We start from the raw sequence: 129,957 nt of genomic DNA, 5'->3' as shown, positions 1-129,957 counted from the left end.
ATCTTCTATCAAGTGCTTCTTTTGCAAGAAGAATGGACATTTAAAGACAGACTACATGAGGTACAAGAACTGACTGACAAATAAAGATAATTTGTCATTCGTTTCTCATGAATGTAATTTGATCAACATTCCAACTAATAACTGATGGATTGATTCGAGTGCCACTGTTCGTATTGTCAACACCTTGCAGGTCTTTCTGAATAAAAGGGATTTAACAGATCATGAAAGGAGCATCTTCTCAAGAAACAAGATTGGCTCAAATGTTAATGTCATTGAAACCTGCAAAGTAATTTTGGGAAATTGTTTTATTTTGGACTTACTTGATACATTTTATGTACCAACATACAATAAAAACCTCATTTCTGTATCAAAACTAGATTTCATTGGATATTGTTTTAAATTTAAAAATTCAAAAATAACTATCTATAAGAATTCAATTTTTATTGGTTTCGTGAATGTATGTGATGGATTGTATCATCTAGAAACTAATATCCAAATTTATGAAATCCTTTCCTCAGAAAATGTGTTGATTGACAATAAATGTGACTTATTAGATGCACAATCCTATATGCTCTGACATTATCGTCTGGGTCATATCTTTAAAGATAGGATTCAACGACTTGTGAAAGAAGAGATTCTTAAATTCAATAATTTCACAGTTAAGGAACCGTGTTTGGATTGCATAAATGCCAAGCAAACCAACACATATAAGAAAGGTGCCAAAAAGAGCAACCATAGGTTAAAAATTGTTCATACGGATGTATGTAGACCCTTCTCTCCTTGCCATACAAAAGAAAGGTACTTCACCACATTTATTGATGATTACTTCTGGTACATGTATCTCTACTTGTTATTTGAAAAATCTGAAGTCTATAATATTTTCAAAGACTTCAAGAAAGAAGTAGAGAAATAAACAGAAGATGTAATAAAAATAGTAAGATCAGAACGAGGTGGCGAGTACTATGGGTGTTTCACTGAGATGAGACAACGAGAAGGACCATCAACATAATTTTTTAGGAAAGAAGAAATAGTCCCTCAGTACACCATGATGGAAAGTGCATACCAGAATGGTGTAGCTGAAAGAAGAAATCGTATGCTTAAAGAAATTATATGTGCAATCTTAAACTACTCAACCCTTCCCATCACCCTGTGGGGTGAAGTTCTACGAACAACTGTATATGTCTTAAAAAAGGTTCCTACTAAGGCTGTCTCAACAACACCTTATGAGTTGTGGACATGTAAAAAACTATGTCTAACTTGCATGCACATATGGGACTGTCCTACATAAGCAAAATTATATAATCTCCACATTGAGGCTTTTGACCCCAAAACAATCAGTGGTTTCTTCATTGGTTATCTAGAAAGGTCAAAAGGTTTCAAGTTTTATTGTCCATCTCATGCACCATAAAAAGTAGAAACAGATTAAACTAGATTTTTAGAAGATGGTTCAGTTGGTATAAATACATTGCAAAATCTTTCTTTTAAGGAAATTCAGGATAAAGTTACTCCACCTAAAAATTTAAAACTTCCTTTCATTATTCATTCGAATGATGAAATAAAAGTTGATCCAGTTAGTGATGCACCAACTCAGGAAGAACCATTTGTGCATCATGCTGAAGAGTATCCACGGATTGATCAAGTTAGTTCACCTGTCAGGAGATCTACAAGAATTAAAAGATCAACTATCCATCCAGATTATGTGGTGTATCTACAAGAGCCCAATGATTTTATAGATATTGAGGATCCATCTTCTTTTAAGGAAGTTGTTGAGTGTGCAAAATCATCATCTTGGATAGAGGTCATGAAAGAAGTGCTAGACTCTATAGCAAAAAACCAAGTATGGAACCTCATCAAATTGCCTAGAAAAGTCAAGCCTGTAGGGTGTAAGTGGGTCTTCAAGACAAAAAAAAAATCTAAAGGCAATATCGAAAAGTATAAGGCAAGGCTGGTTGCCAAATGTTTCACTTAAATGGAGGGCATTAACTACAATGAGATATTTTCTCCTCTATTGACTAAGGAGTCAATTTGAATTATTTTTGCCCTAATAACTTATTTTGATCTAGAGCTACACCAAATAGATATAAAAATAACTTTTCAAAATGGTGAATTAAGTGAAGATGTATACATGGAACAACCTCTAAGTTTCTATAAAGGTAAGTCAGACTGTTTGGTTTGTAAGTTAAAAAAGTCAATATATGGACTTAAACAGGTCTCTCATCAATGATATACGAAGTTTACCAAAGTAATTTTGACTTTTGGATTCACAGAGAACATCATTGATCAATGTGTATACCTCAAGACAAGTGAGAGTAAGTTCATAATTCTGGTACTTTATGTGGATGACATCTTACTTGCAACCAACAATAGGGATATGCTGACAAAAACCAAGCAATTTTTATCCTTCTATTTTGAAATGAAAGACCTGGGAGAGGCTGCCTATGTTCTCGGCATTAAGATCCATCAAGACAAGTCTAAAGGAATACTAGGTCTCTCTCATAAAGCTTATATTAATAAAGTTCTTAAGAGATATGAGATGGAGCATTGTGCTCCTACTACGACACCCATATTAAAAGGGGATAAATTGAGCCTTAAAGACTGCCCACAGACTAAAGAAGAAAAAGGACAGATGACCATGATACCATATGCATAAGTGGTCGGTAACTTGCAGTATGCTCAGATATGCACTCACCCTGACATATCATTTACAGTCGGGGTTCTTGATAGATTTCAGTTGAATCCTGGTCTAGATCACTGGAAGGCTGCTAAGAAAGTCATGCGCTATCTGCAAGGGCCAAATGACTATATGTTAACATACAAAAAGGTGCACCACCTTGAGGTTATCGGTTATTAAGATGCAGATCTAGGAGGTTGTCCTGACAGTAGAAAGTCTACCACATGATACATATTTCTGCTAAACGGTGGTGTGATTTCTTGGAGGAGTGAGAAGCAGTGCACTACTGCTGCCCACACCATAGTGGCTGAGTTCATAGCTCTATTCGAGACAACTTCGCATGTCATTTGGTTGCAGAACTTTATCTCAAGACTTCAGGTGGTAGAATCCATTGGGAGACTACTAAAAGTATTTTGTGATAATGAAGCTATCATATCCTTCTCCAATAACAACAAAAGTACTACATCTTGTAAGCATATGGAGTTGAAGTATTTTGTTGTAAAGGAGAGGACAAAGAATCTTTTGATGTATATTGATAACATAGAGACTAAACAAATGATAGCTGATTCTCTTACTATAGGTTTGGCCTCAAGATTATATGCCGAACATGTTAAGAAGATGAGTTTGTTTGAAACCCTGTAATCATGTACACTGACTTTTATGTGATCACATTTTGGTAATAAAGATATGATTCTCTTTTTCTTTCTTTTGTTGGTTATTCATCAAGTTTGCTCATAAAGTTTAAGAGTTTAACATAACAACAAATTCAGACTGATAAAGTAGACTTATGACCTATCCACATGAACTTTTACATACTCGGGTTAAGTGGGAGAATGTTGAGAAATGAAGTATCTCTTTGTATGTGTCTCTTCCCATGCATCATACCTTTTGGTATGATGCATGGTGACCTTTCAGAGATATCCCTTGGATACCTATATATACCATATGATGGGCACTGGTGTAAGTGTGAAATCTGAGGGCCTATAAAGATCGATTCCTGCTCACTCACTGCTTAAAGGACTGTACTCATCAACAGGAGCAGTTCGACTGTGGAGATCATTCATTTCTCACATCAGCGCAATGGCAAGGATATGTACGTAGCCCTATCCCTTTATATATGTGATCCACAAAGTGTATGCTTCCTAGATACTCCACAAGATCTTCTAATCACATTATACAAGTAGATATTTTTAAGGGTTTCAAATTTCAATGGTCCACAATATGTGTAAACTTTATGACTGACAAAATCACGTGTTCGCATCAAACCACAAGCTCCAAAGTGCATTTCCACTAAATGAACCATGTTGACTTCATATATAAGGTCAAATTGATCAGAAAAAGCTTATACCTACGAGTATCAACTTAAAAAGTATGGTACTTTAGAGTGTAGCCCACGCACATACACACACACAAACACATATATATATATACACACACACACACACACACATAAATCTGTGTTAAATATTACATGGTGTTAAATGAAACATTTTATTGGATTTCTAATATTTTTTTAAAATTCAATGGCATGTAATTTTCATAATTTTTTGAGGATCCAGATATCAATTTTCCATTCAAAATGCAAGATTTCTAATAAATCAATCATGTTGAATCTGTATGGTCAGAATTTTGAAAAATCATCTATAATCTAATAAACTGTTTCATTTAGAATACAGTTAGATAAAAGAGAAAAGAACAAAAAATCCATGAAAATTGTGATTCACTCATTAGTTCTCATATTCTAGTGAATATATATATATATATATATATATATATATATATATATATATATATATATATAGAGAGAGAGAGAGAGAGAGAGAGAGAGAGAGAGAGACTAGAATATATTAATTGAAACTAGGTGAACTAGAGTTTGAACTGGGCATTTTCAACACATTTTTTGCAAAACCCTATAGATTTGCTCGGCATGGTCCATTTGTTAGGAATTAACTATTGGATCATATTCTTTTGATAAAAAAATTTGATTTTTGGATGCTTGAACATTTACAAAAATTCTGAGTTGTTGATTTTTAAGTCTTATAAACTCTTGCTTATGAATCATAATTGGACGATCCAATAGCACGTTCTCATAAAATGAAGAATGTAGATCATCACATCTGTACGGTAAAAAACCATAAAAATCTATGTTCTCACTCTAGTTCACAAAATACCCCGAAGTCATCCTTTTATTGTCTGTTTTTGTTCATCTGATTTCGTTTATGCACATTATATTTAGCAAAAAAAAATAATAAAATAATGAAATGACCTTTGCTAAATCGTTTGTGAATATATATATATATATAGTACTGCTCCGGTGCTCAGGGAGCACCTATTAGAAATTATAGTTGTAAGTTGGATCTTCTCAATCAGACTTTATATAGATATACTTAACATAGTTTATTTGATAGGTTTTGGATTATGTTTTTTGGACATAAAAATAAGATTTTTTAAGTCATGAAATTTTGGTACAGTGTTAGCCGTTGATTTTTTAAGATCGTAAAAACCTGCGTGTGTATCATAATCACATGACCCAAAACTTGTTTTCTACTAAGTAATGATTGTAGATCATATCTGTAAGGTCTGATCAACAAAAAAACTGTAACTTTTGAAATTTTGAAGCTTTTATTAGGTGGGAGTAAGTACTCTGGAGCACCCTATCATTACTTTATATATATATATATATATATATATATATATATATATATATATATATATATATATATATATATATATATATATATATATATATATATATATATATAGTAGAGTGTAGGTGCTTGTGATATGTATTTGATGAGTTTGTCAAGTTTTTTTTTTGTTTTTTTAAATTTTGACGATACAGATGTGATCCATGTACTTGATTTTATAAGGATTGGCTCTTCATATTTGTGGGATTTTATAAGGTTAGAAAAATGAACGGTCCAAAATCTTCATAAATTTTCAAGGTTTCAAATATCACTTTTTATCAAAAATACATGATCCAGGTATGGATTCCGACCATGCTATATGGTTGAAAGTGCTATAAAAACACCTGAAGAGTAAAAAAAATCCATCAAGCACCTACATTGTGGGTGAATAAAAGAGAGAGAGAGATGTGAATTTAATAAGGCAATCCTGTAAAGTCATGAGGACTTGCGTGTGGGTCTGTGGGGGCAAATACAAACCCTTGGGCAATCCATGCGGGGTCTACTCTCATCCTGTTGGTCCTTAGGATTGGATCCGAGTCCGACTAAACATCGCCCCAGGTCCTATTAAAGGTTAATTGATTATGGCATTCGCAACAACACGGAGGCTTGCGTGGGACGGACTGGGTTGCTTCCCTTTATGCGTTTGGAGGTTGGTAATGATTAGGTCCATTCTTAGGTTACGAAACTTGAGCGTTTTTTTTTTTTGAAAGCCCAAGCTGGGCTTAGGCAGACCTACTAGTTTTATACAACAAATCCATTGGGATTTGAACGTCCCAACACAAAGTGACGTGCACTAGCTGCTCCTACCACACAAGGGCAGCCCCCTTTGGTGCCTGAAGAAAAGATGACACAAAACCTTTTGTCTTTTGCATGAAGTGGCTGCTCTCAAAGTAAACTGATCCACCAAGTACTAGCGTAGACATAGTTTAGTGATTAGTACAAATGGTTTATGTTTGGACATTAAGGGACTAAAATTATGTGTGACCTGACCTGAACTTTGCAACCTCAAGCCTCCAATATGGCATTCAAAGCTTTCGGACACCTGAGATAAAATTAGGAAAGTAAATTGGTAGCATTTGGACTACCGGATCTAGCATTATCAGATACAAATAAGGACTAGAGGTTGTTACAAGGTCCAGTTGTCTTATTCAACCTAGAGCCAGAGGCATCAGGAGCTTACTGTGTCCGATTAAACAGATCCAGATGGTAAGAGGTCCAACTCAAAGCCTTGCTGTTGACATCCTTCCCCCTACGACGGGGCCCAGGGATAATAAACCCTGCGCATTTGCAAACTGGGCCCTTCCCCAACGTGAGAGAGAGAGATGACGACGCACTGACCACGGCAGCTTGTTTATTGTACATGACTAATTGCAAGATTGGTAGGGCTTTGGAGCGATGACTCGGTCTTTTGGTTGTGGCATTTCGTCGAACAGTTGGCAATGGGCCTCTCAACGGGAAACCTCCCACCGCCATCACCACCGTCTCTCTGTCTCTGGAGCCCCTGGTATCTCTTTGGACTCTTAGTTTGCCTCTTCTAATCGTTCACTCTAACGCCTGGAGCCTCTCTCTCTCTCTCTCTCTCTCTCTCTGATCATTATTTTCGGGGATCGTCGTCACTGCCGGCAAGCGGATTTGGACGCGCTTCAGGTAAGAAGAAACTCCCAGCCGTCTTCCAATAGAAAAGGCCCTAATTTTAGCCGAGGTGTGTGTCATGAACGGTTTTCGCCGGGTTCCTCTTGTTGGGCAAAACCCCTCATGGCGGCAGAACGATGGGAACTCGAGGGCCTACCCTCGTTCCTTTTCATTTCCCCCCTCTTTTTCCCGATTTGGGTGAAACCGAAAACATTTCTTTCTTGGTCAATTCGGCGTAAAAAACAAACCTTAGAGTGACAATGGATTTGATCGCATGGGAAATTTACGAACATGTGAATATCAAAGGGTGGGAATTTTGGTCTGTGTGTTGCTTTCTTGGTATTTCCGAGTCGTCAAATTCTGTACAGATTGATGGGTTTTATTTTTTTTTTCTATCGGAGTTTGAGAATATTCATTCCTGGAATCGGAATTTGATCAGAGACTGGCCTTCCTTTCCTGGGTTTTGGAATCCTAGTGGCTGAAAGGATCAGTGGGGAGTCGATCAGTTTCTGGAATTCGTTGGAACTTGACTTTTCATTCTGGGTTGTAGAACCCTAATGACCGAGAGGATCGGTAACTTCTTTTTAATGAGAATATGGAAAAGGAACAATTGGTTCCTTTTTCTGGTTTTCTGGAACTCTCGATGTGGAAAACTGTGGTACCTATATTGTGATTTGTCGTTCGTCAAACCCCTTGTGGACTCTATGGATAATTCAGATTCCCCAATTTCGCTTTTTCTGCTGAAACTGAAGGCTCAGAATTGAATGTAGTTCTTGTTTGAAACAATTCAGCAATTGAATATTTTGAAACATCAGACCATGATTTTCAGGACGAATTTTGGTTGTTATGAACATCTAACAGGAGAAAAGATCTCACCTTCTCATTTTTCTTTCTGTGAGTTATGTTCATCAGGTTTAGAATCTGGAAAATTTGTGTGGTGCTTACATTTCTCTTTGGTGTACTCAGATGGGTTCCGTCCCAAACACCGTCTATTATTGCTCTGTTTCTAAAGGAACAAAAGTACTTACTGCATATAGCCGCGGAGATCCAGAGATAGAGAAGTGGGCTGCGTTATGCTTAGAGAAAACACCTCCATTTCATGCTTGCTATTTCCAGACGGTCCGGAACCGTATCTTCGCGTTTCTAATGGAAGACGGGCATGTTTATTTCGCGATTGCTGATGAAGGCCTGGGAAGGTCTGGTGTCTTGGAATTCCTTGGGCACGTCAGGGATCATTTCAAGAAAGTATTGAAGAATGATGCGGTGGGTAGTTTGGGCTTGACATCTTTCCGTCTCCATGAAGAATTGGTTCCTGTTCTTCGCCGGCTTATTTTGTCTCTCGAGAACGTTCCTAGAATGGACAGAGATCGTGCCAACCATTGCACTCCTCCTGCAGATCCTGAGGTTCTGGTTTTGCATAACCAGACGAACAGTTTGGATGGCAAGGCCAGTTCAAAGTCATCGACAAAGGAACCATTCCTAGGAAAGCCCAATAAGTATGAAAAGATCTCGAGGGAGCTAGCAGAAGTTCGGGAAGACATAGCAGAGGACCGAGGGAATGCTGCGGATAAAGGGCATAGGATAGATGTGGTGGTTGATTCCAATCAAAATGGAGATGGTTTATCTGCATTTCCTTTGCAGAAGAGCGCGAGCGCCAGGGTCAGAGCGCAGCAGCTCGCTCGTAGGATGTGGTGGCGCCATGTTTGGATGGCTCTCATTGTTGATGTGGTGTTGTGTTTGATTCTGTTTGGAATTTGGCTTGGCATATGCAAGAATTTTAAATGTCGCTCTTAGTTGATGATCAAAGAGAAAAAACTGTTTAAGACGGTTCAGGTGATCTGCTTATATTTTCATTGAAGGATGCCTAGGCGTTCATTCTTTTACCTCGAGGCTTGGTGTAAATATTGTCTTGGGAGGATCTACTTATGGAGATCTTAGCCCACCCATCGTATTGAGCTCAGAAAGTCATGAATCTCCATCTTCCTAGGCACTGTGTGTACCATTAGTTTCAATTGGAGTTGCTTGTTGCGGACTCTTCGAGAAGGTTTGATTCATAGCCACTGAAGCTTTACAAGACGCTGAATGCAAACACAATCACTCAGGCTGGTTACCTGAAGCAAAGTCAATGTGCCATAACTTTTGAGAGCCTGGTACCTCTTTGATCTCGTCTCGGCCTCTTGGTAAGTTATTTTCAGGAACTGCTTCTGTATGTTCTTACTTCAGTGTCGCGATTGGTTGTCGGTCTTCTTATTCTTCTTCTTCTTCACCACCAGCACCAACCACTGCATCTGTGGCTTATATCTACTCACAAAGCGATGAAACATCTCTGTTTATTTGTTTCCTTCTTTCTTCAACTAGACATGTTGTCTGTAGTTTTGGCTTAGGTGGTGTAATATATCGCTTGCAGAATTCTGTATAAATATGAGGTGCAATGCTGGTAACGAGTTTGGTGATGTACCTGGTTCCGAAAGAATCGCACCTCAATGAGTAAAGACAGAACTCATTGAGTGGTTTTACAATCAGTGATCAAACTAGTCCGAATTTCAGCCTTTCGGGGGTGTGTGGATGCAGGAAATCCAGTGGAATTGGAATCCTGTTCCACTAAATTTTTCTGTGTCCCAAGAATAGCCAAATGATTTCAATGGAATTGGAATCAAATTGCACGAAATCTCCTCAACCCAAGCACACCTTTATGATGTGCTTCGGTCCAGACAATTCAGTGGAGATGGTATACAAATTCACTTTCTCTGAATCCCAACAAAACTCTACTATACAAACACTAGACAGCAGTAGTATCTGCCAATGACAATAGCTTGTTTACGGTGGCATGGCCAATTGAAAAATTGTCACGGTGTGTCATCTCAAACCAACCATTTTGTCCCCTTTTGAATCCGTGAACCTGTATGATTTGCTGCCCACCTTGACCACGAGTTCATATTGAAATTTGATGATTCTACTGGATAATTTATAGATTGTTGCCTCAATAGACACTTTAACCTAGTGTTTGACTTGTTCAAGTCTTTTGAGTCTAGGGCTACGGTGGCTGTCAATCGGCCGGGTTTGCTTAAACCCTCCCAAAAAACAATTGGTTATGTTGGATCGTGAAAATGAATCCCAAACCCTACCCGTATAATTTAAAGGGTGTTTAAAATATATATTTATACTAAAAAATACCTATAAAATAGTCGGTTCAGCAGGGTCAGGTTGGATATCCAAGTGAAATTAGATCCCAAACCTGACTCACATGTTGCTCGGGTCAAGAAGTTTTCATCCCCTATTCAATTCGGGTCTGATCGGGCATCCAAAGCAAACCTGACCTGTTGACAGCCGCAGATGCTGCTCATGTAGGAGAGATTGGCAATGCTATGGTCTCTGTTGCCAGGGTACAGCTGAAAGTGTATAGAGTACAGTTGATTTTCATGGTTCATCTGTTAACTGTCACATGCAGACATGGTCATGACAAAGAAGTATTGATCCTTGTCCCAGGTTCGACTCGCACCGGGTGTGCAGATGCCTTTCATTGGTGGGCTTAGTAAGGGCTTGGGCGTCGATGACCCCACCTGGAGATTACCTGCTTTGGCAGGGAACTTTGTCATAAAAGAAAAAAAAAAGACAGAAATATCTATCCTCAAATAGTAGCTCAAGTCCTAAGGGTCTGTTTTGAAAGTGGAATTTGAGAGGAATTGACCAAAATGACATGGAGGGGGAATCTAGGAGAAACCTTGTTTCTCTTCATACCTTTACAATTTCACCAATTCCTTTATCCCAAACAAGGTGAAGGTGATTGTAAGAATGAGAAACCTTGATTCCTCACGACCGTACTACGATTTTCTCTGGTTCTTCCCCGATTCCTACTTTCCAAACAGGCTCCAAATGTATGGTAAATAAAGTTATTGATAGTATCACAAAGGATTTAATGTCATATGCCACCAGCACTGCAAACAGATTTGTTACGGGGCCAGATCCTGCGTAATCGAAATCCGTATTTTGTGCACTTGATCTGAATCCAAGTCCGAATCTGAAAAAGATTCAAATATCTAAAAGGTCGAATTCAGACCCCAACTATATGTGCAATCATGGATTCGGTAAAAACATACTCGTTACATGTAAAAGACATAATCGGATCAAATTTTGATCTGACTTAAAGTACTGATCTGAATCTGAACATGATCTGATTAAGCAAATCCTAGTTCAATTTGAATGCCAATTCGGATCTTGCTTGAAGGATCTGAATATGGAATAATATACTGGATTCAGATGAGATATCTGATTGTATCTGATCTGTTTGAACCCCTATATTCCACAATCCTCTCCTGGAGGAGCATGTATGCTTGTATAGGCTATTTCCTGCTAAGTAGCTCTATACGTATGATATGAATCTGTGTTCGCCTACTATGGAAAGAGAATGCAATTGCTAAATAGTAAATATCTATACATCCAAAGACCAGTAGTTTTTTTAGTAAAAAGAAAAAGAAAACAATATTAAAAGATAAATTATTCGTAGGCCCAGTAAATGAGCCAAACTAGCCGAGCTTGAATGTTCAGGCTGGACCCAATCTTGTAGCAAGCTGAGCCAAGTTTGAGCTCATAATGAGTCCGAGTTAGATGACTCAAGCTCCAGCTGGTTTGTCATAAAGAAAATTCACATCGTCTCAAAGCTGAACGTAAGGGGATAAAAATGTATGCCTTGCTTTTTGGGACTTTTTTTTTTTTTTTGTTGAAAGGCAAGCTGGTTGGGGTTAGGCAGACCCCACAGGAAACTTGATTTGATTGGTTCTCAGGCTTGGAAGAAGTGGTCTTCCTTGTATCAAATGAGAAACCTCAACGTTGTTTTTATTATAAATCTTGCTCTTTTAAGATCAAGAAACCATATTATGAGATATATTTCATTTTTACCTTAAAAATGGCATCTTAACCATAAAGGCAAACATTGACCAACATACTGAAGCTATTTTCATCTCGCCCACTGTATCTCATAGGATGTGATGGAACCTTCTTTTTTGGAATTATGACTCAAAAACCGCACTCGGCATGAAGACCTGGTTGCACTAGCTCAGCCTGCCATACCTACAGTTGTCGTACCGGTTGCGTAAAACTCCGAGGCTAGGACCCTGTCCCAAAACTTATGCTGGGTGTCTGATTGTGAAGAGAGGAGACACCCATGAGAATGGACAAACCGTCTAGTGGCCAAGGCCCCCACCTCAGTGTGCCAATCCCCATTGGGGCTATGTGATGGAACCGTATGGAGCAAACGTTTAGAAGATTTGGAAGAGGTTGATGACAAATCTGTACTTAGACATATAGAAAATCTTTGCAAAATAGCAAAAAAAAAAAAGAAAGACTTTTCTCATTTCTTTGAAAAAAAAATCTTAAATCATGGTGGGGGGGGCACGTACTTAAGCATTTGAAAGAAAGAAAGAAAGTTGAGTTTTTGTCATCCATTGGTCAGTGCCAGTTTGCCAAAATCACGAGCGAAGCACATTTGTGGCAGCACATTATTGACACGTTTGGTCCAAAACATTTGAAAATTTATGATATATCCAACATGGACAAAGTTGTAATTCCTATTTGAATAATTCAATCCAAAGCGGGGCTTGACCTAGTGGGATTGGGGCCTAGGCCGTTAGACAGGCGGTCTAGGTTCAAATCTCATGGGCATCATCCTTTGCGCAAGCTGAAGCGTGGTGAGTCCTTGGGGGCAAGGGTAAGCCCATGAAGTTTTGTGCTGTTAGGACACTGATCGTAAGTATGGCAGGCAGAATCAGTGCGGCTGGGTCTTTGATCATTTGGGAGGTTTCTCGGTGTAAATATATAAAAAAAACGAGTAGGTTGCATTAACAAGGGTTTTAAGATCATTCTCAACTGGGGCTCTGCTTGTCTGGAGGAATAGTCAGTGTTCGTTACCATGTGTTGGGACATTGCAAGTTCAAACCCCGGTTGACTGGGGTCTGCCTAACCCCAACTTTCTCGGTCAAGAAAAAGGGTTTTTAAATCATTTTTTATTATAGTCATCATCATCATCATCATCATCATCATCATCATCAAGCTTTATATAATTTACCAACCCAAGCCACCCAATAAAGAACTTTTTTTTTTAACAGCAAGCGGACCCCTACCCTTTATACAATAATACCATTGGGATTGAAACTTGCAACGTTCCAACACAAGGTGATGTACACTAGCTGCTCCTACCAGACAAGCTGAGCCCCGGTTGGTACCAATAAAGACCATTTATATTGAGAAATCTTTGTCATTTCAACTATAAGCAATCTTTTGTCTCCACGTAGGGGCCGGGCATATTAAGTGACCCGATTCTTGAAGAGGATCCGCATCATAGAAAAAACTCTAAGCATTTTTTTCTCTTTTTTCTTTTCTTTCTTTTGAACAATCAGAGCTGGGCGAAGAGAGGACTGCGGACTGAGTATGAATCAAACCCAATATATAAAACTACCCTGATGATTTTGTCAAGTGAAAAAAAAAACACAAAAAGGAAGATAAGAGAAGACAGTTCCCCATTTGCGAAACCACCTTCCTTGTAACCGCTGGGGGATGAGGATAAATCTCACCTTCCACGATCGATGGGTGGGGGTGAGGTTTATCTTCACCCATGGTGAGGGCTATAAAAATCCCTCACGGTGCGTCTCCTCCACCCATCTATCAAGCAAGAGAGCGATAGAGGGATTGAGGTGTGAAGAAAAAAAATATAAAACTAGAAAGTGCAATGAGGAGAGAGGCTTACTGAAACCTCTATTGGCAGTACCAGGTAAGGCACTTCCATTCTTTTTTCTTCTTTTTCTGGGTGATCAGAGGGCCGGTAGACATGTATGTCGGCAAGTTGCAGGTGAAGAAAAAAGGGAAAACCCCTGACATGGTTGCCGAGAGAGAGAGAGAGAGAGAGAGAGAGAGAGAGAGAGAGAGAGACGGTCGGCCGACACCGACGGCTGGCCCCTTTGCAACAGAGAGAAAGAAAGAGAGGGCCAACCCCTTTGCATCTGAAGAAAAAAAAAGACAGAAGGGGGCTATGCCCCTTCTGTACTTCCTTTTATATAGGACGACCATACCTGGTCGGTTTGGGTTGCACCCAGACCGAACCAGGTAAGTAAAAAAAATGTGGGTACTGGATTGAACCGGTTCAAACTGAACCACCCGGACCAAACCAGTCTGATCCGAATCAAACCAAACTAGTTCAGACCGACTCAGTCAGATCGAACCAGTTTGGGTCTGAATCAAACCGAGTCGGGTTTGACTGTATTTCGGTTCTCAGTTTGGATCCAGTTTGATTTGGATCATAATGAATTTGGGTCCAGTTCGTTTCAGTTAGTTTGGATCGATCAAAATAGAACTAGATCGAGATAAATTTGGGTCTGGATCTTGTCAGACAAATCTGGATCTAGAACAAAATTGGATTTAGTTTGGATTAGTGCCAAATCCAGATAAAAACTAAATCTGGATCCAACTGAATTGATTAATTCTAGATCCAGATAAAAAATGAATCTAGATCCAGATTATGATTAATCATGAATTTTGAGAATCCAATTGAGTTTTTGATCCATACCCAGATGGGTTGAGACTATGTTAAGTAAACCTATTGCTCTAAGAACAGACTAAACCTTTTTTGACCTGGGATGAGTCATGTCAAATTATACAAGTCAAAATAACCAAATTACCCTTATGTGTACCTATGATTCTATTAAGTAAAATGGATATAACTTTGCACTCCAACTCAGAATTGTATGAGGTTTGGTGCATTAGACTCATATCGTAGAGGAGAATCTCCTTATTCTCTAGTTTTGGTTAAATCAGGGGCATAAAAATTAAGGTATGCCGAGCCAACTCAAGAGGTATATTTTGGTAATTTTGTTAAAATATAAGAAGTTATGTGTATTAATAAAAATGTGCTTGTGTGATGATCAGATCCTACTATTAGAGCTTCTTGAGACTCGATTGTGACTAGAGCATATCTTTCGTATCCGAAGTAAGAGATATTACAAGTAATTTTAGTTGTGAATAAATATTTTTGCATTGCATGTTATTGTTAATGTCATGTATTAGGATGATTTGAAAGATAACTCTTGAGTATGAGCATGATATGCATAAAATGACGATCCGTTGCAATTAGATGTTATACGCACATATTAATCGTGATATGACATGCATATTAGAAAAAAATTATTTTGTGATAACATATTTATGTTATAATTTGCAAGTAAAATGCATTATGATGAGATTGTGGTTAAACTTGAGTCTTTTTATTCTATTTATGTCATGCGGATTTTTATATTGAGAATAACATGCATAATTCCTTAAATTATATAAGTGACGACCTGTGAAAAAGACTACCTACTTCACGACAAGAGTGCAATCACCATGGAGAGTGAGTCACCAATAATTTAACGATATAGCGACTCTACATCGTTGCATGCTTAGTATGATACAAGTGTGAATTCTAATGTTATTCTAAGATTGAGAGTGAGATCTGTCGTGATAATTTTACGATATCACTCGCGAGAGAATGAGTGAAACACATGATTGAAAATAAGGTTTAATATAATAAACTTAAAATGTGACTTAGAGTTATACACATAGTATTTGAGGCTCTAGATGACTATGGATGGTTGAAATTCATCATGATTAAGATGTAGCATGAACCATATCGAGATTGAGTTTGAGCTCGACCTTCCGACTAGTTACCAGTGATGTCCTCTTTTTGTTTCACTGCAGTACTTGGTGATCCAAGAATCACTGGTTCATAGTCTAACAAACATTATAGAATTGGGTGTTCTACGCAGGTTGCTACGCCCATAGACAGCTATGACTGATATAGTCAACCTAGTATTTTAGTTTGGTGTGAGTGAGTGTTTGAGAGAATTAAAGAGGGAAAATTAAAGGCACACTAGTGAAGGCAGGATGCGATCGACTATTTTAGCACAGTACTTCATAGTTTTTATTTTTTTGTCATTGAACATGCATGTATTTGTTATTTTTTTATTATGAATGATGAACTTTGTGAAATAGCCTTGTTTTCTCTATGTGAATTATGTATGCTTTTCTTCTGTAAAGTAATATCAACTGGACTTGGACTCTCGATGTCCCAGATCGAGGTGTTACACAAGACCCCTTGGTTATTAAAATGGAAACTCAACCGTCCAGTTTTTTGATACCAATGGTTATTAAGAATAAAAACTATCGTTCAAATGCAGCAGATTCTTTGTTGGGTTCTCTACACCTTGACCCTGCATATGAGTTCATCAGTATGAAAACATGAAAAAAAAACAAACAAACTTGATGGTTTTAAGAGTTCTGAATTTCTAGAGGCTTTTATTTCTGGTGATTTGACATAGAAAATGATCAAACTCAAGGTCTTGTGAATGTGGTGACCAAATCATGTTTTTCAGTCCAAAAGGAAAAAAAAGAAAAAAAATGCAGTTGAAAAAAGTTGAAAATAAACAAACTGTTCTTCGACAAGGCATGCTTCCCTAATACCCATTTCATTAAAAAAAAGATGGAAGCCACACTGATTTATCTATTTGAGGAAGAACTAGTCTGATTTAGACCGATTCATTAGACTCAAGAAATAATTGGTCAATTTTTAAGATACTCCACTTTGGTCCCCTAATGAGTGTTTTATTGCGCAGTTCAGCTAAATGGTTCAGATTTGGGTTAGATGTGGCCAACACCAGATTCAGAATCAAATAGTGAAAAGCTCATACCAAGTATGCTTTTTTACATGTAATCTGGTTCAGGTATCAAATCTAGATATCTGTCAGATATGGTAGCAAAAAATCAAAACTATATCTTCATCCAGTTATAATTGGATATGGGTTTAGCTTACCAAATCTGAGTATACCAAGTCAGATTCGGTCAATTTTTGGGTAAAATAGCATCCCTTAACATCCCTAAGTTTAGAGGGCACACATTGATTTTAATTATTAGCATTGGTTTGGCTATGGGATAATCACCTAGACTCATTTAACTATAATTGCTACGAACCTTAGCTAGTGCCGATTATGGCCATCCTATTGGATCTATATCCCCCACTTATAAGGTCACATATAGTCTTAACCTACAAAAATGTACTCTATGATCGCACCAGAAAGTGCACCCCTCTTTCCTTTATAGGACCCTCTTAATTTGTTTTCCCTTTGCAAGATTCGAACTGCATGAGGGCCAATGGAATTCAAACCTGCCTCGGATATGACTGCAACCATAGAATACAGTGATCACATTTAATCCTATTTTGGTTTCTTAAATCACTGACTAAATATAGTATTTTCCAAGAAGGGATCTAAGGATGTTCGATTCAGTGTTTTGCCCAATTGGATGATTTTGATTCCGATAAAAAAAACTCACATCTAAATTTGATCCAATTAGCTTAAAGAACTAATTCGACTTATAACCAGATTTGGACATCCATCATGTTCGATTTATGTTTAGATTCAGACATGGATTCAGGCATAAAACTTTACAAAAAGACCAATTCAGTTTATTATGTGTTACATACTCTACTGGGCCAGACTGAATGGATTTGGATTTGATTAGATATCTGATCTAGGTTGAAGCATTGAATTCATGAATCAAAAGAGCATGAATATAAATGCCTCGTAAAAATAGTTGCAATTTTGCAGCCATAATAATCATGATAAAATGCAGAGAGAGCGCCGAAAGATATTCAACATTACCACTCATGAAGATCAACAAAATGTTGAACCCATGAACTAAACAAGCACGAAAACAAAAATAGGAAATAGGAAATCTGAAGTAAATAACTATAGACAGATTGAAACAGACATCATATCCAAGCTCAACCAGGATCCGCTGGACAAGAAGGCACAATAGATGGGTGAACGTCTATCGGTGGGAAGGGGAGATCTCTAAGATGTATACGCAGAATCGCATATACATCAACCAAGATTTTATGCACTAGTTTATTAAGGACAACCAGAATTTGGCGGAAAATTGCATCATTGCGCGCCATTTATACAAACCACCATATTGTAAGCAACCACGTACTCTAAATCATCCTCCACCTTTTGCTTTGTCTAATACATACTGGGCCTAGGGTCAGATCTAGATCAAAAGACTCTTCCTTAACAATCATTTTCGAATGTCTCCACGTCTTATTAAAAAGTTCTATAAAGATTGAGCATAACCAGAATAAATGAAACGTTGTTTCTTCAACAGCTTGACAAAGCACACACACCAACTTGGAAACTGAAAACCCAACTTCTTTAAATTATTGTGGGTATGAACCCTAACTTGCAAAATTAACCATGCCAAGACCCGAGATCAGAGGGAAGGGCCCTTAGCCCATAACACACTCTTTGGGATCCAATCAACCCTGGGGGAGCAACGATCTATACACTTTGTAGGTGGAACACACCACTTGGCGTAATCACCCATTACAACCACTGACCATTGTTTCCTGTATCCCCAATTTGATATTTGAAGAACGATAAATCCCTCAACCACATGCTTCGCAAATGCGAGATCACCAACCTCTGTGTTCCTTGTCGAACTAGTAATAAATCGGGAGCCCCGTATTTAGCATGAAGCAAACAAGCACATGGATTACTCAGTTGATGAGCTAGCCAACATTGCTTGGCAACAAGTGCAATGCTCTTCTGTTTGGGCACAAAAACTCCTAAGCCAGCTATACGGCTACGTAACACCATTGTTCGCCAACCAACCAAATGATTCTTACCTTGGAGATAACACCCATACCAAAAGAAATCCGTCAGTAGACATGTAATCTGCTTGTCCACTCCTACAAGCATCACAAACATAGACATGCAAATTTTTGAAATAGTCGAAAGAACATGTCTTATTAGAGTCAGTCGGCCAACAATGGAGAGATAAGATGCTTGCCACGAAAATAATTTGTTTTTCACTTGTAATGACAAGCTCAAATACGTCATCGACAACTCAGAAATCATTCAATTAAAAATCCTTTTCCCTGCTGCAATCATAGTAGGCTCAACATTGAACATAGTAAGTGAAAATTTATTTTCATTTAGTGCAAGTCCAGATAGAGAGAGAAAGAATTGAAGGATTAGTTTGAATCTAAGCATCGGTTGTACATTTGCTCGACCAAAAATAATCATATCATCAACATAAATAAGAACATGTTCTCGGAATTTTGGAACATCTAAAGGATCTATTAATTGCTTTGCCGTTGCCCGCTTAAGCAACACCACTAGTCCTTTTGCAACTCCATTGAACACCAATGGCAAGAGTGGGCAACCTTACTGTAATCCACGCTCCAACTTGATCTGGTCTCCTCTTACACCATTAATATTTATCATGGCTTGAGCATTTGAAACCAATTCCCTCACCCACATAGAAAAATGATGACCAATACCAAAATTTGACAATATTTGAAATAAGAAGGACCAAAGCACATAATCATAGGCTTTATGAAAATCTAATTTTAGAACAAAATATGCCTGACCGCTGACTTCTGATGCCATAATGAAAGATTGTTGAACCCTCTTATTGTGGATAAATGTAAACTAAGAGTTTGAAAAAATCTGGTGTGCCACTATTTTCATTAGCCAAAACTTTGGCAATCATACGATAGACAACACTCATAACAAAAATCGGGTGAAACCTTGAGATATCTATAGCTACATCATCTTTCAGAATTAACAATATAATAGCCAAGTGAGTTTGTTTAGGTAGTCTGAAGTTACGATAAAACTCATCATACATGTTAACCACATCAGTCTTGACACAGTCCCAAAATATTCTAAAAAAATCCATATGAAGCCCATCTGCTCCTGGTGCTTTCCACTCTGACAAATCTTTGATGGCCCTATAAATTTCTTCTTCAGAGAACTTCCTTTGCATAATTCTGGCTTGCTCTTGTTGAATTGTCCCAACAAAAGCTTGATCAATGATGCCCTTCGCTGTTAACAAAATAGAATATAAATCCTTAAAATATTGAGTGACTGTTGAATTAACGTGTTGATTAAAATATTGAACTCTCCCAATGGTGATTGAAGAAACAACTTTCCTCCTATGACGATGAGAAGCATATAAATTTAAAATTTTAGTATTTCTATCTCCTGTCGCAAGCCATTTCACCCTAGCCCTCTGTTTTCATTGAATTTCCTTGTTGACTTTCTAGTTTTTCAATAGCATTGATAACTCAATGGATCTGGCCTGCAAACTCTGAAGTTGCAAATCAAAGAGAAATTCACGGGAAGACATTGTCTGATACAACACCAAAATCTGTTGCTCCCATGCAGCCATTTTCTGAAATTTAACCATATTTTGACTATGAAGCCAAGCCTTGATATCCTTAGCTAAACAAGACAACTTCTTGTGACACCGGATAGCCGCCCAATGCTCATTAGAAGGCTTGTCCCATGATTCAGTAATAACCGTGTGAAAATCTAACTCCTGGAGCCATCATTCTTCAAACACAAAACTTCTGATTGATTTAAAACTATCCCCTCAAAGAGTGATGACCTGACCATGATCCGAGATAGATGGAGCTAGCAAAACACACCTAACATCGAGAATGAAATCCATCAAATTTGGAGTGACAAAGACCCTGTCTAATACCCTGCAACACGGGTGTATTTGCCTATTCGACCATGAGAAATGCTCCACGATGAAAAGATAAGGATAAAGGTGATGCCTGAACAAAATCTTGGAAACCTTGCATAGATGGATTAGAAAGATCGAGGTTATTAGAAAGAGAGAGTATTTATTTTTTGAGCTTATAACACTTACGATGGGAAGCAAGAGAGAACTCTCTCTAAAAAAAAGACCTTTGATTCTCTGAGAATTTGCAATTTATAATGGCAGAATGAAGAACAGAATGAGCAAAACTTAGAGCTTCTGAATTCTTTGAACTCCTATTCCAGTCTTTCTTACCTCAATATGTCACAAGCCTAATTTCTTTTTCTCTTCTTTCCCATTATGATTATACACTTGGTATTTATAGAATATTCTATGAGGAAGTAACCTCTGCGTACAGAAGCTTACCACATGAAAAGTTCCTCTAGTGTCATGTGGCAATTAACGTGCTTTGCTTTAATATGCATCCATGATCGTGGCTGATGAAGGGTGAGGATCTTCTTTGATAGTTAATTGATTTATAAGCGTACTTAGGTGCCGTAGTTCTTTGAATCTCGAGTGTTGAGCCCCTCATGTCTTATTGTTTTAGTGGAAAATAAGAGTACTTTGCTCAACTAAAACCAAAATTGAGGGAAGTAGTATGCTCCAATAAAGTCTGAAATTGTAGGATAACATTGGTAGCTCTACTAGAAAGTAGGAAGCACGAGTGTGTGAATCCCACTTGAAAAACTAAAAATTGGAAGGGCAAGCAGGTAAAACTCTATGTCGGGTTTCGACTTTGTAAGTAGGATTTTAATCTGTAAGTTCAATCCTTAAGTAGGGTTTATCTCATAAATTAACCATTAAAAGTCAACTATAAATTGAAGTGTGTTCCCCTCCAGAAAGTGTAAGGGTTTGGGGAAAGCTAAAGGTGGGCTAAACTAGTAAGAAGATTTAGGTTTAGCTCACATGTAGTCTTGGTCTGGGCAGGTTTAAGTCTGGTTCCAGTTCTAGATCTGATTTGAATCTCACATAAAGGTTTAGATTCAGTCGAAAAGTACTGCCTTGTAGTGCTGAATATGCTGAAAACAGGTAGAAACCTATTGTTTCTCAAGTGAAACAGATAAAAATGTCAAGAATCAGATAATATTTGTTCATTTGATTTGGACACAGATATAAACAGATCCAACTATATTTATTTCAGAACAATCTGAACTTGGGATATATGTTATCCAGATCCAATAGTATGGGTCAGATGTAGTGCAATTCAGCTCAAAACTCTAACCATTTGCATCCTCAAGAGGAAGGGTTGTGCTGCCATTGCTTTATTTTAAATAATGAAATAATTCAATTTTTTGGAATTGAACTTGCTTTCACTAGGGAATGTAATTATCAAGAATTAAGTGGAACAGGATTCAAATTCCATGTATATCAAAAGTAAACAAACAAAAGAAAAAGGGTGGTATCCCATGTGGTAAGTGGGGTCCTGTGTCAAGCTGAAGGCCCAGGGTCCAGGATCCAGGGTCCAGAATCGAATCCCTCTGCCACATGGGGCGCCTGTTGTTCTGGTAGGGGTCCGCCTAACCCCAGCTTGCCTTTCAAAAAAAAGAAAAAAAAGAAAGAAAAAAGAAAAGAAAAGGGAACTGGACCCAGTCCTTGTCTACCAACAAAAAGATGGATGGCGATGGTTGATGGTTAGCTGACATGAGAAAATTGTGAAAGTCAAGATAAAAACATCGTGACAGGTACGTCCATAAGGCATTCAACAAATTATACAAAATTTGAGGAATAATTTTTAAGTACAATTTTCTTTTGAAAGGAGAGCTGGGGTTACACAACTATACCATTGGGTTTTGAACCAGCAACGTCCCAACACAAGGTGACGTGCACTAGCTGCTCCTACCAGACAAGCGGAGCCCCATGATACTGTTGAGTTGATCAATCTGACCTCGTAGATGTGATTTAGAGAAGATCTGAATTTTTAAAATGCCAAAATCCGATCTATGTGCAGGACTTTCGCAGATTAAAAGATCAATAGACTATTTTAATGGTCATTTTTGGACAGCAAAAGTCCAACTGATGAAAATATTACGACCTATGTGATCACGTATGGTAAACCCCAATACTCCACCATTGTTTGGAGCTGTACACAAGTTTTTAACAAACTGATAGGTGGAGGTTTTCATATGGTCTCCCCCACAACCAGTGTTTCCCAACAGCTACTCATCAGAAACATGTCAATGTCACTTCATGAAAAGTGATCCCTACAAATAACACCAGCATATTGAACCAAAACCCATCAGAGTTTAACAAAATACAGGAAAAGCACCAACCAAGAATCATCCATCCACATTCAAGATATCATGTTTAGTTACAGCCAACGAACACCAACTGTTAAAAACCGAGTGAAATTCAATCACCTGGGCCAGATCAACAAGATGCACACAATCTACTTCAGATTTTCCTGAACCTGCAAATAACAAGAAATCTCAACCCAAAGGAGCTGGAAGAAACAAAACTATTCAGTGCAAGCACAAAATATCAGCTCAGACCCAAATTCCACCAATGTACAGCAGGAAGCTGGGCAAGTCACCCACCGAGAGACACTGGTGTATTTTATTATAAAAGGGGGAAATGTAAACCAATTGGCCCCAATGTGGTTTATCTGAAACTCTCATTGAGTTCGGACAAAGTTCTGATGTAATGCATCTCACCCAGCCACAGTTTGAAATTGTCAGACAAGCCCAAGAGCCAAGGCAGACAAAGTGCGAAGATTTATTCCATCTAGTCTGATTCACAAATGATACGTCCAATGCCAATTTAAGAGCCACTTTCTAGAGATTCCATCAAAATTCTCTACCTAGTTTACTCATACCAAGATGTGTAAACTTCACCAAAGCAAACATTATAAATATAAAATCTTTAATGTTGGGCTAGTCAACTGAAAAAAATGCCTTGAGCCCATATTATGATATCAATCTTCTCCTAGTAACCTTGCATCAAGATTTTTGTTGATCTAAGAGAAGAACTGAATTCTTGTTCAACCAACAGAAAAGCCCAATTTTCAATCACATGTTCACAGGTAGAGGAAAGATTTAGATTTCCAAACAAGAGTTAGGAATTGTAGTCAGGCATTTTTGGCAGATGATTCACGTGCCGTGCCATGTACTCGTCGTCTAGCAACCGGGTCATGGCAGCCTTGAACTTCTTCTCCAATTCAACTTCTTGCTCGAACTGCTTGCGCTTGAACTCAGTCCTCATTTCATCATGCTTCTTAATCAATTTCTGCCTCTCCAGCTCATACTCCTCTACCCATTTTGACTGAGCCATAAGAATGTGTTCCACCTTAGAAATTTCTTCATCCCTGGTAAACAAATGCACAAAAAATTAAATGAGCAGAAAGAACGTATCCTGCTACCAATCTAGCAGATTTCTAGTTTAGAAACATTAACTGATATAAAACACAACTTTATGCAACTCTTCTGTCTGACAAATTGCAACGTGGTATCCCTAGGCCATAAGCCAGGGCCTAGAGAAAACCAACAAGGCAACAACACTTTACCACACTGACAAGAATCCACAGAGACGGATGACAATCATTGCAACGATCCCAATTGCACTAGGCAAGCCTCTTAAGTCATCCTACTTGACAATATTTGTGCCAAGAAAGACAAAAATAGATGGTGCTCATCTGATGGTAAGTTGATGATACGAGCTTGCTTCATGGTCCATGTACTTGTCCTTTACGGAAAAAAAGACAAGGATAGTTCACTAACATACCCTAGAGGAGAATAGAAAGAGTACCAAGGAGGTCCTCTTATATGTTGTAGCATGTGAAATTGAAAACCAGCCTGATAATATCAATTGGAAGCAATGTTCGAAGCAAGACAAGAAAAAGTCTCAAAAGATACCTAAGGATGCACTTCAATCAACCTTTTATGAAATGAGAAACTTTGTATCGACATCGTTCATAGAAAAACAATGCCAATAAATTCATCAGGCAAGACATCTTCATTAGGCTGTGTCCCCATACAAAGGGTTGGGTTTCTGAATCCTATTATCCCATTCATTCTTGTGCAAAGATACACAATCTTTCAATCCCTATTCACTGCTCTCGTCAAGTCTGCTTTAGTTCCCTACTGGTAGTTCCTTAAAACGAAACCGTGCAATCATTTTGTTTATCTGCAGAACCACCTAGGCCAATCCAGCAGGCTTCTATCTGCCTTTGCATCACCCAGCTTTAAGACAATAAAATACCAATTCTAACCCTATAAGTATATATTAAAGTATACTCAATCTAAGTACTAAATACTTAATAGGTATACCTAGAAATAAAAAAGGATTCAAAGAAAACACAGATAAGTATACCTAAGTATACCTCAGTAATTAACAACAAAACAAACAACAACTACGCCTTCATCCCAAAACAATTGGGGTCGGCGATATGAACCAAAAAAGAAAATCATTCTGGGTCTTCCACATGAATCCTTCTCCTCCAATCATTTCTATCCAATGTCATGTCCTCGGTGAGGTTTAAAGCATTCATATCCTTTCCTATCATCTCCATCCAAGTCTTCTTAGGCCTACCCCAACCTCTTTTAACTAATATATTTTTCCATTTCCACATCCTTCTAACTGGAGCATCATTAGGCCTTCGCCGAATATGTCTAAACCACAGTAAACGATTCTCTCTCATCTTATTTTCAATGGATGCAACGCCTACCTTCTTACGTATCTCCTCGTTTCGAATCTTATCTTTTATTGCATTTCCACACATCCATCTAAGCATACGCATCTCAGCTACACTCATTTTTTGAATATGATGTCTCTTGGCAGCCCAACATTCTGTACCATATAGTAAAGCGGGCCTAATTGTCGTCCTATAAAACTTTCCCTTCAACCGCAATGGCATTCTACGATCGCACAACACTCCAGTTGCACTTTTCCATTTCATCCACCCAACCTTTATCCTATGATTTACATTTTCATCAATTTCTCCGAATGATAGATCCCAAATATTTGAAACAGTCATCCACCGGTATTTCTTGCTCACCAAGCTTCACTACACTCCCATCACTACTTCGTTGCTTACTAAACTGGCATGCAATATATTCTGTCTTACTCTTACTCAACTTAAAACCTCTTGCTTCCAATGTCTCTCTCCATAATTCTAACTTAGCATTAACCCCAGCTCTAGACTCATCAATCAAAACAATATCATCAGCAAACAATATACACTACGACACATTTTCTTGAATTGATCTCGTAAGCTCATCCATCACTATAACAAATAGGAAAGGGCTTGATGCAGATCCTTGATGTAACCCAACCGTTATAGGAAAATTGGTTGTCACCCCTCTACAAGTGCGGACATTGGTTACTACTCCTTACATATCTTTAATTATACTAATGTACTTGAGAGAAACACCTTTCTTCAACATTGTCCACCAGAGAATATCCCTAGGTACTTTATCCTATGCCTTCTCCAAATCAATAAAAACCATATGCAAATCTTTGTTCCTCACTCTATATCTCTCAATAAGTTGTCTAAGAAGATGTATAGCTTCCATAGTTGATCTTTCAGGCATAAAACGAAATTGATTCTCCAATATCATGACAACCTTCCTCAACCTATACTCAATCACCCTCTCCCAAAGTTTCATAGTATGACTCATGAGTTTTATACCACGATAGTTTGTGCAATCTTGTATATCACCCTTATTCTTATATAGAGGCACCATAGTACTCTTCCTCCACTCATTAGACATCTTATTTGTTCGCCAAATCTTGTTAAAAAGATTTGTCAACCATTCTAAACCTTTCTCACCCAAGCATTTCCAAGCCTCGATAGGTATACCATCTGGGCCAACTGCCCTTCTTGATTTCATTTTCTTCAAAGCCTCTGCAATTTCTTTCTTTTAAATCTTGCGTATGAAGTCACGATTCATCTTATGAAAAGGAATGGAGAAGTCTCCAAGATCCTGAGCATGACTTCCATTAAATAGCTTATCAAAATAATCTTTTCATCTCTCCTTAATCTCTTCATCTTTGACTAAAACCTTTTGCGTTTCATCTTTGATATATCTAACCATACCTAGATCCCTCGATTTCCTATCTCTCATCTTTGCAAGCCTATAAATATCCTTCTTGCCCTCTTTGGTATCCAACCTGTTATAAACCTCTTTATATACCTTATCCCTCGCGTTTCGAACTATTTTTTTAGCTTCCTTCTTTGCTATCATATACTTCTCCAAATTCTCATTATCACGACTCTTACTTAGATTTCTATAACACTCTCTTTTAACCTTAATAGCTAATTTGACATCCTCGTTCCACCATGATGTATCCTTACCTAGCGGTGCACCGCCTTTAGACTCACCCAATACCTCCTTAGCCACCTTTCTCATGCCACCCGCTATCTTATTCCACATTGATTATGAATCCTCCTCGAGACACCAATCAACTTCCTTAACTACCTTCTCTACAAACATTTCTTGTTTAGTTCCTTTCAGTGTCCACCACTTAATTCTAGGATTTATCCTATGTTTATCCCTTTTGCATCATTTTCTAATTCTAAGATTTAAAATTAAGACTTTATGTTGTGTAGCTACACTTTCTCCCGGTATAACCTTACAATCGATGCAACAACCCCCATCTCTCTTTTTAAGTAGGAAAAAATCTATCTGACTCGTATTAACCCCACTTTTAAATGTTAATAGGTGAGACCCCCTCTTCCTAAACCAAGTGTTTGCTAAGATCATATTATAGGACAAACCAAAATCTAAAATCCTTTCTCCACTTTCGTTTCTTTCTCCTATACCATAGCCTCCATGGATACTCTCAAATCCATCCCTACTAATGCCTACATGTCCATTAAGGTCACCGTCGATGAAAAGCTTTTCTCCATAAGATATCCCTTATACTACTCTATCTAAATCTTCCCAAAATTGACGCTTAATGAAAACATCTAAACTTACTTGAGGTGCATAAACACTAATAATATTAATAATATCTGTACCTAATACCAATTTAATAAGTAAAATCCTATCACCCTTCCTACGAACCTCAACTACATTATCTATAAATCCTGTATACCAAATCTTATATCCCCAAGGTTCTATCACTTTTGCTTTCTCACCTACCCATTTGGTCTCTTGTAGACATAAAATATCCATCTTTCTCCTACACATAACATCTACTAACTCTACCAACTTACCAGTTAAAGACCCTATGTTCCAAGTGGCTAACCTAATTTTATGGTCTTGAACTATCTTCTTTACCCCCACCCGTCCAACAAAGTGAGGGAACCCTTGCCTATTTGACACCACACATGGGCGCCGGTGTGACGCGTCGCTTCTGAGCGACGACCTAACAACCCTTGCCTATTTATCACTGCCTCCGGGCCTATAGAGTGAAAAAGGTGCAGGATCCGACCCGATCCATGTCACCGTCCATGTATGTAAACCATGTATTTAGTTATCGGGTCTGGATATACCAGACCCGACCCATATTGTAATGTAACATTAAATACATGTTTAGGTCATGATTTCTTTTACAGAAATCGTGACAAGCCGCAGTCGATATCTTTCCTTCTCTCCCTCTCTCTTTCTCTTCTCTTTCTCAATACAGGAACAAAAGAGAAAAACTTATATGGTATCAGAGCGAAGATCCAGCTAAGGGTTGAAGTGGATTCCAAAGGTGCGGCAAATCAAGGTTTGAGGTCTATTCCTTCCTTCATTTCCTTCAGTTTTTTTTCACGATTCCTTCATTCTCTTCAGTTTTTTTTTCTTCACGATTTCAATCTCCATCTTCCACGATTTCAATCTCCACCTTCTTTTTCTACCACGATTCCTTTACCGTTTTCCATTTTTTTCCCCAAATCTTCCTTTAGTGGATTCACATCTCACGTGAATCCCTAATCTGCCCATTTTTCAAATCTTCTCTTAGTGGATTCACATCTCACGTGAATTCCTAATCTGTTCACGCAGGATTCACGTGAACGCTGTTCATCCAAGGTCGTGATTTTCACGTGAATCTACTTCACGTGCATATTCTTTCTTATTCAGATCTCTTTTCCTGCATAACCCCAGTTGACATATAATCTGGGATTCCAAAAAAAAAAAATTCTTTTACTGTCAAGCCTGCTGTGCGACAGTTCATTTCTTTGCCCTCTTTTGACTTTTCTTGTATCATTTGAGTTACGAGTGGTGAAAACACAGTTTTTCTTCTGACACTTCTGACAGCTCCTGGTCGTTTATCTTTGAGTTACTCAACGCAAAAAAAAAAAAGAGGAAGAAGGCGATCAACAAACCTCTCTGACTGCAGACTGAGCACTCTGTGAATACTCAAAAAAAGGAGGTTTCCTTTCTTATTACAACTCCTTTTTCATGGATCTTCATTCCCCTTCATCCAATCTTTCCTCAAGTTTTCTCACTCAACTCGTTTCTGAAAAGTTAACTACCTCAAACTTCTTGATTTGGAAGAGACAAATCATTCCTTTTATAAGGAGTCAAGGTCTCTTAGGTCACCTTGATGGAACCACTCCCGTCCCACTCGAATTTGTTACGAGAGAAGAAAAAGACGACAAAGGAGTAAGTTCAATTGTGTATGTCAAGAATGTTGAGTACCTCAACTGGGAAAGGAAAGACCAATCAATGGTTGCATACATAACTTCCACCTTGTCTCAAGAGGTCCTTGTTGCTATTCCCGACAATTGTACTGCTCTACAACTTTGGAAAAAATTGGTTCAAACATATTCACAAGTTTCGCAGGCGAGAATGGTTTTTCTCAAGAGGGAATTCCAGATGTTGAAAAAAGATTCCATGACCATCATGGAATATCTGAACAAGATGAAGACCATCACAGACCAACTTGTAGTTATAGGATGCGCGGTGAGTGACAGCGATATGGTACAACAGACTCTGAGTGGATTGGGATCCGACTACAACATGATCGTCACTTCCCTATTGTGTCTTTCTGCCCTTCCTACCTTTGATGAGTTGCGAGCAAAATTAATTCAGTATGAGATGACTCTGAAAGGGTTCTCTGAGGAATCTCACGTTCACACAAATTCTCAGGAAGTTTTCGCCACAGGGGTAACTTATGGTAGAGGACGCGGACGAGGAGGACAAGGGCAAAGTGGACACGGAGGGCGTGGTTTGCTTCCTACTCCAAATATGTTAGCTCATGCGCACGGGTCAAGATCCATTCCTACCTGCTTTCTTTGTAACAAAAAGGGACATATCAAGGCGAATTGTTGGCATAATCCAGAGAATAAAGGAAAGGGTCCACAGACAGAAAACAAAAGGGAGTTCTCAAGCAGTGGAGAGATTAAAGATTTGCTGATATCTGCCTTGTCAGAGTTGAAATTGAAGCAGAGCGATGAAGGCACCTGGTTTGTCGACTCAGGGGCATCGACTCATGTAACAGGTGATGCAGGTAAGATTTTTAATCCCATTCCTTATTTTGGAAAAAGTAAGATTGTCACTGGAGATGGATCCCACCACCCTGTTTCTCATGTTGGAAAAACTGTCATTCCCATGTCAAATTCCACTCTTACTCTTTCTGACGTTTTTCATGCTCCTGACATTAAAGAAAAATATTGTCTCTGTTTCCAAACTTATTGATGATAATAATGCTTCAGTTGAATTCACTCCCTTCTCTGTGCAGGTCAAGGACCTTCGCACGAGGGAAACATTCGCTGAAGGAAAGAGACGAGGCAATATGTATGTCTTTGAAGAAGCTCCTTGTCATGAAGTCCGCCCTGTCCACCTGAGTTCAGAGTCTTCATTAGAGTCGTGTTCATCCTCTTCTGCTAATGTTTTTAGTATTTCTGAATGTAATAAGCCATTCTTATGGCATAGTCGATTAGGGCATTGTGGGGGTCATTTCATTGAGAAACTTGTATCTAATAATCTCATTCCAAAAGAAAGTCTAAATAGGGATGAGAACAGTCACAAATGTTTCAGTTGTCTTTCCTGCAAGAGTCATGTATTGCCTTTTCATTCCATTAATAAGAGAGCTTCAAAACCTTTTGAGATAATCTGTTCTGATGTATGGGGACCCGCCCCAGTTGCCTCTGGATCTGGGAGCAAATACTATCTAATCTTTGTTGATAGCTATACTCGATACACTTGGATATATTTCATAAAAAATAAGTCGGAAGTCTTCTCTTTGTTTCAAAATTTTCTTTCCCTTGTCAAAAATCAATTTTCTGAGTCCATTCAATTTTTCCAATGTGATGGAGGTGGGGAATTCTCATCCCGTGATTTTATTTCTTTTCTTCAAAATAACAGAATAGGAAGAAGGGTGTCTTGTCCTCACACCCCTCAACAAAATGAAATTGCTGAACGAAAACACAGGCATATTGTTGAAAGTGCCATGAGTATGCTTCATGACAGCAATCTTCCCATCAACTTATGGACAGAAGCTTTCCATTCTGCCGTGCATGTGATAAACAGACTGCCTATAGTTATTCTGGAAAATAAGTCTCCTTATCACTGTCTTTTTGGAACTTATCCTAGTTATTATGATCTGCGTGTTTTTGGATGTGTTTGCTATGTGCATATCGATCAGTCCCTGAGAAACAAGTTTCAAGACAAAGCCCAAAAGTGCAGATTTGTGGGATATGCAGATGACTACAAAGGATATAGGTGTTATGATCCCACCAACAAACGTATCAGAACCTCAAGAAATGTTGTCTTTGATGAACAAAATTTTGATCACAGAGCTGACACAACAAATATGCCACCTGAAATTTACTATCCTTGGCTAAGCTCAGAACTTTTTGCTGGCTCCAATGAAACATGTTCCTCAGATTGCATGCAACAAGAAGAAGAGGTCTTTGAGGACACTGGGACGTCGGGGTCACAGAATGTCGAGGAGGTACCGGGCAGATACAAAGGCATTGTCTATTCCAGACAGAAACCGACAACATCAAGCCTTTTAGATCATGCCTCAGTCGCCAATCCTACTCCTTCTAATACCCTCGCAGTCAGAAAATCAAATCGCATACGGCATCCTATTGACAGGTGGGTTAGTTATAACAACTTATCCTTGGATTTTCAACTGTTTTTAACTGCCATCAATAAAGATGAAGAGCCCATCATGTATTATCAGGCAGCAGCTTCTATGAAATGGGTAGAAGCCATGAATGATGAAATGCAAGCCTTGCATGAATGTGGAACATGGGAAGTTGTTCCCAAACCACCTGACAAAAATGTTGTCGGATGCAAATGGGTCTACAAAATCAAGTACAAGCCAGATGGAACCATTGAACGATATAAAACAAGGCTTGTAGCAAAAGGATTCACTCAAAAAGCAGGGCAAGACTATGATGAGACCTTTAGTCCGGTTGTAAGAATGAGAACGATTCGAATTATCATTTCCCTGGCTATTGAACATGGATGGAAGTTGAGTCAGCTTGATGTAAAAAATGCATTCTTACATGGGGATTTAAAGGAGGAGGTATACATGGAACAACCCCCTGGATATCAAGAACAAAATTGTAAAACCCATGTATGCAGGTTAAAAAGAGCCATCTACGGCCTGAAGCAAGCATCTCGCTCTTGGTTTGATAGCTTCTCATCAGAGATTCAGAAACATGGATTTTCACGTTCCATGCTGGACCACTCATTATTTATTTTTAAAAGCCAGTCTGTGACTACTCTATTATTAATTTATGTCGATGATATTATCATCAGAGGAAACTCTGTGGACCACATCCAAAAAATAAAAGACTTATTAGGTCAAAGGTTCAAAATGAAAGACCTTGGAGTTCTACGCTATTTCCTTGGTGTAGAAGTTGACAACCAGGCTCATGGATTGACACTCACTCAACACAAGTACACCGTAGATGTTCTCAGCAAGGCAGGCATGAAAGACTGCAAACCTCTAGGAACTCCGAGTGTACTTCATCAAAAACTTAGCGCTCACGATGGAGATCTGTGTGATGACCCCACCAAGTATCACAGCATAATAGGAATGTTACAATACCTCACATTCACTAGACCTGATATTGTCCATTCAGTCAATCAAGTGTCTCAATTTATGCATGCGCCACGTACTGGACATATGGAAGCGGTCAAAAGGATCATTAGATATCTGAAAGGGACTATTGGGGATGGATTGATATATTTACCACAGTCCCATGGCCAAAACAAGCACGAAATTACTGTATATTGTGATACAGACTGGGCAGGAGATCCCGACGAAAGAAGATCCACATCAGGATATTGTGTCTTCATTGGAAGAAATCTAGTCTCTTGGAGCAGCAGAAAACAAAAAGCTATAGCTAGATCCAGCACTGAGGCTGAATATAGATCCATGGCTGCTGCCACTGCCGAAGTCACATGGATCAGACATCTTCTAACTGAAGTAGGAGAAAAGATCTCCCACACTACCTTGCTCTGTGACAATCAAAGTGCTATCAATATGTCATTCAATCCAGTACATCACAGTCATGCCAAACACATTGAGATCGACCAACACTTTGTGAGGCAGAAGGTTGAAGAAAAAGAGATTGAACCTGAGTTTGTCAGTACTGAAAGACAGGTTGTAGACATATTTACCAAAGGGTTAACCAAGGATCGCTTTTGGATGCTTAAAAGCAAGTTGTTCATGGTCCAAAACCATGATCAACTTGAGGGAGGGTGAAAAAGGTGCAGGATCCGACCCGATCCATGTCACCGTCCATGTATGTAAACCATGTATTTAGTTATCGGGTCTGGATATACCAGACCCGACCCATATTGTAATGTAACGTTAAATACATGTTTAGGTCACGATTTCTTTTACAGAAATCGTGACAAGCCGCAGTCGATATCTTTCCTTCTCTCCCTCTCTCTTTCTCTTCTCTTTCTCAATACAGGAACAAAAGAGAAAAACTTACATAGAGTACATCGCGCCACTCAATAGGGAACGCCCCAACGAAATTCTCATATTGGTTCATATTCATATATAGGGTGTGACTAAGTTTTTATGCTGGCTGTCACTGGCCTACTGCAACTCTCCTCCTTTATTCGGGCTTGGGACCGACAATGTATAACTAAACAGTTATACATAGGCGGAGTTAAGTATACCTCAGTAATTAAATCACAATATTACATTAATCTTAATAGAGTTTACCTAAACTGATACTCTTGTTTACTATTTCCAGAATCCAAGCTTGATAATGCAACTTGTCTATGCTCCAACTGGTTGTGGTAGTCATCCAGAGTAGAATTCCTAATTTTCTCTTGCAGTTTCTCGAGTTCTCTTTCTTTAGCTCCAATCATCTCATAAAGCGCCTCTATTTGTTTCATGTAGAATTGCTCTTGTGCATCCATCTATGGAGTCAATCAAACACACAAGCATCTAACTAGACAAACATTTTTCTTGTGAAAAAAACTACAGACACAACAATGTAACATAGAACAAAGATATACTCGAATAACACATAATTAAACCAAATATATAATAGCGGAATATACCTCCTTTCTACTTTCTTCATGTTGCTTTTTGGACATCTCCCTTACTCTTTTATTTTCCACTTGTTTTGAACGCAACTTCTTCCCAACAACCGTTACAGTCTCTTTCAAACTCTTTGATTCCTGTTGTCCCCTTGCAACCTTGTTCTTGTACCAAATAAGTTGCTGATTATCTTCCTCCATTTGCTTCATCGGAATGACAACCATTTCCTGGTAGGATCTCATCTCAAATTTTAACCTTGATTTACCTAGGACAAGCTTGGTACAATGTCAGAAACAACTAGAATGCCAAAAACCAAATACAAAACCAAAGACACAAAAACTAGAGAAAAAGATTTACAAAGAAAAATACCAAAAAAGAAAGCAACAAAAACAATAATCGGCTAAATGCACCTGGATGGTGTTGATTAAAATAATCAATGTCCTGTTTTGTGGCTAAATAACCATATAAGACATGGTTCCCACCATGAAGAAAGCCACTCTTGCATCAGTCCCAAGCATCTCTATCTCTGCACTCATCAGCAAAATGCTTATGCAGCCGTTCTGCCTCAACATAACCCATGGCTGAACTGTCAAAAATCAGGTCACTCATCCCACGATGGCCCGAGGCCCATAGGCATGCCTTGACGTTTTTGCATCATAACCTTGAAAATAGTCAAGAAGCTCTTGGTTTCCCATGCCAATTCACTGTAATTCATGAGCAAAAGAAAGAAAATATATAAAGACCAAAAGTACATGATTGCAAAACCTTGATATCAAAGACACTCATTTAAAACACCCAGGAGATTTGAGTAATAAAAGAAAAAGGAAACCTTTACAGAAGAACCACGGCCATAACCAGGACAATCTGCTATATGAAAATCAAAATAAAGATATCTCTAGAAGAAAAAATCAAACTGCTACAAGAAATTTAAAGAGCCAGAACTCAAGAGTTTCCACTCTGCAGGATATCTTGTTATGTATCACGGAACAAAGTCCTTGTACCATAGAACAAAGCTTGGCAAAAAATAAATCAGAGCAGGAAACATAGGCAAATACAATCTTGAACAATACCCAGAAGAAGGAAAAGCAAAAATATTTTTATACAGGATATTACATACCACAAGGAAAACACTCTTAGAATGAGAACCAGACTAGGAAATGTTAGAATAGACACGTATACAAGTATGAAAATGCACGCAATATTAGGGTCATTTCAGCCTTTTAAGTTAAAAGGATGTGCATATGTAATATGTACCTAATGATACAGGTGTTCTTGCAATAAGTGCATAATTAATAGGATCACAAGGGACACCCAGCCCTAACTAATATTGGACAACCCTCTTTGAAGCAACACTGTTCTTCTAATTTCTCTTCTTCTCCCTTGTTCATTACAGATCAAAGATTCCTGACAAGGTGTTATAGTGAGTGGAGAGAGCAGTAACTCCCCATCATTGTCAAGAGTTCATTTATCCCAATTGTGAAACCTTTCTGATCTAGCACCCAAAGAACTATAGTACATCTCCTGATTTGCTCTTCACACACACACACACACACACACACACACACATATATATCCACAAATTTGTCAAGATAGATTCATTTGCAGTAGTGTGAGATGATGGACCTGAATCTATCAACCACTCTGACTGAGAACTAGGTATACCTGCAAGTAGGGATGCAAACGGAATGGATTCAGTACGAAAGTTTTATGATTTTTGGCTGTTTCGACCCGATCCGGATCTGACTTTCCTATGTATTTAACTAATCAGGATCCTATCCGTTCACTATGAGAAGGAGAAGAAGACTGGGAAGTGGGTGTTACAGACTAAGCAAGAAATTGTTGAAACTGCTTCAATAGCAGAGTAGGGAAGTGCCATTGGCATTAGAAGTAGCAGCTGCCATGGATGAGGATAATGCATGTCCAACTGGAGGAATCAGTTCAGCCAATATGGTCCCTAGAGGATGCCGAAGCTGCCAAGACTCATGCTTGCTTCTTCAAGATTGAATGTGTTATTCATATGTCCCAATTCTTTGCAGTAATGACATCTAACTACACCCATGTCTCCTCTAGCAAAACCTCTCTGCCTTCATGCTCCCCTTTTTCCTAGAGGTGGTCTAACGTCTTGTTTCCTAGGCTTCGTAATAAACACCCAAGAGAAAGAAATAATTCATAAGGATTTGGAAAAACAGAATCCTAACAGACACTACACATCCCCCCATGGTACATCTTTGGAGTTTGCCTAAAACCAAGGTTGTAAGTAGCCTATCATGACCCATATCGATAGGGCCCAAAGTAAGATGTATATCGTAACAAATCATGAATTTCACTAATTTTTTTTAAATCTAAAAAAATCTGAAAAAACAAAAAAATTATATAATACAAAAATACAATATATTTATGTAATAAGGTTAACTAAAAATAGATATGTCATTAAACATTTAACAACCACACATTTGGTTGTGCAATCACGCATCTAATCACCATAAATACAATCGGTTAAGACAAAATAATGATACATTCAAAAGCTAAAAGATTTTCATAAAGCATTACAAAAGTTAAAATAACATTTTTTAATTACAGAATGTTATGCTAAGGAGAAAGCATACAAGCTACACTTAAAAAACTTATGTCTATATATAAAAGTCATCTTCAGGATCAAACTTTAACTCAATGATTTCTTTCGTTTATTGTATCATTCGGTGGCTTGAGATGATGATGGGTTATCTTCATCTTTTGAATCAGAGACCACAGCCACCCAAACGGGCTTCATGCACCCACTAACATTCCAACGTGTCCAGGCACGTTAAGGTTAGGTGTCACTCCTGAGATAGTTCGAAAATGACCTTGGACTGCCTTGGTCAACCACCAAACACTTGGTAAAATAAAAGATTTTTGAGAGGTTTTATGGGATATAAAATTGTCGAAAAAGGTTTAGTAAAAAGTTTAGTCAAAGTCAAACCAAGACCGAGATCGGGGCTGGCAGAATCTGAATATGAATCCAACTCCAAGTTCAAAGCGAAATTCAAATCCAAATCTAAGTTCAAAGTCCAAAACCAAATCCAAGTCCAAAGTTCAATTGACAAGCCTCGAGCCTTTTCCTCTAAGTCAACTCTACACAAAGCCAAACAACAACTGGTGTTACGCACCCTCACTACCAACATACTACAACAGACCTCCATGAGCCCCATACACCAAACCAAAATCCGGCTAGTGACTAGCCAAATGATGGTCAGAATCACACCTCCCAACAATGGTGGTGCCATTCCGTGTTGGACATTTGGGTTTGGGTCCAACCCATAGTGTGACCCGTTTTGACACTATGAGTGGGTTAGTGGGCACTAAATGGGTGTTAGTGGGGGTAGAGGTTACGTGAATGTGAAGAGCTCACATTCTGTAACCAACCCTACCTTCCATTATAAATGGAGAGTTGGAATGTATGATGAGAGCAATCATAAAAGATAGCCTCTAGCCTATTGCCCATAACTGTCATTGGGTGTCCTGCTCACCATCGACTTCAAGGTCTGGGCTCATCGTGGGCATCGATAGGCTGAGGAGAATGTCGAGCACCCGCATGTCACATCGACCATAGCGTCTACCAGTACATGCTTATTTTGTATTCCAGTTTCAATTTATATGAATACGCCAACATTAGGTTATGGGCCCATCGTATGCATTGGAGCTCCAGCATCGGTGGTTTTGCTGGCGAAGGCCACCCCTTCAAATTCAGAAATCTTATTCCATTGAGAATACAATGATTATCAATAAACGTGGACTAGAGGAAAATCAATTATATTTGCTTTGGTATCATAGGTTATGACACATCTCAAAAGAGAGAGTTCAAAGACTTGTGAAAGAAGGAATCCTTGGATCCCTTGATTTTAAAGATATAGAGCCATGTGTTGACTGCATAAAGGCTAAGCAGTCTAACACGTATAAGAAAGATGCCAAACGTAGCAATAGAAAGTTGGAGATAGTGCATACAGATGTTTGCAGCATTTTTTCACCGTGTCATACGGGTGAAAAATATTTTGTCACCTTCATAGACAATTACTCACAGTATATGTACCTCTACTTATTATTTAAAAAATCAGAAGTCTTTTAGGTTTTTAAGAACTTCAAAAAAAAATAGAGAAACAAACCGGTGAAGTTATTAAGGTTGTCAGGTCTGATAGAGGTGGCGAATATTATGGTCCTTTCACTAAGATGAGACAAAAGGAAAGGGCCATTAGCGCAGTTTTTAAAAGAGAAAGGCATTGTACCTAAATATATCATGCTTGGTAGTGCTTACCAGAATGGTGTAGCTGAAAGAATAAATTATACATTTAAAAAAATAGTTCGAGTGATGTTGAATCACTCAAACCTTTCCTTCGCCTTGTGGGGGTGAAGCTCTTAGGACAACAGTGCATATTTTGAATAAGGTTTCTATGAAGGTTGTTCAAAAGACTCTTTATGAGTTATGGACCGGTAGAAAACCTTCTTTGTAATATATGCACATATGGAGATGTCCAGTAGAAGCTAAACTGTATAACTCACATATAAAAGCTTTTGATCCTATGAGGACTAGTGGATTTTTCATTAGTTATCCAGAAAGATCAAAGGGCTTTAGGTTTTATTGTCCATCTCATACACCATAGATAGTGAAAATAGATAAAGCGAGATTTCTTAAAAATAGTTTTGTTGGGATAGATGTATCTCAAAGTATCGAATTTAAGAAAATGCAGGATTCAGGTTTAATACCTGCAAAGAATAAAGACCCAGTTTTTTCTGTCATTGTCCCTTTGGATAATGTCAGGGAGAGTCCAGTCAATAAATATCAATCCCAAATAGAGCAAGTTGTTGATGAGGATGTACAACAACAACAAGATATAAAAGTTCATTTTGAACCACCTGTAGCACCTGTATGGAGGTCTACAAGGATCAGAAAATCCGCTATTCATCCGGACTATATGGTGTATTTGTAAGAGTCTAATAATTTCATATATATTAATGATGATTCCTTCACTTTCGCAAAAGCCGTTAAAAGTGAAAGATCAACACATTGGATCAATGCCATGAAGGAAGAACTTGACTCTATAACAAAGAACCAAGTGTGTGATCTTATACCTCGACTTGATGAAGTTAGACCTGTTGGTTGTAAACTAAGTCACAGGGACTCAGCAAAATAGGTACCGCACCCACATCGACGTGACGTGATGCGGGTGCAGCACCGGGTGCGGTCAATACGACCCTCGATGCGGTCAACGCACCCAGGGTCATTTTTGTCCACTTTTTGGCGTTAAAAAAAAAATCCCGATGAAAAGGATGATTAGGGCAAAAATTTTGTTTTGCCCCTAATCTCTCTTCTCCTCTCCCCGTGAGCTCGAGCTCTCTCCTACCGATGCCCCAGCTCCACCTCCCAGGCTCCTCCTCTCCTTTCGCAGGTACGTACCCTCGCTCGCTCTCTTCTTGTGTCGGCAGGGGAGGGGCCGAGCCCCCCCCTGCACCCTCTCGCTCTCTTGTTGGGTCAGCAGGGGAGGGGCCGAGCCTCCCCTCTCGCTCCCTCTGTTTTCAACAAGTGAGGGGCATCTCCGCCACCGCCCTCATCGACCTCGGTCAGCCTCTCAAGATCCCCCTCCCCTGTGCCTGCTTCAACTCCTCCGATAACGGCCTCCCCACCGTCTACCTGTCCTACGTCGCAACCATTGCTGCCAGGTACAACAACACCCTCTCTGACCTCATGGCCATCAATGCCATGGGCTCCCCCCCGCCATCACCCCCGGAGACATCCTCGCCGTCCCCTTGGTAGGTTCCAATCGCTCTTATTTCGTTTTCCTCGATTTCTTTCTCATTTTTCCTAAGAGAGTATAGTCCTTTCTGTGTATTCTCTCGGTGAAAAATTTGGGGTTGGGATTGAATGTAGCTTGTACTTCTGGGTTTTCGAGATACGCTTCCGACGCTAGATTGATAGTCGCGAATGGGAGCTATGCCATTACTGCTAGCCATTGCGTTCAGTGCAGTTGCGGACCTGCCACTATGAAGTAAAAACTCATCCCCTTCCCTCCCCCCTCCTTCTCCTCTTTTCGTATGTTCTTTCTTTGATTGTTTAATATTCAAGCTTTATGCCTAGCTCTTTTATGAATGTGGGGTGCATGTGATGATTTGCTGGTTATATTATGGGATGTTGAATTTGTTTAGAGTTTTGATCGCTTTGTTTATTTGTTCCATTGAGCTATTTTTGGTAATCGGCTTATAGTAATGTGTTTATTTGTTGTATTGAGAACTATATCTGGTATTTGGTTTATAGGATATGTTTATTTGTTCCATTGATCTATATTTGGTATTCGCTTTATGGGGTCTGTTTATTTGTTCCATTGAAGCTATATTTGGTATTCGGCTTGCATGATCAACGTGAGCAAAAAATGAGGAAAATAGAGGTGGGAGCATTTACTTATTTGATTGATAATTTGATATTTAGGTTGATATACTACATGCATGATGAATGATATTATGACAATGTTAAACTATATTTTTTTTTTACATTTTTGCCCCTACCGCACCCCCGCACCCGAGTTTTTTGGAAGTGCCGCATCCCCGCACCTGCACCCGCACCCATGTGACATAGGTTGTAAATGAGTCTTTAAGACCAAAACAAACTCTAAAGGTCAAGTGGAGAGGTATAAGGCTAAGCTTGTTGCAAAAGGTTTCACACAAATAGAGGACATTGATTATAATGAGATTTTTTCTCTTGTCTCAACTAAGGAATCGTTGAAGATAATCATGACCCTCGTAGCGCATTTTGATTTAGAGCTACATCAAATGGATGTGAAAATTGATTTCCTAAATAGGGATCTAGAAGAGGAGATATACATGCAACAACCTCCTAGTTTCAGTATAGATGACTCGAATCATTTAATTTGCAAATTGAAGAAGTCAATTTATGGACTTAAACAAGCCTCCCGCCAGTGGTATAAAAAATCCAATCAGGTAATTATGAATTTTGGATTCACTGAAAACATTGTTGATCAGTGCATTTACATTAAGAATAGTGGGAGTAAGTTCATAATTTTGGTTTTACATGTTGATGACATTCTTCTCGCAACTAATGATTTGAGTCTATTACATGATGTAAGGAAATAAGCGAAAATACAAATAACAAGTGATAACACTTAAAGGTCCAATAATGGACAAGAAATCACAAGCACATAAAGTGCAAATACACAAACCTACTAAAAGAAAATCACAAGCACATAAAATGCAATTATATACACTACAAGAAAAACTCCAAATAGCGACGGATATTGGCGACGGGTTTTTTTCGTCGCCCATTAGCGACGGCTTAGCGAGAGCAAAATATTTGTCGCTACCATTCGAATTATTTGTGGAATTAGCGACGGAAATTAGTCTGTCGCTAATCCGCTGCTACCTAACGACGGATTAGCGACGTACCAATTCTGTCGCCATTCCGTCCCACAGTTGCGACGGAATAGGCGACGACATTTGGCCATCGCTAAATTTCTCGTAAATCCCTAATTCGAGCCACTTTTCCCTTTCTTTTCTCTGCTGTCGTCCGTCGAGCTCTCATCGCCCGCCCTCCCGTCGACCTACCATCGGTTGCCCGCTGCCCCACGACCTCCCGTCGGCCGCCTGCTGCCCCACGACCTCCCGTCGGCCACCCGCTGCCCCGCGTCCTCCCGTCGCCCGCCGGCCGCCGTCCTCTCGTCCGACAACCGGAGGTGACCCCGCACCCCTATTCTTCACCTTCCTCTTGATCCCGCCCCTCTCACTCTCTTTTGGGTTGCCGGAGGGTCGACAACCCCTGCCGTGCCCTCCCCTCTCTCTGTTTCGGGTTGCCAGAGGGCCGACAACCCGAACTCCGACAACCCGAAACAGTGCCCTCCCCTCTCTCGGTTTCGTTATCGGGAGGCCGACAGGAGGCCAGTGGCCCCATGCCGCGTCTCGCGCCCCCCTCACTCTCTTTCGGGTTGTCAGAGGGTCGGCAACCCCTATCGTGCCCTCCTCTCTCTCTGTTTCGGGTTGCCGGAGGGCCAATTACCCGAAACAATGCCATCCCCTCTCTCTGTTTCGTTGTCGGGAGGCCGACAGGAGGCCAGTGGCCCCCTACCGCGTCTCTCGCCCCCCTCACTCTCTTTCGGGTTGCCGAAGGGCCGGCAACCCCTGTCGTGCCCTCCCCTCTCTCTATTTCGTTGTCGGGAGGCCGACAGGAGGCCGGTGGCCCTCTACCGCGTCTCTCGCCCCCCTCACTCTCTTTCGGGTTGCTAGAGGGCCGACAACCCCTGTCGTGCCCTCCCCTCTCTCTGTTTCGTTGCCGGGAGGCCGACAGGAGGTCGGTGGCCCCCTGCCGCGTCTCTCGCCCCCCTCACTCTATTTCGGGTTGTTGGAGGGCCGACAACCCGAAACAGTGCCCTCCCCTTTCTCTGTTTTGTTGCCGGGAGGCCGGCAGGAGGTCGGTGGCCCCCTGCCGCGTCTCTCATCCCCCTCTCTCTCTTTCGGGTTCTGGGTGGCCGACAGAAGGCAGGAGGCTGCTCGGCCTCCTCTTCTTTTTTTTTACAAGGGAGGGACCAAGCCCCCTCCCTGTTAAATTTTTTTACCAGGGAGGGGTCGAACCTCCTCCCTGTATTATTTTGTATATATGTTCTTTGCAGGTATGTTACTGAGCAAATTGCGCGATGCTTATTGCTAAGCATCGCATGCTGTAAAAAATGCAATGCAAAAAGAAATAAGAAAAACATTAGGCAAAAACAATTCAAATTGAGTAAATACCCATGGTGAATAAGTGATGCAAGCGCATCACATGTTATTTAATTTTTTCGATGCAACACTTTTCTGTTCACACACTCACTTAGTTGTTGATATGTTGGATTGTTTTGATGGAGTTTGGAGATCATGCTGAGCATGATTTTAATGTATGTGAATAGAAGTGTTCTTATTTTTAGAGTACGGATTTCATAATAGGCATGGTAGTAGTTAGCGGGATATTAGAGTGTGTTTGCTGCAGGTACATGTTTGACTTTTTTGTGATATGAATGATTTGAATGTATTGCAATGTTTGATGTGATTGTATACATGCTTGCATGTAGTTACTTTCAATTTGATTATGACTTCCATGTGAAATTGTATAATGAAAGCATGTTTCAAATGAATGTATCGTGTTATGAATAGTTTGCACATGAAAATATTAAGTTATCAATGCATGCATCATAGTTCTTGTGATTGTATGACATTATATATATTTATATATATTTATAAATGTGTGTGTGTGTGAGTGTGATATATATCAAATATATAACATGCATCATATATTGCATGATAAATTTGATATTTTTTTCATCATAGCATTCTGATGCTTCTCTTTTAATTGGTTAGGATACTATTCGTAACATGTGAATGGATGTACCGTAGGATAGTTGACAATAAGGTATCACATGAATATATGGATGGTGTTGAAAGTTTTATTGAATTTGCAACGGCAAGTGTCAGTACAGTGGATCCCACAGGTCGAATTAGGTGTCCCTACAAGATTTGTAAGAACAATCGATTTGTAGAACCTCATGGCGTTAGACATCACCTATACAGGAAGGGTTTTGTGAGTGATTATCAGAATTGGACTTTTCATGGTGAAAAATTTCAGAACAATTTTGATGCACGGGTGGATGTGGTGCACGATAATCCATATATGGATTTGATATTTGATGCCGCAGGAACAGAACTAGGTTCTGCTATGGGTCCTAGTGATGTAACAATTGGGGTAGAGGAAGAAGCATCAAACGATACAACTAGTAGATTTTATGATTTACTTAGAGATGCTGATGAGCCACTTTGGAATGGTTGCGAGAGTCATACTATCTTGTCTGCAGTTCTTCAACTACTAAATTTGAAGTCCAAGTATAATTTGAGTCAATCATGTTTTGACCATTTGTGCATGATAGTGAAGAGTATGTTGCCCAAAGATGAAAAATTGCCACAAAATTTCTATTGTGCGAAGGTTATTGTCAACGCTCTAGGTATGGGATATCAAAAGATAGATGCTTGTCCAAATCACTGTATGTTGTATTTCAAGGATCTGGAAAACAACATATCATGCCCGTCATGTGGGCATCCTCGGTTCAAGCCAAAGACAAGAGGCAATGGTAGCACAAGATCAAAATAAGTTTCATACAAGTCGCTCCGCTACTTTCCTATCACCCCTAGATTGCAATGATTGTATATGTCTTCAAGGACAGCTAAACACATGAGATGACATGCAAATAAAGTTCAACATGATGAAAACAAGATCACGCATCCTGTTGACGCGAAAGCTTGGAAGCACTTTGATCGTACTCATCAGAACTTTGCAATGAAAGTGAGAAATGTTAGACTCGGTCTATGTACAGATGGATTTAATCTATTTAGTGGTAGATCAACTCCATACTCATGTTGGTCAGTATTTGTAACTCCATACAACCTTCCACCAAGCTTGTGTATGAAGCGTAAGAATCTTTTTTTGTCTCTATTGATCTCTGGTCCGACCTCACCTGACCAAAATCTTGATGTATATTTAAGGCCATTGATTGATGAACTAAAAGTATTGTGGGATGACGGTGTTATCACGTACGATGCTTATAAAAAACAAAATTTCAATATGAAGGCCATTATTCTATGGACAATCAGTGACTTCCCTGCATATGGTATGTTATCTAGTTGGAGCACACATGGGAGGTTGGCATGTCCGTACTGCATGGAGGACACAAAATCATTTAGATTGATGCATGGAAGGAAGCCGTGCTGGTTTGAGTGTCATCGTCGATTTCTATCCAGCGACCATCCGTTCCGAAGACAAAAGAATGTGTTTTGAGCAGGCACAACTGAAATGGAAGATCCGCCGACAAGATTGTCTGGTATACAGATTTTAAGAAGATTGCGATACTTTCTAGATGTATTAACAGATGCCTGTAATCCAATGCCCTTGTATTTGGGAAGGATCACAATTAGACAAAGAAATCTATATTTTGAGAACTACCACATTAGCCGACCTTATTAATACGACATAATTTGGATGTGATTCATGTGGAGAAAAATGTGTTTGATACTATGTTCAATACAGTAATGAATGTTAAAGGGAAAACGAAGGATAATCTGAAGGCCTGTATAGATTTAAAAGTAATATGTAGAATACTAGAATTGGAACTCAAAGAGTATAATGGCAAAGTACTGAAACCAAAGGCAAGATACGTGCATCGACCTGATCAAATAAAGCAGATATGTCAATGGTTGAGACAGTTGAGATTTTCAGATGGATACGTCTTTAACATTGCTTGGGCTGTGAAAATCGACGATGGACAGTTATATGGGTTAAAGAGCCATGATTGTCATATCTTTATGCAACGATTGATACCCCTAGCATTCCATGATATGTTAGACAAACCCATATGGGGGGTATTATCTGAGTTGAGTAGATTTTTTAGAACATTGTACGCATCGAAAGTCGTAGTATCTGAGGTAAAGAATCTCGAGGATTTTGTCATCACTACTATTTGTCAGCTAGAGAAGATATTTCTGTCAGCATTTTTCGATGTTATGGAATATTTGATCATACATTTGCCATATGAACTAAGGGTTGGTGGTCCTGTGCAATATCGGTGGATGTACCCATTTGAAAGGTATATTTTTTCTTATATTTTTCTCTTTAATGACAGATATTTCAAATTTGAGATGTATATTTTTGACAGATGCATGTTTGACCTCAAAAAAAAGGTTTAGAATAAAGCAAGAGTAGAAGACTCTATTTGTGAGGCGTACACTTTAGAAGAGATTTCAAATTTCTCATCTATGTACTTTGAACCTCACATTTCAACACGTTACACATGCCCACCTCGTAACGATGATGGAAAACAATTTACTGTAGCTGACAAACTGTCGATATTTCAACCACTAGGGCATGCATTTGGTAGTTGTCGATCAAGACTCTTGGCAGATCAAGAGCAAGACGCAACACAAATCTATAATTTTTTTAATTGCTCAGCGATCGACCCATACATCGAGTAAGTACATGTAGACACAACACAAATCTAAATCCTTTTATGTTCTATATGTGCATACATGGTTCGGTAATATAAGTATTTGTTAAGTGCAGACGATTTGATCTGGAGTTGTGAAGAGATGTTTCACATCTCACTGATGCAGAAGTGCAAAAAGAACGTGAAACTAAGTTTATGGAGTGGTTAAAAGATTTGGTAAGGATGATGACATAAATTGTCTACGTGTAAACAACACCAAGTTACTTAATTGGTTGTGATCATTAATTGTCTTCTTTATTGTTTATGTTTGTAGGTTCACCGTGGTGATGTTAAAGATCAAGGAATATGTGATTTACAAAATGGTCTGACCAAAATTGTGCAATGTTACAATAGGTACATCATAAATGATTATCGATTCCATACAAAAGACTACGGTATAAACAAATCAACGATGAATAGTGGCGTGTGTGTCAAAGGTAGCAGTTACGGTAAAAATGAACATGATTACTACGGTGTTATAGAGGAAATAATGAAGTTGGCTTACATAGGCATAAATAATAGGGTAATTTTGTTCAAGTGTCGTTGGTTTGATCCAACTGCAACAAGAGTTGACAAAGCCTCAAGCATTGTGGAGGTGAATTATAAATCAAGGTTTGGAACATATGAACCATTCATATTAGCCTCGCAAGCTCAACAAGTTTACTATACTTCATATCCAAGTACAAAGAAGTCAGATAGAAATGAATGGTGGACAGTTTGCAAGGTGAAGTCCAAACTATACCCTGAGTATGATCAATTACAGGAAGGCAAGTTAACTGAAAAGAGTGATTACTATCAATCAGATGATATCTGTGACTTCTCTTATGGTCACGATGTCGTGCATGATATGCATGTCATAACTTCATTGGTCGATACTTTATTCATGGAAGAATGTGATCCAAATCATATACCAAGTGGATGAGCAAACAATGAAGAAGAAGAAGAAGATGAAGAAGAGGAGGAAGCAGAAGAATATGAAAGTCAAATAAGTGATGAGGAAGAATTCTCGAGCTAGTGACCAAAATCTTGTAATACAAACCTCTATTAAATGTATTATAACATGTTTGAATGAATTGAATGTATTGTAATACTTGATATAAATGATTTGAATTATTTGAATGTATTGAAATATATTGCAATGATGTGAATGATTTGAAGGTATTCCAATGTTTGAATGTTATACAAAATTATTTTTTATTCTTTGATTATGTATCTTCGATTCGTATCGAGTTATGATTTGAATGTATTGTAACGTGTTTGAATGATTTTAATGTATTGCAATACTTGATATGAATGATTTCAAATTATTTGAATGTATTGCATGACATTTTTGATTTGTTAGAATATGGTTCGTGGAGGTTACAGTGGTCATTCATCCAGTGTTAGCCAGTCTCAACCTTCATCTTCACGGGCTGCTTTGATAGGTATATCATTTAACTAATTGTATACTTGATTAGTTTAAATGCGTATTCTGAGAATTTCTAACGCATTTTTCTATAGATGATGTTTCCCCTATACATGACCCACCTACACCAGTTGTTCATACAAGTCACAAGTCAACGCAGGATGCAGGGTCTTCTCAGTCTGACACAAGAAGACTCATTCAAATAGTGTATATCGATAATCAACCGTAAGTATTTCATTTTCACTTATTACTTATCTTATAAATACTGTATATTGATAGTTAATGTGTACCAATTCATGTGCAGCGTGAGGTTCGAGCCACAAGAAGTAATACGAGATATTAGAAATTCACTACTTCAACATCTACCAGGACCAGTCGCTCAATGGAAAGAGTACCCGAAGGAGGTGTTGGAAAGATCGTGGTCCTCATTCACGGTATATAATTGTTTCTTATAATTAATGTGTTTCATATTTAATTTTTTGTTATAGTCGTGTGTACTAACTTTCTAAAAATATTTGTAGGCTTCGAATCGCTTCGCGACTACGATAGAAGAATAGGATGCAAGAAAGGTGTGGCAGAAGGTGGCTGCCAATCGATTTGCAGACATGCTGCATAATATGAAGACTGCAGCAAGAAAAATATCTGGCGGGATAAATGATCCACTGCAATGGAAGGGCCATGAACCTCCTACTATAAGGTCAAATGTTTGGGATGCAATGTGCGACAAGTGGGCAAGGCATGAATTTCAAAACCGCTCAGCGAAGGCTGCACAAAACCGAGTGAAAATGCCAGATGCCCATCTACACACAGGTAAATCTAAGACTTTTGGGAGCCACCTGAAAAAAATGGTAACTTATCAATATATATTGTCAATTTTATAAGTATTGTTGCAAACCTGTTAAATAATTCTTTTATCATTTAACTTTGCAGGACGCAGAAAAGGAGTCATTGTCCCATACAAGGATGTGTTTGTTGAAACACATAAACGTAAGACCACGGGAGAGTTTGCATCAGAGAAGACAAGAACGACAACGGTATGTATTTATTATATTAATAATCATTGTAATATACAAGTTATCATAAACATTGTAATTCTTAATTATTAATTCATATTGTAATCATTACTTTGTAGGAGTCATATGAGCAACAAATGATAGAGCGATATGGTGATGACTCCACTCAACATCCACCTTTTGATCCTGCAGCATGGGTGACTGCAACAGGTGAACCCAAAAAGGGTCGTGTGTTCGGGTTTGGGAGTAATATGAACACCTCACCAGTCGTTGCTTCCTCCAATCACGACTCACAGAGTTCTCCTGTCAGCATCAGCTCCAAGCATTCGACTGACCCGCCTAATTCTTGGGATGGTGTATGCCAGCTCGTTAAGGACACAATAAGTGACTACTTACATGAAGCAATTTTTGACGTTGTCCGTAATGAGTTAAGCAGTTTTTTTCAGAATAGGGAAACTTCGTCTGCAGGTGAATCTCAGGTATGAAAGTTTCATGTTATGTATTGTATGTCGTTAGATTTCATGTTACTTTGATTGCCTTAACTTAGGTGCATTGCATATAATTTATTTCAGTATATTTTGTTTATCAATACTAACCTTTCTTTTTTCTTATAGGTTGCTGGCGCTAATCAGCGTAGTGGAGCTGAAGGCGCAGATCGAGACAATAAAGAAGAGGACGCACAAAATCTTGGCAATGATTAGATTCATGTGTTGTATTTGTTGCACCTTCTTTTTGTTTAAAAAATTTAAATGTTCAATTGTAAATAATTAGAACTTGAAAATTTTATAGTGGATTGATTAATTGTTTTAGTTTCCTTTTATATGTGTTTTGATGTGTACTTTGTATTTTATTCACAGGAAATATAAATTGTACAAGAAATATAAATTGTATTACGAGAAATTTTTTCTCGATATTTATGTTTTAAACTTTTTTTTTTCCTTTTTTGCGACTGATTAGCTACGGAAATATCCGTCGCTATTTGGTACTGCCATGAGAGTTAGCGACTGATTTAATTCGTCGCTATTTACTAGCTAATCAATGTTTTTATAGTTCGTCGCTATATTAGCGACGGATATTAATCCGTCGCAAAACAAAAATCGTTGTATAGTAACGACAGCTTTGCGACAGAACTTGTTGTTCGCTAAGTCATCACAAATTAGCGACAGAATGGGTGACATATAGTTTCTGTCGCTACTTAGCGACTATAATTTTGCGATGAAAGCTATCCGTCGTTACTCCGACGCTAATCCGTCACTAAAGACTTTAGCGACAAATTAGCGATGGAGTAGGGTCGTCGTTAATTCACAAATTTCTTGTAGTGATAAAACCACAAAAGGGTAATGCCAAAAGGCTAAAAAGAAATAATTTTATTAAGAGTGTGAGAACTCTATACATGAACGAGGGAAAAAACCCCTATATATACATAATGGAAGAAGAAGACTAAGGGAGGTCCATTGGGGCAATCGCTATATAGATGTTGGGGAGCCCCAACGATCATATTAATGACCGTTGGGGACCTCAATGTCTATACAAGTGGGGCCTCCAATGGTCCCAATAAAATGAAAAATACAAAAAAGAGAAAATAAAAATTAAGAAAATAAAAAACCTAAATAAGTTATATATAACTTATATTATAATGTGAAAAGACCAAAATACCCCTATCGAGTATTTTGGAGTATATATATATATATATATATATATATATATATATATATATATATATATATATATATATAACAAGCTCCCTCAAACTTTACGTGGGGAGGACAAAAAGTTTGAAAAATACAATAAGGATTTCAAGTTTTCAAGAATCTTCAATGGAAATCGCCATCTCTATAACATATCAGAGAATTTTGCAAATGTTAGCCTTCAACTGTCTTTAATGGTGATCATCCCCAAGCACCTTCATTGACTATCTCTATGATGCATCAACGGTACTCTTTCATCTCATCTTTAAGAACCTGTGAAATAAACCAGAGAACTCTAAGTATACAAAAAAAATATCTTTGTCGAATGTAATTTAAAACAAGAATAAAAGTTTTCAAACAAGATATATTGAATCAATCTATTTTTCAAGAAACCATAACATTGATTATGAGAAGATTTAATTATTTAAAGAACATATGATTCATCAAAAAGAGATAAAACACTGATGCATAAAAAATATTCTACGCATTTCAATCAAGCATTATGTGAAAATGTCATCAAGAGAATCAAGCTCAAAGACAACTTGATAAATCTACTATATTCTATAAAAAAAGATACGTGCACAAAGGCACAAGAGATTGCTTACAAAGGAGCAAACATGCACAAAGGCATAAAAGCAGTTCTTTATTGAAAGAGCAAGCATCACAAAAGATTTAGAAAGAGCTAATCAACTTCATGCATACAATTACGTGAAACCATATATGCATCATGCAATTAAAATATTTTTAATGCATATGAAACAACAATAAAAGGATAACTATTTATATGCATATAACAAGCATGAATTTAATATAACGAAACCAATTCCTTTAGTTATGAACCAATTGGCCCTATCATAACAATACACAAGTGTTTATGAAAGGAATATACTTACAAAACCCTCAAAGAGATACACAAAAAGACTATGCAAAAATGCTTGAGGTTTTTATCTATAAACATCTTTCATAAAAAGTTTAGAAATTTCAAAGAGAAATTTTAAAAAGACTTATATAAGGAAGGAGAAATGAAATTTGCAAATCAACAATTTGTGAAAAATTACATTCTCACAAATATCAAGAAGTGATATTTTGCAAACTTTAATAATGCAATGCAAGATACACGAAATTATTTCAATCAATCATTTATCATAGAAGAGAAGATGAGTTAGACAATTTTGAATAGATTAAAAATTCTCAAGCATTTGAGTGAGTAAATTAGAGCATCGATCTAACCATCACAAGCAATCGCCTCCTAGTCCTCCAAACCTTAAATATCAAGTGTATCAGCCACTAGACCAAGAGCACAAACAACATGCCACTAAAAGAAAAATGACATACACAAAGGTGTGTAAAAACACCTCTTGTCTATATATAATGACACTTGAAACAAGTGTATCAGCGACTAGAACAAGAGTACAACGACAATAATAGGCTAAAAATCACACACGAAAGTGTGAATAAATATCTCTTGTCTACATATAGTGACACTCAAAATCAAGTATATCAACGATTAAAAAAAGAGTACAAAGCCAACAATAGGCTAAAAAATTACACACTAAGGTGTGAATCAACATCTTTTGTCTATATATAATAACACTTAAAACAAGTGTATAAGCTACTAGAGTAAGTACAAAGCCAATAATGGGCTAAAAATCACACACGAAGGTGTGAATAAACATCTTTTGTCTACATATAATGACACTTAGATAAAAGACACAAAAAGGAAAAGACAACCGAGGTAAGAAGACTTGTTATAGAAACACACTAATACAATCAAAATCAATTTTAACCATATTTTGAAATACCATGGTTTCAAAAAAATAGATAACCATCACAGGTAAATATAATTAAAAGCATTCATAATAAAGTCATTGGCCAAACAACAAATGAGTGGTACAACATGTGAAAATGTCTACGAAGAGACAATACGCATACAAGCACAAATACTTTGCATGAAGGCACTCTTACAACACTTGAACAAAATACGCAAAAAGCGTAAAAGCAGCAAACATGCACTAAGGCATGTATTTTATAGAAAGAAGCAAATGCTAGAGACTCTCAAGCTTATCCAATAACAAGGGGGAACACCCCTATTTATACAAAAGCAAAGAGGTACAAAAGGGGGGCTCCCAAAGGAGTCGTTGGGGAGCTCCCAACGGTCACATTTGTGACCGTTGGGGGCTCTCCAACGACTCTATTGGGGGACCCCCAATGCACCTTTATAAAAAAAGAAAAAAAGAAAAATAAGAAAAAAATAAATACAAAAAATAAAGAAGGAAAATACAACATATTCCAAATGGAATATGCGCAAGATAGGAAAGTACAAGAATACCCTGTCGGATAAAAAATAAAATAAAATATAAAGATATATACTTATATATATATAGAGATACGTATACATATAATATGTATATGTATCTCTATGTATATAAGTATATATATTTATACTTACAACAATGGTTTTGGAGATACATTTTAACACCCCCCCTCAAACTTACGGTGCAATAACCGCAAGTTTGTCAAGAAAGAAATGAAATCTGGGCGAACATAGTGCTTTTGTGAAAAAGTCTGTAAGTTGATACTCAGACGTCACGTATGGTAGATCAATGACCTTATTCAAGTATTCTTCTCTGACATAATGGCAATCTATTTCTATATGCTTTGTTCGCTCATGAAAGGTGTGGTTCTTGGCAATATAAATTGCACTTTTATTGTCACAGCATAACTTTGTTGGTTCTCTGATAAACACTCCCATATCTTCCAAAAGGCGTCGAATCCATACAATTTCCATGGTGGTAGATGCCATGGCTCTATATTCGGCTTCAGTGGATAACAAAGAGACCTTCTGTTGCTTTTTACATCGCCATGAGATCAAAGACTCACCTAAGAAAACACAAAAACCAGTGGTGGAGTGACGGTTACTAGGGTCACCTCCCCAATCTGAGTCAGTATAAGCAAGTAATTTTAATTCAGAAGAAGATAGAAATACTCCCTTATTCACTGTGCCCTTCAAGTATCTGATGATGCGAAGAACAACACTCATATGAACGGTTGTGGGAGCGTGCTGAAACTGACTGACGATGTGGATAACATGTGACAAATCGGGTCGAGTAATGCTAAGATACATCAAAGAGCCTACCAACTGCCTGTAAGGAGTGGGATCAGTTAGAGGAACACTGTCATCAATCTTCATTTTTTATCCCACGACTTTAGGAGTTTCGCAAACTTTGTCATCAGAAATCCCTGACTTGTCAATAATCTCACAAGCAAGTTTAGATTGAGATAGGAAATAACCTCGTTGAGAATAGGCAACCTCAATTCTAAGAAAATATGTCAGAAAACCCAAGTCTGACATCTCAAATTTTGAAGTCAAGACGGACTTAATACCCTTGACTCCTTGAACATCATCACCTGTAATTAGCATGTCATCAACGTAGAGTAATAGTATCACAATCCCTGCATTAGATTTTCTAGTAAATAAAGCAGTATCAGTATAACATGAGGAAAAACCATTTTCTAGCATTACACTGGTAAACCTGTCATACCAGACTTTGGGGGCCTGTTTCAAACCATAGAGGGCCTTCCGAAGACGAAGAACTTTATCTTTGGGAATTTTCATGCCTGGTGGGGCATCCATATACACTTCTTCGCTAATATCACCATTTAAAAATGCATTTTTTACGTCCATTTGAAAAATGTTCCAATTTTTAATAGATGCAATAGTAATAAGACATCTAACTGTAACCATTCGGGCTACAGGGGCAAAAGTTTTTTTATAATCAATTTCATACTCTTGCCCATACCCTTTTGCGACTAAGCGAGCTTTATACCTTTCCAGAGATCCATCGCTCTTAGTTTTAACCTTAAAAACCCATCGACAACCTATAGTTTTCTTTCCTATGGGTAGAGTTTGGAAATCCCAAGTTTCAGCCTTCTTAAGAGCATTAAGTTCATTTTGCATAGCTTCTTGCCATTCTATACATTTTTTAGCTTCTTTAAACTTTCTTGGTTCAAAATAAGAGTGAATGGCACTAAGACAAACCCTATATCGAGGTGAAAAAGAATCAAAAGAGACAAAACGAGTTGGAGGTCTCCTATTCCTTTCAAATCTTCTCTGATCGAGAGTAGGAACAAGCTCACTATATTGGTCAATAGCACTTCTAAAGGTGTCTTGGTTTCTACGAGAGTAGGTTATTGGATCACTTGAAATTCTACTTCCTTGTTCATTGAGAGAGTTATGTTCACCAACATCACCATCATTTTCCTCATCATGGTTTGATGAGATATCATCATCACTAGATATATCATCATTACTAGAGAATACGTCAAATAGGAAGGAGTAATCAAAATTTTCTTGTTGAGAAACATTTTTTTCAAAGCCACTTTCATTTTCTAGAAATGTTATATTTCTAGAGACATATAACTTATCATCTCGAAGGTCATAACAATGAAACCCTTTTTGAGTTTCGGAATATCCAAGAAAGGCACAAGGAATAGCCTTGGGAGAGAGCTTGTCATTCTTATCCGTAAGTATAAAACACTTACACCCAAAGACTCATAACCTATTATAATCAGGTTCAAGCTTATGTAATACCTCAAAAGGGGATATTTTCCCTAATATCTTAGATGATAAGCGATTTATTAGATAAACAAAAGCAAGAGCTGCTTCAGCCCAAAAAGTTTTTAGGAATGTTTTGGGATATAAGAAGGGTCCTAGTGGTCTCAATGATGTGCCTATGTTTTCTTTCGGCCAACCCATTCTGTTGAGGAGTTTTAGGACAAGACCTTTGTTGAACAATTCTGTGATCCTCAGTGTACATTTTAAATTGATTGGAGAGATATTCTCCTCCAGAATCACTTCTAAAGATCTTTATGTTACTGTTGAATTGATTCTTGATCATTGAATGAAAAGTTTTGAAACACGAAAAAACTTCATGTTTGAACTTAAGAAAATATATCCACGAATATATGAAAAAATCATCCACAAAAAGTTACATAATAAGAAAAGCCTCCTTTTGAAGCAACAGGTGCGGGTCCCCAAACATCTGAATGAACAATTTCGAAAGTTTTAGAAGAGAACATAGTTCTTTGCTCAAAAGGTAAACTTTGCATTTTTCCGAGAATACAGTCATTACAAGAAAATGAGCTTTTATATAGGTCTTTTGAAAAATGTAAATAAGATAACTTGGTGATATTAGGATGACCAAGTCTTTTGTGCCGCACATTTATATCTTTGTGTCAGGCAGCATTACAAAAAAAAAATTGGAACTTGAAGAGATTCCATATAGTATAAGTCTCCCTTTCTAAAGTCTTCCCTAATCAATTTCCCGGACCGGCGATCCTGTATTAAACATTTATCACAAGAGAATTTAATATCGCAACCATGGTCCGAGAGTTGAGAAACAGAGAGAAGGTTTAAATTTAGTTTAGGTATAAATCTAATTTTTGGAATAAAAAAATCTTGAGTTTCAAAATTACCTATTCCTTTAATTTTAAGAGAGGTTTCATCCACAGTAGAAACAAAAGATGGAGAAACATTTTTTGAGTAATCGAAAAGCAAAAAACTGTTTGGGGACATATGAAAGGATGCACCGGAGTCCAAAAGCCAAGAGACTTTACCTAAAGAGGAAGAAGTGGATACAACAGCACCGGAGGTAGCTCCCTTGAGTAGAGGTTGAAGGGCTTCCACTATTTGATTTATAGAGAGTGACCCATTTGAAGATGCCTCCTCTTTTTGTGGTATACCGGTGGTAGCCATTGCGAGAAGCTTCTTCCATTTGGGACATATGGGTTTGATATGCCCCGGTTCTTTACAGAAATGACAAATAATCTTGCTATAGTCCCTTTTTCCTCTTTGTCCACCATTTTCACCTTGATTTTGTGGTTTAAAGTGAGGAGGACGATAGGTTTTTACATTGTTTCCGGGTCTTGATACGGCATTGACCTCATTGTTTTCTTCATAATTACAAGGAACCACAAGAACATTTGATCCTTGTTTACATAGACTCATACGAGTCTCTTCGCCACTTAATTTGGTGAGAACATCTTCAAGAGAGGGAGGAGTAAACGAGGATAGAAGAGATGACCTTATTTGCTCAAATTTGGGCCTTAACCTATTCAAAAATTTGAAGAACCGATCTTCTTCAAGTTGTTTGTGACGGAGTTCAATTGCCTCTCCATTCCATTTTGGTTCAAGCATGGCAAACTCGTCCCAAATGGAGGAAAGATAGGCAAAATATTCCCTAATAGTCATTTCTCCTTGAGTAAGAGAGAGAGCCTTCTTTTGAAGGTAATATTTATGAGATAGATCCCTTGATGTATACATTTTCTCAAGATAATGCCAAGCTTCTGATGCCTTTTTGAACTTAATAATGTTGGCATTAATCTTAGTTTCAACGGATGAAAAGAACCAAGAAAGAATCTTGAAATTCTTCATTTCTCATTCATCGTGCTTTTTAGAATACTCTTCAAGAGCTTTGATCCTTTCTTCTCCCTCAAGAATCTTGATTTCACTTCCGTTTACCACGGTTATTTTGGGTTCCGGTTCCGCAATTGTGCCTTGCACATATCCCCATAGCCCCTTTCCTTTTATGTGAGCCTCCATGTTCTCGGCCCAAACATGGTAGTTGGTCCCATTTAATTTGAAGCCAAGAGCAAAATGAGACTCTTTTTCACCTATTAAGGATTAAAGAGGAAGAGAGAAAAAGCGTACCAACACAATGTTTCAAATTCTAGCTTGCACAATATTCTTCTAAAATATTTGAGAAGCAAGATCCACCACTTCAACCTCCAAAGATCCGAAGGCACGCTTTTTGAGGCACTCGAAAAAAGGAGAATCCCACGATCCTCTATCACCAACCTTGCTCTGATACCATGTGAAAATGTCTATGAAGAGACAATACGCATACAAGCACAAATACTTTGCACGAAGGCACTCTTACAACACTTGAACAAAATACGCAAAAAGCGTAAAAGTAGTAAACATGCACTAAGGCATGTATTTTATAGAAAGAAGCAAATGCTTGAGACTCTCAAGCTTATCCAATAACAAGGGGGAACACCCCTATTTATACAAAAGCAAAGAGGTGCAAAAGGGGGGCTCCCAAAGGAGTCGTTGGGGAGCTCCCAACAGTCACATTTGTGACCGTTGGGGGCTCCTCAACGACTCTATTGGGGGACCCCCAATGCACCTTTATAAAAAAAAAAAAAGAAAAAAAAGAAAAAAAGAAATACAAAAAATAAAGAAGGAAAATACAACATATTCCAAATGGAATATGCGCAAGATAGGAAATTACAAGAATACCCTTTTCGGGTAAAAAATAAAATAAAATATAAAGATATATACTTATATATATAGAGATACGTATATATATAATATGTATATGTATATGTATCTATATGTATATAAGTATATATATTTATACTTACAACAATGGTTTTGGAGATACATTTTAACACAACACACTCACAATCAGAGATCACATAAGTGTCAATTAGAGTCAAACTATAAGTTGACAATCTAAAATGACATAACACGAGGTGCACATAACTCACCCTAACAAGCATCTTTGATTTAATAATAACAAGGCCAAGAAGACCGATGCATCATATAAAAGTCTGTGATGGACAACACAAATGCCATAAGAAAGCAATAAATACTCAAAAAATATTTTTCAAACAAAATACCGATTTGAAAAATAAAGTTTCAAATCAAATTCAATAATGGATCTTTCACAAAGCTCACAAATCTCTCAAAAAGGTGTCTATTGGAGACACTACAAGCATGACCCTTGAAAGGGTATAAATGAAAGAACACTCACAAAATAAATAATATTTTATTCATACACAAAATGCTTAAGAAGCATTTATAACATAAGTTATATAAAGAACTAACTTGATCTAGTTCATAAAAGGAACCAATTTGAAAAAAGACTTTAACAAATAAGATGAAATCTTAGAATGAATGTAGTGCAATCATATGTCCTACAATATGTCTCATGACAATTTTTATAATTTTAATAAGCATATAAGAATCATGCTTATTATAAGCAATTCTTCAAAAAGAGATCATGAATACATCAATCAAGAAATAAGTGTAATAAGGCATATCACATGTAAATAATCCAATGACTCTCAAAGAGAAAATATAAAAAAATATATATATGATTTCGAAAAAGACTATTTAGATTTAACTCACAAGTTGACTATGAGACAATCAATGCCACTAAAGAGAACCAAAGCATATATATAGATACCAAAAGAACCATACGAAAAACCAAGTGCATACATTCTTATAAAGGGATTAAAAAACTCATGTATATGTGAAAATATCTCAAAAATGAGATAAAGTGTGCGATAAGCACAACACCACCAATGTGCACAAATGCACAAGAACACTTAGAACAAATGTACACAAAGGTACAATAAAGAAACTCAAATGCACAAAGGCATACAAAATATAAAGAATTTTATTGAGAAGAATGGAGAACAAAAGCTCCAAGAAGTGCTCTTTACAAAGGGGGAACTCCCCTATTTATAAGAGGAAAAGGAGCCTTGGAGGGGCTCCACTAGCTGTTGGAGCCCCTCCAACGGTTAGAATTCTAACCGTTGGAGAGGCTCAATAGCTAGTGTTGAGCCCTCCAAGTTGACTTTGAGTCAACAAAAAAATAAAGACAAAAAAAGTGAAAAGAAAAAAGAAAAAGAAGAAAAGTAAAAATACAAAAAGAATTACAACATATTCATAATTATGAATATGCGCAAAAGGAAGAGAAATGACTAAAATACCCTTGCGGGTTTTACAAGAAAAAAGAAACATATATATTTACATATATATATAAAGATAGATACATATACATATATACATGATGTATATATGTATATGTATCTCTCTTTATATATATATGTAAATATTTACATAAAGAGAGATACATTTTAACAGTATATGCAATAATTAAAGCCACATATCTCATACAAAAGACATGCTTACAAACAAATTTAAGCATATATGCAAGTGATGAATTTAAAGCACTAAAGTCATAAAATTTTACATTTTAAGTATACAATGAGTCAAGGGTTTTAAATGCATGTCCATCAAGCATGCAATATAATATTTAAATCATATGCAAGGCGTGAGGTCAACAATATAATCATAAGTTCAAAACACCTAAAGTCATTACTATAGTTATACACACAAGTTCAAGTAAGATTATACTTTATGAAATATAACATCATTATCAAATTATTTTAAGATATGAACATGATTGAACTTTTTATTAATTATCATGATTGGTTCAAACAAAACATCTAAGGCCAACAACACATGTTCAAACATATATATATATATATATATATATATATATATATATATATATTAAAGCAAATTTTTGAAATTTTTTAAGATTCAAACATGATACATATATCAAATGCACTAAAGCGTGTGAAGAATCTCATAAATAGTCAAGTTTATAAAAAACTTGACAAGAACTTTCACTCATTAAATGCACTAAAGCGTAAATAACACAAAGTGCACTAAGGTACAAATATCACAACGTGCGCTAACGCACAAGAACACATATGAAATACCAAATATTATTGAGAGAGAAACCTCACTTTCAAAAGTGATACATATATCCAGTTTTTCATAAGATAAGCAAAAAAGATAAGAAAAACAAATTCAAGGATGATAAAAAATACTATTTTAAAATTTTCAAAGCATACATTTTTGTTTTAATTTTAATTTAAAAGAAATAACATAATACAATGTATATATATATGTACAACGATAAAGAAAATAGATATTTTTCTCATGCATAATGCATGAGCTAAATAACACATAGAATACTTAAGAAATGTAAATTTCACACCGAGTAAATCCAAGGAGAAGAGAAGAAAGGAGAGGTAACAAATACTTCACCACCTTCTCAAATTTTGAATAACATGCTTCCCAATGCACCAAAAGAATAACTTGATCACAACTTGGTTCTGATACCATGTAAGAAAATAGGCGAAAATGCAAATAACAAGTGATAACACTTGAAGGTCCAATAATGGACAAAAAATCACAAGTACATAAAGTACAAATACACAAACCCACTAAAGAGAAAATCACAAGCACATAAAGTGCAATTACATAAACCCACAAAAGGGTAATGCCAAAAGGCTAAAAAAAATAATTTTATTAAGAGAGTGTGAGAACTCTATACATGAATGAGGGAAAAAACCCCTATATATACATAATGGAAGAAGAAGACTAAGGGAGGTCCATTGGGGCAATCGATATATAAATGTTGGGGAGCCCCAACGATCATATTAATGATCGTTGGGGACCTCAATGTCTATACAAGTGGGGCCTCCAATGGTCCCAATAAAATGAAAAATACAAAAAAGAGAAAATAAAAAATAAGAAAAAAAACCTAAATAAGTTATACATAACTTATATTACACTGTGAAAAGACAAAAATACCCCTATCGAGTATTTTGGAATAAATAGAGAAATATATATATATATATATATATATATATATATATATATATATATATATATTTAACACATGAGACAAAAGATTTTCTTTCTTTTCATTTTGATATGAAGGACATGGGCAAGGCCAAATTTGTCCTTTGAATCGAGATCCATCATGATAGAACTAAGGGTGTCCTTGGCCTCTTTAAAAAATCTTATATCCTTAAGGTTCTTAAAAGATATGGGATGAAGATCTCCTGGTTCAGCACCCATACTGAAAGGGGATAAATTGAGCCTAAAGGACTGTCCTCAGGATGATAATGAAAAGACTCAGATAACAACTATCTCATATGCTTTAACAATTGAGATTTTACAGTGCACATAGACCTGCACACAACCTGATATCGCATTTGTTGTAGGAATACTTGATAGATATCAGTCAAATTCAGACATTGCGCACTGGAAGGCAACGAAGAATGTCATGCGCTATTTGCAAGAAACGAAGGACTACATATTGACCTATAGAAAGGTTGATCACCTAGAGGTCATTGGATACTCTGATGCAGATTTAGGAGGATGTCTCGACAGTATAAAGTCTACTACTGGATATATTTTCCTACTAGCAGGTAGCGTCATCTCATGGAGAAGTAAAAAACAGACTATAACTGCCGCTCATACCATGGAGGTAGAATTTATTATTTTATACGAGACTTCATCTCAGGCCTTTTAGATAAGAAACTTCATTATGGGTTTTGGAATTGTAGACTCTATTGAGAGACCACTAAAGATCTTTTGTGATAATAAAGTAGTCGTATCTTTCTTAAATAACAACAAGAGTTCAACCTCGTGTCAACACATAGAGTTAAAATACTTTATTGTTAAAGAAATGACTGAGAATCATCTGGTACGTATTGATACAATTGGTACGAAGGAAATGACTGCAAATCCCTTTACTAAAGGGCTAGCATTGGGATTGTATTTTTAACATGTAAAGGAGATAGGTTTTTTTTATTCCTTCTGATGTATGACAATACATTATGTGATCATATTTATTAAAATGAATTGATTCTCTATAGCTTTGTGTATTATTGATTTTGCATAAAAGATCTCTTATTTGGTTAGAGAGAATAGCAGAATAATAATATTAAAGGACCAATAGAATAGGTTAAAGATCAACCTATTTATAAAGATAATCTTAACATGCTAAAGCACTGAAAATGAGTTGTATTGTACTACATAGAAATATGACATTTCATAAAAAGATGAACATCTCCATGACTCATATGATTCATTCTTATGATATAGGTGTAAACCCACATAAAGAATTAAGTCAAGATAATGATATAAACCTCGATTTAATACCTTTTTAGTGTCAATAGGTCAAGTGGAAGAATGTTGGACATTTGGGTTTGGGTTCAACCCATAGTGTGACCCGGTTTGACACTATGAGTGGGTTAGTGAGGCTGTTAGTGGGCACTATATGGGTGTTAGTGGGGTGGAGGTTACGTGAATATGAAGAGCTCACATTCTGTAACCACCCCCTACCTTCCATTATAAATAGAGGGTTGGTCTGTATGACGCAAGCAGTCATAAAAGATAGCCTCTATCCTATTGCCCATAACTGTCATTGGGTTCAGGGTCCTGCTCACCACCGACTTCAAGGCTATAGGTTGAGAAGAACGCCGAGCACCTGCACGTCACATCGACCATGACGTCTACCGGTACATGCTTATTTTGTATTCCGGTTTCAATTTATGCGAATACACCACCATTCCGACCATTCGGCTGGTCACCAGCTGAAAATGCTGGGATTTCCGCATCATTTTTTTAATATATTGGTGATGTTCGGCCGGTGTGCCGACAAATGGTTTCTACTTATGTATAATTCACCATTAATCGATGTTAGCATTGAAGAAATCTGATCAGAACCATGGCCTGAATTTTAATATGGTCCCTTAAAATAAGATCCAAATACTCATTTGGATTGGATTTAGATTTGCCTACTTAGAGTTTTCTTGGCTCCAATTCAGATATATATTTTTTGTATTGGATCCACGTCTAGATTTATAGATCAAATCCAATTTGATTTTACTGTATACATTTAGAAAGCTTGTTTTCAGTTCTCTTTTACTGGATCCACCTTACCATATATATTTTGGGCTGGAGGGTAACCTTACTTCGTCAGACCTCATTAGAATCCGAGCTTATATTCAAGTTCATTTTACAAATTTCAGATTTAGATTTGGATCAGGCGTGATCCATCTCATATGTGATCTATATGACCCTCTATGTCTCGGCACGTCTAAAAGCAGGACCCATTTTAATGGTCTCCCATCAACTTTCGTTTCTGAGCTTTGTTTTCCCCTTTCTTTTTAGGCATTTGCATTTTGTTTATTAAGCAAGTTAACGTAATGTTTGACGTTGTGATTCGTACATTTTGTTATTTATATTAGTTTGGTCAAAAGGAATATGAGAGTAGGTTTAGTAACCCACAGGTTTCTAAGTGGTTTCCCGCTTATTCTTCAAAAAAAAAAAAACAATAGTCCAGATATAAATTGCGAGTGCGTGAACGACAAGGCTTCCAAATTCTAGACTTTTTCTGGGCAAGCGAGTGGACTAGTTGGCCGAACGCGTTTCAAAACGCAAGTCAAGAAAAAGGCCACTCCATTCATCCATAGCATTTTCATAGGCTCTGTTTACCCTGCAGAGGGTCGTCTGTGAATCTGGAAGACGGCAAATAGCACCAGTCTTCGATTTCCTTCAATTTGACATTATGGGGAGCTATGATAACCAGGTGTGGTGGAGGTTGGTATGCACCTTGACTACTCTCCTCTACTTGCATGTTTTCTTGGTGGTGCTAAATGAAACATTAGCAGCAGCAGCAGCAGAAACAGCAACAGCGGCTACAGCGGCATGCCTCAGCAATCAGAAGTCTGCTTTGCTGCTTCTCAAGAGTGGCTTCAATCTCCAAAATGGTAAGTTGGATTCATGGAGGGCAAACGGGTCGGATTGCTGCACATGGGAAGGAATAACATGCGACCTCAACACAGGTTTTATCATCGGTCTTCAGCTCCAAACGGACCACCAAGTTGCATACCCAATCCGAATCTCAGGATCAATACACCCTGCTCTTTTTCAGCTCCACCACCTTCAAATTCTTGACCTCAGTGGCAATGACTTCTCACCTTCCACCATACCTTCAGGGCTGGCCCAATTGACACACTTGCATACTCTCGTCTTAAGTGATTCTGGGCTTCAAGGGAGCATTCCTTATGGGATTTTTGCACTCCCTAACTTGCAAACCCTTGATCTATCTGGCAACCGAAACATCACTGGATCCTTTCCTTCCACTCTGATCTCAGGAATCAAGCTCCAGACTCTTAGTCTTTCATCCACTGGTTTGTTTGGTAGGCTTCCTGATAGCATCGGTAACCTCACGGCCTTGACTACGTTGGATCTTTCATCCGCTGGTTTCTCAGGCAGACTTCCTGATAGCATCGGTAACCTCAGACGTATGAGAACATTGAATTTAGTTTCCAATGCATTCACAGGTTCAGTCCCATCATCCATTGCCAATCTCACCCAGCTGTCCTACCTTGACCTAAGGTATAACAATTTCACTGGCCCGGTTCCATCCTTGGGTTCTCAAAACATCATTGAAATCCTTCTCTCTCAGAACAACTTCACAGGCCCCATCCCTGAATCATATGGCGAGCTTCTCAACTTGACGATGTTAGACCTTTCTGAAAACCGCATTGATGGTCTAGTCCCCCACAAGTTATTCCTCTTACCATCTCTTGTAGATTTGTACCTGCACTACAACCGGTTGACAGGTTCCTTTCCTAATTTCCCGAACACAAATTCATCCTTGAGGTCCCTACATCTCAGATACAATCAGTTTGGTGGAGCCATACCAACTTCCATACGAACACTCTCTCAACTTCAAGTGCTGGGGCTTTCTTATAACAATTTCAGTGGCACAATCGACCTCGAAAACTTCGCAAGCATGAAGAAACTTTCTTACTTGGCTCTTTCACAAAACAAATTGATCGTGAAGTCCAACTCAAGCGTTGATCTTCCCGAGCTACTGGATTTACGTTTGGGCTCATGCAACATTGATAATTTCCCTGAGTTCCTCCACAACCTGAAACAGCTGCGCAATTTGGACCTAGGAGAAAACCAGCTCAAAGTTAAAATTCCAAGTTGGCTATGGTCTAATCAATATCTGCGGTACTTGAACCTATCCCAAAACATGTTAATAGGTTTTGAAGAAGTAGCCAACCTCAACATGCTTAGAATCCTGGACCTCAGCTCTAACATGTTGACAGGTTCTCTTCCTCCTCTTCCTGGTAGCTTGGTGTTCTTGGATGCCTCAAACAAATAAATTAGTCGTTGCTCCTTTCTTAACAGAAAAAACTGCCAATGATTTTGGTTGTAAGCTAGAAGAGTACTTTGTGGCTAATAATGGGATCACTGGAGAAATCCCAGCTTTCATTTGTGGATGCACTTCCCTGACCATCATCGACATGTCAAATAACACACTTACTGGCCTCATGCCCAAGTGCCTCCTTGGAATAACCTCCTTACAAATTCTAAATCTACGAAGAAACCAGCTTCAAGGTCCAATTCCCAATGGGTTTAATGCCTCTGGCCCCTTGAAGATCCTGGACCTAAGTGCAAACGGATTGTCAGGAGAGTTACCAACATCTCTGGCTCAATGCCAGCAGCTTCAGTTCTTAAATTTGGGGAACAATCAACTGGACGGTACAGTCTCCAGCATTTGGTTGGGGAACCTTTCAGCATTAAAAGTTCTTGTGCTGCGCTCCAACTATTTCAATGGTGAGATCAACTTATCAACAAATCCACAAGCTTTCCAAGAGCTCCAAATCATTGACATCTCTAATAACAATTTCTTTGGAAGTATCCCATCGAGCTTGTTCACAAAGTTGAAAGCGATAATGAAGCAAAAGCAAGAGGTGATATTGCTTCTTTTTGTGTATTCTAACAGTGCTTATAGCGCAACCGATAAGTCAGGCAGATTGGAGGGTGAAATTGATGATCAAAGGTGCATATTGGGATTACCAAGGAGGAAAGATGGTCCCGACTTCCATCGATCTGTCTAATAACTCCTTCGAGGGTGAGATCCCAAAAGAGATTGGAAAGCTTATTGGGCTACACGCACTGAGAATTTCAAACAACAAACTGAGTGGTGCAATCCCAAATACCATTGGGGATTTAAGTCAGCTAGAATCATTAGATCTATCTCACAACCAACTATCAGGTGCAATACCTCCAGAGCTCTCCAAACTCAATTTTCTTGCCTACTTGAACTTGTCGTACAACATGTTGTACGGAAGGATACCTCTATCAACACAGTTGTCTACAATGAACGAGACAGCCTTCGAAGGGAATGCAGGTCTTTGTGGGATTCCATTGAAGTTGCCCTGTCAAGTTGATAATGGCACCACTGCAGATCCTGACACTGTTGATAGTCAAACAGCTGAAGATCTGAAATGGAAATACACATCGGTAGCGTTGGGTTTTGGAGTGGGTTTTGGTACAACGATAAGCATCTCCTTTTTCTTAAGGGAAAAAAGCTTTGGTGGTATCTGGACCCATTGTCGACGTTTTTGGTTGTGCACCCATTGGTAATTCCTGCACACTGCCTATCGTTTGAAGCAGATACGTTATTGTGTTGCATTGAAACTACTCAAGTGCCAAGCCTTTGTTTATCTTATATTTATATTTTTAAATGTGAAAAATCCAATTATATATTTATATATATTCACATCCTTTCACTTAGTTATGCATCATTAACAGGGTTATGATATTGCAATGCATCCTTCCATCTACTCACGTGTATATGTTGGATTTTTTTTTTGTTTTTTTTAAGGAAGGTATAATAGATTAAGGAAGACCATCAGAACATCATTAAGGGACAGGTGACGAGCAGTCACCAAAATCCCATACACAAAAACAGAAACAACAGAAAAATAGCATCAGAACAGAAAAAAATAAGAGTATCAGCTGCTACAATGCTCCACAATCAAACCAATCCAGCTGACGTCTGAACCAGGCCATTTGAGCAAGATACGCTCCCGTATGGAGGATCTTACGGCCTGCAGCACGAGAAACATGAGATCCACGAAATGTGGTTATTCCTTTCCATCCACACATGAGATCCACATAGTGGAGAAGAACTCGTATTTTTCTATATTTGATCTTTACAGAAAATGTACAATATATACAGGATAACAAAAAACAGAAAAGCAACTCTCACTACAACAAAATAGACTTTTAATGACAGACCTTTTCGTCACTAAAGGCCCCAAGATCTGTCACTAAAAGCACAAGAGCCATCACTAGATGTCCTATCACTAAATGTTTTAGGACATTTTTTCTCCCACAAATGTTACTCATACTCGTGCTTTTCTTTTATCATCTTCTATAAGACTAGTAAGAAGCTCAAAGTAAGAATACGATGTGTACATAATTTCACGGTGGAATTTCTAAGCCCTACAACATGACATTTAAATTTATATAATCCTATATGTATTACGAAATCACAATAGTTACATTTCACTATTTCTTTCAAACACATCTCTAAATCAATTGGTGTACAATATTTCAATGCAGGATCCTTTGAGAAGCATTCTCCAAGACCTCCACCATCCATCGACCTCCTAGAGCACGAATTACTAAATCTAATCACTATAAAGATGTAAAACAATGCTCAATGATACTTTTTTTTAATTTCAAGGGCACAAAACATGAGATTTAGAGTAAAAAAACTAAAAGTAAAGTAATATCATCTTACCCTCTTCCAACTTTAATCATACACAAATGAAGCAAAGAGCGAGAATTTTTTACCTTATCTCACTTTCTTGAGTGAAAATTTGGTAAAAATGAACTTTAAAGCGAGAAAATCACAAAGGCTTCTTCCTTGCGGAAGAATCAAACTCAAAACACTCTCAAGTCTCCTATAGGTGAGTGGGTTTCTCTTTAATGGCCTCTACACAAGTAAAGAAATCAACCCTAAAAAGGTCTTTAAAACCCAAAGTAAAAAAAAAAATTGGCCCTTTTAAAGTGCACCTGAAGTGCATCATATCGTATGATACACCCAATACGGATAAGATACACACTCGTATCACAATACAAGTGTGTATTGTATCGTTAGGATACATAGTAACGATACTTACACCATTGCCTAAAACATCTTACTCATACTCTCACTAGCTTAGTTATGACGTTGATCATCAATATCTAGATTACATTTTTCATGCACCCAAAATCCCTTGTAGACCTCTCATAGTCAACGTTCTCAGAATTACTTTTTCTCATATCTTCCAACCGGTTACTTTTGTAAACTATTCTATAACTGTTAAACATTAAATTATTTAAGAAGATGGTGCAACCATTGTGTCATAATAGGCATAAGTAGCCATCAATCAACAATCTAAGTCAAAAAAGAAGAAAGTCCTGTTTGTCACTTTATGTGAAATGCAAATGCAATTATGCACATGGATTTGTAGCCAATAATAAATCGAGAACATTAAATTATTCAAGAAGATGGTGCATCTTTTGTGCCACAATAGGCTTAAGTAGCCATCAATCAACAATCTAAGTCAAAAAAAGAAGTGGGGATACAATGAAAATCCAAGTGTGACAATGGCCTGTTAGCAAGCCCTAAATAGAATCAACATCACATTTTACAATGTCACCAATGGATTCAGAGTGATGATTGGAATATCGACTCAAAAGATCATCATTCACCAAACTATATTTTTCAAGAGTATACATTCAGCAACACAAATTGGAAATATACTTGCAGGCAACTAATAAGCAGTCTCCATTGCCAATACAGTCACCAACACCTTGAATTTAAAAGATGAGAAACATCATCAATTCCTTATCCTATTCTCTTAGCTGAACCTAGAAGCTCATTGCAACATGTAGGTGCAAAAGGCAACTGCTTTAAGTAATTGTTTCTAGACAACCTTCCTCACCAGCTCAGCAAAACTGATGATTCACACATGATCTACAGATCGCCGAAACTTATGCAAAGATTCTACAGTTAAAATCTTAAAAAAGAAAAGAAAAAGAAAAAAGGTTGTTGAAAAATGGAGTATAAACTGCATAAAAGAGAGGCTGTTGATCAATGGAGTATAAATTGCCGCCAAACCTAATGGGAAAAATTACGAGAGCACACCTAGTTCCAGAATTCAATTCAACATATACTGAGAAGTAAGGGAAATAAAAGAAGATACCTTATCATCATCATCATCCTTATCAAGCCAAGTATTTTGGATAACAACCATTGGAGGCCAGATAATTGCATGATCTGCTGATTGCTCTCTTAGGCCCTTCCACTTTCCGAATGTCTCACCTGCTGCTATCAATGAGGTTACTCTCTTGGTTAATTCCATCTCCAAGAGCACTGCAAGCTTCCTGTGTAACTTCACTCTCTGAGTCCTCTTAGTCTTGGCATGAGTCACAAGAGGTTGCAACCCTTTGTACCAATCGATAGCTCATGGTCCACCCTGGCATGCTGGGCACTGCCATTGCCTTGGAGAGTCGTTTATTTGTTCTACTGTCAAAGCATCCAAGTACTCAAAGAAGCTTCTGAACCACTTGCTCTTCTTAAAGTTTTCATCGTCCATTTCACCAAATTCTTCATCACTCAAAAAACCATCATCCGCAAGCACTGCATCATCTTCTTCAGAACTAAGATTTGAGTTTGCCCCATTTTCTGATCCTGAATCACCTGTTCTGACCAACTGTTCCTGGGGAAAGGACACAACATTATTTTTTGCCTCAGAAGCTATGGTAGAATCAGTCGTTGGAACACCTGCATTATCCTTCTTAGCCCACTGCCACCCATTCTGCAGAGGAGGAGGAATGCTGGGAGAAGGAGCCATGTATGCAGATTGCCAACTGCCTGAAGAGCTGGATGACTGTGACTTGGTATTTCCTCTAGCAGCTTGTCTAAAAGAATCCACTGGTTGATGTTGCTGACCATATCCAATTTTTTGTATTGCTTCATGCTGAGCCCCAGTTTTAGCTGCAGCAGCAGGAACTGCCGACTGTTTTGGTGATCATCTGGACTTCTTTCCATACCTCCCATTCACCACCTTGAGAATCTTGGCCAACGGCTGCACCACCACTTAACTGATCAATATTAGGGATATTACTGCCATTACCATCAGTACCAGATCCAGATGATCCAGGCTGGGAAGCGGTAACTTTTGCATTTGGGGAAGATGCCACAGAAGACGAAGTAGAGGAAGAGACCTTGCCAGCCTTTTTAGGGTGGTTTTTGTAAGCACGATGCATAGTGTCCTTTCAAGAATTGACCTGGCTATGTACAAGGAACCTATGAAGTCAAGAAATGTTGAAGGATCAGGCAGACAGATAAAAAAGCCAACACATTCTACCAGATTTTTTTTTTCAGAAGTGGTATCTTTCTTTTATATACAGTACAACATGAGGAACTAAATCAACATACAAGGTTAGAAACTTTACATAAGAAGAAGCACGGCATGGATATTTAGCTAACAATGACAGCGACTCGACATTGTTAAAGTCCAAGATTTGATTGGTTAAAATACGTTAAAGAAGATTTCAACTTCAGCAAAAAATGACGAACATAAGAGATTCCTCTAGAAACATAAGAGATTGGTTAAAATACGTTAAATCAGAAAAATATTATCAAACGGTCAGCTTCCCAACAGTCAACAAAACATGGCAGAGATTCACTTTCACCAGTAAAATAATCTCGATACAATGTTATTTAATCGGCAAAAAAAAAAAGCCTACGAATATCCACTTGGGGAATTTAGGATCCAAAATTTGAACATATGTAGATTCCTCTAGAAACTAATCCAGGATCACTATAAGTGGAAGCTGGTACAAATATCAGATCTTCAGTACCTATGGACGCAGTGAAGCCTTAATAGTAGCCATTCTGTGCATGACAAACTATTAAACTCAGCCAAGGACAAACGGAAAATCTACTTGGCAAGAAAGGCATCTAAGCTATCAAAAAGCATTTCATATATCCATTATTCCCGATGAAGAGCTTACTTCTTTTTACTATTTTTCAACAGTATCTATGTCTAAAAAAACTATTTTTCAACAGGATAAGAGAAAAAGGAAAAAGAAGAAATCCATGTTAAAGAAAGATAAGACCGAAAATGAAAGACAGGAACCGTTGCCACAAGAAGCCTAAAAAGCCATTGGGAAATGCATTCAACAATCGAGAAGTGAAGAACACGTCTCCATCTTAGATTGTGGTCACCATGTTTTCTCCTTCAATCAAAGGAGAGATCTAATTTGAAACTGAGGTTCGAAAAAACGAAAACATACAGTGAACTTCGTTCGAATATCCGCTCCCTGGAATAAAAGGAGAGATCTAATTGGAAACTGAGGTTCGAAAAAACGAAAACATACAGTGAACTTCGTTCCAATATCCGCTCCCTGGAATAAAAGGAGAGAGCGAGCTTTCACAACGATTCTCCATTTCGATTTTCTGAAAAGAAGAGGAATTAAGATTACACAAATGGTTGCTTTCACGCTACTAGGGGCATCTTCGTCATTTAATTATTTCAGGAATGACACCCAGAACCTGGACCCCGTGACCTGAAGTGCAAACCAGCGATAGTTGGTTTGGGAAGGCCACCAAAACAGAGAGAGAGAGAGAGAGAGAGAGAGAGAGAGAGAGAGAGAGAGAGAGAGAGAGAGAGAGAGAGAGAGCAAAGTTGGAGCCCCCAACCATGAAAATTTCATTTGTTTATTATTTGCTATTACCATGATTTGTTAAAATTAAAATAAAAAGATTGGTAGCCTTAGCTCCCTCCTTACCTTACCCCTGTAACCCACTCCACCTTGAACTAAAGGCAAATGCAGATGAAGAATCAGTACTGTACCCGTCGATCAAACTGGTCATCACGGGGCGCACCAGAGGTTCAATGGATGCGGATGAGCACCGCCACCGTATCGACTGAAACCAGAATACAACTCGTCAACATTTTCCCATCAAAATCAACAGCACGAAACGACGAAAGTGTGCTCAATATTCACCATTTTCAAATGCGCTAAGTTTTAGAAAACAGTAATTTTCTCCAGGAAGATCGTTTTTTAACCAATAACGGGGTCGAGCAAGGTACCACGACCGTTTTGGAGTCCCGCTATTATTTAACTGAGGCGGATCTCTCCGGTTGGAACCCTGAATGCCATTTGGGGAACCCAACTTGAACAAAAACAAACACAGCGAGAGACCAATACCATATTGCTTTAGAGGGTACTACCGGCTTTTCAAGGCATAAACGCTACAGAAAAAAAAAACAGACTCCTCAACACCCTTAACGAGATTTGCTGAATCGCACAACCAGCAAAAATTCCACAACACAATGAACCAAAGGCGTAGGGAACGATCATCGCACCGAGAGCCACAGATCATGGTTCGCTACAGCTACGTCCGGTGAAGAAATAATTAAGAAAAAAGAAAAAATCATAACAGAAACTAAAATAGACGACGATTTCCCGAAATCCTAACATTCTGGCACCAAAATTAACAGGAAAAGGATTCATCAACAAGACTAATCTCTAATCTGAAGTGTCAACCACAAATCCCCACCTCCTGTCTCTCCAACGAGAAAAAGAAAACAAAAAAGAGGAAAATTCCAGAGTGCATGAGCTTACTTCGCATTTTCAACATAAGATTCTGAAAAGCTAAGAGAAAACAAAGTCCGTAACTTCAATCCATGATCCAACACAAACGAAACAAAATATTTGTACTAATACTCGTGGTGTTGGTGGAGGATCAGAAGATCTCTCAATAAAAGTCCTAAGAAGAGAGATTAAGGGAGCAATCGTTGCAAACATTGTTTTTAACCCAAGCTATTTCCCTAAGACTTGTTGAAGGTTGAAAAATTTGGACCTAGATCTAGTGAGATGCAAAGCTCTAACAAGGGTTTCTTAGTTCAAGTTTCAAAAAACTAAAGACTATTTTAAGCATGCTTGCATATAGTAAAACAAACTACCTAGAGTCTCTAAGAACCTAAGCTAAAAAAGAAAATGGTATTGAGATCAGGATCTTTAGACCCAAAGTAAAGAAGCCTTTAAATGGACCAGACTTCAAAGGAAATCAAGGTCCAACTAGCACACTTAATAGTTCAAAGTTCCATAAAAAAAAGAAAGTTTACCAAAGATGACCTAAGATCTTTAAGAAGCCCAAGTAGAGATAGCGGGTCTCATCATGGTCGCCAAATTCCGTGGACACGTGAAATGGGTAGGATATCTTTGAAAAGAGGAGACTCGGTCCACTTTCTTTCTAGTTTTTGTTTTTGAAAATATTTTGAAAATAACATTAACTTGCCTCCCTTTTGAAAAGTGATGGGATCCTGCATATACGAGCAAGGGTCGGTCCTCTTCCACTCACAAGAGATAACCCCAACAAAACTTGGGCATCAAATTGGATACTGATAATCTTTGTGCACCAATTACCTCGAACCAATATTGTGAGTATCAGCCAATACATATCGTACCAGTAGAAAACCTATATGCATCACCCCTAATCAACTATATTTTAATAAATGTAAAAATATTATAAATTAATTTTTTAATATTATTTTAATGGTTTTAACACGTGTCACATTCTGATTAACACATAATGTTATTATTATTATTATTTTTTGGCCAATACATAATGATTCACTTGAGTATCAGTAAATCATGCTTTAGCCGCACAATTCAGGGTCGATATTGATACTGACAACATTGCCTCAAAATTTGAATAACCTAAGCCAGCTTGCTCAAAATGAAGGAAAACAAAAGAGTGCAAACAATTAGATATCTATAATTATAAAACAAAAAATGATCGTATTGTCCTTGCAAAATTGGCACGCTTCTTGAAATGCTTACAAATTTGATGAAATCTCCTACATGTCCAAAGTTTTGATTTCTAACTTTTTTAAGACATTTTTTTCTTTCGCAAATATAGTATGACCATCACAAATCATATTTGCGATGCCCCCAAAATGTATGAACCTCATTTTATTAAAAAAATCATGTTTAAGGGCATTCACATTCAAAGGTTGCAGATGTTCTCACACATTTGTAAATGTCCTCAAACATGTTTTTAGTAAAAGAGGTTCACACATTTTTGAGACACTTGCAAAGATAATCTGCGAAGGGCGTACTATGTTTACTTAACTAAATACTTTCACATACAACCTTTGCATGAATGTCCACAAAATATGCGAACCTCCTTTTTCTAAAATAGTATAAGGGGCACATAGACGAGGACATTTACAAATGTGAGGATATTCACATGCAAAGGTTAGGACGAGAGAGAGAGAAAAGAGAGATGAGAGACAAAGAGAGAGAGAGACAAGAGACAAAGAGAGAGGATATTCACAAATCATGCATGTGAATGTCCTCACACATTTGTGAATGTCCTAAGACATGATTTTTTTAGTAAAAGGAGGTTCACAAACATGATTTGCAAATAACCTCACACATTTGTGAATGTCCTCAAGCATGATTTTTTAGTAAAAAGAGATTCACACATTTTCGAGATATTCACAAATATGATTTGCGAAGGTCATACTATATTTACAAAAGGACAAAAATATCCTACAAAAGTTGAGAATCAAAATTTTTAACATGTAGGAGATTTCATTAAATTGGTAGGCATTTATGAAAGTGTGCCATTTTGCAAGAAAAGTACATTTATTTTTTATTAGAAAATATCAAGCAAGAACCTAAAAAATCAAGATCTTGGAGGAAATCAATGAGTTCAAAATAAGAATTTGGAAAATCTTTGAATGAGATGTTTGGAGAGCTAAAAAGCAACCTAAGAAGATTAAGATCTTAAGAAATTTGGCAAAGTTATCATGAAAATCTAAATATTAAATGAGCCAAATGAGGAACTTAAAAAGCTCTCATAAAGTTAAAACCTATAGAATGTTAAGTTACAAACATAGGACAACTTAGAAAAAGTATGAAGTGAAGTTTTTAAGAAACAATGGCGGAGAAAAACCTAAGAAAGATCCTAAAATTGCAAGAGATTTGGGAAAATTTGAAGAAAAATCTCCTCTCTAAAATGAGATCTTGGAAGATCTTAAACTAGGTATCAGGAAACAAGAGTGGTTTTAGTGAGACTTAAAAAAGCTTTTGAATAGAGTTAGAAAATTGCAAAACCACCCAACGAAAGTGTTGGGTGGGAAAGTTAAAAAAAAAAATTCAAGGGAAGACAGTTTCCCCATTTTTGGGAACCGCCTTCCTCATTATCACATGGGGGGAGGATGGATAAGGATAAACCTCACCCCCTACGATCGACGGGTGGGGTGAGGTTTATCCTCACCCACCATGAGGGCTCTATAAAAAAGCCCTCATGGTGCGACTCCTGCCACCCCTTGACTCTTAGAGCAACTGCGAGAGAGTGAGAAAAAAAAGGAAAACAAAAAAGAGTTGCAGAGAGAGGGGGAGGAGACTTACGGGAACCCGTCGTCGACAATAGGTATGTTGTCTTCTTCTACTTCTTGCTTTTTTTGGTCGATCAGAGGGCTGGCAACCATAGCTGCGAGCGAGTTGCAAAAAAAAAAATCAGACAAGCCGGTAGCCATGGTTGCTAGCCTTGTTGCTAAGAGAGAGAGGGTTGGCTCTAGTCACAGGCCCCTTTGCTTCAAAGGAGAAAAAAAATAGAGAAGGGTTGTGCCACTTTCGCCCTTTTCTTTGCTCTGCTAGCTGACTTGGGTCAGTCTGGGTGTGACCCAGACCAAACTAGACAATATGGATAGCACCTAGATCTAACCAAGTAAAAAAAAAGTTTGATCGTACCAAACTGGTCCGACTTGGTCATATCAAATCAGACCAACTCAGTTAGACCGAACCGATCTGGGTATAAACCAAACTGAGTCAGGTCTGACTGGATCTCGGTTCTTTGTTTGGATTTGGTTTGATATGGACCAAACTGAATCTGGGTCCAATTCGATCCAGTCAGTCTGGATAGATCCAAATTAAACTAGATCCAAACAAATTTGGGTTTGGATCCTGTATGATAAATCAGAATCTAGATTAGAACTGAATCTGGTTCAAATCAGTGCCAGATCTAGATCAGAACTGGGTTTAGATCTAGTCTGATAGTTTTGAATCCAGATAAAAAATAGATCTAGATCTAGTTTATGATTAGTTATGAATTTTGAGAATCCAATTAAGTTTTTATACCAAACTCAGATGGATACAGACTAGGTTCAGTAAACCTAGTATTTTTAAACTCAGACCAAACCTGTTTTGATCTATAATGAGTTAGGTCAAATCATAAGAGTTAAAATAACCAAATTACCCTTGTGTATACCCAATATCTGATTAAGTAAAATGGGCATAACTTTGCACTTTGAACCTAGAATTGAGTGAGGTTTGGTGCATTGAACTCATATAGTAGAGAGAAATATCCTTGTCCTTTGGTTCTAGTAAAATCAGAGGCACAAAAATCAAGGTCTGACGAGTCAACTCATAAAGGGTATTTTGATAATTTTTGTCAAAATATAAATAAGTTATGTGTATTAATATGAACATGCTTGTGTGATGATCAGATCCTATTGTTAAAGCTTTTTGAGTCTTGATTATGATCAGAGTATACCATTCATATTCGAGATAAAGGATATTATAACTAATCTTAATCAAGGTCTTAAAACCCGTGACTCGACTCGTTCTTTGTTGACTCGTGACTCGGCGGGTCAACTCGGTGACTCGGACCAGGTTTTGTTAACTTTTGATTTTAAAAGAAAAACATTATATAATCTGTCTCAAACCATGTTTTTCAATAAACAAGAGATGATAAACTCATATACAGGCTCTATGATGCAACAATATGGTGGGCTTGATGAAGATATTCCTAGTAAGATGAGTTTGATGGATTAAATATTGATAAGCTAGTGGAGTGTTATGTGATGGACGAGCACTTTTATGATTGCAAGAATGTTTCCAAGATTGTTGTAATACCAACATTCTTACATGGTGCCTAGTGTTGAGATAACTCTTGTTATAGAGATGTGTATAGTGGGATGAATGTATAAAATAACAAAGGACAAAAATGAATGCATTAGAAGACACTTAAGAGTACTGCCAATAACACAAAAAGAAGGTTGTTGCTTAGGATGGTTTGGACATGTTCCACAGAGACTTGTCACAACATTAATGATACCATGTTAGTGGAAAAGCTAAGAAAAAAGGAAGACCATTGAAGATTTGAAGGGAGGTTGTGAAAAGATACATCAAAGGTTGCATTATGATAGATGTTGTAGCTCGTGATTGGAAGAACTGGAGAAACAAACCTCCTAAAGCCAATCTTCCAGTGTTACTCTATGCATAATATCTATTGTCAGCATGCATTTAATTCTCAAGTTTGCATTTCTAAGTTATCTTTTCAGACTAGTCATCTTATCTTATTCTTAATGCTTATACTAATGAGGGCCATTTTATATTATTTGAATCATCAAACTTAGTAAACTGGTCAGAATGATGTACTTAGTTTTTCTTTCACAAGAATTACACAATTTTACGATCTAAATATAGGAGATGCTATTTCTGAGAGGATTTGGTTATGCAAAATTGAAGATGATTGAGCAAAACTCCCATAATACCATTAGCTCAGTATCGTTTTTTTATTCTGAAATACCCAAAAAATCAAATTTCAAATATCCCAGAACTTGCCCGAGTCAGGCCCAAGTCTTGGCAAACCGAGTTTGCCTTGCCGGGTTGACTCGCTGGAGGGCCAAGCCGAGCCGAGTCAACCGAGTCACCGAGTTGACTCGGCAAGTTTTAAAACCTTGATCTTAATTGTGAACAAATCATATTGCATTGCATGTTATAATTAATGTTGCATACTAGCATGTTTAGAAATGTTGCTCTTGAGTGTAAACATGATATGTATAAAATGTTCATGCATGAGATTATTGCAATGAGATGATTATATGCATATGTTAGTCATGATATGTCATGCATATTAGAAAGAGATTATTTTTATGATAGCATGTAGGCCGCCGGTGATTTAATGACATAGAGACTCTACTTTGCTACATGCTTAGTATGATATAAAGTATAAACCCTAATGTTATTCTGAGATTAAAAGCGATATCCATCATGATTATTTCATGATATTACTTGTAAGAGAATGAGTGAAAGACAAGTTTGAGAGTAAGGTTTAATGCAATGAACTTAAAATATGACTTAAGGTTTTATTCACACAATATTTGAGATTCTAGACAACTATGGATGGTTGAAAGTCATTATGGTTAGGATGTAACATGAATCATGCTGAGATTTAGTTTGAGTCGGACCTCCCGGCTAGCTACTGATGGGGTCCTCCTTATTGTTTCACTGCATTGCTGGTGATTTGAGGTTCATTGAAAGTGTATGGTTCATAGTCTAACCAACATTATAGAATTGAGGTTTTTTACATGGGTTGCTACGCCCATAAACAATTATAACCGGTATAGCCAACCTAGTATAATAATTTGGTGTGAGTGAGTGTTTGATTAAGAGAGTTAATGGAAAAAAAATAAAACATACAAACCTTGTGTGGTGTGTCAAAAACTAAATTTAGACTAGAGGCTTAGAGCCCAGTATAGTTGTAAGTTAAAGTCATTATTTGCTTATAATTTAACTTTACTGAATTGTAGATTTACCCCTTGTATAATTGCAACTGTAGGTTCCAGGCACATTAGTGCAAATAAGACACAATCAACTACTTCAACTTTGTAGTAGAGTATTTGTTAGTTTGTTTTTTTGTCATTAAATAATTATGTAATCATTATTTATGCATGTTATGAATGATAAACTTTGTAAAAGAAATTGAGTTATTAAAAAAATAGTCATGTTTTTACTATGTGAACTCTGTATGTTTTTTCTCTAAGAAGTAATACCAATGAGACTTAGACTCTCGAGGTCCCAAATTGGGGTGTTACAAAAATCTATGATTGTTGTAGCTAAAATTAGAAGAAAATCCTAAAGATAATGTCAAAATATTATGAAAACAAGAACTTGAAAGATCTAGCAGTGAAAGGAAGAATAGCTTGCACGTGATCATGATAATGAGACTGTTGAAGATTGCAAAGTTTGGTGATAAATGGATTCTAAATTTTGATTGCAAACCTTGATTGCAGTAGTTGAAACAGAATGTTTCCCATTCTCTGACTTGATATCTTCTTGCATTAAATAAGAGTCAAGTACTTCAAATGGATTATTAACGACTGCAATTGTGTGTACCTTTTTCCTACAAACTGTTTTTGTGCTTGATTTTTTATATTGGGGCTGTGGAAACTAACCGCCATTATGCGCTTGTGCAAAACTTTTTGTTTGGCAAGCTCCTCTATGGCATGTGGAACCACAAACAGCAATATGCTACTATGAAGCATTTTGTATTAATGGCAGTGGGCGGGGGCGGGGGCAGGGACAAGGTCTCATCCCCGGCCCTGTCTCAAAATTTTGCCCTCTATCTCTGCCTTCATTGCTACACGGGTTTTGATTTTAACTTCCATCCCCGCCTTCATCCCTATTTCATGTCCTCTATCCCCGGTCCAAATGGGGCGAGGTGAGGCAGACCCCATTTCTCCCCGGTCCAGTGTCATCCATAAAGGCATTTTAGTTATCTTACTAAGGGGCGTGGGAGAAAGCTTTAAGTCCTTCCCCGCATGGGTTTTGATTTTAACCTTCATCCTCAATCCAAACCGGGTGAGGCAGGGCGGGTCCCTTTTGCCCTGGTCCACTGCCATCTCTATGTTTGTATTGCTGTGAAGTTGTAGACACTCCAAACAGGTGGATGTGCTTTGGATTTTAGATCAAGTAATCACTATTCTAGTGGATGATGGATCAGAAATATACCTAGTATCTGGTGTGTATGGACATAATTTGCATCATGATCGTCAAAGATTATGGCACATTTTAAGAATGCACCAGGTAGATTCTCCATGGCTGGTTCTTGGGGATTGGAATGTAACTCAGTCCATATCAGATCGTTGGGGATCTACAAATCATCTTGGATCTGATGATTTTAACGACTTCATTTCCACGATGGGTCTTTTAGAGATTGAAGATATTGCTTGTAAATTCACTTGGACTAACAAGCAACTGGGGCAAAATTTTCGGGTGAGCAAAATTGATCGTGGATTTATAAATGAGCATTGGCTTTCTAAGTTTCCCACGACACCTTTATCTAACTTTTCTAAGATGGTATTTGATCATAATGGGCTCTTGGTGAACACTAATCACTGTTTGTCTGTTCCTTGTTCGTTCAAGTACTTCTCTTCTTGGGAATGCATTCCTGGGTATCACGAGGTAGTCAGAAGAGCAAGGGCGAGCAGAGTCCAGGGATGCCCCAAGTATCGGGTTGTCTCTAAGCTTGCAGTTCTTCGCTGCATACGTAGAGAATGGAAGCGTTCTGCAATCGGTAACTTGCAAGGTCGTATACATCAAATCGATGATGAAATAAAAAATCTACAAAATCGAGTGGATGTAGGAAAGCCTTGAAGCAATAGAGAGGGATTCTCTTCTTTAAGAAGAAATGTAGAAAATTCTTTGCTTAGAGGAAGCGAATTGGAGGCAAAAATCTCACTGCAGGATGGCTACATGAGGGCGATAGTAATACTCATTACTTCCACCTTTTGGCTAATAAAAATCTACATAGAAAGCACATTCAATGGCTTATCAAGGATGATGGATCTTCTATGATGGGTTGGTGAGGCGATTTTTCAAGAAGCATCTTCTTTTTTCTCTAATCTGTTCACTAAGAAGAACATCAACACAGATGAGTTCGAGGGTCCCATTCACCCTATGGTTAGCTCGGATGATAATTTATGCCTTATCACTCCAATTTTTGATGAAGAAGTCACGACAACAGTTTTTGATTTGGACCTGATGGTTTTCCAGGTAAATTTTTTAGGACCTTCTGGTCTATCATTTCCAGGGATGTTCAAGTGGCAGTTAATTGCAAAAGAAAAAAGTCTTTCAAGTATTAATGCCATGCATATTATTCCCATTCTGAAGGAAGATGGAGCTCATTCCCTATCTAAGTTTAGGCCTATCAGCTTGTGCAATTTCATTTATAAAATCATTACAAAAATTATGGTCAAGTGTATGTCACCAATTCTACAGTGAGCAATATCTCAAAACCAGTAGGCTTTCTTGAAGGGAAGGAACATCCAAGAGAGCATCCTTTTAACAACGAATTGGTGGACTCGATGTCCTACAACAAGTCCCCTTCTATCATGTTCAAAACGGATCTCACCACAGCCTATGAACGTGAGAGGATTCCCTACGTCGCTTTGGCTTTGCAGAACCTTAGATCCAGTGAATCATGTGTTGTATATCTACTCCCAAATTTGTTGTAGTGACTAATGGCGAGCCTGAGCTCGATTTCACTAGCAGTAGGAGAATTCACCAAGGAGATCTTCTATCTCCTTTGTTGTTTCTCACTGTCATGGAAAGGTTGAGAGTAAAGGTAAAATTATTCCTATTTCAGTAAGAAGTTTTAATTGGAGTCGTTCTTTGTTTGTGGATGATGCCCTATTTTTTAAGTGACCATTCTAAATTTTTTATACATAATCTCAGAATTTGATGACAAGTCAGGTTTTGTAATGCCCCAAAATTCCACCCAAAATTTTGGAAATTTTTTATTTTTTTGAAATAGTAAGCACAACGAAAATAATTTAAATGAAATGGCAAACATCTTGGGCGAGTAATAGGTGTTAGCATTCAAACATGACATAAAGATTTAAAAGAGTTATTACAAAAAACTTAATCAAATAAAATAGTAAAATATTCAAATAAAAAAAAATAGCCATGATCCCCATAGATTATATAATTCATGACCGCATCCACAACATCCCATAATGGCTCCTGCATAGTCATTCCTGACTTGTAGATTTTTGGCAAAATGCCAGTTAGACTTCACTAGTCTTAGTAGGAACTTGTCCCAAAGCACGAAGACAATGTACCAAACATATAAAAGCATGTATCATAGAAAATTAAATGTTGAACATTCATTAATATAAAAAATACAACATATCTTAAGGCATATCCCAAAACTAATCGTAGTGCATTCACGTAATTCAATATGTAAAATCAATTGCATTCATAAATGTAAAGATATACAATTTTCATTTATGTTCCATAATTAACATCTCGCAGGTATGCAGTTTGCTTACATCAAGACAGATGAAACCATCCGGGGGATTTATTATGCTTGAGTGTTTTAATACCTCGAATGACTATGCAAAACAAATTCCTAAAACAGTGTAATGACTGAGAGAACTCTCTTAAAGGCTGAGATTCCAGGATGCATCAGACTTTTGTAGAAGTTGTAAGACCTACCCACCTAAATCAAAAGGGTAGATTAGGTTCCCTAACTCTCTGGGGCGAGGAACCACTGAGCCATTTTCGCTCGTAGCAAGTTTGGGCATACACCACCAACACACTAGAATTTGTACCATTTACCCTCTCCAAGGTAGCACCGGGATAAGATGGACATCAACCTTATCAATTTAATATTTATGACATCATTGTAAATACCTCATTAAGCAATCAGGGCTTTGGGAGCCCACATACCGTATCAGGGCACACAACACACATGCTTTCATGGCAAAAACACATACTACACTAGCATGGTAGTCAAATATTATTTATTAGTATATTATGATCACTCATCCAGTGTAATCGTAATATCAGAACATCGATGAGATCCAAAACCAAGCCCTGGTACAAAACCAGTTGTGCCTTAATGTATGTTTGTGTTCATGCAATTATTCATTATTACTATCTTAGGTGTACGTAAAGTACCTAGTTTGTCTAATTTGACTACATACCTAGCTCATGTGCGAACAGAGAGGTGTACTCAAGATACCAACACAACAAAATATTGGTATGATACACAAACAAAATTTCAAGTGCCCGTGTGGCACTACAGAGGTTTTACTAAACCCGGTTTTCTCATTTTTGAGCTTTCATACAATCATGAACCATACACATCACTACAGCCATGAACTTTATTAGATATATGCATTTAATAACATGCAGTCCATATTCAGAACTATGGTCATGACATTCATATTAAAAACATACATAATCTCATGTGAAACATAAATAAATACAACATATCATGCATTTTCATAAAGTTTAGGGAAGATACGTAAATCTTTTCATGCACAAGTGATAAAAATAGCAACTTATGCAATAACACATTAATGTACACCAACTTACATAAAATGATGGTAAAAACTATAAAGAATCTTATTTTTACCATGTTTCCAAGATACCAATCAGTTCAGACAAGTGTACAACTTAACACATCCAATAATGCATAATTTCACAAGCATTCATTTTATATATAAATTTATAAATGTATATGCGCGCGCGCACACACACACACACACACACACACATATATATATATATATATATATATATATATATATATATATATATATATATATATATATATATATATATATTTGTATATTTGTAGCTAGACAGTAACAGTCCGTGGTAAACTTGCACTGCTGGTGGGTGCACCGAACTGGTCACCTATCTCTAAATGCATGTGGGATGGTCTAGTTGAACCCAGTCTGCTGCACCTAACCAGGTGTGCAGCTGCTGCCCACCTTGTTGTCCAGCCACAAGGTAGTAGCTGGCTGGGGGTTGATAGACCCCAACCGGTCTACATACTTTTTTTTTTTACAATAAGAGTGCAATATTTTTATTTTGTTTGCATAATAGTAAAATACTTAGATCTGAAACTAATGAATCCCAAAATCAACAAATCGAATATCAACAAACTGAAAACATAGTTCTATATGCATTTTTGGACCTAATATCTGTAATTTTTTTCTAACGCCATTTCTAGCATAAAAACATGAAATATTATTGTATTTGCAGAATAGAAAAGCATCATATTTTTCTTTCTTACATTTAAGTCAATACACATAAAGAAATAATCATATCGAATGTGTCATTTAACCTTATGAATTAACAGTCATGTATCAAACATAATCTAATTTTTTGACTGAATCAAAATGAATTAGAATCGATATACATGACGAATTAATCAATGTGTAACCTTATAAATCTAGAATAACAAATCCTACATAACAATAAATATTTAGGATGCAGAATATCAAGCAATCGAAACATATCATAAAAGAAATAAAAATTTGTTTCTTCTTATTCTGTTTATTTAAATCGAAATACAAAACAATGTGGTTTTCGATTCACACCAATGGTGCCATTGATATTACCGTTCAAGGTAGATCGATGCACACACACATGAGGTTCACCCAATGTGATCCTACATGTTGGCTCGACATCTATGTGAAAAGATCAAAGAACCCCACCTTGTTGCAGTTACAATAAAAATCACAGAAATAAAAAAAATATACAATCCAACATGTGCACCCTCCTTCGAACACCGAACCATACAATTCCTCTAATAGAGGTTCTTTACTCAAATCATGTGAGAGAGATGAGAAGAAAGAGAGAAGAGTTGAGAGAGAGAAAAATTTATAGAGAGAAGGAGAGAGACTTAAAAGAGATATAGAAAGAAAGTGAGAAGGTTGCGCGTGTGAGGCTCCCTTCCTTAGTGGGCCTCACACCGAATATGGAAGGATGAGAGGGGAGCACCCCCTTCTGCCCATTTGCTACTCTCACTCAAAGGTAAGTATATTAAACTTTTTATTTTCTTATTTTTTGAATTCGATTACTTTGCTTTGATTTTTAAAAAGAAAAAAAAGTGAAATTATATAGATTGAGTGTGTGTGAGGCTCTTTCCCAAAAGGCCTTTTATGGAAAATATAAAGAGAAAGGGTTCCACCCTCTTCCCTTTATGGGGATTCCTCACACTCAAGGCAACTTCTTGAGTTACTCTTTCTTTCTTTTATATTTCCTTTTCTTATCTCTGTCTATATTTCTTGCTTTATTTTCTTTTTCTTTTTGCTTTAATTTATGTCTCATATGCCATAGAGAGAGAGAGAGAGAGAGAGAGAGAGAGAGAGAGAGAGAGAGAGAGAGGTTGACACTACCTTATTAGGTAAGTGAGTCCCACTAGGGGTTGAGCCATCATATCCACCTTTTAATTAAAAAATATATTTAATTTTTAACATTCTAATTAGAATTTTGATTTGGGTTTCCTAATTGATTCTGGATTTTATTTGGATTGCATTCAATTTGGATCAAGCTAACAATCCATATTCAATTCTAGAATGAATTTTGGATCTATTTAAAATATAGAACACAATACTTGATCCAATCCACTTTTATAATATATTCTAAATCTACCTAAGATCCAAATCCAAATACTAAATAAAAAAAATTAAATTATGGAGTTCAATTTCAAGTTGAATTTCTCGAACCTTTAATTTCATTCAGAGTATATAAATATGTCAAAATTTCTTTTTCTTCAACTGCTATTTATCAAAATTTAAACTCCAAAATTGAACAAAAATCTTCTTTATTGATTTAATAATTCATTGAAAATTTATAGGTTTTATATCCTTCAAGTTATTGAATGTTCTCGAATTCTTCTATGTGTCATCTGTAATCCGCCCAACTCTTGGACTCAATATTTTCACTGGTTAAAAAAAATCCCAAAATTTTTGGTCTAAATTGTTGGGGCGTTACAAAATCTGTTCCATATCCTTAATTTCAGACTGGTGTTTGGGGCACTAAGCGAGACTAAACTTGTCTCCCTTAGCAATAGGAGTATCATCTGGTTTGCAATCCTTCGTGCTAAATCTATCCAGAATCTTTTTGATATAACTCTTTTACGATAATCCGATAATACCCCAAGAACGGTCTTGATGTATTTGGATCCCTAATACAAAAGAGGCATCACCAAGATATTTTATTTCAATTTTTTTGTCAAAAATCTCTTAGTTTTGTGCAGTATGCCTATATCATTCCTGACAAAGAATATGTCATCAACATATAAAACCAGAAAAGTATATTTACTCCCACTGAACTTATGGTATATGCATTTATCAATCACATTCATCTCGAAACCAAATGAGATGACAACTTGATGAAATTTATGATACCACTGACGAGAAGCCTGCTTAAGTCCATAAATAGATTTCTTTAGTTTGCAAACCACTTTCTTAGCATCGCCTAAGAAAAAATATTCTGGCTACACCATATATATTATCTCATCGATGTCACCATTAAGGAATGCAGTCTTAACATCCATCTGATGCAGCTCCAAATCATAATGAGCCACAAATGCCATCATAATTCTAAAAGAGTCATTCATAGAAACTGTAGAGAAAGTCTTTGTATAGTCAATGCCTTCCTTTTGAGTAAAGCCTTTTGCAACAAGATGAGTCTTATATCTTTTCACATTAACCTTTGAATTCTTTTTTGTTTTAAATATCCATTTGTAACCAATGGGTCTCATACTTTCAGGTAATGAGACAAGATCCCACACATCATTGTCCCTCATGAATTTAATCTCCTCATGCATTGCATCAATCTACTTTTGAGAGTTAGAACTTTGTGTATCTTGATGAAAGTTGATTGGATCATCTTCCCTTAAGCCAGTATCACCCTCATGTTCTTGTAGAAAGACAATACAATCATCTAAAATGACCCTTCTTCTCTCTCTAGTGGGATTTTCTTAGTAACACTTGTTCTTGAGTTACTTGTGGTGTTTCTTGAGGTTGTTGAGTTTATGCCCCAAGAGTAAAAGTTTGATTTTGGACAAAGAGATCTAAAACATTACCTTGATTCAGATTTGTAGAAACAATATTAAGAATATAAATTTGATCATTGTCAACCACAACTATAGAAAGAGAGAAAAACTCTTCTTCAAAAGCAATATCTTTTACTTTATCACTCCCTCCAAACTCAACACCCTTAAGGAAACAAGTGTTCCCCGTTTCAAAAAAAGAATTATTCATAGGGTCATAAAACTTATAGCCCTTAGATATTTCAAAATACTCAATAAAATAACAACTAAATGTTCTGAAATTCATTTTTTTTTCATGTGGCCTATAGGGCCTAACCTCAACTGGACATTCTCAAATATGAAAATATTTCATACTAGGGTTTGTGCATGTCTACGATTCATATGGGGTCTTGGTTACTCCTTTAGATGGTACCATGTTCAATACATAAGTTGCAGACTTTAATGCTTCTCCCCAGACGGACTCTAGTAAAATAGAATGAAAAATCATTCTTCTAACCATATCTTTAAGGGTCCTATTTTGTCTCTCAGAAACACCATTCATGCTAGGAGTGTCTGACATGATATACTGATGGACGATCCCACATTCATCTAGAAATTTAGTAAATGCCCATGGACGTTGTTTACCTGATCCATCATATCTATCATAGTACTTACAACCACGGTTAGATCTGATTACCTTAATTCTTTTATCAAGTTGGTTTTCAACTTCAGCCTTAAAATATTTGAACACATTCAGGGACTAAGACTTTTCATAAATTAAATATAAGTACTCATAACGAGAATAGTTATTTATAAATATAATAAAATATTGTTGACCATTTCAAGAAGTCATAGGAAAAGGCTCACACATATCTGTATGAATTAGTTCTAAGACATTTGTTCTTCTTTCTGCACCTAATTTCCTTATTGTTTGTTTGTTTTCTTTTTATACACTCAACACAAACCTGAAGGTCGGTGAAATAAAGAGAATCAATAATCTCACTTGACATAAGCCTTTCAATTCTTTCTTTAGAAATATGACTTAAGTGCTTATACCATAATAAAGTAGAATTCTCATTTGTTAATTTTTGTTTTGTACCATGAGTACTTAAATGTAAGGTTTCATTAAATGAGTCAATAATATCAAGCAAATAAAGGTTACCAGCTATAGATAAAGAATTGGTCCCAATAAGATTTGAATCAAGAAATAATTTAAATTCATTATTTCTAAATAAACAAGAATAACCATATTTGTCTTAAGTGAAAATAGAAACCAAATTTTGCCTAAAAGACAACACAATAAATGTTTCTTTTAAATCCAAATAATTTTCAGTCTTTAAAAGCAACCTAAATGTCCCTATTGCCGCAACTTTAACTATTTTGCCATTGCCCACATAGATAATTTTTTCAGCATTAATTGGGGGTCAGTAACTGAGGCAACTCTACATAAACACACTTATGTAAGTGGTAGTACTAGAATCCATTAACCAAGTGTGTTCAAACACAGAAGTTAAATTAACTTCAGAACAAACAAAAGTAAAGAGTGTACTTTTATTCTCACAGCCAAGTATGATACTTGGTATAATCTTTCTTCATGTGACCCTCCTCTTTGGAGAAAAAATAACTAGACTTTGGGTTCTGATGTTTTTTCTGTTTCTTCTGCAATTGAGGATCAACTGCAGCTTCTTTAGTTCTTTTCTTTTTTTTTAACCCGTCCTTAGATGTTACTGTCAAATGAGTACTTTCAGTCTTCTTTTGCTTCATCCTATCCGCTTCTTGCACGTAATAAGAAATGAATTCATTAAGAGTCTATTTTTCCTTTTGACAATTATAACTGACCTTAAACTGGATATATTGTGCAAGAAGAAATATTAAAACCAAGTGCATGACTTAGTCTTCAGACAAGTCTAACTTTAGTGCCTTAAGTTTTGAAGCAAGATGGGACATTTCCATAATGTACTCCCTAATGTTCTCTTTTCCTTTATACCTTATTGAGACAAGACTCGAAAGAAGAGTACTTGTCTCAGCCTTTTCATTTTTTGCAAAATGCTTTTTGATTTTTTCAAGAAACTTCTTGGCATTTACCTCTTCAGACATAGTGCCCTTGAAGGATTCAAGAATTGCACGTTTCATGATCATGAGACTCATACGATTAGATTTATCCCACCGCTCAGAGTTCCTTTTATCCTCAGTGAAACTTGAATCCGTAAGAGCACGTGGTTGATCCTCTCGAAATGTGAGATCCAAATCCATACATCCAAGAACAATCATAACGTTCTCTTTTCAGTTTTTGAAATTAGAATCGCTCAAAATAAGGATGAAATTAATGCTTGCACATATCATAGAAGCATAAGTATTAACTGAATCAAGAATAAATAATCTCACAATTAACATATATTTTCATATGCATAAACATAAAATAACATATTTAAACTGTGGTGAACCCCATCACAAGATACCCAACACAATATTGACATTTAATCTTTGGACAAAAATGTCAACTTGTAAGTGGTATTCTCATTACAATAATCAAATATGTATAATTAATCATATCAAATAATGAGCCTTTCTTTAGACTGACTCGTTATTTACATAGAAAATCATGCAATCATCCCATATTTATTATTGAAAAAATATATTTGTGTTCGGTCAAATAGTAATCTTCCTTTGGGTCAATCACTATTCGCATGAACTACAAACATATAAACATCATAATATTCCAAAATGAGCTTATCTATACAATAGAGGTTACTTTGACAACATATTGTTTTAATTAATTCAATTTAGAATATTGGACCCTAAATTCTGAAAAGAATACCAAGGTTCAAATACGTTAATTTATGCACATGAACATAAAGAAAACACAATTATATTATACATGGGCCTGAAAAATAACTAAAATGGCCCTCCAAAGTGACCCATGAAGTACACCAAATAGCCTTAGAATAAAAAAAAAAGAAATCCTCATAATATTTTTTTATATCTAATGCTTGTGCATGGGTCCGACCAATCGGATCTGGTTGAACCCACCTACGGGTCGAAAAATGGTCTGACCTAGATCATGTTCGACCCAATAATCCATAGCCGGGTGCTGGCCTGTGTAGTGGGTCAGGTCTCACCAGGCCTGACCCACACAGTGTCCCACCTGACTTGGTTTTGCCCCTCAATTGAATGGGGCTTAACTGGGTCATCTAACCCTTTCACCTCCGAATGCAACCTTAGCCGACCTAGCCCCTGAGTGGGTACCGAACCGGCTTGGGTTACTGGTGTAAAAAGCACCCAGCACACACTGGATCGAACCGGTCTAGTGCAATACAACCGAATCAACCCTGAATCATAGGCCAAAATGGACTAGTTCGGTCAGCTGAAGGCCCGAGCTGGTCCCTGAAAGCCACATCACCTTACCCGACTCGTCTAGGTCGAGTGTTGAATCAGCCAAACACAGTAGCTAACAGAGCAACTCGACCAGGGTCGCTGGATCGGGTATAAGCCAAACCAGCCCCGACAGTCGGTAGTCTCAAATGCTACCAGCAACCTTCGGCCAAAACAATGCTGGTGATGGTGACAGGGGCGAGCCAAACCCATTTTCGGCACCTTTGTCGGTCATGACCAGCCCTGTATGGTCATCGATGGTAGCTTGGGTGAACCGCATGCCCCAAGTCACGGTCGGTCACCGACATTCGATTGAGCCTCTCTCCATCCAGCAAAATGACTGGTTTCGTCGACCAGTGATCTGAATGGTGGCACATCCTCCATGGATGGTGATCAAGAAAAGGGCAAACCCTCTATCATCCGACCATCAGAGAATACATGCATGCTTGCCATCCGAAAGAGAAGCTAGGGCCCTCTTGCGCCATAGAAAATAGAGGGCCCTTACTCACACACCATCTGTTCATAAGAGAGACCCAAAAAAAAAACTGGTTGTCTGAAGGATCTGAACAACGATGACTAGTTGTCTGATGTTCGAGATTTTGAACGGGTGACAATGTCCCTTTCCTTTTGCCGATGAACAGAGAAAGGGCAAACCCCTTTTTTGTTCGGCGATAGGGGCGAACGACGACCCATCTAGCCGAATGGGAGGAAGAGAACCCCCCCCCCCCTTGACGTCATTCATCGTTCAGTCAAAACAAAAGGAGAGGGTCGATCGACCCTCCTGCCTATGCAGTTAGGTGATCCAAAGGAAAGGACCAAACAACCTTTCCACCCATTCAGGTGCCATCAAACACCCAACCATCAATCGTACCAGATCAACACCTTCAATGGGAAAAAACATAATATATTTAATAAAATTGAATTTTTTGAATGATTCATCAAGAACATTCTGACCTTGATACCAATTATTGGATTTGGAAAATCCACCAAAAACTAAAGGATCGATATACATGTTTACGCTAAATTATTGAAAACCAAAACATAAATAAAATCTTAATGCAGAAGCATACCTGACTCTATTTGTGCTCCAGTAGATCATTGACGGGTATGATATTTCAGAACTTGTATATGTGGCTCTATTCCTTTCTCTAAACCTTATGAGAGAGTGATTGGTTTCTCTTAATAATTATGAGAAGCCTAAAAAAGAGGGTCATTATATAAGGTTTGAGGATCATAGCTTAATTTGTATCCAATTAGGAGTCGGTCTCCATTTCAGCCTATTACAGAATTGTAGACAGAACATGTTTCTTTAGTGTATCATATACCATATGAGATATCATATGACCCAACTTATTCAGATCACGTAAAGTGGGCCTGAACTTGAGACAGTCTATAATGTGAGATTCATCGTATGTAGGCCCCCACACAATTTTTTTTAACATCCTCATCTTATAGGAGCGACTTTGTGAACATCACTAAGTTGACCGGATATCATGAATTCAAAGCCCATTTAGGGTGCCCTTTGTCGCAAAGTTGAAGCTGGGTGCACTATCCGATAGACAGAGGGACCTCAAGGGTCTTAACAACCGGAGGTCTACCAATATGCAAATGACGATTGAGGGAGTCCATATTTGGGTGGTGGGATCAAGGAAAAAAAAGAAGCATGGGAGTACCCTTGCCAAAGCTGGGAAAACCCCAGGTGGGGCCCCACGATCACCTGTTTCTGAAAGATATGGACACACCCATGTGCCAATTAGGTTTGATTCTACACCTTCATCTCAACATCCTCACAACCGCGCCACTGGCCACACCCCACGGTGGTACCTACCCTATTTGTTTTTTTTTGATAAGCAAACGGGGGTAAGGCAAGACCCTTACCAGAGTACATCGCTAATCAATATAATCAGATAGAATTGCCATTATCCTTCCAAACCCTGTCACATTCCTAGATTAGATAAGTTTCTAGGCGTATAATTGCACTCCTTAGAAATCCATATAGTCATCCTAAACATCCGCGGTTGGTTTTTGAAACTATGGGTACATTTGGTTGCTTGTAGGGTACTGTGCAAACCAGATTGATTCGATCTCTCACACAAATGAGATTCACTTTCTAAAACAAGTCATTTACCTTTGCAAATGAGTTTTACTTTCTCATGAAAGTAATTTTTTACTTTTGGTTGCTTGTGCAAAAAGAAAGTAAATGGGATTTACTTTCTAAATTATATGAGGAAGTGAATCTCATGTATGTGATGAACCAAACATACCCTACGAGTAAAAAAAACTTAAAAACAAAAATGTAGTAACAAAACAGAGCCCTGTTTCTGAAATTATGGGTAAAAAGTTGGTCCCTAAATAAAATCCCCCCCTTTTTTTTACCAACTTCTTTGAAGTAGTAAATTAGATCTTTTTTTTTTTTTCTTCCTCTATTTGTTTTGGCATCTTATATAGAAACAAAACTAATTAAGTTGGTGAAGTATGAGCAATACTTTTTTAAAAGCTTAAGCCATCTCGGGACACTCAAAATGTAACGTGGACAAAACTTCAATAATAAGCATAATGGAGTAGCCGTAGATATTGACCTCTTCATTTCTTTTGTCTTGGTTGTCGGTGTCGGTGTCTCGTGATAACGTTTAATTTGTGTGATCAAAAACCTGATTCTGTAACTTCTAGAAGATTCAGTCTTGGAAACGCCATCACTTCTGGTTCTCAGCATTAGGGGTATCACCGGGTCGGGTTTACCCAGACCCTACCCTGACCAAACCCTATAGGGTCCGGGTATGGTGACAAATAAGAAGACCGGGTTAATACCTGGGTCCAGACCCAAATGTCAGATTAATACATGGACCCGAGTATAATTTGTGGAATTGTATACCAGACTCAAGCCCGACCTGAGTTCCGATTAAGACCTGCAATTTTTCAATGTAAAAATGATAAAAATATTATTTTACCGGGTATGATTCGGGTCTGGTTTATGTAGTTCTTATCGGGTCTGGGTATGGTTTCTCTTATAGTAGACTCGATTTTACCCGGGTCTGAACCCGATACCATACTCGAAAATTTGGTCCAAGTCTGGTTTTACCTGGGTCCGAACCAAACCTGACCCGTTGACAAGTCTAGGTTCATCAATTCATATCAGTTGAAATATCAAAATCAATGGCACATACCACAGTATCACGATTTTCTCGTTAAAGGGAAATCGTGTGATAAATATAAAAAATTGTCTTGGGAAATCTCAACAAAAGCATAGGAGAATGTATATGTATAAAAGTGAAAAAAATACAAAACGCTTAGAAGTTGTTAGTGCCAAGTAGGGGTGTCAACGGGCCCGGTTTATCCGGACCCTACCCGAACCAAAACCCTATAGGGTCCGGGTATGGTGATAAATAATAAGACCCGAGTCCAGACTCGAAGGTCCGATTAATACATGGACCCGAGTATAGTTTGTAAAATTTTATGTCAGACTCGGACCCGACCCAAGTTTCAATTAAGACCTACAATTTTTCAATGTAAAAATGATAAAAGATATGGTTTTACCGAGTATGATCTGGGTCTGGTTCATGTAGTTCTTAATTATCAGGTTTGGGTATGATTTTTCTTATAGTGAACCCAATTAAGCCTGGGTTTAGACCCGAAAATAGAGTCCAAGTTTACCTGGGTCCCAACCAAACCCGACCCGTTGACACCCCTAGTGTCAAGATAACATCTAGTGTGAAGATAACATTATAATGTTTTCAAAATAGGTTAAATTTGAAAAATCTTAATAAGTTTTGTGATGAATCCGAGTATAACCTTTTTTATTTTTATAATCCCATGTATAAAAGCTAAGTATTGGTTTGGAAGTAGGAAAGAGCCAATGATGTTCCTCGCGAAAGACATATTATTTCAAAGGGAATCTTTAACAACTTTACACGTATGCACACACACACACACACACACACACACATATATATATATATATATATATATATATATATATATATATATATATATATATATATATATATATATATATATATATATATATATATATAGTAGTTGCCAACCAAAATTAGGAGCCTACCACGACCAAATGGGGGGCTTTCATAGTATTTTTCGCAAATCTGACCCTGCAGATGCGTTCATCATGGTCTGTTTGCTAGAAAATGACAGTTGGATTGTGGGTTTTTGTCAAAAAAAAATATGAATGTTTTAGCTTAAATATTATACAACAATAACAACTACAACAACTATGCCTTCATCCCAAAACAATTGGGTTCGGTGATATGAACCAAAAAAGAAAATCATTCTGAATTTTTCCACATGAATCCTTCTCCTCCAATCATTTCTATCAAATGCCATGTCCTCGGTGAGGTTCAAAACATTCATATCCTTTCCTATCCATCCAAGTCTTCTTAGGCCTACCCGACCTCTTTTAACTAATATATTTTTTCATTTCTCCATCCTTTTAACTGGAGCATCATTAGGCCTTCGCTGAATATGTCCAAACCACCGTAAATGATTCTCTCTCATCTTATTTTCAATGGATGCAACGCCAACCTTCTTAGGTATCTCCTCGTTTCGAATCTTAGCTTTTATTGTATTTAGCTTAAATATTATAAAAATTGTAAAAAGACATTTTTCAAACATTATAAAAACCTAGTTAATTTTCAAACATTATAAAAACCTGCCCACATGTTCAAATCAGGAGATGCAAGAGTTCGTTCCTATAACATCAAGTATTAAAACACATCTGTATGGCAGATTTGAGAAAAACATGATAAAAGCTTTTTAGAGGCTGGGTGGGTAGGTTGGCTGTAGGCACTGGCCAGATTTAAGGATGGCAATGGACGGGGATGGGGCGAGGGACAAGGTCTCCACCTCCACCCCTGCACAGGGATGGATTTTAACCTTCACCCCCGCCTCCATCCTCGTTTCATGTCCTCCATAGACGTGGCGCGGCCCCATTTCCCCTCGGTTTAGTGTCATCCTTTAGAAGGATTGGGGATGGGGCAGGGCGGGGGAAAGCATAAGTCCATCCCCGCCTCCATCCCCACACGGGGATGGATTTAACCTTCATCTCCGCCTCCATCCCCGTTTCATGCCCTTCATCCCCGGTCCAAACGAGGCGGGGCTCCGCTTTCCCCCGCTCCACTGTCATCCCTAGCCACATTAGGATATATATATATATATATATATATATATATATATATATATATATATATATATATATATATATATATATATATATATATAGAGAGAGAGAGAGAGAGAGAGAGAGAGAGAGAGAGAGAGAGAGGATTGTGCTGACTCTTTTTTCCATTAGGTCACTTTAGGATCATCCAAAAAACATAGTTTTAGGTGTTTTATGGAAGATTTGAACCATTAGATGTGTTTATTCAATAGAAAGCATGTTTTTTATTTAACATCTTCATTTTAAAGTGATAAAAAATTAATGGTTGAAATTGTACTACAATTTGATGATAAAATATTCACAATTTTCCATCAAATCAATTCAAAATAAAGTGTGTTTCTTAATAAATAAGCAATGTTAAAACCCACGATGAATTTTGGAATCCCAAGTGACCAAACGAAAAAGAGCAGCACAATATATATATATATATATATATATATATATATATATATATATATATATATATATATATATATATATATATATATTAAAACCCACGATGACTTCTCTCATGAACAGGGATCTAGGGAGCGGTTGACAGCATTCCATGCAATCTATAGCTGTGAGCCACATGAAATGCTGTCATGTGGTTGCCTACTCTCCCATAGCCGGGCACTTAGTCGCTCCTTTGATCTCAAGTCCTCTCATTTGGTTCAGAAGGCTTTTGTGAATGTAACCAAGTGTTGAGAAAGTCATGACTTTGATACCCACGGGTATATAATTCTATAACTTATTGCATAACTGGTAGGACTCTGCAGTTGTTTTATTGTATAACTGTTAGGTCTATGCCCAATTCCAGTTTTCCTATAATAAAAAAATGAATTATATTAACAATTCTGAAAAGAATCTTTAACTTCACATGCACACACATGCACACAGTGTACTCTCTCTCTCTCTCTCTCTCTATATATATATATATATATAATATAATATAATATAAAAGTGAAGAAAGGGAGATGACGTAGAAGACCTTAGACGACGACGATGATGATGTTAAGAGAACGAGAGCCGGGCAGGGGGGAGGTGGGGAGAGATAGAGGCTAGTGGCATTGTCTATACTCTATAGTACTGGAATACTCTAAGTTTAACCAGTGTGCACATATCGATGGATGTCGCTATTTTTTTGACCAACAATTGAGGTGATTATCATGGTCTATTCAAGTACTGTGACATGTTTTGCATCGATGTGACAGCGGCTTTAGACCAACATATTTAACCAGAAGAACGGGTCGTACTGAATTGTTTATGACAATTGCGTCTGCTAGGTACAGCCTACTTGATTGCTCTAATCATTTTCTACCATTTAGAAGATATTCTATTGTGATGCGTGTGTGCTAACTGCTGCCCGTTCGAGGCTTCCAGCCGCATGAATGCATGCATGCAGCACAGAGGGCTATTTCCTAGTCTAACTCAAAGCAACCTCAAAACATAAAATGGTTACATAAACGAAAATAAAGAAATCAAGGCTCAGATTAAGGACTTGCCTTGAGAGTTTACTTAGCCTGCAAACTGCATCAAATTGCCCAGTTTACTTTTGAGAACATCAAAATAATTGAGAGGAAAAAACAATCATAGGGGTTTCAACGCAAAATGGGGTCCTTGCCTTGACCGCTAGGCAGTTTGTTTTAAATAGCAGAGATTAATGCAAAGCCATTTTGTCGTTTGCTCTCTGTGGTTCAATTTTTTGAATTGCCAACTTTGCTTTTATTTTGGCGTGGTTCCTAACAATGAACAAATTGATAACGTGCCCATCTCCTGTCGGTTTTTTGTGGCGAAGACCAATTTTGTGTTCCTTGCACGCCTCTGTTTGGTCAGGCACACATACTCATCCTTTCCACAGTGACCTGCAGCACTATCAGAATGGTAGCAACATCCATCATGACATAAGAAGGTGTCCGACCACCCACAACCCTTTCATATAAAGTTCATCACCTCGATCACTAGTGTATTGCAAATTTCAAGTGGAGCGTATCAGTATTACTTTTTAAGACGAAGGATTGCTTATGGATCAAATTCTCCACATCGATACAATGGAGCATAACAACACTAGTGCTAGAGTGAGTGTCAAAGGAGGACCCATGTCCTTGAATCACCCAGTGGATTGGAAAGGCAGACCTTGCAAGGCGAACCATGGGGGAATGAAAGCTGCAATCTTCATTCTGGGTATTCCATCCTTCACCTTTAATATCTTTTCATTCAATTTTTTTTTCTTTTAATCGTTTGGCTCGATGGCATGTCACTGATTTTTCATGCTAAGAACAAAGCAAGGGGGAAGGAAAGAGGCAGTCCTTGAGAACTGGGTTTTGTCCATCTTGCTTCCCTTCATGCAAAACTTCTTCTTTCATGGATTTGTGCTCTTGGTCAGTTTGTGATTATGTGCAAAACCAAGCATGGGAGGTGGGAAGCTGCTATCTCTGCTCTGGGTCTTCTTTCTTCTGCCTTGCCTTGATCTAAATTTTTGTGTTCTTGGACTGTTGCTAATTTTATGCCAAAACTAATCCATGTAAGAAAAAAAACTGTAAACTCCGTAATGGATCTTCCTTTGCACTTCTTTTGTCTTCATCAATGGTTGGTATATTTGTACAAACATGACCAATGGTGGGTCTAAAGCTGCCATATTTATCTGGTCCTCTTTTTTTTGCTTGAGCCTTGACTGAAATGTCTTGATTAATGGATTCTTAATTAATGTATTCTTATGCAAATTCCAACTGCCGAGGGGGAAAGACATATAGTGGCCGTCATTATACATCCTTCTGTCTATTTCCTTTGCCTTGACTTACATTGCTCTGTTATTGTGTCGCTTGATACTATTGTGGGATACGGCTTTTGAATCAAGACATAACAGTGGAAGAATAAAAAGGACATTCTTCATAATGGGATTTCTCTGTTTTCTCTTGAATTTCGGCCAATAACTTTTGGTTCTTACTGATATTGTCTAAGAGTGTTTATGGTATACTGAATGAAGTTTGTGCTCTTTAGAACCAATTTGTGAGCCAACTGAATTCCTACTCTAGCAGCCCCAGTGGGTTTGGCACAGTGGGAGGGGGGGCCTTGGCCACTAGGCTGGAAGTCAAGGTTTCATTCCCATGGTTTACACCGCCGGGGCAATGACTGTAAGTATGGCAGACATAGCCAGCGTGACTAGGTCTCTGTTCTGGGGTGGTTCCCCTGTTCCTCATGAAAAAAAAAAACTGAATTCCTCTGGCTGTTTTGGATTTTCTTCTCATATGGTGCCTCATCTACCTTTTCTTTGTTTCATTGGATTAATTGTCCTTAGTTTCGAATACGATGCTGAAGTTTTTTTGTTTGTGATGGTCCAGGCATTCAAGCTTTCGAGATCATGGCGATTGCCGCCGTGGGGAACAATCTTATCACCTACGTATTCAACGAGATGCATTTCTCTCTTTCAAAGTCTGCTAACGTGGTGACGAATTTTGTGGGCACCATCTTTCTTCTGTCCCTATTGGGCGGATTCCTTTCTGATTCTTACCTTGGCAGCTTTTGGACCATCATCATATTCGGATTCGTAGAGCTTTTAGTAAGCTCCTCTTCCTCTAGTTTATCACTTTAGGATCATATTGAAATCGTCTTCTGATGAGAACGCTTATTACAAGCACTGTTGGACAGTTCATTGACAAAAAAAAGAGTTTTATAGGCTTTGATAAATCATCATGAAATATTTGATTCAACTGAAAAATGGACATCTTATTGGCTTTTATTTTTTATAAATGATATTGGTCTGACATGATGGTTTCATGAGTTTAAGCTTTATCATGCATCCTTCAGAAGATCAACAAATTAAAATAAAAATTAAACAAATAACTCAAATCTTAACAGATATGAATTTGATTGCAGGGTTTTATCTTGCTCTCTGTCCAAGCTCATTTCCCACAACTTAGACCGCTAGACTGCAATATGAGAACTGAAGGGAACTTGTGTCAGGAAGCAAAAGGGTTCCAGGCGTTGGTGTTTTTTGTGGGTCTTTACTTGGTAGCTCTGGGAAGTGGGTGTCTGAAACCAAACATGCTGTCGCACGGAGGTGATCAGTTTGCAGGGGATGACCCTAGGCAGTCATGGAGGCTGTCATCATACTTCAATGCTGCATATTTTAGCTTCTGTATTGGGGAGCTTATCGCACTCACCGTCCTCGTTTGGGTTCAGACTTACTCAGGCATGGGTGTTGGCTTTGGGATCTCAGCTGCAGCCATGGCCATGGGGTTAGGCAGCCTAATATGTGGTACTACCTTTTACAGAAACAAGCCGCCTCAAGGCAGCATCTTCACTCCCATTGCACAGGTATGAGTGTGTTCTTTTTTCATTCTTTTTTTATTGATGTGTGTGTGTGTAAAGAGCGGGGAGTAGGTGCTTGCTAGGGCCAAGCAGGGTTTTTTTTTTCCTGCAAATCTGATACTTGCGTCTACCATGATCGATTTACCAAGAAAGGACACTTGGATAATGCTTTTTAAATTAAAAGAACATGATTTTTTAAGTCTCTAATATTGATGAAAATTTTAAATCGTGGATTTTCAATACTTATAAAAACCTGTCCTGTCAGACAATCCAAGAGTTAATTCCTATAAAATCAAGCATGTATAATATACATCTGCATGGTCAGATATGAGAAAAACATGAAAGCCCCCTTCAAAAGCGATGTTCTTTGTTTATTTCCTTACAAAGAAATCCTGTTTATTGTGGCATTGCGTGGTGCAACTTTTTCTTTGATGGCAAGATATACTTTATGAGATTCTAAACTTTCATTTTTTCGTATCATGGGAATTTGTTTGGTGATATCAGGTATTTGTAGCTGCCATTACAAAGAGGAAGGCGGTCTGTCCATCTAAACCCGAGCTTCTTCATGGAAACAGACAGGATGGTCCCAACCTCAACTCTTTAACAGTTGTTGAGAACCTACTGCATACGGAAAGGTTCAGGTAAAAGCTGATTCTGCAGCTAGAATTCGAGAACGTATCAGGTCAGAGGCACCTCTGATGGTTATATCGTCAGAGGTGCCTTGGATGCCATCGTGGATGAGATGAACAGCAACCCAAACACCCCCATTTTTCCTTGTTTTTCAGCTGTTCATTTCTTGTCTTAGATACTGTTCATCTACAAGATGAATGGCTCTGGAAATTTTTGTGAGACCCATCTGAGAGGTAAACTATCCGATCATGGTATTTGGGTTATGTGATGTGCCTCTGACCTGATCCTGTCTCCAGAATTCTGCAACTTCTTCCTAGTTACTGTTAATTAGGATAAGCATGCACAAATCACGACATGAGAGAGGCCAACTTGAAGTAATGATTACAAATTATTTAAGAGATGCAGGTTTTTAGACAAGGCATGCGTCATGACTCAGGATGGAACCGCAAGAAAGGAAAGCCCATGGAGACTTTGTACAGTAACTCAAGTTGAGCAAGTGAAAATCCTCATCTCTGTAATCCCCATTTTTGCATGCACCATCATCTTCAACACCATACTTGCTCAGCTCCAGACATTCTCAGTGCAACAGGGAAGCAGCATGAACACTCAACTGACCAAGAACTTCAAAGTTCCACCTGCTTCACTTCAATCAATCCCTTACATTATGCTCATCTTTGTTGTGCCTCTCTATGAAGCCGTCTTCGTCCCGTTTGCACGTCGGATCTCCGGCAAGGACTCGGGTATCTCACCGTCACAACGGATAGGTGTGGGACTATTCATTGCAACTTTCTCTATGGTAACGGCAGCTCTAGTTGAAAACAAAAGGAGAAAAGTGGCCCAATTCACTAACCAGACAATCTCCATATTTTGGATTGCACCACAGTTTCTCATATTCGGACTCTCTGAGATGTTCACCGCTGTCGGTTTCATTGAGTTCTTCTACAAGCAGTCTCTAACAGGGATTACATCCTTCTTAACTGCTATGACATACTGTTCATACTCATTTGGCTTCTTTTTTAGCTCAGTTCTAGTCTCTGTGGTGAACAACATCACCTCGGGCAAGTCTAACAACGGGTGGCTGTCAAACAATGATCTCAATAAAGACAGGTTAGACCTTTTCTATTGGCTGCTTGCTGCACTAAGCCTGATCAATTTTTTTAACTATATATTTTGGTCTAGATGGTACACTTATAACCCAGCTCTTGACCCTACTCAACTGCACCAAACCCATAGGGAAGACACTAAGCTCAACTCCTCCGAGCATGCTGGAGAAGAAATTGTACTTTAGTATCCCCTCATGTACCTTGTTCTTTCTATCCTAATGAGTTTTTTTTGGACAAATTAGTAAAAAGTCCACGTTGATTTCACTTTTCCCTTTCTTTAATAATTAACCATATGTAAAGCCTTTATGAGGTCTGCATTGTATTTAAGTAAAGGTGAAAGCAAGGTCAAGTACCGACTTTAATTTTTTTCTTTCCTTCTTATTCTGACTTTATTTCCCCAATCGTGATCTGTCTGTCATATCTTTTTATGATTGAGTGAATGATTGTTACCTTCATAGGTAGTGAAAAAACTGAATATATTTAATGATTTTTGCATATCTAAACCTCCAAATATGATCTTCAATGTGTTTCAGTTAGTATTGATCTGTGCTTCAATTATATACATTTAAAATTTTGCAGGGGTTTAAAAAAATTTATTGAAAAAATGTTTTATTTAATGGGTTAGGCAACTGAGCTTGAATTAGGTATGCTGAATACTCAAAAGATACAATCGAGTTTTTGCCTTCTCGTGAAAATTGATTCACACTCTAAACTAGGTGAGACTGATAACGTCGATACGAACCATCTTGAATAACTTCTTGACTAGGTTAGGCTGATTCAAACTTGATGTAAGCTCAAATTGGATATGAATCTTAAGTTCATATATGCGTATGAATCATGTATGAAGTATGAATCTAAACGGCAACCAAAGTTAGATCCTAAAAGGTAATCTTAAAAGCACTTTAAAAGAACAAGGAGAGCGAGAAAGAGTGGGAGAGGTAGAGAGTGAGAGAGATGAGAGAAATGAAAAAGGGAGAGGGTTTATATAGGCCCCTCCCCTCCCCCAACCATCATAAAGGGCCGTTGATAGGCTCAAAGGGCAAGAATGCCCAAACAGCTAGCCCAAGGATTAAAGCAGGTTATATGTTCTCCCCCGAACAAGGCAGTTAGCTACATCTCATGTTCGGGGGTCCCAAAGAGCACCACGTATGTAAGCATGTGCGTCTCGTATCCCCATGTTTGTCAGCATTAATTAGCGTTGGAGTTTGATGCGATTGCAAAGACTTAAGTACTCTCTCCTCCATTGGTGTAAAAAAAAATGACGATTCTTGAAAAGAAGTGGTTGTAAAGACTTAAGTGCCCCGAAGATGATTATTTAAGACCCAGTCTCTGCACTGCAGGATTATCCGAGAAAGAAATCTCTCCTGGAGGAGGCCATGAACATCAACCCTCTCACTCTCTCTCTCTCTTCTATTTCTGCTTTTGTGCACATCTATTAGAAGATCATACATTGCTCCATCAAGCACCGACTGACCTGCACATTGACTGTTGTGGAGCCTGATTCAGAGTTTTTACCCTTACAGGAGGAGGGTTTGAGAGCTCATCCCAACGTGGGTAGCATCATTCAACTAAATGAGTTGTAGATTCTGATTCAGAGTTTTTACCCTTACAGGAGAGGGGTCTGGGGGCTCCTCTCAGCGTGGGTAGCATCATTCAATTTGAAAAGTTGTGGAGTCTGATTTAGAGTTTTTACCCTTACAGAAAGGGAGGTCTGAGAGCTCCTCCCAGTGTGGGTAGCATCATTCAACTTGAAGAGTTATGGAGTCTGATTCAGAGTTTTTACCCTTACAGAAGGGGGGTCTGAGGGCTCCTCCCAGCGTGTTCATGGCCTTTTGCCCTTACAGGAGGGGGGGTCCGGGGGCTCATCAACCCTCTTACTCTCTCTCTCCCTTCTATTTCTGCTTTTGTGCACATCCATCAGAAGATCCTACATTGCTCCATCAAGCACCGACTGACCTGCACATTGACTGTTGTGGGTCCTTACTGATGAGCTGCCTCTAAATTTATTCGACTCTGGGTCCTTACTGCACTTGAAGTTGAGTCATTGCATTTTTTGTTGTTCGGTGGGTGGTGAGGCCCTCCTCTACTCTCTCAAGACTCTTAGCTTGGGCAATCTTTCTTTTGATGATTGTGATTGTAATGTATCGTTGAAGTTAAAATGAGGAATGAAATGATAATAGAAATCGCTGAAAATTTACATAAATAAACTAGACTCAATAACGAAGACACCACTTTTTACGGATTTGGAATATGATCTTCGGTTAGAGAGATATGGCCCTAACAAGTTGGTCCTAATTCGGGTAGCGATTTACAGCGATTTGCGGAAGACACTACAAATCGCTATAGCGATTTGTGGAAGACACTACAAATCGCTATAGCGATTTGCGATTTGTAGTGTCTTCCGCAAATCGCTATAGCGATTTGTAGTGTCTTCCGCAAATCACTATAGCATTTCGTTGGAGACCCGAAAATAATACAAATTGTTGTAGGAAAGCCCGATAATACAACAAATCGTTGTTGGAAGGCCCGTGATCCGCGCCGAAGGGGAGCCCCCGGACCCCCCTCCTGTAAGGGCAAAAACTCTAAATCAGGCACATAAGTAGAGAGAGAAGGGAGAGAGAGTGAGAGGGTTGGTGTTCATGGCCTTCTCCAGGAAGAACTCTTTACCTCCCTTGATTTCTTCTCTAGAGAGAGAGAGGGTTTTACAGTGTTTTACGAAGAAGGAAGAAGAAGAAGATGACGATGGAGCAATGTAGGATCGTCTGTTGGATGTGCACAGAAGTAGAGAGAGAATAGAGAGAGTGAGAGGGTTGATGTTCATGGCCTTCTCCAGGAAGAACTCTTTGCCTCCATTGATTTCTTCTCTAGAGAAAGAGGGGGTTTTACAGTGTTTTACGGAGAAAGAAGAAGAAGACTTTGAAGAGTCAACATCATCCTCGACTTTCTGGATAAAGGACATGTTTGTCCTTTTTTTGAACAGAGAAAGAAGAAGACTTTGAAGAGTCAACATCATCCTCGACTTTCTGGATAAAGGACATATTTGTCTTTTTTTTGAACAGAGAAAGAAGAAGACTTTGAAGAGTCAACATCATCCTCGACTTTCTGGATGGAAGACATATTTATCTTTTTTTTGAACAGAGAAAGAAGAAGAAGACTTTGAAGAGTCAACATCATCCTCGACTTTTTGGATGGAAGACATGTTTGTCCTTTTTTTGAACTGTTTGTTTTTTCTTTTTTGAATAAAAGGTATTTTTGTCATTTTCTTAAACCATCACTTTATGAAAAGAATAGCAAAAAAGGGTATTTAAGTCTTTGCAACAACACCAGAGTCTGATGCAAAGTTATGTCAACATACACGGGAATACGAACCCCATGTGCTTGTATACGTGGTGCTCATTCAAAGCCCCGAACAGAGACGTGGGATTCAATGAATCATGGGTACACCACCCTCTCCCCAAGGATGGTGCCAAAACAAGATTAAAAAAAAAAAAAAAGGTAATGATTGGGTTCAAAATGACTTTGGTAAGGACCATGTCAACGGTAAGATAAGGGAGTGATTGATGGACTGTTAAGACCATTAAAGCCCCATAAAAAATGATATTTAATTACAATCAAGATATTGATTTCACTCATTCCCATTATAACCAATAAAGATTCAATTACAACAGTCACATCTACAATAAGATAGGATTGCAACTGTAACACAGGTACATACACACGCAAGCACATGCACACACACGCGAGATGATGCATGTATTTCATTCTTAATATGCCCAAGGGAATGACCAAAAAATTATTCTTTTAAAAACTCAATGACCAATTCCTAGCACTGATTTCAACCTTAATTATAAAAAAAAGGTAGCACGTAGATGGCTAGATGCAAGAACACCACCTAGACTTATGGGTCTAGGTGGTAGATCCATGTTATCTTGCATAGGCCACATAAACATGGTTGCTATTAATTTATACAAAAATTGCTCACAATGATTGAAAAAATACGTTTATACAGGAGAGAAAAGAAATAAACCTCTCGTTCTTATTCAGCAAAAATGTGGGCTTTAGATTCAACTGACAGCGAAATAGAATCAGAATGGGCATTCTTCTCTTCTTTCAGAATGCTCCATCATTTGATCTATAAAAATAATCTTAAACACATTTTTATGCCTTCTTAAGTAGGTCTATACACACAAACCCTCTCTAAACTAATTATGCTCCTTTTAAATCATCACATTTTTATTCACACTTTCTTTGTCGCCAAATGAAACCAAGAAAAATAAGTCAGATTCATTTCTAGTTTTGTTTTCATGTTGGCTGAAGTATAATATATTCTCATGAAAAACATGCCGAGATACCCACACTTTTTTATCAAAGTATTTATAAGGCTTTAATATCAATGACTGCAATGTGATATTTGTTGGGTAATAAAATCAATGGCTTACATGCGTATGCATGTGTACGTGTACATGGTTCGTGGGAATTTTAAGAGATAAGATATGGTGACACGTCTCTCTCTTTCTCTCTCTCTATATATATATATATATTAGGGTTGGCAATCGGGTCGGGTTGGCGGGTTGGCGTGTGAGCATACCTCAACCCGAACCCGACCCGTTTATTAAACGGGTCGGCTGTGGCAAACACGAACCCGGCCCGTTTAATAAACGGGTAACCCGACACGACCCGCCAACCCATTTAATAAATGGGTTGGGTCGGGTAAACAGGTTTTCAGGTTCGCGGGTCAGGTTGGCGGGTCGGGTTGGCGGGTTGATGGATCGGGTTGGCAGGTAGGCAGGTTGGCGGGTCGGGTTGGTGGGTTGGGAGCCGGGTTGGCGGGTCGACCCACCCGCCTAACCCGTTTATTAAACCGGTTGGCGGGTTGGCATACCCCCAACCCGAACCCGACCTGTTTAATAAACGGGTTACACGGGTCGACCCGTTTATTAAACGGGTTGGCTTAAGCCCTACCCGAACCCGCCTAAGAGGCGGGTTGGCGGGTCGTGTCAGAAATTGCCACCCCTAATATATATATATATATATATATATATATATATATATATATATATATATATATATATATATATATATATATATATATATAATTTGTAACATTTTATATTAAAATACAAAACAGCACTAAAACATATTCCAATTTTAAAAGATAAATGCTTTCAATGAAACAACAATTTTGTTATATATTTTAATAGGTTTAAAAATACCATATTTATCAATAATCAATACTTAATGTTAATCATAGTTTTATCCTCATAATATATTTTAATTAAGAGTTTTTATTTCTACATAAGATTTGCATTTCAAGGATGTTTTTGTAATTAAGATAAGCACGGCTTTAAAAGCTGCTGATAAGTAATAAATGTTGGAAAGGAGATTGACATTTTGACATCTGTGCTGAGTCTCTCTCTCATTTCGTACACGGAATACGTGCAGATTTAAAAAGGAAAACTATTTGGACACGGTGAACGCGTGCTTGACGCGACATCGACCGTGTCCACCATGTGTCATCACATACATCGTGCATATCAACGTGTCATACATAAAGTGACATGCCTGGCGAGTCACGGTGACAGTTTTTAGTTACAAACACCTCTGGATATCCATGGGATTAAGTTATTTTAATTTAATTGGACCTTGTAGATAGATTTAGTATGTCCAAAATAGGAGGAATCAGCTTTTGAATCATATTTATTTGATAAAAAACATGATTTCTTGACACGGGAAAGCATCATATTGCAAGCTATTGATTTTTGAGATGTCTCGCTAAGAAAAAACATGTATAGATCAGCTAGTTTTATGAAAAACAATAAAAAAAAACAAAAAAAAGGCATTTGTACCTTAAAATTATTGAATCAAATATGGTAATATATATATATATATATATATATATATATATATATATATATATATATATATATATATATATATATATATATAAGGGGTATCTTCGGTCCCCTTTCTCGTCTGATATCCATCGGAAGTGCCTAATGTATACGGTGGATTTTTTTTGCCTTTTAGAGTTTTTAGTCCAAGACCGTTGCTAAAAGCTCTGAAAAGTGGATGCCAATGCACGTCGTGAGCACCTGTGCGCATCAAACAAAATACTTGTCGGATGATTCTCTCTCTCTCTCTCTCTCTCTCTCTCTATATATATATATATATATATATATATATATATATATATATAATCTAACATTAAACTAGTTGTGTTTTATATTAGATAAATTCAACCTTACTAAAATGATTAAATTACCCTTAAAACAAGGATACTTTTACAAGCCTTTTGAACATAAAGTGAATTGAAAAGTTAAGCACTTCAAAAAAACAACTTTATGAATTCATCAAATTTATCTTTTCTACCTAAAAGAATAACTATATATTTACATTTTATGGATAATTTGGAGGAACAAATCTCTCTTTCTCTCTCTCTCTCTCTCTCTCTCTATATATATATATATATATATATATATATATATATATAGTGATGAAAATATGCTAAATGGGTTATTTGGGCTTTTCGATGCTTTTATCTTTTTTTAATTCTGACCCTATAGATATGTTCGGCATGGTCAATTTATGAGTTGTTTTTTCGATGAAACAAATGGTATTTGGGGCTTAAAAATTTTACTAAAATTTTGGGCCATTGATTTTTCAAACATGATAAAACCCAGTAATGTATTGAAATCAAACTCTCTAGTAGTTGATCCTTATAAAATCAAGCACATAAATCACATCAACAGGGTAAAAATTTAGAAATAAAACAAAAATTCTTTAAAACCCATTTAGCATGTTCCATTTAACATATTTTATTTATAATGTTTTCATCACTCATATACATATGACTGATGTGGTGCCTCAGTTGCAAAGCACTTTCAATAAGTGTTGGTATATAGCAAAGCTCACTTGCCATATTTACAGGGCATATATTTTCTATAATCTTTCATACATACAATCTAGCAGAAAATGCTATTCTTTTCACATTTTCTCAACACTTTTGTGAACCTAACCTTATAGATGTGATACATTTCGTTTAGTAGAAAACAAAGTTTTTTATTATGTGTGCAACACATAAGCATGTTTTTAGTGGCTTCAAAAATCAGTCTTATAATTTTTAAATATTTCATGACTTAAAAGAGTCACATTTTTGTGTGAAAACGGGTCTAAGGTGTGGTCTTTAAACGACAAATCATGCTGAAATGTACAACATGATTTGTTTTATAGGGAACTCTAACATTTTTTATATATTTTACTAGGAGAAACCACCCCATGATCAGAGACTAGGGAACACTTCTCAACTTTCATGCACTCACCAAAAATCGGCAAGCCTCAAGCGAATGCATGATAAGCTTTAGATGTCTGTCAACAGGGAGATCAGTCTATTGCAGATGATTTCCTGCTACTGCAGTGAAGAATCACTATTATCCTTCACCAAAAATCATCTCACTCGCCAGACGTGGGCCAAACCCTACCCACCATCGGTCACTCAGTTGCTAAAGCCCAAGCCACGCCGAAAGAATCACAGAAAATGGTGAACTTCAATTGGCCTCAAAATTCAAACACACCAATTCGCCAAAGGAAGATCACGTCCATGTTCACAATATATAAGTTGCCGAGAGAAACCAAATGAATGCCAAAAACACACTCTTGGACAGACTCAAAATGGCTCCCAAAGTCTGGTGAGTGACAGGTTGAGCTTTCAAGAAGCTTACGGACACAAATACTCAATTTGGTAGACTCAAAATGTAGATCATCAGAGAAGTGTCTGATTTTCTTGTAGGTGCACAGATCAATCGAGAAAATTCGTTAACATAAAAAACCATTGATTTTGGATTTGAATTTGTGCACAAACTTTGGCCAATGGTTGAATGCCCAAATCACCTCCAAATTGGGCATTCTAAGACTCGATCTTGATTAGGGATGGCATTGGCCCGCTTCGCCCCATTTGGACCGGGGATGAAGGGCATGAAACGGGGATGGAGGCGGGGATGAAAGTTAAAATCTATCCCCGTGTGGGGATGGAGGCGGGGATGGACTTACACTTTTCCCCGCCCTGCCCCGTCCCCGCCCCATCCCCAATCCTTTAAGGAATGACTATAGACTAAGGGGAAACGGGGCCCCACCCCACCTCACCCCCGTTTGGACCGGGGATGGAGGTGGGGGTGGAGGTTAAAATCCATCCCCATGGAGGGATGGAGGCTGGGGTGGAGGTTCGGATTTTGAAACGGGGTGGGGGTGGAGACCTTGTCCCCCGCCCCACCCTGGTCCACTGCCTTCCCTAATCTTGATGCTCTCAAAACGAGGATTACATATCTGGCCTCAGATTTAATTGGTGGGCCATGAATAGGCCGAAATTGTCAGACAAAACTCTACAACTGTCATTGATCATCGGTTTTCCCAATTCCAATAGCGAGTAGACGTTAGTTCAGAATGATCTTGGTGTTTCATGTGTCTCCAAAGGGTTAGATCGACTATAAACAATGATACGTGCAAATTTTAAAAAAAATCTAGTGGATCTAAGGCTCACTGAAAATTGACAAGCTTCAGATGTCCATCAACAGAGAGATTAGTATATTGCAGATGATTTCTTTCTACTACAGTGAAGGATCACTGCTCTCCCTCGCCGAAAATCGTCTCACTCGCCAAATGTGTGTCAATCCCTAGCCATCATTAATCACTCAGTTGCTAGAGCCTAAGCCATGCCAGAAGAACCACCGAAAATGGTGAACTCGATCTAGCCAATAGAGCCTTAGGTTCACTGGTTTTCTAAAACCAAAAAAGAAGAAGATAGAAGTAGGAAAGGTCTAATTTGATTTAGTTTCCAAGCTTACAAGAAATAGCATCAATTGAGACATTTATAGAGAAATCAAAACTAGGGTAAAAGCAAAACCAAAATAGTTTTTAAAGACTTTGGTTTCTAAATTACTCAAATTGCAAACCCACCTTGAGGGGACAAGATTGCCACATCAGCCACTACTTGTAAGCTGAGGTGGCCAAGTCATTGAGGCTGTTGAGGATGCACATGCATATGTGCATGAGAGCAGCACTTGTGCATGGGATGCACATGTGCATCGTACCTTGCGCTTAAACTTGTGCATTACGCAGAGTGTGTGCTCATGTGTGTGGGACAACATGCTTAGCTATGCACAGGTGCACAGATGTGGGCATGCGTCGTCTGTGCATGTGCCATGTGTGTTCATGCACACATATGTTGTTGTGAAACTCGGTGCAATTGGGTGTCCAAAGAATGTTGTGGGTCTGACTCATCAAAAGTGCAGAACCCGTCTTCCTCATCTTCGAACCAACTCAAGTTTATTTTTTGAACTACTCCTATGCTAGTAGATTTTCTTTTGGCATGTATAGTATTGGTGCCTGTATGCTTTGCTTGCACACTAGGGATCTGCCAGGTGCGTATGTAAAACTCCTCCTTCACTTGTGGTGCATCCAAAGGACAACCTCCTCCTAGATCAAAGACAAAGCTTTAGTCGTTCCCATGCATTATTGTTGTTTTCTCCTTAGCGTAGTTTGCTTTTAATTTTAAAGCCTTGAACTGCTTGAAAAATAGGACCAAGATTGTAGGAACTAGGTTTCTACTGTATTGGGCATCCATTGGATGTTCCTTGACAGTCATTGTGCACTCTCATCTTTTGGTCTATGACAGAACATGCTTCTTCTAGACAAGTATAGAATGGGTTGTATTCTTATACAGTCGAGAACCCCCATGTGCAGTCCTAAGGCGTAGTTGTTGTATCCCATTATCATCATCATTAACTCTTTTAAACCGGTCTTACTAATTTGCATAAGCAGCTAAAGGGACTTGATTTCAGAAATAGCTAGTTGGCCAGCACTGTCACAAGAACACTTTGTCTTTTTGCTGAATTATACAAGCTATTGCATTTTTGGTACTCCTATTTCTACAGAATTTTTCTTCAACGAATGAATATGGGGTGAGTGGTTGTATTCACATTCTTCATATCTCATCCTTGGTGTTTTATGTAATGAGCATCACATGATGTGTAGTTGATAATCCACTTCACTTGCACATGACTGACCTGTAATAAGTGTATGACAACTCTTGCATGGCATGTTGCTGAGAGGGTTGTGCTTCATTTTCAACCAATCAACTCGCTCTTCATGCACCCTTTGGAAGCTTGTTGATTTTGTTACAATAGGGTTACAACTGAAATAGTGAGATGAACTGAACCTTTTTAGCTAACTAGTAAGCACCTCATAGTTCACAACTAATATAGCTGAGCCTTGATACTCAATACTCTCTCCCAGTAATAGGTGAGAGCAATTCACCGCGATTTGCATTTTTGTCTCTCCCTTTGTGACTAGGGCTTGCATGAGTAGCTGACCTTTGCCACTTAACTGTGTGCACAAGTCTTTCTTTAATAACAACAAGATATTCATGATGCAACTTATTTTTGTAGTAAAGACGCTTATTCGAAACTCAGCAACCGAGATCCTTTGTGCAACAACTGTCATGTTCACATTAATGAACTATTGATAGGCGTGAACAAAGATATTCTCTATCACAACAATCTTGAGCTTAGTAAACATAACGATCAACTAGAAATTTTTATAGGACAGCAAATAGGCTTTCATATTGGAATTTGATCTTGCGATGAAGGCACTCAAGTTGAATTAAAAAAATTCTTGAATCTCAATGATCAACACCATTAATGATTCTCTTCAAGATTTGTGCACACACTTGGAATAAATGCATCATACAATTGTTTGTGGTAACATGCACCACTGTTCTTTATTGCAGAATAAATTCAGTCATCATATCTCTGGTTAAAGTTAATTTTTTGCACATGTCCTTCCTAATTTGCCTTGTTTTATGCAGTCCTATTGGGCAAAACTGCAAGAAACACATCACTCCCACTACCACTTGTATACGTTGAATGAACAACAAGGTTGTTGCTTCACATACTACAAAGGAGCATTCTCAACATGTATAAATTTCTGCAGAAGAGTTTACAAGCCTCTAACGTACTTTTCAAAAGCATGCCTAATAAAATCATTTCACAAAATAACCATGATCTCGTCCAAGAACAGGTTGTTGCTTGGTGTGTCTTTCTTCACCCACTATATAACACCTTGTCTTTAATAGGGCTCCCTTGCAATGCGATATTTTCAGGGCATGATTCAACAAAATGCACATATGGATTTATTTCAGTAAGGACAGGTTCACTCGCTTTGCACGAATTGCTGCAAAACATTGGCAATTTCATTTCTGCCTCACCAAAGAATGAGGTGAGGTCAGTGCTACATAGAACCTCGTCTTTCACTTTCAATAGACTCGAGAAATCACCAAAATATACATATTTCACCTTCATGAACTCCTTTTCATATTTTACAGTTTCCTTCAACAAGGCTCTGCAACTAATGGCGAGCATTAGGATGGACTGTTCTATCCTCAAAATAGAGACTCATGTTAGATCTCATTCAATCATCTTGAGCGCATGATCAACACTTAAGCTCATGTGCACATCCAGCTCACATGAGCTCTTCAGTTGAATGTATATTTGATTATACAACTACTGAATTCTGACATGAAGATCATTGACTCGTCGATCATTGACTATAGTCGGTCAGCGCTATGCAATATAGTCGACACTTCCAGCTCCAAAATCATTGATATGCTTGGGTTATGCCCTTTAAGAGGCAGTGTAGGATATAGATCATTGCATTTAGTCCCATTCACAACCATAAGCTCAGAAACTTGATGTGCCAATACCCCTATTTGTGCAAGGTGTTCTTCTTGGAGCGTGCAACACTACAATTTCAGCGTTTTAAGCTCTTTTTCTACCGGGTTCATCTTCAAAAATTTAGATGAGCGAAGGACTGTTCACTCTGATACCATTTGGTGAGACACGAACCTTCAAACCCACTTTTTACAATGCGGAAAAGGGCCTATTGGTGCGAGGGAGGTTGCCAAAATGCAATGGCCTGATTTTTGCGATAAGGCATTGTGGCTGTTGTAACATGCGCTAGTATATGCATGATCTGCTCGTTGTGCACTCTCATGTAGTGCTATGATAAGCCCCTCATTTTTGTTGTCACTTTCTTTAGGATGCATGTTGCAGGCTTGAACAGGCTCTGTGCGGGTATATGTGCACAGTCCTCAAAATTCAAACACACCAATTCGCCAAATGAAGATCACATCCATGTTCACAATATATAAGTTGCTAGGAGAAACCAAATTAACACAAAAAATGCATGCTTGAAACGCCAAGAAATGGCTCCCAAAGTTCGGTCAGCGCTATGCAATCACTGCTGATAGGTTAAGCTTTCGAGAAGCTTACAAATACGAATACGTCACCAAATTTGACAAATAAATAGTCGATCGGTAGTACTCAAAATGCAGATTATTAGGGAAGTGTTAGATTTTCTTGTAGGTGCACAAATCGACCAAGAAAATTCATCAACAATGAAAATCACTGATTTTCGACTTGAATGTGTGCACAAACTTCGACCAATAGTTGAATGCCAAAATAACCTCCAAATTGGGCGTTCTAAGACTCAAACTTGATGCTCTCAAAACAAGGATCACAAATCTGGTCTTAGATTTATTTGATGGGCCATAGATAGGCCAAAATTGTCAGCTAGAACTCTGCAACTATCACTGATAACAGGTTTTCCCAATTCTAATAGCAAGTAGATGCTACTTTAAAATGATCTTGGCATTTCATGCATCTCCAAAAGCTCAAATCGACTATAGACAATAACACATGAAAATTTATTGAGAAACTAGACGATCTAAGGCTTTCATGAACTCACCAGAAACTGGAAAGCCTTAGACGAATGCATGATAAGCTTCAGATGTTCGTTAACGGGTAGATTAATCCACTGCAGATGATTTCCTGCTATTGCAGTGAAGGATCACCGGTCTTCTTCACCGAAAATTGTCTCACTAGCCGAACGTAAGCCAATCCCTAGTCACCGTCAATCACTCGGTTGCTAGAGCCCAAGCCATGTCAGAAGAACCACCAAAAATGGTGAACTTGAGATGGTTGAGGGTGCCTTAGGCTCATTTGTTTTCTAAAACCAAAAAAGATAAAGATAAAAGAAGAAGAAATAGTCTAATTCAATTTAATTTCCAATCTTACAAGAAATGGCATCAATTGAGGCATTTATAGAGAAATCAAAACATGGGTAAAAGCAAAACCAAAATAGTTTCTAAAGACCATGGTTTCTAAACTACTAAAACTGTAAACCCTCCTTGAGGGACATGATCACCACATCAGCCACTACTTGTCAGCTAAAGTGACCAAGTCCTTGAGGTTGTTGTGGATGCACATGTGTGTGTGCATGAGAGCAGCACTTGTGTATGGGATGCACACATGCGTCGCACCTTGCACTTGAACTCGTGTATTGCACACAGTGTCTGTGCATGTGTGTTGCAGACAATGTGCTTAGTTGTGCGTAGGTGCACAAATGTGGGCACGTGTCGTTTGTCCACGTGCCATGTGTGTCCATTCATGCATATGTTATTGCAAAACTTGGTGTGACTGGGTGTCTGAACGATCCTGTAGATCCGGCTCATCAAAAGTACAGAACCCGTCTTCCTGATCTCTGAACTGGCTCAAGTTTATTTTATATTCTACTCTTATGCTAACTAATTTTCTTCTGGCTTGTATAGTATTGGCGCTTGCATGCTTTGCTTTCACAATAGGGATCTGTCAAGTGAGCTTACAAAGCTCCTCCTTCACTTATGGTGCATCCAAAGGACAACCTCCTCCCTGATCAAAGACAAAGCTTTGGTCGTTCCCATGCATTATTGTTGTTTTGTCCTTCTTAGCATAGTCTGCATTTAATTTTAAAGCCTTGAACTACTTGAAAAACATGACCAAGATTACAGGAACTAGGCTTCTACTGTCTTGGGCATAGATTGGACGTTGTTCCTTGATAGTTCGTAGTGCACTCTCATGTCTGGGTCTAGGACAAAACAAGCTTCTTCTAGACCAGTATAGAATGGGTTGTATTATTGTACAGTCGAGAGCCCCCATGTGCAATCCTAAGGTGTAGTTGTTTTATTGCATCATCATCATTAACTCTTTCAAACCAGTCTCACTGATTTTCAGAAGCAGCTACAAGGACTTCATTTCAGAAATAGCTGGTTGGCCAGTGTTGTTACAAGAACACTTTGTCCTTTTGCTGAATTGTACCAGTTGTTGCATTTTTGGTATTCCTATTTCTGTAAAATTTTTATTCAATGACGACATACGGGATGAGTGGTTGTACTCACATTCTCCATATCTCATCCTTGGTGTTTTTTGTAATGGGCATCGCATGATGTGCAATTGATAATCAAGTTCACTTGCATATGTCAGATCTGTAATAAGTGTATGACAACTATTGTATGGCATGTTACTGAGAAGATTGTGCTCTAGTTTCAACCAATCCACTCGCTCTTCATGCACCCCTTGGAAGCTTATTGATTTTGTTACAATAGGGTCATGACTCAAATGATGAATTGAACTAAAGCTTTTTAGCTAACTAGTCATACACAATACTTTCTCCCAGTAAGAGCTATTTTAGCTCATTAGTAAGCACCCCATAGTTCAAAGCTAGTATAGTTGGGCCTTGAAACTCAATTCCCTCTCCAAGTAAAAAGTGAGTGTGATTCACTCTGATTCGCATTTATGTCTCCCTTTATGATTAGGGCCTACACGAGTAGCTGACCTTTGCCACTCAACTGTGTGCACAAGTCTTTCTTTAATAACAACAAGGTATTCATGATGCAACTTATTTTTGTAGTAAAGACGCTTATCCGAAACTCAGCAACCGAGATCCTTTGTGCAGCAACTGTCATGTTCATATTAATGAACTATTGATAGGCCCGAACAAGGATATTCTCTATCACAACAATCATGAGCTTACTGAACATAATGATCGACTGAAATTTTTTAAAAGAGAGTAAGTAGGCTTTCATATTGCAGTTTGATCTTGCGATTAAGGCACTCAAGTTGAATTAAAAAAAAATTGGATCTCAACGAAAAATACCTGTAATATTTCTTATATCTGATCATCACCATTAATGTTTCTCTTCAAGATTTCTGCACACACTTGGAATAATTGCATCATACAATTGTTTGTAATGAGCACCAGTGTTCTTTGTTGCAGAATAAATTCAGTCGCCATATCTCTGGTTATAGTTAATTTTTTGCACATGCCCTTCCTAATTTAACTTATTTTATGCAGTCCTATTGCACACAACTGCAACAAACACATCACTCCCCCTCCCACTTGTATATGTTGAATGAACAATAAGGTTATGCTCACAACATGGCTTCACATACTACAAAGGAGTGTTCTCAACATACATAAATTTCTGCAGAAGAGTTTGCAAGCCTTCAATGTACTTTTCAAAAGCATGTCTAATCAAATCATTGCATGAAATAACTACGTCCTTATCTAACAACAGATTTTTGCTTGGTATGTCTGTCTTCACCCACTATATAACACCTTTTCTTTAACATGGCTCCCTTGCAATGCGATATTTTTGGGGCATTATTCAACAAAATGCATATATGAATTTATTTTAGTAAGGACAGGCTCACTCACTTTGCATGAATTGCTACAAAACATTGACAATTTCATTTTTGCCTCAAAGAATGAGGTGAGGTCAGCGCTCTGTAGCACCTCGCCTTGCGCTTTCAATAGACTCAAGAAATCACCAAAATATACATATTGCACTTTCATGCACTCTGTTTCATATTTTGTAGTTTCCTTCAACAAGGCTCTGCAACAAATGGCCAACATTGGGATGGACTGTTTTATCCTCAAAATAGTCGCCCTGTAAGATCTCATTTGATCATTTTGAGTGCATGATCAACACTTCTTAAGATCACATGCACATCTAGCTGACATGATCTCATCAGTTGAATGTCTATTTGATTATATAACTGCTGAATTCTGACATGAAAATCATTGACTCGACGATCACTTGGAACTCTATTAGCCTTTTACATTCTCTTTAACTTGCATATAGTCGATACTTCCAGCTCCAAAATCGTTGATATGACTGGTTATGCCCATCACACTATAAGAAAAATGTTAATTAGCGATAGAAATTGGCGACGAATTATTTCCGTCGCAAAGTTGCGACAGATTAGTGAAAGAAAAATAGTCGTTGCTAAAATTAAAATTTGTTGTGAAATTAGCGACGAAAACATTTTGTCTCAAACTCTATCGCTAATTAGCGATAGAAAAGTTTCATGTCAAACTCCATCGCAACTTAGTGATGGATCAGCGACAGAATTTTTTTGTCGCTACGAAAGTCGCTACTTAGCGACAGATTTTGACACAAAACTTTTTGGTCGCTAATTTTCGATATAAGCCCATCTAAGGTGCAAAATTCTCTCTCTCTCTCTCTCCTCTCTCTTTGATTTCCCCCAAATCGGGTTCTCAGTCAGAGAACCCTAACCCTCCTCCTTTGCCTCCATCTACCGGCCCCTTAGCAGACAACAGCCCCATTGCCTCTGTCGACCCTCCCTGCATCCGACTACCTGCCGCCGGCATCCCAGACAGAATCCACCCCACCGCTGCTCCCTTCCTTGAGCCCTGATCCTCGCCTCACCAAAGGTCACCACGTCGCTGCTCCCTTCCCTTCACTGAGCCCCACCGTTGCTCCCTTCCATCTGCCGCTGGCGACACCCTCTGCCTTCTGGGCCCCCTCAGGTCTCTCTCTCTCTCTCTCTCTCTCTCTCTCTCTCTCTCTCTCTCTCTCTCTCTCTCTCTCGTTGTCTTCCTCTTTGTCTCCACCGCCTTTGCCTCCGCCAGCCAGCCCCTTAGCAGACGACGGCCCCTTTGCCTCTGCCGACCCTCCCTGCATCCTGCTACCTACCGTCGGCCGACAAGCACATCCCCTTCCTCTTCGTCTCCTTTTGTTTTTCAGCTGACATGTAGAGGTTGCCTGTCCTCTATTTTTTTTGCCGACAGGCAAGGGTTGCACCCCAGCTTGTCTTCCTTTTCCGACCTGCAAGCAGGGGCACCTCTGTGAGTTTTTCTGATTGGCAGAGAAGACACCCCCTGCTGCCTTTGACAAAGAATGAGGCAGGGGCTTTGGAAACCTCCCTCGTTCCTTCCGGCCGGCAAGGGCTTTGCCCTTACTGCCTGGGTGTTTCCGGCATGTGGGGGCAAGGCCCTTGTCCCACCCGTTCCTTCTTTTTTGCCAGGGAGGGTCGATTTCCTCCCTGTCTTCTTTTTCTTGGGTTTTGAGAGAGGGGCTCAACCCCCTCTCGTTTCTTCTTCTTCGTGAGGGAGGGGCCAAAACCCTCTCCCTATTGCTTGGGTTACAAGGGAGGGGTTCTGCCCCCACTGCGCCTCCCCTCTCACCATCGCTCTCGTTCCTCTTTGTCGTATATAAATATGCATTACAATATATATGTATATATATATATGCATTGCAGGTACGTACCTGAGCTAATTGCATGATGCTTAGTGCTAAGCATCGCATGAGGCTAAAAATGCAATGCAAAAAGAAATAAGAAAAAAATTCAAAGGCAAAAGCAATGCAAATCGGGTAAATACCCATGGTGAGTAAGTGATGCAAGCGCATCACATGTTATTTACTTTCTTGGATTTAACACTTTTTTGTTCACACACTCACTTAGTTGTGGATATCTAGGACTGCTTTGCTGGAGTTTGGAGATCATGCTGAGCATGATTTGAATGCATGCAAATAGAAGTGCTCTTATTTTTGTAGTTTGGAGTCCATGCTAGTCATGGTAGTAGTTGGTGGGATATTAGAGTGTGTTTGTTGCAGGTACATGTTTGACATTATTGTGATACAAATGATTGAATGTATTACAATATTTGACGTGAATATATCATTGTTTGAATGAAGTTATTTTTTAATTAATTATGCCCTCTATGTGAAATTGTATTATGAAAACATGCTTAAATTGAATGTATTGTGTTTATGAATATGATTTCATCTTTCTAAATATCTTTGTGATATATATATATATATATATATATATATATATATATATATATATATATATATGTGTGTGTGTGTGTGTGTGTGTGGTGTATCCATGCTTGCATGAAGTTATTTTCAAATTAAATATGTTATCCATGTGAAATTGTATTATGAAAACATACTTAAATTGAATGTATCATATTTATGAATGTGATTTCATCTTTCTAAATATCTTTGTGATATATATATATATATATATATATATGTGTGTGTGTGTGTGTGTGTGTGTGTGTGTGTGTGTGTGCCGTGTATCATGTATCTATGCTTGCATGAAGTTATTTTCGAATTAATTATGCCCCCGATGTGAAATTATATTATGAAAATATGCTTAAATTGAATGTATCTTGTTTATGAATGTGATTTCATCTTTCTAAATATCTTTGTGATATATATCCAACAATGCATGATAAATTAGATATTGTTTATCATAGCATTCTTATGATTTTCTTTTAATTGGTTAGGATAATATCCGTAACATCATAGTACAAAATGGCTGCAAACTATGAATAGATATACCGTAGGATAGTTGACAATGAGGTATCACTTGAATATATGGATGGTGTTGACAGTTTTATTGAATTTGCAACAGCAAATGTCAGTACAGTGGATCCCATTGGTCGGATCAGGTACCCCTGCACGATGTGTAAAAACAATTGATTTGTAGAACCTTATGGTGTTAGACATCACCTATACAAGAAGGGTTTTGTGAGTGATTATCAGAATTGGATGATTCATGATGAAAAATTTTAGAATAATTTTGACGCACAGGTGGATGTGGTGCACGATAATCCATATGTAGATTTGATATGTGATGCCGCAGTACTAGAACTGAGTTCTGTTATGGGTCCTAGTGATATACCAACTTGGGTAGAGGAAGAAGCAGCAAATGATGCAGCTAGTAGATTTTATGACTTACTTAGAGATGTTGATAAGCCACTTTAGAATGGTTGCGAGAGTTACACTATCTTGTCTGCAGTTCTTCAACTACTGAATTTGAAGTCTGAGTATAATTTGAGTCAATCATGTTTTGACCGTCTGTGCTCTATTGTGAAGAGTATGTTGCCCAAAGATGAGAAATTGCCACAAAATTTCTATTGTGCGAAGGTTATGGTCAACGCTCTCGATATGGGGTATTAAAAGATAAATGCTTGTCTAAATCACTGCATGTTGTATTTCAAAGATCAAGAAAATAGCAGATCATGTCTATCATGTATGCATCTTTGGTTCAAGTCAAAGACAAGAGGCAATGGTAGCACGAGGTCAAAAGAAGTGACATACAAGTCACTCCGCTACTTCTCTCTCACCCTTAGATTGCAACGATTGTATATGTCTCCGAGGACAGCTAAACATATAATATGGCATGCAAATAAAGTTTGACATGATGAAGATAAGATCACGCATTCTGTTGACGCGGAAGCTTAGAAGCACTTTGATCGTACTCATCAGACCTTCGCAATGGAAGTGAGAAATGTTAGGCCCGGTTTATGTACAAATGGATTTAATCCATTTGAGGGTAGATCAACTTCATACTCGTGTTAGCCAGTATTTGTCACCCCATACAACCTTCTTCCAAGCTTTTGTATCAAGCGTCAAAATCTTTTCTTGTCTCTATTGATCCCTGGTCGAGCCTCTCCGGGCCAAAATCTTTGATGTACATTTAAGGTCATTGATTGATAAATTGAAAATATTGTAGGATGATGGTGTTCTCACGTACGATGCCCACAAAAAACAAAACTTCAATATGAAGGTTGATGTTCTATAGACAATCAGTGACTTCTCTGCATATGGTGTGTTATCTGGTTGGAGCACACATGAGAGGTTGGCATGTCCGTACTGCATGGAGGAAACAAAATTTTTTAAATTGAAGCATGGAAGGAAGCTGTGCTGGTTTGATTATCACCATCGATTTTTACCCAGCGACCATCTGTTCTGATGACAAAGGAATGTGTTCTGAGCAGGCACAACTGAAATGGAAGGTCCACCTACATGGTTGTTTGGCATAGAGATTTTAAGATGATTGCGATATTTTTCATATATACTGATAGATGTTGGTAGTCTGACGCTCTTCCTTGGATTTCAGAAGGATCACAATTAGACAAATAAATCTATATTTTAGGAACTACCATATTGGCCGACCTTATTGATACAACATAATTTGGATATGATGCATGTAGAGAAAAATGTATTTGATAATGTGTTCAATATGGTATTGAATGTCAAAAGGAAAACAAAGGATAATCCGAAGGCCCATATGGATTTAAAAATAATATGTAAAAGACCAGAATTGGAACTCAAAGACTACAATGGCAAAGTACTGAAACCAAAGGCAAGGTACATGCTTGGACCAGATCAAGTAAAGCAGATATGTCAGTGGTTGAGACAGTTGAGATTTCCAAATAGATACGTCTATAACATTGCTCGGGCTGTGAAGATAGACGAGAAACAATTGTATGGGTTGAAGAGCCATGATTGTCATGTTATTATGCAACGGTTGATTCCCCTAACATTCCATGATATGTTTGACAAACCTATATGGAGAGTATTATTCAAGTTGAGTAGATTTTTTAGAACATTGTGTGCATCGAAAGTTGTAGTAACTGAGGTAAAGAATCTTGAGGATTTTATCATCACTACTATTTGTCAGCTAAAGAAGATATATTTGCCAGCATTTTTCGATGTTATGGAACATGTGATCATACATTTGCCATATGAACTTAGGGTTGGTGGTCTTGTGCAATAACGGTGGATGTACCCATTTGAAAGGTATATTTTTTATTATATTTTTTTCTTCAAAGTTATTAGAAATTTATTGTATTACGAGATGTATATTGTTGACAGATGTATGTTTGACTTCAAAAAAAAAAGGTTCGGAATAAAGCAAGAGTAGAGGGTTCTATTTGTGAGGCATACACTTTAAAAGAGATTTCAAATTTTTCATCTATGTACTTTGAACCTCACATTCCAATACGTTACACTTGCCCACAACATAATGATGATGGCGCATAATTTACTTTAGCTGACAAACTGTTGATATTTCAACCACTTGGGCATGCCTTTGACAGTTGTCGATCATGACTCTTGAAAGATCAAGAGCAAGATGCAGCACAAATCTATATCCTTTTTAATTGCTCAGTGATCGACCCCTACATGGAGTAAGTATACTTAATATGTAACACTAAGTTCTATACATGCACACATAGTTCAGTAATATAAATATTTGTTAAGTGCAGACGATTTGATCTGGAGTTACGAAAAGAACTTCTACATCTCACTGATTCAGAAGTACAGAATGAACATGAAAATAAGTTTGTGGCATGGTTGAAAGAGTTGGTAAGGATGATGACATATATTCTTTCCGTGTAAACAACAATAAGTTACTTAATTGGTCATGATCACAGTCATTGTTTATGCTTGTAGGTCCGCCATGATGATGTTAATGACAAAGGAATATGTGATTTATAAAATGGTCTGACCAAAGTTGTGTAATGTTACAACGGGTACATCGTAAATGGTTATCGATTCTATACAAAAGACTACAGTGTAAACAAGTCAACGATGAATAGTGGCGTGTGTGTCAAGGGTAACAACTACGGTAAAAATGAACATGACTACTACGGTGTTATAGAAGAAATAATGGAGTTGACTTACTTAGGCATAAATAATAGGATAACTTTATTCAAGTGTTATTGGTTTAATCCCACAGTAACAAGAGTCAACAAAGCCTCAGGCATTGTAGAGGTGAATCATAAATCAAGGTTTGGAATATATGAACCATTCATATTAGCCTCGCAGGCTCAACAAGTTTACTATACTTCATATCTGAATACAAAGAAGTCGGATAGAAATGAATGGTGAACAATTTGCAAGGTGAAGTCTAAACTATACCCCGAGTATGATCAGTTACAGGAAGACAAGATTGCTGAAGATGTTGATTACTATCAATCAGATGATATGTATGACTTCTCTTATGGTCACGATGTCGCACATGATATGTATATCATATCTCAATTGTCTGATGGCACACGTATGAAAGAATGTGATCCAAATGATATACCAAGTTGATAGGTGCCCAATGAAGAAGAAGAAGAAGATGACGAAGAGGAGGAGGAAGAAGAAGAATATGAAAGTCAAACAAATGATGAGGAAGTATACTCGAGCTAGTGAAATACATCTTATAATACATACCTTATGTTTGAATGTATTGCAATGTTTGATGTGAATGATTTAAATGTATTGCAATGATTTGAATGTATTATAATGTTTGAATATATTGCATAAAATTATTTTTGATTTGATTATGTATCCATGAAGATATAGAGTTGTGTAACTGATCTAATTATATTGCAAGTTAAGAATAAGTTATCCATGATTGGCAAGTGATGTCATATCTTATGTTTGAATATATTGTAATGTTTGATGTGAATGATTTGAATGTATTGCAATGTATTGAAATGATTTGAATGTATAGCAATGTTTAAATGCATTGCATGAAGTTATTTTCAATTTGATTATGTATCCATGAAGATATAGAGTTGTGTAACTGATCCAAATAAAATTTTTATTTGTTAGAATATGGTTTGTGGAGGTCACAGTGGTCGAGCACCCAGTGGTAGCCAGACTCAACCTTCATCTTCACGGGTTGCTTTTATAGGTATATCATTTAACTAATTGTATACTTGATTAGTTTAAATATGCATTGTGTGAATTTCTAACTCATTTTTCCATAGATGATGTTTTGCCTGCATATGACCCACCTATACCAGCTATTCATACACGTCACGAGACAACGCCAAATGCAGGGTCTTCTTAGTCTGACACACAATGACTTATTCAAATAGTGTATATCGATAATCGACCGTAAGTATTTCATTTTTACTTATCCAATACTTATCTTATAAATAGTGTATATTGATAATTAATATGCATCAATTCATGTGCAGCACGAGGTTCGAAACACAAGAATTAATATGAGAAATTAGACAGTCACTAGTTCAGCATCTTCTAGGACTGGTCGCTCAATGAAAATAGTACCCAAAGGAGGTATTGGATAGATTGTGGTCATCATTCATGGTATACAGTCATTTATCATAGCTAATGTATTTCATATTTAATTTTTTGTTATAGTCATGTGTACTAACTTTCTGAAATTATTTATAGGCTTCGAATCGCTTCGCGATTACGAAGGAGGAGCAGGACGCGAGGCGGGTATGGCAGAAAGTGGTTGTTGGTCTATTTGCAGACATGTTGCATAATATGAAGACTGCGACAATAAAAGCATCTGGTGGGATAGATGATCCACTGCAGGGGAAGGTTCATGGCCCTCCTATTATCAGGTCAGAATATTGGGATGCAACGTGCAACAAGTGGGTGGGCCATGAATTTTGAAACCGCTCAACAAAGGTTGCACAAAACTAAGCGAAGATGCCTGATACCCATCTACACACAAGTGGATCTAGAACTTTTGGGAGCCACCAGAAGAAAATGATAACTCATCAATATATATTGTCAAATTTATAAGTATTGTTGCATACTTTTTAATTGATTTGTTTATCATTTAACCTCACAGAAAGTAGAAAAAGGAGGCATTGTGCCTTACAAAGATGTGTTTGTTGAAACACATAAACATAAGAGCACGAGAGAGTTCATATCAGAGAAGGCGAGGGCGGCAACAATATGTATTTATTGTATTAATAAATATTATAATAGACAAGTTACCATGAACATTGTAATTCTTAATTATTAATCCATAATGTAATCATTACTTTGTAGGAGTCATACGAGCAACAGATGGTAGAGCGATATGGCGATGACTCTACTCAGCATTCGCCTTTTAATCCTACATCATGGGTGACTGTAACCGATGAACCAAAAAAGGGTCGTGTGTTCAGATTTGGAAGTAACATAGACACCACACCAGTCGTTGGCTTCTGCAGTCAAGACTCTCAGAGTTCTCCCACCAGCATCAACTCCCAGTGTCCGATTGACCCTGCTAATTCTTAGGATGGTGTCTGTCAGCTTGTTAAGGACATAATGCATGACTTTTTACATGAAGTCATTTCTGACGTTGTCCATAATGTATTGTGCAGCTTTTTTTGGGACAGGAGAACTTTGTTTGTAGGTGCCTGTCAGGTATAAAAGTTTCATGTCGTTTGTTTCATTTCGTTAGATTTTAAGCTAGTATATGCATGATTTCATCACATATGAGCATGATTTCATCATTATGAAAGTTTTTTTACTGTCTTATAACACATATATGCATGATTGAATCACCATGAAAGCTTTTTGACAACCTTAGAACACATATATGCTTGATTGAATCACTATGAAAGTTTTTTTACAACCTTAGAACACATATATAAGCATGATTTCATCACTATGAACTTGTTTGACTGCCTTAGAACACACATAAGCATAATTTCATCACTATGAAAGTTTTTGACTGTCTTATAACACATATATGCATGATTAAATCACTATGAAAGTTTTTTGACAACCTTAGAACACATATAAGCATGATTTCATCACTATGAAAGTTTTTTGACTACCTTATAACACATATATGCATGATTGAATCACTATGAACATTTTTTGACAACCTTAGAACACATATATGCATGATTGAATCACTATGAAAGTTTTTTGACAACATTAGAAGACATATATAAGCATGATTTCATCATTATGAAATTGTTTGACTGCCTTATAACACATATATGAATGATTTCATCACTATGAGAATTTTTTTTACAACATTAGGACACATATAAGCATGATTTCATCATTATAAAAGTTTTTTGACTGCCTTATAACAAATATATGCATGATTGAATCACTATAAAAGTTTTTTGACAACCTTAGAACACATATATGCATGATTAAATCACTATGAGAGTTTTTTGACAACATTAGAACACATATAAGCATGATTTCATCACTATGAAAGTTTTTTAGTGCCTTATAACACATATACGCATGATTGAATCACTATGAAAGTTTTTTGACAACATTAGAACACATATAAGCATGATTTCATCACTATGAAAGTTTTTTGACTACCTTATAACACATATATGCATGATTGAATCACTATGAAAGTTTTTTATCAACCTTAGAACACATATATACGCATGATTTCATCACTATTAAAGTTTTTTAACAACCTTAGAACACATATTTAAGCATGATTTCATCACTATAAAATTGTTTGACTACCTTATAACACATATATGCATGATTGAATCACTATGAAAGTTTTTTGACAACCTTAGAACACATATTTGCATGATTGAATCGCTATGATTTTTTTTTGACGACCTTATAACACATATATGCATGATTATAATACAGAACATATTTATTTAACAGACTTATAAACCATATATGCATGCTTGAATCACTATGACATTTTTTGACAACTTTAGAACACATATCTGCATGATTGAATCACTATGATTTTTTTTTCAGCCTTATAATACATATCTCAATTTTGTTAATGTCATTCACTTTATTACTATCTAGTCTACGTGTAATTCATTCATGTTACTTTGATTGTCTTAGATTAGGTGCATTGCATATAATTTATTTCATTATATTTTGTTTATCAATACTAACCTTTCGGTTCTCTTGTAGGATGTTGGAGATAATTAGCGTAGAGGAGCTGATGGAGGCACAAATGAAGGTGCAGATCGAGACAATGAAGAGGATGATGCTCAGAATCTCAGCGGTGATTAGATTCATGTGTTGAATTTGTTACACCTTCTTGTTGTTTCAAACGAAACTCTTTGTATATGTTCACTTGTAAATAATTAGAACTTGGCGAGGATTATAGTGGATCAATAATTTTTTTCACCTTGTATCTTGCGTTAAATTTGTTTTACCTGCTTTGTATATGCAGTTTTTATGTGTACTTTATTTTTTATACACAAGATATATAAATTGTATATCGAGAAAATGTTTCTTGATATTTATATTTGAAACAAATTTTTTTATTTTTTGCGATGGATTAGAGACGGATATTATCCATCGCTAATTAGTATCGGCCTCCAATTTAGCGATGAATTAGGGACAAATATTTATCCATCGCAAAACTGAATCGGCTGATGTTTTGCGATGAATTATAATAGCGACGAATGTGTATCAGTCGCAAAACTAAATCTCTGCGGATTAACAATGGCCCCACGATGAATCATGACATTCGCTAATCCATCGCAAATTAGAGATGGAAGTAGCGACAGATACGTTCCATCGCTAATTAGCGACTAAGAAATTGCGATGAAAGTTATCTGTCGCTAAACTGTTCAACGACGGATTATGACCGTCCCTAATCCATAGATTTTTTGTAGTGTCAAGAGGCAGCGTAGGACAAAGATCACTGCATTTAGTCCCATCCATAGCCATAAGCTTGGAAACTTATTGTGCCAATACCCCTATTTGCGCAAGGTGTTTCCGTTGGAGCATGCAACACTATAATTTCAACTTTCTAAGCTATTTTTCTACCAAATTCATCTTAAAAATTTCAAATCAGCGAAGGACCATTCACTCTGATACCATTTGGTGAGACACGAACCTTCAAACCCACTTTTTGCAATGCAAAAAAGGCATGTTGGTGCGAGGGAGGTTGCTGAAATGCAACAGCCTGATTTTTATGATGCAGAAGACATTGTGGCTGTTGTAACGTGCACTAGGATACGCACGACTTGCTCTCTACGCACTGATGTAGTCTATGCTGAGTGCCTCACTTCTGTTGTCGTTTTTTTTAGGGTGCACAATTCAAGCTTGAATAGGCTCTGTGCGGGTATTAGAAAAATTCGTCGATGATAAAATTCATTGATTTTTTACTTAAATCTGTGCACAAACTTTGGCCAATGGTCGAACATGCAAATCGCCTTCAAATTGGGTGTTCTAAGACAAGATCTTGATGCTCTCAAAACGAGGATCACAAATTTGGTTCTAGATTTAATTGGTGGGCAACAGATAGGCCAAAATTATTAGTTAGAACTCTGTAACTATCATTGAACACCGATTTTCCCAATTTCAAAAGCGAGTAGATGCTAGTTCAGAATGATCTTGGAGTTTCATGTGTCCCCAAAGGCTTAGATCAACTATAGACAATGATACATGCTAATTCAAGGAGAATCTTGCTGATCTAAGGCTTTCACAAACTCATAAAAAATTGGCACGCCTCAGATGGAATCAGTCTGCCGTAGATGATTTCCTGCTATTGCACTGAAGGATCATTGCTCTCCTTCACCAGAAATTATCTCACTCTCCGAATGTGCGCCAATCCCTAGCCATCGTCAATTACTCGGTTGCTAGAGCCCAATCCATGCCGAAAGAACCACTAGAAATGGTAAACTTGAGTTGGCCGATGGAGCCTTAGGCTCACTGGTTTTCTAAAACTAGAAAAAAAGAAGTTAGAAGAAGGAAATGTCTAATTCGATTTAATTTTCAAGCTTACAAGAAATGACATCAATTAAGGAATTTATAGAGAAATCAAAACATGGGTAAAAGCAAAACCAAAATAGTTTCTAAAGACCATGGTTTCTAAACTACTCAAACTGCAAACCCTCCTTGAGGGGACATGATCGCCACATCAGCCACTACTTGTCGGCTAAAGTGGCCAAGTTTTTTAGGCTATTGTGGATGCGCATGTGTGTGTGCATGAGAGCAACACTTGTGTATGGGATGCACACATGTGTCGCACCTTGCACTTGAACTCGTGTATTGCGCACAGTGTCTGTGCATGTGTGTTGCAGACAACGTGCTCAACTGTGCACAAGTGCACAAATGTGGGTGTGTGTCGTCTGTCTACGTGCCATGTGTGTCCATGCACACATATGCTATTGTGGAACTTGGTGCAACTGGGTGTCTAAAGGACCTTGCGGGTCTGGGTCGTCAAAAGTGCAGAACTTGTCCTCCTCATCTTCGAACTGGCTCAAGTTTATTTTTTGTCCTACTCTTATGCTAGCAAATTTTCTTCTGGCTTGTATAGTATTGGCGCCTACGTGCTTGCACACTAGGGATTTGCTAGGTGAGCTTGTGAAGCTTCTCCTTAACTTGTGGTGCATCCAAAAAACAACCTCGTCCTAGATCAAAGATAAAGCTTTGGTATTTCCCATGCATTATTGTTTTTTTGTCCTTAGAGCAGATAGTTTTTAATTTTAAAGCCTTGAGCTGCTTGAAAAATAGGACCAAGACTGCAGGAACTTGGCTTTTACTGTCTTGGGCATAGATTGGACGTTGTTCCTTGACTGTTCATTGTGCACTCTCATCTTTTGGTCTAGGACAGAACATGCTTCTTCTAGACCAATATAGAATGGGTTGTATTCTTGTACAACCAGAAACTCTCATGTACAGTCTTAAGGTGTAGTTGTTGTATCACTTCATCATCATCATTAACTCTTTCAAACCGGTCTTACTGATTTGCAGAAGCAACTGCAAGGACTTGATTTAAGAAATAGTTAGTTGTCAAGCGTTGTCACATGAGCACTTTGTTTTTTTGCTTAATTGTACCAGTTGTTGCATTTTTCGTACTCTTATTTCTACAATTTTTTTCTTCAACGACTGCATATGGGATGAGTAGTTGTACTCACATTCTTCATATCTCATCCTTGGTGTTTTTTGTATTGGGCATCACATGATGTGCAATTGATAATCCAATTCACTTGCACATGACAGACCTGCAATAAGTGTATGACAACTCTTGCATGGCGTGACTGAGAGGATTGTGCTCCAGTTTCAACCAATTAACTCGCTCTTCATGCACCCCTTGGAAGCTTGTTGATTTTCTTACAATAGGGTCACGACTGAAATGGTGAGCAAAACTGAACCTTTGTAGCTAACTAGTCAACACCTCATAGTTCACAACTAGTATAGCTAGGCCTTGATACTCAATACTCTCTCCCAGTAACAGGTGACTGCGATTCACCACGATTCTCATTTTTGTCTCTCCCTTTGTGATTAGAGCCTGCCTGTGTATCTAACCTTTTCCATTCAACTGTATGCACATGTCTTTCTTTAACAGCAACAAGGTATTCATGATGTAGCTTATTTTTGCAGTAAAGGTGCTTATTCAAAACTCA

At 37.7% G+C, this 129,957-nt stretch overlaps 3 protein-coding genes and 1 pseudogene across 3 annotated transcripts; 3 read left to right on the top strand and 1 right to left on the bottom strand.

The window, feature by feature from the left end:
• The first annotated feature begins 6,683 nt into the window (after nucleotides 1–6,683).
• Nucleotides 6,684–9,431, top strand: LOC149838128 (phytolongin Phyl1.1-like). Its single transcript, XM_090007594.1, has 2 exons — nucleotides 6,684–7,005; nucleotides 7,957–9,431. Exon 2 carries the CDS (start codon nucleotides 7,957–7,959, stop codon nucleotides 8,782–8,784), a length of 828 nt encoding a protein of 275 aa, XP_089863720.1. The 5' UTR covers nucleotides 6,684–7,005; the 3' UTR covers nucleotides 8,785–9,431.
• Nucleotides 9,432–23,667: 14,236 nt separating this feature from the next.
• LOC149838126 (protein SUPPRESSOR OF GENE SILENCING 3 homolog) lies at nucleotides 23,668–69,929 on the bottom strand (annotated as a pseudogene).
• Nucleotides 63,370–66,409, top strand: LOC149838127 (receptor-like protein 47). Its single transcript, XM_090006927.1, has 3 exons — nucleotides 63,370–64,924; nucleotides 65,007–65,572; nucleotides 65,631–66,409. The coding sequence occupies exons 1-3, from the start codon at nucleotides 63,370–63,372 to the stop codon at nucleotides 66,246–66,248; spliced, it is 2,739 nt and encodes a 912-aa protein (XP_089863053.1). The 3' UTR covers nucleotides 66,249–66,409.
• A 26,966-nt stretch (nucleotides 69,930–96,895) lies between the features above and the next one.
• LOC149838125 (protein NRT1/ PTR FAMILY 4.4-like) lies at nucleotides 96,896–101,057 on the top strand. The gene is made up of 5 exons (XM_090008191.1): nucleotides 96,896–97,012; nucleotides 98,170–98,387; nucleotides 98,705–99,145; nucleotides 99,644–99,780; nucleotides 100,175–101,057. The coding sequence occupies exons 1-5, from the start codon at nucleotides 96,928–96,930 to the stop codon at nucleotides 101,055–101,057; spliced, it is 1,764 nt and encodes a 587-aa protein (XP_089864317.1). The 5' UTR covers nucleotides 96,896–96,927.
• Nucleotides 101,058–129,957: the final 28,900 nt, after the last annotated feature.

The sequence above is a fragment of the Nuphar pumila genome, chromosome 5 (genome assembly GCF_984573655.1).
Source record: "Nuphar pumila chromosome 5, dmNupPumi1.hap1.1, whole genome shotgun sequence".
In the NCBI taxonomy this organism is placed as follows: domain Eukaryota; kingdom Viridiplantae; phylum Streptophyta; class Magnoliopsida; order Nymphaeales; family Nymphaeaceae; genus Nuphar; species Nuphar pumila.
The sequence above is the reverse complement of the archived record's forward strand: the minus strand, read 5'-3'. Positions and strand labels throughout refer to the sequence as shown.

Excerpts from the sequence above, each read along its gene's own strand:
- LOC149838128 (XM_090007594.1), top strand. The coding sequence starts at position 7,957 with ATGGGTTCCGTCCCAAACACCGTCTATTATTGCTCTGTTTCTAAAGGA.
- LOC149838127 (XM_090006927.1), top strand. The coding sequence starts at position 63,370 with ATGGGGAGCTATGATAACCAGGTGTGGTGGAGGTTGGTATGCACCTTG. Across the intron at positions 64,925-65,006 it reads CAGCTCTAACATGTTGACAG|AAAAAACTGCCAATGATTTT; the intron begins GTTCTCTTCCTC and ends CTTTCTTAACAG. Across the intron at positions 65,573-65,630 it reads TAATGAAGCAAAAGCAAGAG|GCAGATTGGAGGGTGAAATT; the intron begins GTGATATTGCTT and ends CCGATAAGTCAG.
- LOC149838125 (XM_090008191.1), top strand. The coding sequence starts at position 96,928 with ATGTCCTTGAATCACCCAGTGGATTGGAAAGGCAGACCTTGCAAGGCG. Across the intron at positions 97,013-98,169 it reads AGCTGCAATCTTCATTCTGG|GCATTCAAGCTTTCGAGATC; the intron begins GTATTCCATCCT and ends GTGATGGTCCAG. Across the intron at positions 99,146-99,643 it reads TCTTCACTCCCATTGCACAG|GTATTTGTAGCTGCCATTAC; the intron begins GTATGAGTGTGT and ends TGGTGATATCAG.